Here is a 125,525-nt window from a genome sequence, read left to right as displayed (position 1 = left end):
GATTGGGAACTAAACCCATGGCCTCATAAATGCTAGGCAAGCGCTCTACCACTAAGCCTACTGAGCCTCACCCTAGTCCTATACAGAACTTTGAAATGACCAGTAATAAAATGTCTTACATTCAAATGCTGAGAACCATGATAAAATGCTGTCTCTTTTTTGTTTTGTTTTGGTTTTTTGGTATTGGAGATTGAATCCAGGGGTGCTCTACTACTGAACTGCACCCCCAGTCCTTTTTTATTTTTATTTTGAAACAGGGCCTCACTAAGTTGCCCAGGCTTGACCTTGAACTGGCAATCCTCCTGCCTCAGCCTCCTGAAGAGTTGGGATTATAGGTATGCACCACCACGTCTGGCATAAAATGTTATCTCTTTCCAAATTTGGTAGACTCTTTCATCACAGATGCTGGAAGATGTTGCAGTTCATCTAATTGTTCCCCAAGGCAACAATGTATCTCAGAATTCCTGGAGGCCCATTAAGCATCCAGATTCCTGGCCAGGCAAGGTGGCACACTCTTATAATCCCAGCTACTAGAGAGGCTGAGGCAGGAGGATCACAAGTTTAAGGCCAGCATGGGTAATTTAGTGAGACCCTGTGTCAAAGTTAAAAAAATAAAAAGTGCTGGGGGTTTAGCTCAGTGGTAGAATGCCACTGAGTTCAATCCCCAGTGCCACCAAAAAAAAAAAAAAAAAAAAAAAAAAAAGGAAAGATAAAGAAACTATAAAGGAAATAGATACTTTGTTTGGTTTATTTCTTTGTTATAATAAAAAGTCAACAATGAACAATCCTATGTTGAGGATCCTGTTTCTTTTTCCTTTTGTTTGTTTGTTTGTTTGTTTGTTTGCCCCAGGGATTGAACCCTGCGGCACTCAACCAAACCTTTTTTATATTTTATTTTACAGACAGGGTCTTGCTAAGTTGCTTAGGGCCTTGCTAAATTGCCAAGGCTGGCTTTGATCCTCTTGCCTCAGCCTCCCAAGCCACAGGGATTTGGGGAGTGTGCCACTGAGATTGGTGAGGATCCTCTTTTTAGAATTGTACTGGTCCATGAATACCCAGATCTGGGAACTACTGAGCAAGCTGGGCACTGAACAGAGTTGGGAAAAGATGCAGAATGAGCAAGTTCCGCAAACCTGTGTGAGTGACTCAAGTTCACCACTGGGTGGGGCTCAGAGAGAGCAAAACTAGGACGTGGCAGGGCTAACGCCTGAGAAATGGTTTGTTCACAGTCCCTTTTGTGTGATTCTTGCTTCCCACAGTACAGTACAAGCTCCTTGAGGGCACTGCCTGCTTGTCGCTCATCTCTGCGGACCCTGCAGTGCCTGGCAGGGCGCTTCTGCTAGGCCCTTTCTCCAGGTTGAATCTTCTAGAAAAGGGACTGGGTGAACTGCTCTTCATTCTCATAACGGTAGAGACTTGGAATGACCTGAGTTCCTGCTGTTGGTAACTGAGCTGGAGACAGAGGCGTGGACCCAGATGGAGGACACAGGGACAGAAGGATGCATGAAGGGTCTGACTCACATGTCTTCATACTTTGCTTCCATCTGAATGTACTTTTCCCTTAAGAGTGGAGAGATGAGCCTGGTGCAGTGGTCCACACCTGTAATCCCAGAGGTTCTGGAGGCTGACGCAGGAGAATGAGAGTTCAAAGCCAGACTCAGAAACTTAGTGAGGCCCTAAGCAAACTCAGCAAGACCCTGTCTTTTTTTTTTTTTTTGGTGGCGCTAGGGATTTGAAGACCCTGTCTTAAAAAAAAAAAAGGGGGGGGGGATGTGATGTGATTCAGTGTTTAAGCGCCCCTGGGTTCAATCCCCAGTACCAAAAAAGAAAAAAGAATGGGCATGTAGCTCAGTGGGAAAGCACTCCTGGGTTCAATCTCCAGTACCCAACAAAACAAAACAAACAAAAGTTGAGAGCTGAGGGCTTACATGTGGAGAAGGGATAGAAAAGGAGAAATGTAAAGCCTTGCATTGGTCTACTAGGGCTATTATAAATTGGGTGGTCAAGTTGTAGGAATTCATTGTCTCACTTTTCTGGAGGCCAGAAATCCAAAATCAAGGGGTCAGCAGAGTTGGTTTCTTCTGTGGGCTGTGAGGAAGGACCTGTTTTGGACTCTCTCCTTGGCTTATGTGTGACTAGCTTTTCTCTGTGTCTGTTCACGTTGTCTTCCCTCTGTGTGTGTCTATCCATGTACAGATTTTCCCTTTTTATAAGGACGCCAGTCATATTGGATTAGAGCCCTCACAAATGACTTCAGGTTTAACTTGATTAACATCTTTAAGAGCATGTCTTCAAATAAAGTGACATCCTGAGATACTGGGCTTTAAGGCTCCAACATATCTGTGTGTGTGTGTGTTTGTGTGTGTGTGTGTGTGTAATGAGGGATACTAATTAACCCATAATAAGCCTTGAGATTGCTTCTAGAAACTCTCTGGTGGAGGTGGTTCCCATCAGGGTCTTAGACACAGAAGTTGAGCTTACTCTATAGGATGGTGTCTCTTTCATAAGCACCCTGGAATTTAAAATTTACGCTGTTCAATGAGGGACAGACCCTCCAGGGAGCAGCTATATAACAACTTTGTCATTGCACAAGAGGTTTCATTGTGAATTGGAAAAGTCACAAGGCTTTCCAGTAGCAATCAGGGCTGTGTCCAAGACCTAGTAAACATTTGAGTCCCTCTCTGTTCATTGGTGAAGGTGTATGGCTTCTGACACAGGTGGCCAAGCTTGGACAAAGTCCCTAAGGAGCCCAGAGCTCCAAAGATGTTCTGGATCTCCTGAGAGGAACCTGCCTGGAGCCAGCTGAGTTTTTTTTTTTTTCCACTAAGATGTCTGGGTGGGGCTTCCCTCACACAATCTACCTTTGCGATCCCCTCATTTTTGCTCTTCTGAAACTGAAGATGGAAACGAATGGCTTGCAACTTCTAGACCCTCCCTGGCAGTGAGAGATAAAATCTCACTAAACGATTGCATTAAATAGAGGCAGTAAATGATGTGATTAAAAATCTTAGCACTGGGGCTGGGGGTGTGGCTCAGTGGTAAAGTGTGAGGCATTGGGTTCGATCCTCAGCACCACATAAAAATAAATAAATAAAATAAAGGTATTGTGTTCATCTACAACTAAAAACTCTTTTTGAAAAAAATCTTAGCACTATTGATAAATACTTACTGAGTACTCATTGTGTGCTAGGCATTGCAGGAATATTTATTGAGCCCTGTGTATATTAAAAAATCAGATCAATTCTCTATTCATTCCTGTACTCACAGTTTTGCAACGTGACTTTCCTCTCTTCCTATCAGGAGTTGGAGTCTGTTTTCTAACCTTGAACCTGAGTTGACCTTGTATCATTTAGTCGACACAACTGTGAAAGCAAAGAAATGTCCGTTTTGAGCCTAGAGCCTGAGAGGATGTGCACAAGCCCACTCTTGCTCCTGGGACCCTGCAGTTCCACAGGAGCAATCCTGGGCTGGCCTGCGGGGATGACAGAAGTGTGGCCCACTTGCCTCAGCTGACAGTTAACCAGCCCCCAGAAATAGAGACCTCTGGCTGCCTGGCAATGGATCGCAGATGCATATGGAAGTTCAACTGTGACTAGAACCACCCAGCCAATCCCGGCCTAAAATGCTGACCCAAGGGAAACATGAACTAAACCAGCATTTGTTGTTTCAAGCTCCTTCTAACTTCTGGATTGTTTTATTATGCAGCAAAAGCTAACTGATACAAGCACTCATCATATGCCAAACTCTGGGGTTTGAAATCAGAGTCTTGGTAGAAAAGGCTTGTGCAGAAGTAGTTCAGTCATGGGCAGAATGCAGTAAGTGCTCAAAAGTGGGCATGGTAGGCATTAGAAGAGGTGGTCTTGGATCTGGGAAGGAGTCCTGTCTATGTGCGGTTGGAGGGTCTAAGATGGACTTCCTGGGAGAGGGGACCGGGCCACATAAAGAATAAATGTGAGAAAACGGAGGTGAGACCACAAGTCAGCAGTATTTGATAAGCTCTTACTATAGCCACAAAAACCCTGCACTGGCTCTCTCCGGTCTCGATATGGCCTGGCAGACACAGAGAGGAGGACATCAGATGTGCAAGTTGGCCAGAAACGTAAGGCGGTTTTGTTTGTTTGATGTTTGTTTGTTTGTTTTTGTTTTTTTTCAGTGCTGGGAAGTGAACCCAGGGCCTCAGGCATGCTAAGCAAGTGCTCTACCACTGAGCTACAACTCAGCCCTCTAAGGCAGGTTGTAGATGAAACAGAAATATCAGCATTTGCTTTGTCCAGAGTAACAAGCATCTTGGCTTGGACCATGTGACTCTACCAATTTATTTATATCCGATGCTTGGTATGCATCTGGCAGGGGTGAGGGGAGTGAAGAGGAGACATAGTCTTCCTGGGGAAGTACAAGAGGTCAAAAAACTTAGCTGCTCAGGTTTCTGCTCAGTTGGTAACTCCTTGAGGGCAGGGTCTGTTTCTGTGTCTGATTCATCTCAGTGCACCTCAAAGCATAGGGACCTTGCATACTCTGGGGATTTCGTTTTGAAAGATTTATCCTAGGGGTAGTTCTTATTTTCTTTCTTTTTCTTATAAACCCATTATACAACTTGGGTATGGAAATACTTGGAACCAGAATTATTTTGGATTTTGGATTTTTTTAAAATATTTTTTTAGTTATAGATGGACATAATACCTTTATTTAATTTATTTATTTTTATTTGGTACTGAGGCTCAAACCCAGTGCCTCAGACATGCTAGGTGAACACTCTACCACTGAGCCACAACCCCAGCCCTGGATTTTTTAAGAAATATCTGCATATATTTAATGAGCTTGGGAATGGGATTCACGTCTAAACACAAAATTCATTTATATTTCCTATACACCTTACACAATATATTTAGTGCACCTGCATTTTCTGTTTTTTCCCCCCACTTTTTATTGGTGCATCACAGTTGAACAGAATGATGGGAATTGTTGTTACATGTTCATACATGGACACAATATAACAATATAATTTGGTCACTATCACTTCCCAGTACTTATCCCCTTCCTCCTTGCCTGTCCCCTTTTGGTCCCTTTCCTCTACTGACCCCTTTTGATTTTCATGAGATTCCCTCCCCCCACATACCTTTCTTTTTCTTTTTCCTCTCTAGCTTCTACATGAGAGAAAACATATAACCCTTGACCTTCTGAGTTTCACTTAACATGATGGTCTCTTGTCCATTGATTTTCCTGTAAATGACATAATTTCATTTTTCTTTATGGCTTAATAAAGGTCCATTGTGTATATATACCACATTTTCTTTATCCACTCATCTATTGATAAGACGCCTAGGCTGATTCCAAAGTTTGGCTATTGTGGATTATGCTGCATGGGTATGCATGTATCATTGTAGTACAATGACTTTAATTCTTTTTGTTTTTTTTATTTTTTGGTGGTGCCGGGGATTGAACCCAGGGTCTTGTGCATGCTAGGCAAGCACTCTACCAACTGAACCATATCCCCAGCCGTAGAACTGGTTAGTATGGTGGTTCTATGCCCAGTCTTTAGAGGAACTTGCATACAGATTTCTCTAATGGTTGTACAATTTTACAATTCCACCAACAGTGTAAAAGTGTTCCTTTTTCTCTACCTCCTTTCCAGCATTTATTATCACTTGTATTTTTTTATATTTTTTTATGTATATTTTTTAGTTGTAGGTGTAGTTGTAGGTGTAGTTTTATGTGGTGCTGAGGATCGAACTCAGGGCCTCACGCATGCTAGGCAAGTGACCAAATTATATTGTTATATTGTGTCCATGTATGAGCACAACCCCAGCCACAACCCCAGCCCCTAACACTTGTATTCTTGGTGACTGCCATTCTGACAGGTATGAGGTGAAATCTCAGTGTATTTTTGAATTGCTAATGATGTTTAACATTTTTTATATTGATCATTTGTATTTCTTCTTTTGAGAAGTAGCTAATTTGCCCATTTACTAATTGGATTATTTGAGTTTTTTGAAAGTTTTTTGAGTCCTTTATATATTCTAGATATTAATCCTCTATCTGAAGAGTGGCTAACAAAGATTTTTTCCCCCATTCCCGTTGTTTCCTTTGCTGTGCAGAAGCTTTTTCATTTGATGCCATCCCATTTCTTAACTCTGGATGTCCCGACCCGCGGGACATCAACGCGGACGGCAAACCTAAGAGAGAAGGAATGAAGGGACAAGAGACGCAGGGAGAGACAGCAAGACAGGAATTCTGATCAAGCTGCAAATTTTTATTGTTCTCACGGGTATTTATGCTGAGGGAATGAGGGGTATGACGAGGTGCAGCCTGGTTGGTTGTGTTCTTCTGCTGGGTTCCTGATAGGGTGCAAATTCGCGCTGGCGGGAAGGTGAAGTTCGCGCCGGCAGGAAAGTGTAGTCCCGGAAGAGAAGCCGTGGGCGCCATAGGCGCCATACTGTCAGAATTATCAGCCAGGAGGGGGGGAGGGGCGCTGCTGCTTATTGTAAAGGTCAGAATGTTCTCAGAATGAGAACTTCTTGGTCCCTGACACTGGGTATTATTTCCTGAGCTTTAGGGGTCCTATTGACAAAGTTGTTGCTGTACCTATATGTTGGAGTGTTGACCCTACCTTTTCTTCTAGGAGTTGCATAGTTTCTGTTCTAATTCTTAGGCCTTTGATCCATTTTGAGTGGATTTTTGTGCACCTGTATTTTCACTATGACCCAAGACATGAAGTCAGACATGGAATTTTCCACTTGTGGCGTCATGTTGGTGTTCAAAAAGTTTCAGATTTTGTAGCATTTCAGATTTGGGATTTTTGGATTTTTGTGTTTTTGGGGTTACTATAACAAACTGCCACAAACTGGGTAGTTTAAAAGAACAGAAATGTATTCTCCCACATTTCTAGAAGTCTGAAATCAAATTGTTGACAGGTTTGTTTCCTTTTTGGAGGATGTAAGGGAGAACTGTTCCTTGTCTGTTACTAGTTTCTGGTCCTTGTGAAGGATCCGTAGCATTCTTTGGCCTGATACGTCACTCCAGTCTCTGCTTCCATCATTATACAGTGCTATCCCTGTATGTCTGTGTCTCTTCTCTTCTTCTTCTTCTTCTTCTTCTTCTTTCTTCTTCCCCTTCCCCTTCCTCCTCCTCCTCTTCCTTCTCCTCCTCTTCTTCTTCTCCTTTGAGCTGGCCAAACCACCATAGAAATGACTCTCTGCAAAACGCAAATCAAAACTACCCTAAGATTCCATCTCACCCTAATTAGAATGGCGATTATCAAGAATACAAGCAACAACAGGTGTTGGAGAGGATGTGGGGAAAAAGGTACACTCATACATTGCTGGTGGGGCTGCAAATTAGTGCAGCCCTCTGGAAAGCAGTGTGGAGATTCCTCAGAAAACTTGGAATGGACCCACCCCTTGACCCAGCTATCCCACTCCTTGACTTATACCCAAAGGACTTAAAATCAGCATATTACAGAGATACAGTCACATCAATGTTCATAGCTGCTCAATTCACCATAGCCAGACTGTGGAACCAACCTAGATGTCCTTCAATTGATGAATGGATAAAGAAACTGTGGTATATATATATATATACAATGGAATATTACTCAGTTATAAAGAATGATAAAATTATGTCATTTGCAGGCAAATGGATGAAATTGGAGAATATCATGCTAAGTGAGATAAGCCAATCTCAAAAATCCAAAAGATGAATGATCTCACTGATAAGCGGATGATGACACATAATGGCGGTGGGAGGGGGGCAAGAATGGAGGAAGGAGGGACTGTATAGAGGGAAAAGAGGGGTGGGAGGGGTAGGGGGGGAAGGAAAAAATAACAGAATGAATCAAACCTCATTACCCTATGTGAATGTATGATTACGCAAATGGTATGCTGTTACTCCATGCACAAACAGAAACAACATGTATCCCATTTGTTTACAATAAAAATAAATTAAAAAAAAAAAGAAAGAAATGACTCTTGGTGTAATTGTGGTGCCTTTGAAGGGTAGTCCCTGGACCTCCTCAAATACACACACTGCCCCTGGGAGCGACTGAGCTGTCCCTTTGCCAGCTAATATGTGGATGCTCACCATTGTGGCTTGACATGGGCGGTCCACACCCTGCACCAAACCTCGGCTGTTACAGCCAAGTCCATAGTTGTCATCAAAATATTGAGTTATCATTGTCTTCGGTGAATTGGCACCATAGGCAGACAGTCAGACACTCCCAGACACTGGCTTCGTAGGTCACTTGCTCACCCTTAAACCCAACATCAAAAATCCTCCTGGCACTAAACACCCCATGGCCAAGTTCCCTTGTACGTACTGAGAATCCTGAGGTGAGAAATGAAGAGGGGGAAAAGGGCCCAGGGTGACTCAGGACCTCAGGGATGAAGGCCCATTTGTTGTGGGTAGAGGCACTCTAATCACTTGTAGCTGGCCAGCTTTAAACTCCCATTCCATTTGGCTCAAGTCTGCATAGTAGTGCACAAGGTAGACCTGATGGACAGTCCAGCAGGCAGGGTCCAGCACATCGTGATCCAGCAGTAACTCCAGCCCCATAGGGTGAAGTAAAATATCACCTCCCCTGAGCGCAAACCACTCAGGGACACATGCAGAGGTGCCAAAGTGGAGCCACTGAAGTTCAGGACAGAAGCCTTGGGTAGCTCCACCCCTTTCAAATGCTTCCACATCTGCACAAATTCAGCTCTCAGCATGGGACGTCAGTGAAAGGGCATTTGACCACCATGATGCTCCACAGTTTCATCTGTAGATAGGAGGGGCATGGCAATGGTCCCACCATCAGTTCACTCACTGGGCTGGGGTTGTCCACCAAAGACGATGGCCAGCGCCTCCTGGGAAGGTGGACCAGGGCTGCAGCCTTGCGAGGGCAGCTGCAGCTCAACTGAGAAGAGTGTCTCTTCTCTTCTCAGAACAACCGTTGGTTTTGGATTAGTTCTCTGCTCTACTCCAGTATGCTCTCTTCTTAACTAATTACATCTGCAATCACCCTATTTCCAAAGAAGGTCGTATTTTGAGATCAGGCTCTGAACATGTCCTTTCTGGGGGACACGATTCATTAATTCATTAACATTCATTAATCCCCAAGGGAACGTGTCAGACTGCGGAAGCTTCTGGAGACCAAATTATTGCTTCTTCAGGACTCAGCATACTCAGTACATGCTTTTGTTTATTGGAGCATTTGCCAGGTCTATCATTTTCAAATTTCACTGTCGAGGCAGGGCATCCTCTCTTTTGTCTTCCCACATCGCTTTTAACAGATATGGTGAATTCGCTCTAAATGATGGTCAGTGAGGCAGCGACATTTGAGTGGGGGTCATGGCTTGGACAATGTATTAAGCATTCGATATAGCAGTCCCCAGGTAACCCCGTGAAGTAGGTATTTATATATTTGATTTCTATTTTATAGACGAATACACTGTGCTTTCAAAAGGCTAAATAACGGCCAGAATCATTTATTTCTAAAAACCTCAATGGGCTGCAGAAAACACCCGATGAAAAGTTCCGCATTCTTCATCCTCACGTTTTCAAATTACCGTGGATCTGGTTAATTCGGTTCGATCTCTCGAGAAAACCAAATATGGAACCTCAATTCTACTGACCTAGGATGCGTTGCACATTCGGGTCTACACGCGGGTGCCTGCAGGCGCTCCCTTCTCCAGAAGCAGCACACAAAGCCGTTCCTTTCTGCGTTCGGGAGCGCGCGGCGTGAGGAGGGCACGCTGATTGGGTGCGCGCGGCCCGGCCCTCGGCCAGCTCCCACCCCGGCGCCTGTCCTGGCGCGGTGATTGGCTGAGCGGAGGTACCGCGGAGCCTGCAGTCCCGCGCGCCCCGCCCTGCGGGCTAGGAACTTGCATGGGGCGCCGCCGGTGGCCGAGGGAGCGTGACTGCGCTGCGCAGGGCGCTAGGAGGCATTGTAGCCGTAAGTGGAGCAGAAAGCGGCCCGGAATCGGGCCACACGTTTCGTGCCCCGCAAAGGAAACGTAGTATGAGGCCAAGCGTTGAAGGGGCTGGGGGAGCGAGGGAGAGAAGTATCCCGGTTTACGCCTCGTCCCCTCCCCTCCCCTCCCCCAGGTCACCCGGTGGAATAGAGCAGCGGCGCACCAGCTGCGGCTCTTGCGGTACCAACCCGCCAGGAGGCACCGGCTTTCTTGTGCACCCTGCGGCTGCACCGCAGTGGCTCGTGGGGAGTGGGTGCAACGTTAAGCAGGGAATAGGGAACCTGGGGAAGCGCTCCCGGGCGGGCTTCCGTTCCCCTAGGGAGGCGCCTGAGCTGGGAGAGGTTACTGTGTATTTCGTCCCCGAAGCGACACTTTCAGGGTTTGCTTCCGCCCTGGGGAGCTGCAGATGCCTGCTCTGGAGCCTGCCTCTTGGCCTCTGGGCAGCTGTGGGAATACCTCAGTCCTTTGCGGTCACCCACGTACTCTCCTCTGCCTACTTTATTTTCTCCAGTCCCCGCCTGCCAGGCAAGCGGTGGGCCAGCGACCAGGAGTCACAGATAGAGGGCATCCAGCCGAGGCGGGGCTGCCGCCCGGCTACCAATACAGTCCTGAAAGGTGCAGTTAGAGGATGTCAAGAAGCCCATAAGGGAGCTCGCGCGGGTCTCCCGAAACCCATGGCACAAAAACAAGGTGTCCAGCTCTCAGCCCAGCAGGCTTTTCCCCTGGGTGTGAAAGTGGGTCAACTCTATATTGACCTGAGTGGGCCTTTAGAGCTACTGGGGTCCAAGCAAGCCCTCTGCCCCTCAGCTCCCCACAGATTCCCTAGCTTGGCTCCATGGAGGGAACTGGCTAGAGCCAGCGGTGGGAGCAGCTCGAAACACATGACTGGGGAGGCTCGGGTTGTCAGTCGGAGTGGCTGCCAGGCTATAAAATTCCCAATTGACCACACCAGTAACTAAATATAGGAGCAGCTGGTGCCGACGGTGGTGTCGCAATGACTCCTTTGCAGAGTTCTTGGGACTGCAGATAAGATAGAGTTCTTAGTGGTAAGGGCTGAATCACAGGGCCCCGGTCAGGGTTTAAGTACACCCCACCGAACCCTGAGCTTTGAGTCCAGGTGAAACCAGATTCTGACGTAGGCTAATAGCGGGTATTGCCAGTTTCCACAAAGCCAGTTTTTTTTTCCTGGCATTCAATTTGTTATATTCAAACTTGCTGTCTGCACCTGTTCGATCACCTTCATTGATAATGCCTTAATGTGGGAAGCACTTCGTGGTTTGTAAAGTCCTTTCTCAAAAGTGCTGTTTCAGGTATTTTTCATAACCAGTTAAGGAAGGTGGTATTTCCATTTTACAAATGCGACTGCTTCGCCACACTGGAAACCCTACATGAATTAGTTGCTCTCCTTAGAGGACAGTCCTGTAGGATGGCCTCCTGTATTCTGGCAGCAGACTGGTGGCCTGGCTCCCTTTCTCCTGCATCTCTTTGTGTAGCTGCTGCTCAGATCCTGCCGCACGCCTTCATGGTCCCTTGGCCCTGGTATCATGGTCATACTGGCATCGGGCTCATTCTGCCTCCTGGTGGGAAGCTTGTTCTGGCCCATTCCCTGTCCCCTTCTGCAGTGTGTGCCTTACAGAAGGTCCCCATGAGATGTTCCTTGGATTTAAACATATCCTGGGACCATGTACACACTTCTAGGAAAGAGGAGTTGGGCTGTGTGGAGAGGACCATATGTGGACAGCAGCAGTGTGAGTGTGGGCTAAGTTCGAATGTCCAGGGGTCTCAGGTTTGGAGTGCTTTCATTGACATTGTCCAAGGTCCCTTCCAGTGCCTGGGACTGGCTAGGATTGGTGGTACCATCTAGCAGGAACATCCCACGCCTAGACTAGATCCATGTGCTCTGATGATTCCTGTTTCTGTCCTTTGGGATGTTCTCTGACACTGCTATCACCACCCCCATCCGCTGCTATCACATGGGGTTGACCAGATGCCGCAGGGAGCTCTCTGCACTTGGTCCCACGGGATGTCCTGTGGTCCCGAAGTTGGGTTCTGGTTCCAGGAGGGCTGCCTTGTGTGCCAGTTGTTCAAATGGTGCTGACATGCGGATTGTAGGTTGTTGACTCAGATTATTTATCTAGACAGGGACCCCCCACAACCTAGTGGCAGCCTTGCCTAGGGGCTTTGCACTCAGCCCAGACTAGGTCCACAGCTATCACTTGCGTGACTTGGACAATTTTCTGTTTTTGAATGATCTTGTCCATGCCCTTTTGGAGTCCCAGAGGTCCACCCCAGCCTCCCATTGTCCCAAGTTTGTTCTTCCTTTAGTTGGGACCCCTCTTAGCCTGTATTGGGCCCTATATAACAGGTGATCCTGCCACCCTTCCATCTCACAGTCCTGCCCGTCTCTGTCATCTGCCCCCCGTGGACTTAATGAAGCAATTCCCCCTGTTGGAGGACAAGGTAGCTTTAGATGAAGGAAGGGTGATTCCTAGCTAAGTAGTGAGGGTAGTGATTTTAAGTACCTAGTACTTCAAGTAATGATTTTAGATCCCCCTTAGGGAATCTAGGGCACCTGTGTGCTATACCGAGAGCATCTGTTGGAATATTAGAAACGCTTCTTCCTAGTGAACTATTCTGACACTCGGACTTTACATTTTGTTCCTTTTCCTGCTCTTTTGTTCACTCTGACCCACACCGTGGGGCCTCAGAACTTGCCACTGGTGGGACTTCTGCTTCCAAGTAGCTGGGATTACAGGCATGTACCACAATGCCCAGTATATGTATGCCCAGTGTATATGTATGTATGTATGTGTGTGTGTGTGTGTGTGTGTATTTTTTTTTTTTTAAAGCTCAAAAGCAACCCAGATGTTTTGTGCTAAGTCATTAAGTACTGTGGAAACTCGGAGGAGAGAACGCTGAGAGCTCGGGCAATCAGGGAAGACTTTCTGGAGGTGGAGAGACGGGAATTCTCATTCCTTAGAGATGAATTGCTCAGTTTTGCATGGGCAGTGAGCTGGCATTCGATGCTGCTGTCAGCCTGCCTGCGTGCTGCTTGATCCTCTCAACTAGCACTTAGGGAGTATTTAGGTAGATCTGTAGATTTTGTTCAGTCATATTTAACTCAGCAAGGTGGGTATTACCAGATCTATTCAGATGAAGAAACTGGAGCTCAGAGTAGTTCAAAAACTCTCCCAAGCCTCCGTAACTACTGATTGAATTGGACATTCTGCTTATCTCTAGAAACAGTCTTTCCCCACTGCACCCATGTATCTCTGGCCTTCAGTGTCAGCCTCCCTAGTGAAACACACATGCCAAACACCATTGACTCTCCTGGGCAGGTAGATGGGCTTGGCCTTGCCTGCCCTGCTTGTCCAGCTGAGCCCATAGGCTCTTTTTCTTGGTCTGCCAGCAGCTCTGAGGACTGTCTCCTTGTTTTCTCTCTGCCTTTCCCATTTGCCTTTGGCCCTTGGAATCCCTTGAGCTATCTGTGAAGCTGGGTTTGGGGTCTAGGGATAAAGACCTTGACCTCCAGTTCCTTCCTCTCTCCGTGGGTTGCTGCCATTATTGAGGAGGGTAGCTTCTGTGAGCAAGTGAACATTGGGTATGGAGCAGGCCTGATTATTGCCACTCCCTCACTTTGACCTTGTTCAGGCCACTTAGCCACTTCCTATGCCTTAGTTTCCTTCTCATTAATAAACAGAGAGTTGAGCACATTTCTATGTCTTTATGTCTTCAGACCTTACAGTTTTATTTTAGCACCTTATAATTTTATCTTCCTTACCCTTCTTGAAGGCCTTCTCCCCTGGTGATCCATTTCTCTTCTCTCATTTCTAGCACCTCCCCCTTTTCTTGGAGATAAACCCAGCATCAGTCTGATAATCAGGTCTGCGGGCTGATGGCTGTAACCTTCCCTCCCTATTGGCACTCGGGGAGGGAACTCTTAGAGACCCATCCACCTGTCACACTGAGCTCCGATTTGCTTTGATGTCTCCACTTCCTGCCGTGCAGAAGGAGCCTGGCAGATGTGGGTGGGGTGAACAGGGGAGCCGGAGGAATTGTGTGGATAGAGCGCTGACTCAGAGGTTGCAGTATGGAGGGACAGGTGTCTTTCTGCTGCACTTGTCTGGGTCCTGCCTGCTCCTCAATGCCCCACCTGATGAGTCACAGGCCAGTACACATCTGAGTCCTTACACCCACCTGGCTACTGGTTCAGGCCCAGGCCCTGTGTCTGATGAGGTCACACATGTTGATGCTCCCAGAGAAGCAGGAGGGCCCAGCTGCCTTCACCCTCTGACAGGCACATCAGCCCCTGCAGAGGCTGAGCTGCGTGTGGCCTGGGTTCTGAGTTCCACGAGAGGAGGTAAGTGGCCTGAGGCCTTCCCTGTAGGTTTCCTGGCAGCCTGGGTTCCTGGGGAGGAGGATGCAGGGGCAAGCCCCAGCTGGCCGGAGAGTGCTTCATGGCCCTGCATTTTCTCTAGGCACAGTCCCCTTGGTGAGCAGCAGACCGGCCTGGGGGCTGGCAGCAGGACACCCAAGTCTGCATGCTGAAGAAGATGGGAGAGGCTGTGGCCAGAGTTGCAAGGAAGGTCAACGAAACAGTGGAGAGCGGCTCTGACACCCTGGGTGAGTGGGGGCAGGACTTTTCCAGCTGCCTGGGATGTGGTTTGTGAGGTCAGTTTAGAAATGATCTAGAAAGAACTGCAAGAGACAATGTCAGTGTGTGCCTTGTCACGAGGATGAGTGTTTCATGGAACTTCCATTGCATTTGTAGCACTGTGTATAGTCTGTGTATGCTGGTCCCCGTGGAGGACATATTTCTTACTATGGGTCATGGCCAAAGAGGTTTGAAAAGTGCTGGAAAATGGAGCTGAGATGGGGGTGCAATAGCATGCCTGTAATCCCAGCAACTCAGGAGGCTGAGGCAGGAGGATCACAAGATTGAGACCAGCCTCAGCAAATTAGTGAGGCCCTCAGCAAATTAGTGAGACCCTAAGCAACTTAGTCAGACCCTGTCTCAAAATAAAAAATAAAAAGAGCTGGGGATGTGGCTCAGTGGTAAAATGCCCCTGAGCTCAATCCCTAGTACAAAAAAAAAAAAAAAAAAGAGAGAGAGAGAGAGAGAAAGAAAGAAAATGGAGACTGTGTGCATGTCCTGGGACTGCGATGATTCTGAGTGCGTGTTCCCTTGGATCAGCTGAAGTTACGAAGCCAGCACCAGCTGAGTAGCCCTCGTGCATGGCCCCATGCTGGGTGCCTCCTGAGTGTTCTCTTGTTGAACCTCCTGTGATGAATCGTACCTGCCAGGTGTGGCTAGCCCCGATCTCCAGATGAGAAGATGGAGGAACACAGGCAAAGTGGGGTTTTTTGAGATCGCCCAGCTGGGAGGCCCCTTTACACTCCCCTCCCCTTTGCACTACTTGAATTGTGTCATATACATCTTTTTTCTTTTCTTTTTTCTTCCTTTCTTTTTTTAAAAAAACTCAGAGGCACTCTACCACTGAGTTACATCCCCAGCCCATTTTGGTTCTTGATTTTTTTGCAGTCCTCCCGCCTCAGCCTCCCAGATAGTTGGGATTACAGGTGTGCATCACCGTGCCCGGCCTCCATAAGTACCTTTGGTTGGAATTGGTCATAGCAGTGTAGCCCATCAGTCACCCCAGGATACACCATCCCATTTATTCAAATTCAGCAGATACTTATGACAAGGGTCAGCAGGGGATGCAGTGCATCTTCCTGTGTGTGTGTGTGTGTGTGTGTGTGTGAGATCCCTGGAGTGTAAGCACTGCAGAGCCACAGCTGTATTCTGCGAACCAGAGACCAGAGCACAGTCTTTTCTTGGGGGTGATCATGCAAATGGGTGGACCTCAATCAAGTTAAGCCTTTGGCATAAGGAAAGGAATTCCATAGTCAGATGTGTGTGTGTGTGTTTGTGTGTGTATGTGTGTGTCTGTGCATCTGGCAATAGAGCATTTCTGTGCTGGTTACTGCCTGAGCAAAGACCCACACCCTGGGATTTCTGTGAGCAGCTACCTATCAGGTGTGTCTGGAATGCAGCTCCTGAGGCAGGGGACGATGGCCCAGGAAGTGGAGGGACGCTTAGTCTTCAGGATGGGTTTGGTTAGTACCTCTTCCAGGAAGCCCTCAGCCTGACCCCGTTCACGCCTTGCTGGCTTCCTGCTCTCTAGCACTCATTCAGCATCTCCAGAGGTCAGGGACCCTGTAATCACTTGCTCCTGAGCCCAGCACAGGGTCAGGTAATGTATTAGCATAGGGAGGTGGTGGCTGAATTGAGCCGGGGAGAGAGAGGCATCTCCTCTTCCAGCAGACTGACTTGAAGCACGCTGCTGGCTCTGGAGGGAAGCTGCGGGTAGCGGTATGGTGGTGAGCCATCCACCGGGCTCTAATGTAGTTGCTTAGTCCAGGATTTAAGGTTGTCTGCCACTCATACTGTAGCTGACATCCAGGCTTTGGCTCATAGGGGTCTGGAGGTGAGTCCCCACTCTGTCACCTATTAGCTTAGTACCTTTGCAGATTGCTTAACCCGTTCGACCCTCAGTTTCTTCATCTGTAAAATGAGCGTAGTAATTGTGTCTACCTCATCAGGAGCAATTATAATGCCTGTAAGGTGCTTGGTATGTAGGCAGCTCAGTAAATGGCAGCTATTATTTTTAATTTTTTCTCATCCCCGAAAGCTGGAGGTGGGGCCTAAATCCTGTGTGACACAAACACTACCTCCACCTGACAGCCAGCCAGGTCTCTGCTGGGCCTACTTTGAATGGGGACTTCAGTACAAATTGACAGATCTCTGGGGTGAATCACCTACGCCCACCTTAAAATGTCACAGGGTAGAGGGACACATGCAACTCTATCTCATCCAGAGGTGGCTGCAGGGGAGGGGGAGCCAAATTCTGACCCAGGCAGTGGGGAAGGCTTCCTGGGGGAGGGGCAGCCGTGAGGACACAGGTATCCCAGGCAGTGGGAAGGAGGGAAAGACCCCTGCTGAGTAGTCGCTGCAGCATGGGGGAGGTGCTGAGGGGTGGTACCCAGTAGGTAGACAACTTGGGAATTTGGGCTTCAGCTTCTGTGGACCAGAGATTGTGAGCTTGGATGCCCCCATGGGACACTTTGGGGTTTCTGTGAACTGACAAGGGAGCACCTGCCTCAGGTGAGGTGTTGGGGGTAGTTAGGGGAGGGAATGATGCCACACCAGCTCCTCTGCACCGTCCAGGGTCCATGCCCACCACCGCCACCCTGCCAGGCCACCACGATGCCTGGGAACTGTCTGGCACCCGCGCTGGGCCTTCACTCTATCACAGACCTGGTGCGGCTGTGGGGGTTTGGTGAGTGTGTCAGAGCTCTGATCAGCCTGGGAGAGCCATGAGCCATGGTGGACCTGGTTGAAGGAGGAGACTTCCATGCGGTGGGGACCAGGCCTTTAAAGGTAGGAGTGGACAGTAGGGGGCCCTTTAACCTCTGTAGTGGTCAGAGAAGCAAAATATCAGCACAGGCCACTGTGGGTGCCTACAATCCTGGCCCTCGGAAAATGGAACTGACCAGACTCATGTAATGTAGGGGGTCTGGGCTCTAAGCAGTCAGTAGGTATTAAGCACCTACTGTGTGCAAGGTGCTTGGGAGCTCATAGGATGTGACAGTAGAACTCTGGACCTGAAACCAGCCCACCACCCATGAGGTAGAGAGCAGCAACACACAGGCCCCATGCTCGGCTGTCAGGTGGAACGCAGGTTATAATTCAGAGGAGGAAATGTGGCTGGTGTTCTAAAGACCAGGAAAGGGTTCTGGAGGAGGTGGGAATGGAACTGGGTCTTGAAAGACAGGTGACTTAGTATGGTTCCTATGTGAAACAGCAGAGTCTAAGCAACCTCAACATCCCGCTCCAGAGAGTGGCTTAGATCAGTTTGTCACAGCTATAGTGTCAATTATGTAGCCATTAACAATGGTGCATAACCTTCCGTTGTATGCTTCAATAAAGACTAGCACATTCTTATCCATAATGTGAATCGGAAAAAAATAACAAGGTTCCCAAACTGTGTAGATCGTAATGTACTAAATATGTTAAATGTGTATTTATGTAAAAGAGAAATTGAAAGGCAACAAAACAAGATGCAAATGAAAATCAGAAAATAATATTCTGCATTTATAAATGTTCTGTGATGAATGTATTCCTTTTATCTTTCAAATTAAGTTTTGAGACAGGATCTTGCTCTGTCGCCAGGCTAGGCTTGAATTCAAAATCCTCCTGCCTTAGCCTCCCGATCCTCTGGGATTATAGGCGTGTGCCACTGCGCCTGGCAGAGGTAGCTCACTCTTTAAGCTCATGCTTCTGGGGGCTCCCCATGCCTCTCCCCAGGGGTTCCCTCTTGCCCTCCGTGTGTGCAGTGGGGTGACTGTGTCACTGCAGAGTGGGTGTGCCCCTGCCATCCTGCTGAGAAGAGCCCAGTTACGCCTTGCTCTCGCCTTACTCAGGTAGGTGGCCCTGGTCACACAGCTTGCTCCTCCAGCCTCCTGGACACGACCCCCGAGCCAGAGCTGCAGCTGGATTCAGGCTCGCTGCTCCGGTACCTGTGACTCAAGCTGTGGACCCAGCCCTGGTCTCCCGACTCCAGGCCTCTTCATCCCCCAGGACGTGGGTTTCTTTCCATCTGCCCTCAGAAGGCCTAGTTTAAGCTGAAGCTGCTCTTCTTATGTCTCTCACCCCTCCCAGCACTGTCTTCTGGTTCTCCCAGCAAGCACCACGCCCAGCCTCACTTCTCTCTGCTGCTTCTGGGGTCTCTTTGTAAGGCCTCACACCCTGACCCTTGCACTCCTGAGTGGCCTGAGTCTGACCTCCCCCTTATCCCACTCAGTGGGCAGTGGGGCCAGCTGCTCTGTCCCCAGCTTCTCTCCAGCACAAATGCTCCAGGTCTGCTGTGTGTGACTTTATTATTATTTATTATTATTTTTTTTTATTTAGAGATAGGGTCTTACTAAGTTGCTTAGGCCCTTGCTAAGTCGCTGAGACTGGCTTTCAAATCACGATCCTCCTGCCTCAGCCTCCCGAGCCACTGGGATTACAGGTGAGCACCACCAGGCCTGTCTTGGGGTGACTTTACAGAGTGATCATTACTGCAGAAAAGCAGGACGTGGAAAGTTCTAGGAATGTGGGACAGGAAGCATGGCTGGCTTGCGTTGAGGCATCAGCAAGGTGGGCCGGGAAGAAAGGAACCAGCCTCACCTGGGCCTGTTGGCACCTTTGACACCTTTTAATCCTTTCAAGAAACTTGGGGGCTGGGGATATAGCTCAGTTGGTAGAGTGCTTGCCTCTCAAGCACAAGGCCCTGAGTTCAATCCCCAGCACCGAAAAAAAAAAAAAATATGAAAAGAAGCCTGTATTTTCTGTCTCTGAGGATTCCTGTCTGTTCATTTACAGAAAGTTCCTAGTCATTAGCTCCTGGTCTGTTGCGCCCACCCATCCCCTGAGTCTCTTTTGCCAGGAATTCCCTGCAGGCAGTCTTCTGTATCTTCTTGCTTTCTTGTGAAATGTGCCGCAGTGGAAGGATTTCTTCAGTTCTGCCCTCCATTTCACTCTTTGCTTCTTTATTTGTGTTTAACCTGTTGAGCCGTCCATTGCATTTAAAATTTTTAATTCTATATTTTCAAAAGTTCTATTTGGTTCTTTTTAATAATCTGATTGAATATACTCTGGATTCTCTTCAGATCCAGTGAATTTTATGACTTTTAGAAAAAAGGAATCCGATTTAAGGTAATAGTAGCATTTCTCTTAGGTGTTCAGCTCTTATTTCTCTAACTATGACTTCTTTGTTCTTATTTTTTGGACTTCACTGCTTCTATCAAAGGCTGTTCTTAGGGTGCGGGTCTGCTGTTCCACCACTCTGTCGCAGCAGGTTGCCCTGGGTGAACCTTGGTAGTTTTGGACCCTGTGCCCCTGCCTGTCTTGCAGGCCTCCTCTGTGTAATCCTGGGTTGAAGGGCTGTGTCCTCTGAGGAGCTGTGTTTGTGTCTGTGTGAGTGACAGCCTAGAAGCCTCTCTTTTAACTTCTCAGACCTTGGGGTTTCTAGACATTAAGGGTAGTAGTGACCACTCAAACCCCAAGCAAGAATAGGCCTATGATTTCAGAGTCCTTGGGGAGATGTTTGTTTTGTTAAATTCAGTGCCCAGGCCAGACAGAACAGCTTTCTAATGATCAAAAAATGGATTCCCCCCAGTTTATGCTTTGTCTAAAAAGGTAGTCCTTCAAAATCCCAGCTCTTTGCAGGGGTCTTGGCCTCAGCTTCTCACCTTAAGCCAGTCCCCAAACTGCATTTCTGGGATTTGAAACCTGGACCCCTGGGGACCCAGTCTGACCTACCAGCCCAGGGCCTTGAAGCTCCAGCTCCCTTCTGTCTCCCAGATTCCTCTCTACTTTTGATCTGTGGGTCCTGCTCTTATTAAATTCTAGGCATCATTGTAAACACCTTTCCAGTTTTGACTTGAAAAGAAGGGAAAAAAACCAGAGGCTAACATCTGCTGTTGTGACAGATGCCAACGTAGTTGATAGAATGACCCAGTTGGTGGTAAGGCAGCAGAGACCACCCCCTGGGTCGCTTCCACGGGGCAGATGTCCCTCATCCCTTGATCAGTTCCTCTTCTCCCTCAGGGTTTTCTAAAGGGTAGGTCCTGGCAGCTGGCATAAGGATCGAAGCAGTTCTGGTTAAAATGCCTATTCAGGAGCTCTGCTCCAGAGCTTTGAAAATGGAATCTCTCAGGGTGGGACTGGGTGGTCTTCCATTTAGCAAGCCTCCCGGATGACTCTCCTGGGCCTGGGATGCCCTCCTGTCCACAGGTTCTGTCTCCTTGGAGTCACCCAACTAAGGACAGAAAATGTTCGGAATAAAACTGGCCTGTACTGAACACGTACACACTTTGTTCCTGTCATTATTTCCTAAGCAAGTGTGATGCTCTCCGTAGCGTTTACAGCATATCAGGGACCATAAGCAATCTAGAGATTAAAGTCTATAGGAGGGCATGTGTAGATTATGTGCCGTTTTAATTAAGAGACGAGCATTCCTGGATTTTGGCATTTGTGGGAATCCTGGAACCAATTCCCTTTGCATACCAAGAGACAACTATTTATTTTATCATGGTATCGTTTATATAAACAAAATCTACCCTTTTAAGTGTGCAATTCTGTGACTTTTGACATATAAGCATGTACGCACCACCACAACATGGGTCAGAACCTTTCTAGCACCTCGGAAAATTCCCTTGTGCTCCTTTGCAAACAGATTTGCTCCTGTTCCCTGTACCTGAAAGTGACCAATCTTTTCCCCATCCCTCTGTTTTGCAAATGGAATCCTATAGTATGTAGCTCCTCACACCTGGCATATTGTACTTGGGCGTATTGTGTTTGGGTTGTATGAATCAATAGATTAGCCGCCTTCCTTCCCTCTCCTCCCTCCTCCCCGCCCCACCCCCGCCCCTTTCCAGTACTGGGGATTGAATCCAGTGTCACTTTACCACCAAGGTACCTCTCCAAACCCTTTTAGTTTATTTTGAGACAGGGTCTCACTAAGTTGCCCAGGCTTGGCCTCGCACTTGGGATGTCCCCACCTCAGCCTCCCTGGTGACTGGGACTGCAGGCCTGTGCCTGCACACCTGGCTTAGATTTAGATGGTTCCTTTTCGCTGAGTAGTAGTACGTTGTATGGATCACCATTATCTAGGTATTCATTCATCTGTTGGAGCCCATTTGGATCGTTTCCAGTTTTTTCACCTCATAAATAAAGCCTGTGAATGTTCACGTACAGGTTTTTGGGTGAAGCAAGTTCCGTTCCTCTTGGGCCAGCACGTGGGTAGGCTTGCTCAATGGCCTGTGAGAGTGTGCTGGGCTCGGGACCAGCCCCACTCACCTCCAGAGTTCCAGCGCCTTTGGGTCCGTCCTCTTCGGCACTCTGCTTTTTTCCCTTTTTTTTTTGTACTGAGGTTGGAACTCAGGAGTGCTTTACCACTGAGCCACATCCCCAGCCCTTTTTTATTTTTCTTTAGAGACAGGGGCTCACTGAGTTGTTTAGGGCCTCGCTAAGTTGCTGAGGCTGACCTTGAACCTGGCATTCTCTGACCTCCGCCTCCTGAGCTGCTGGGATTGCAGGGTGCCCCACCACCTCCCTTCAGCACTCCTTGTGGTTTTTAATTTCATTTAGGTGTATTGCAGCATCTCCTTGTGGCTTTAATTTACAGTTCTTTGATGAATAATGATGTTGAATATCTTTTCATGTGCCTCTTGGCCACGTGTCTGTCTTTGATAAAATGTCTATTCAAATCTTTTGGTCATTTTAAAGAATGGGTTTTCTTATTAAGTTGGAAGGTTCTTTATATATTCCGGAGGCAGGTTCTTTATCAGGTACGTGTTTTGATAGGAGGGTTTTCAGCCTCTGCCTTGCCTTTTGTTCTCTTAACAGTGTCTTTTGAAGAGCAGGTGTTTTTAATTTGGTGAAGTCCAATTTATCATTTTTTTCTTTTATAGAAGGTACTTTTGGTGTTGTATCTAGGGAATCTTCGCCTTACTCAAGGTTGCAGAGATTTCCTTCTAGCAGATCATCTGGGTTTTTGGGTATTGGGTAAACATATTTTTTTTAATTTTATTTTTAATTTTAATTTTTTAGTTGTAGATGGATACAATACCTTTATTTTATTTACTTTTACAAGGCGCTGAGGGTCGAACCCAGTGCCTCCACACGTGCTAGGCAAGCTCTGTACCGCGGAGCTGCAGCTCCAGCCCTTGGATAAACATTGAGATTCACAGGCCCCTCTCTAGAGCTCTGGAAGGTGGACTCTCGGGAGGGGGCGCCTGGAGATCTACGTTTGAACATGTACCTCCCGTGAGTCTTCCCTGCCCTGAGTTTTGAGATTTCCTGGCTTACTATTTACAGTTTGGAAATTTCTTGCCCTGGTAAATTCTGGGGGGCAGGGCTCTGGTTATGTGTGAGCGGATGTGAGAGAGAACATGTTCCTGAGGGTCAGCAGCTAGTCTGGGAGCCATGAAATACTGGCGTAGGGAGGCCAGGGCTAGTGAGCGGGAGTTGTGGTGTGTGGTCGTGTTCCCCACCCCTCCACCCACTCTGCTCTCTCCCAGGCTCACCTGGCACTTTAGCCAAGTGCTCTTGTCCTAGACTTGCCAGCAGGTGGCACCCTTTCACCATCCCAGCCGGCAACAGGAACCTGAGCCTTGACCAGGTGGGTGGTGGGTATGAGTGCCAGGTCCCCTCCCGCCAGCTCACTTCCTATATTTACACTTCAAGATGACCCCACAGGGACATGATCTTGCAGCCCGTTTTTTGGAACTAGGGTTCTCAGAAAGAGCAGCATTCAGGAAGCAGTGTAATACCTGATAACTGGATCATAACCGCCTTCTTAATTCAAAAACCCCCTTGTTGCTGGGCACCTGGGCAGGAGCCTGTAATCCCAGCAGCTCAGGAGGCTGAGGTGGGAGGGTCGTGAGTTCAAAGCCAGCCTCAGCAACTTAGCAAGGCACTAAGCACCTCAGCAAGACCTTGTCTCTAAATAAAATATTAAAAAGGGCTGGGGATGTGGCTCAGTGGTAAAGCGCCCCTGGGTTCAACCCCTGGTTCCAAAAATATAAATAAGCAAAAAGCCCCTTTTTAAAACACAGATTGAGCACCGCTGTGTTTGCTCAGCCCAGAGGACCTGCTTGCAGAGTGTCCAGTCTGGAGGGGGAAGCAGGCAGCTCAGTCTGTCTCTGTCTGTCTGTCTGTCTCTCACACACATACACTGAGGAAGGCAAGTAGCTGGGGGCTACAGCAGGAGCAGTTTTCCTGTCCTGTTGGGTGGTGGCCTGGGCTTGGTTGAGTCTCATTGGCCTGTAGTTCCAGAGCAAAGGAAGCTGTCACCTGTGAGGGTGGAGGGCGTGTGTTTGGCTGTAGCATCTCTGGACCTGGGCAGCCCTCAGGGTCAGTGGGTGCAGGAGGATGCTTAGCCACCTGCCTGTCTCCTACCCGTAGATGTTTTGTGGGTGCAGGGGAGCCATGGCCTCCCAGGGCACCCTCTGACACCAGGCCCCTCTCCTCCTCACTAGGGCTGAATTCTTGGCTCTGCCACCTTGCTCCCTGCCTCTCCTGGGGCAGCAGGCTGCGAGTTGGCCAGCAGGGAAGGAGGACAGAGGTACCCACTGCAGAGCCCCCGCTGCGTTCCCGAGGGGACAGCCTCTCCCCGCCCTGCTCCACGTGGTATGGTGTGAGGCGTGACTGGAAGCCTTCTGCCCAAATGCCCTCTTTAGACACAGTGTCTCTGGTTTGAGGGTCCTGGGAGGCCAAGAATGACCCTCCACATCCTGTGGCCTCAGAGAAGGCTTTTTTGTCTTGAGGGCTCAGCATGTATTTGAAAGACAGGCTTTGAATCCCTGGCTGTCGAGTGTTGGGCTGGACTGCTGTGTGCCTGTGGGCTGCTCAGCAGCCTCCCTGCCTTCCGCCCGCAGCTGCTGGTTGTCTGTCCATTGAGGCTGCGGCAGCACAGCACCATGGATCGGGTAGCTTCTGCACAGCAGAAATGTAATTCTCATGGTTCTGGAGGCTGGGAAGTCCAAGGCCAAGGTGCCAGCAGATTTGGTGTTTTGGTGAGGTCCCACGTCCAGCTGTGTCCTTGTGGTGTCCTCCCATGGTGGAACAGGGGAGGGACCTCTCTGAGGTCTGTTTTCTAAGGCTGCTAGAGCTGTGTTGAGGGTCCCTTAATGACCTACGCACCTCCCAAAGGCCACACCTCCAAAGGCCATCCTTTTACGAGTTAGGTTTCAACACGGGAATCTGGGGGAGCTCCATTCGGCCCATAGCTCCACTAGTACCCTCCTCCCCTAGTTGTGACGACCAGATTCGTCTCCAGACATTGCCAGTGGTCCCCTGGGGGCAAAGTTGCCCCAGCCGAGGGCCACAGCTCTGGGGGTCACACCTGCAAGGTGGTAGCACAGGCCTGGTGCCGGCGGCTCTGCAGGGCAGTGTTCGAGCCCAGTGGAGTTTGGTGAGCTGAAAGGAACGCACCTCTGTTTGTAGGAAGGGCTTTGACGCAGACGTCAGGAGCTGGGGTTCCAGACCTCAGGCTAACTCCCCACTGATGGGCCAGGTTCCCGTCTGTAAAATAAGGGACTCTAGCCCTGGCCTTCTGCAGTTGTCTCTGTGTTAGCCCTCATGGGCTTCCCCTTGCACAGAGTAAAGCCCAAGTTTGTACCACAAAGCCTCAGGCCTGCTGGCAGGGTGGCACATGCCTGTAATCTCAGGAACTCTGGAGGCTGAGTCAGGAGGATTGCAGGTTCGAAGCCAGCCTCAGCAACTTAGTGAGACTGTAAACAACCAGTGAGACCCTATCTCCAAATGAAAACTAAAAAGGACTGGGGATGTGGCTCAGTGTAAGCACCCCTGGGTTCAGTCCCCCGTACCGAAAAATAAATAAGTAAATAAATAAATAAATAAATGCCTCAGACCTTTGCCTGTGCTGTTCACTTTGCTGAGGATTCCTCCCTGTTCTTCCTGTGGCTGGGCCCTACTCAAATTCTAAGGCCTAGCCTAAAGGTTTATTTTTAAGCCAGCTCTCCCAGTCCTTCCATTCTAAGTGGGCTCCATCTAGTCATTTTCTTAAAAAAAAAAAAAAAAAAAAACTGTAAAACTTTGCATACATATAGGGAAGTCCATAAAGTAAAATAACAGTTCAGATATTCCTAAATTAAGCACTCACACTACTTACCATCCAGGCATAGACAAAGACCATTACCAGAAGCTCCTCCCACACCCCAGAGGTCACCAGGGTCCAGTGATGATGGACTTTCCCATCTTTGTTTTATTTAGCTTTACCATGTGTGTATGCACTTCTATATAGTTGTTTGCTTTGTTTTGACACGTCATGCACATGGTTTCAAAATGCATATAGCTACGATTTTGAGAAGCCTCCATGTGGTACTTGTAGCTGTAGTCTGCTCTTTTTCATGATCGTATAATATTCCACAGTGTACATGTACCCAGAAGTCAACTCGTGCCCCTGTACATGGACACGCAGTGCTGCAGTGACCCTCCTGGAACACGTGTGCATCCGAGCTCTGGGTGGGGGTGAGTGCCTCTAGGGCAAGCATCATTCAGGCTGGCCTGGGCTCTGGCTCCGATGTGTGGCATGGGGTGAGGGAGAGCTGGTGAGGTGGATGGCCAGTGGGTCTGCAGAGAGGAGGCCGGTACTGGCAGTGGCTGCAGAGCCAGTTAGTAAACACTTTTGGGGTGGGGGGGCTGTGAGCCTAACAGGTGAGCCAGTGCAGAGAAAGGAACGTAGGTGACACCTGGTGTGTGTGGAGGTATTATTCAGAGGCAAATAACCAGCTTGGAAGGGAAAATCAGGAGCTTTCAGGGAGCCAGCCGGCCTCACTGACAGCAGATCGCCCAGAGCCGCGGCCCGGCCCGTGAGGCAGAGGGGCGGGGCCTGGGAGGGGCCTGGGCGGGGCCTGGGCGGGGCCTGGCGCGATTAGCGGCTGCCTCCGCTGGGCACCTGTGGGGCTCTCACTGCTTCTGGAGTGGACACCAGAGCAGCCGATGTCAGCAAAAGTGTAGCCAAGTGCCACTCAGGGTGTTGGGGTACGCAGCCCACTGTTCAGCAGCGAGGAGAGGACTGGGCGGGGCTCTGGCAAACCGCCCCCCAGGCTGTGGTCTAGTCTTGCCTCTGTTCCCTGGTCAGTGTTAGGACTCAGCGGAAGCCGGTCTGGGTCCCATAGCCTCAGGTACAGGAGGAGCCATGGCGGGAAAGGGACAAGCTCATTGCTGGGCAGTACTCCTGGGAGGGAGGAAGAGCAGAACTCCTGGAGAGAGAGAATGCCGCTCAGTGGCAGAGCAGCTGCGTGGTGTGCACGAGGCCCGGCTTCAGTCAATCCCCAGCTGCCACAGTAACAAACAACAGAGGCGGGGAGCAGTGGGGGAGCCCAAGCCCGCTGTCCTGTGCCTCGGGTCTCCTGTGTCCTGCCATGCTGCTGGAGCAGAGGACCTGGGGTGCCTCTGTTGACTCAATGGACAAATTCCCTAGTCCCATGGGGACAAGCCCCTCAGTTCTCCCGCTTCGCATTCTTCCGTCCATGGAAATCGCTGCAGGTGTGAGAACTGGCCTGACCCCTGGTCGTCTCCAAGGGAGCCCTGTGGATGGTGGTGGTCCCTTCCCAGGGAGGAGCTTGAGACCTGGAGGGTACAGGGACGCGTGGAGCCCTGGAGAGATGGCCCGGTGGTTGGACAATCGTATTGGTCATGCGATACTTGCAGGGTAGAATGCAGACCAGGTCAGGGTGCTTCCTGCTTTTACCATCTTGAATCGTTTGCATAGAAGAGGTGACATTGCAATCGCACCTGAAAGGATGAATTTGGGGTAGGCTGGCAGCAGGGGATGGGTGTGGGAGGCAGTCTAGGTGAAGGGTCTGTGTGGCAGAGATGGCGGCCTGGGAAGGGAAGGCTCCTGTGGGGAGGAGCAGGGCAGTGACCCAGGAGGGTAGAACTGGGCCCACAGTGCCACCACAACTAGTTGGTGCAATGCAGTTCAACCTTGCACAAGGGTTGGGATCTAAAGAGGGTCTGGCTGGGCGCAGTGACGCACGCCTGTAATCCCAGTGCCTCGGGAGGCCGAGGCAGGAGGATCCCGAGTTCAAAGCCAGCCTCAGCAACTTAGTGAGGCCTTAAGCAACTCATCGAGACCCTGTCTCTAAACAAAATATAAGAGACCTGGGGGGGTGCTGGAGTTGTAGCTCAGTGGTAGAGCGCCTACCTAGCACATGCGAGGCACTGGGTTTGATTCCCAGCATCACATAGAAATAAATAAAGGTCTATCGACAACTGAAAAATATTTAAAATAAAATGCCAACACAGTCACTTAAAAAAAAAATCGAAGAGGCCTAGGGATGTGGCTCAGTGCTTAAGTGGCTCTGGGTTCAATCCCTGGTACCAAAAATAAGTAAAATAAAATAAAGAGGGCCTGAATAGTGGAAACTCACATAGAGTCAAAATGACCTCTGAGTAACACTAAGGGCTCACGTTTATTTCACACCCACCAAGGGCCAGGCTGTCCCAACTGCTCGCCATGCATCTCATTCCATCCTCACTGCAACCCTGAGATTTAATCATCAGTAAGCCTTTTGAAATAGCTGCTGTTGTTCCCATTTTACAGATGAGGAAACTGAGGCCCAGAAGGGCTAAGTGACTGCCCCAAGGCCATGTCTGCTAAGCAGGGGTGGCAAGGGGGTTGAAGCCAGGCACTCAAGGCAGCCAGATGAGGTGGCTGGTCTGTGGCTAGCAAACCCATGTCATAGAGAAATATGTGTCTTCCAGCCTGAAGTCACGCACGCCATCTGAATTCAGTAAATTAAATGAGTGCGTGAGCCGCTTCTGCTATCCCTGATCTGGGTGGTGATAGGAGTCCCTGGGGGTTTCTGAGGACAGTGACAGAATCCAGTGGGTGTAGTAAGGTCACTGCAGGACATAGGACAGACATGAAGCAGCTTTAGGGAACCCAGGGAACAAATGATTTGGTGCCTTTGTGAGGTGGGGCCGTGGAGGAGACCCAGGACGGCCGGCGGTGGGTGACTGGGCACCTGGGTGGCAGCATGCAGCATGCGGTTTGAAACCTGCCCTAGCTGCCCAGAAACAGAGTTGTCTGGGCCATGTGGGGTGGATAGGTGGAGTCCGGTGAGTTGGGGCCCCCAAGGGACACCTGTGAAGGCACATCGCAGGGGGCTGGACAGATGGCACGGTATTCTGGAATTGGAGACTTCTGCAGAAGAACCCCTGCCCAGTGGCTTGCCCCAGGTGTCACCAGCACTTGGAGCAACATTTTTGAAGGAAAAAAAACCCCAAACAAACCAATATTCTCTGATATTGCACGGATAGTTATGCAGCTTCATGAAGCGTGCTGGTAGAATGAAGATGCACTACTGCAGAGGGATAAGCAAAGAGACAACGCTGTTGCGTTAAAAGCTTGCATAGCTCAAGTGTGGAGTTCTTGCCTTGGGGAGGTGGTTTAACAAGGCCAAGGAGTTGATTAAAACCAAAATACTTACAGAAATGTAAACCTGGCTTTGGCTGATGAGGTGGCCGGGGACAGAAGTACAGTGCTGGAGGGGACTAGCAAAGCCAGCCATTCTGGCATCGAGCCTCCAGCAGCCCCCGAGCCGCGGATGTGGTCGCACATACACAATGAGTGATCTGTCAGGTGCTTTGGAGGTCAGGGAACCGCGGTTGCTTCTCAGGGGCAGGTGCTGCTGAAGATCATTCGCCTCACCATGAGAGTGAACTGAAGATCCTTTTAATTGACATCTGCTTGGGCTTGGTTGACTGCGTTTTGCTAAGATGCATATTTTTGTCATGTTCCAATTTATCCCCAAGATTCCTCATGTTGTCAAGCTTTCTCTGGCAATCATTCATTCGCCCTGTGCCGTCCTGTCTGTCTGCGTGCCGCCCTGCCAGGCCGGGGTGGCAGAGCGGGCGGGAGGGAGGGAGCTAATTACTGAGCGCGGGCAGGTGTCCCCTTAGGCTCTTAGACTTGCTGTTATTTCTGCCTGAATCCTCCTTCCCTCAGGTCTGGCCCTGCCCCGCGCTTCTACTCTTGTCTCAGCTAAATGTCGCTTCCCTCTCCAGAAGCCCTCCCTGACTGCCCTGGTCGGGTTTGTCCCCCCCTCGTTACCTGCTGACACCGTTTTGTGGCCCCTGGGCTGTCACCACACAGCGTTCTCCCGGGTACTCGGCTCTGTTGGCTGCAGTTCTTCCCGGCCAGAGCTCCTGGCAGGCCAGGCTGGGTCTGTCCTCAGACAGGGCAGGCAGGTGCCGGTGCCCAGGAAGTATTCGTCAGGTGAGTGGTACTGTCTGACTTTCCCAGCAGCCCTGGAGAGCTGGGAGTTCTGCATCTCTCAGAGCAGAGGACATTGAGGCTCCGCGACCCGCAGGGGTTTGCCTGGATGCTCGCAGCCAGCAGATCTTTTGCGGGAATCGGGACTTGGGTTTCACGCTCTCAAACCTGCAGCCCATCACAGTGGGACCTAATCTCTGCCCTCAAGGAACTCTCTGTCCTGCCAGGAAGAGCAGGACAGATGCATGAATAGCTGTCATGTTCATTTTGGTTGGGAAATAAAACATAACAAAAACCCTCCCATAAGCTACAGCAGGACCAGGGCCCTTAGACAGCTGGCAACAGTGCAGCTGGAGGCTTGGTTCCCTTCACTCGGGTTTCACAGGTAGGGGTTTGAGGCCCCAAGAGTGACCTGCCCAGCGACCTGATGAGTGAAGGGTAGCCGCAGCTCAGAATCTGGGTTCCTCCTCTCCAAGACAATATCCTCAAGAGGAAATCAAGCTCCACCTTCTCTTTATTTGCTGTGTGACTTTGAGCAAACTCTTAACCTCCCTGAGCCTTAATTTTCTTATCTGCAAAAGGGGATTGATAATAACTTCCTCCTTCAGAAGTGGTTGCCAGAGTACATAAGGTGACACTCAGTGTTGCCTGCTTTTATCCTGGAAGAAGATCCCAAGGTCTGGGTTGACCACATGGCCTCTGGTTGGACGAGCAGGGGTCCCTTCAGAGCAGTTGGTGGCCACACTGTTCCAGATCCCACGCTGACACCCGTGGTCGTCTCCCGGTCCTGGGATCTCAGGAGTGAGTGTGATGCCAGCTGTCCCCATGCTCCAGGGACGGCGGGTCTGAAGCCGAGTCTGTCTTGAGTTCTGAAGTAGAAGCAGCGGCTGCGCATCCCCTAGCAGCCTTTCTTGTTTGCCAAGCGGAGCGCAGACGTCTGCGGGCACCTTGCCAAGCCCCATGCAGGCGTTTCATCTCACGCTCAGAATGACCTTGTCAGCTGGATCGTCTTGTCCTCGGGGTTTTTTTTTTTTAAGTTGTACTCACATAACATAAAAATTCACATTTTAAAGTACAGAACTCAGCAGTTTTTAGAATACTCAAGGATTGTGTAGCATCACCATGGTCTAACTCTGACCGTTTCCATCACCCCCCAAAGAAACCCTTTGCTCGTTGGCATCATTCCCCATGCCCCCGCCCGCCCCGCCTGGTCGCCGCTTCCTGTCTCTGGATTCCCCTCTTCTGGACGGTTCATGTAAGTGGAATCAGACGGTGTCGGTCCTTTTATGACCTGCTTCTGTCACTTGACCCCGGATTCTCAAGGCTCAGCCGTTTTGTAGCCCGCGTAACGATGATGGGGAGATGGTATTCCATTGGATGGCGTTATGGCTTGGATACGAGGTGTCGCCCGGCACCCCAAGTTCCTGCGTCAGGTAATACAGGAATGTGCAGAGGTGAGGCGAGCAGAGTATGAGAGTTGTCACCTCCTGGCTGAATTGAGCCATCGGCTGGATTAAGAGTTTGAATGGACTAACGGGTGGTAACGGTAGGCAGGTGGGGTGTGGAGAAGTAGGTCACAGGGCGTGGCCTGGCCCGTGTCTGTCCCACTCCCTTCTCTCCCTGCTTCCCGGCTGCCGTGAGCTGAGCAGCGCGAGCCCTTCACCATGTCGTTGGGCCTCGTCCAGAGCAGTGGAGCTGGTTGACGTGGACTGAACCTCTGAAATCATGAGCCCCAAATAACCCTCTTTTCCTCTAAGTTGGTCTTCTCAGGCATTTTGGTCATAGCTATAAAAAGTCAGTGAACACAGGTGGGTACAGTCCGCGTTTTGTTAACTTATTCTTCCACGTTGGCATTTGGGTTGTTTCCAGCTTCAGGCTGTCGTGAGGAGCGGTCTGTGGACATTCACGCAGGTGTTGTGTGAACCCTCACCCTTTACTGAAGAGAACCCTAGCTGGCTTAGTAACTTGCCCAAGGTCCCATTGCAAGAGGGCTGGCCCAAGAAAACCCTCGGCGTGGCTCCTGAGGAGACCTTCCTTCTTGGGTCTCTGTGTCTCCCTGTGTTGTTAAAGCACCTGACTCGGTGTGGTGGCCCCTGGCCAGGAGCCCAAAACCCAGCTTGGTCTTGAGGCAGACACTCTGGAGTCACCTTTCCCAGAGAGGCTGGGGTTCTGCAGGAGCTGGGTGAGGGGCTGGGTGGGTGCATGCAGGGTGTCACCAGGGTCCTCCGAGCTCTGCCCTGGCGGGATCCCAGCTCTGTCACCCACGCCCCATCCACAGCAGTCTCCTTGGGCTCAGCCTCCCTTGGCATCGGGGGCGTGTGTTCTCTACTGACAGCTGGCTGCTGGGGACACGACCCCTTTCGACCGAGAGCTTCTGTAGGCAGGCGTAGTGCTCGTAGTAAGTCTCACATCACAGAAGTCCTGCAGGTGGGACGTGAAAGAGCAGAGCCTCCCACCCAGCGGCACAGTGTGGGCACAGGGTCTCCGCACATCCCAGGAGACGCCCCTTTTAGAAGTCCCCTTCTGCCCTCCTCTCCCTGACTACCCTTCAGGCACAAGATAGCTGCTGTGGTGGTGGAATTTTCTGGATTTCTACAGTCCTTAGTGAGCCTGTCCTCCCGGGTCCTTTTCTCTACAGGAAGACTGGTGGGAGCAGGTGGAATCACAGCATGGCAGAGCGTCCAGGCTGGTTGAGACCCCCAGGCATGCTGTGCAAAGCCTTGCTGTACAGGCGGCAGGACAGGCCCATGGAGTTGTTTCCCTGCGCCCCAGGGCTGATAGTGGAGGAGTCAGGATAAAAACTTAGGTCTCCTGAGTCCCAGCTCAAGGATGTGTCCACACTGAGACCCATGTGCACCTCTTTGAGAGGCAAGAGAAAAAGATCGAGGTCTCAACCAGGCCTGGTGGTGTCCACCTGTAGTCCCAGTGACTTGGGAAGCTGAGGCAGGAGGATCGCAAGTTTGAGGCCAGCCTCAGCAACTTAGTGAGGCCCTGCCTGAAAGTCGGTGGGGAAGCTCAAGGCTCCATGAGTAGGCCCAGAGTCCTCACACCAGGCAGAGAAGCCAGCTCTCGGCAGATGTGAGTTAATGTCATTGTCACCATTGGTCAGGGTGAAGTTGCCACAGAGAGAAGTGTTCCCTTTGTGCCAGTGTTTCTCACGCTGGGCATCTGAATCCCCTACAGGACAGGCTAAAACACAGATGCCTGGGTCCAACCCAGAGTCTCTGATTCTGTAGGTCTGAGGTGGGGCCAAGAATTTCCGGTTCTAGTAAGTTCTTGGGTGACCTGGATCCTGTGGATCCAGGATGTCCACTCTGAGGACCACTGCACTGAACCCTCCCTGGCTCCTTGGCGTAGTCCTTGAACCTGCTTGGTAGAAATACAGACTCCTTCTGGGCATGGTGTCGCACCCCCATAATCCCAGTGGCTTGGGCGGCTGAGGAGGAGGATCCTGAGTTCAAAGCCAGCCCTAGCAACTTAGTGAGGCCCTAAGCAACTCAGTGAGACCCTGTCTCTAAATAAAATACAAAAAAGGGCTGCGGGTGTGGCTCCGTGGTTAAGCATGCCTGGGTTCAATTCCTCCTACCAAAAAAGACCTAGGCATCTGAATGTGCACATTAGCAGGAAACCCATGTTAGTTCGAGAGGTGGTGACGTTGGGTAGCGGCCACCCCGGCTGCCCGTTAGGATCACCTTGGGAAGCTCTAAAACCTGCGATTCCCGAGATCCAGACCCTGCTAACTGAGTCCGCATCTCCGGGAGGGACGCGTTGACAGCAGGGTTCGCTGGTCCCAGGGCTTCCAGGGCTGGCCAGGTCTGAGCGGCGTGTCAGAATGGCAGCCACCAGGATCTTGGGAAGATGGGCTGCAACCTGACCTTTGATGGAGACGTGAACCGAGGGCGGTCAGTGGCACCCTGGCAGGTCTCCCACGAGCTCTTCCAGTTCTAAGCCCTCCCTTCCACGTGGCTCCGTGGTAGCTGCCACGCCTCGTGGTTCCTGGGATTCCATTCTCAAGAGGAAGACCGATCCCCGCTTGTTGCAAGCAGCACACCATCCCAGGCGAGGGTCCCGTGTCCTAGGAAGCCGTGTAGCACCGCGGTTAGGGGCACGCGCTGAGGCCCAGCTCGGCCTCACACCAGCCAAGGCCAGCAGCCTGTGTCTCGCGTCACTGTAAGACAGGAGCAGCGACGCCTGTACCTGTCTCCTGGGGTCACCAGGAGTCCGTGAGTTGGTGCGCTATGGTGCTGAGAGCAGGGGCTTGCGGATGGCCAGCCCTTTGTAATGTCTGGTATTATTTCATGAAGTGGGTGACCTTGAATAAGTCATGTGACTTTGAGTAAATTGGGTGACTTCTCTCTAACTCAGCTTCCTGTCTGTTAAGTGGGGATGCGCATAGTAGTGACCTCATGAGTGTTTTCCCGGAGTCAAGGAAGTAAAAGGTCCGATGCTCAGCGCGGTTTCTGGCATCAGTGGGCAGGGGCTGCAGGTGGGCACAGGAGGACCCTCTTCTGGCTGAGCCGGAGTCTGAGCAGGTCCTACCTCTCGGCTGGAACTTCTGGAATGATATGATTGAAGGTTCTGGGATCTTTTCTTTCTTGATTTTTGGTGCAGGGTTTTGAACCCAGAGGCACTTAACCCCTGAGCCACATCCCCAGCCCTCTTTTGTATTTTATTTAGAGACGGGTCTCACTGAGTTGCTTAGGGCCTCCCTAAGTAGCTGAGGCTGGCCTTGAACTTTTTTTTTTTAGTTGTCAGTGGACCTTCATTTTATTTATATGAAGTGCTGAGAATCAAACCCAGTGCCTCACACATGCTAGGCCAGCACTCTACCACTGAGCCACAACCCCAGCCCTGGCCTTGAACTTAAGATCCTCCTGCCTTAGCCTCCGGAGCCGCCGAGATGACAGGCGTGTGCCTGGCTCTGGGATGTTTTTGCCTAACGAAAAGTCCAGGTGTTCCGTGGGTGCCGGCAGCTGGGGCTGGGGAAAGGGGGAGTTGTTTAGACGTATAGAGGTCCATTTTTCCAGGTGCAGAAGTTTTGCCGGTTGGCTGTACAGCTTGGCTATACTTTACAATACTGAGCAGTATGCTTACAAATGGTTAAGAAGGTAATTTTTTAAAAAATAGAATTAATTTTTTTAGAGCAGTTTTAGGTTCCCAGCAAAACCGAAAGTATGGAGTTCCCCTAGCCCTACCCCCGACATCGCAGCTATCTCTGTGTTCAACACTGACCAGTAATGAACCACTGGGCACATCCTTACCACCCAGGAGCCATGGTGTACATTGAGGGTCACTCTAGTGTTGTGCATTCTATAGTTTTGGGCAAATATGTAATGACATGTGTCTACCATGTCAGTATCATGGAGTATTTTCACTGCCTCCAAAACTCTCCTCTGCCTATTCACCCCTCTTTCCCCGCAACCCCTAGCAAGCTTGATAGGATTCTAAATCTTTGTCATATATCTTATCACAGTTAAAAAGAAAGTTTGGCTGGTGTGGTGATCGGTGACTGGGGAGGCTGAGGGAGGAGGATTGCACATTTGAGGCCAGCCTCAGCAACTTAGTGAGACCCTGTCTTAAAAAAAAAAAAAAAAGGGCTGGGGATGTAGCTCAGCAGGTAAGTGCCCCTGGGTTCAATCCCTGGTACAAAAAGAAAAAAAAGAAGACTAAAGTAAAAGAAAGAGAAAGAGAGGGGGTGGGGGGGGAGAGAGAGAGAGAGAAAGAGAAAGAAAGAAAGAAAGAAAGAAAAAGAGAGAAAGAAAGAAAGAAAGAAAGAAAGAAAGAAAGAAAGAAAGAAAGAAAGAAGAAAGAAAGAAAGAAAGAAAGAAAGAAAGAAAGAAGAAAGACAGTGATAATACCCTCCACCCTGGTGGGGGAGGCGAGGGCAGGCACACCCCACGGGATCGGGGAGGGCACCAGGGCTGGCGACGGTGGCAGGTGGCTGCTGTGGCTTGAATATGGTTTAAGTGTCTCCCCCAAAGGTTCATTGCTGAAGGCTTGACCCCAGGGTGGTGGGAACTTTAAGAGCTGGGTCTAGTGGAAGGTCCCTGGGTCATTGGTGGCGAGTCCCTGGGAAGGGATTAAGGGTGCTCGTGAGTTAGTTCTAGCAGAAGGGTTGTTACACTCACAGCAAGTCCGGCCTCTCCCTGGCCGCTCTGGCTTCCTGTCAGGAGAGCCTGTATTTCCTATCAGCCCCACAGGCTCTCCTGCTACCGTCTTGCCATCCACTGTGAGGCCCTCCCAGGGCCAGTGCCATTGGTCTCCAAGACTGCAAGCTGAGTGAACCTCTGTCCTTTATAAAGTACCCAGCTTTAGACAATTCATTATAGTAACAGAAACTAGACTAATACCATGACAGTTATCAATATAGTTTATGAAAGAAGTCCCTAACAGTTAAAACCATTCTGTTGAAGCAACTGTGAACTACCCATCTTCAGTGTTCAAGTGGAGGCAGGGACTATCCGGTCTCAGATTGCAGGCTTCATTACTCAGTATTTCTCAGGTTTGCATGTTGATAAGAATCTCCTGTGGATACATATTAATGCCACAGATTCCTTGTCACGTCCCCGGATCACCCACTGACTCTCTGGGTGAGAAGCCAAGAACCAGCCTCTCCAGAGGGATTTCTTTCTATTTTTTTTTTTCTTTTCTTTTCTTTTCTTTCTTTCTTTCTCTTTCTTTCTTTCTTTCTTTCTTTCTCTCTCTCTCTCTCTCTCTCTCTCTCTCTCTCTCTCTCTCTCTCTCTTTCTTTCTTTCTTTCCTTCTTTCTTTCTTTCTTTCTCTCTTTCTCTCTTTCCTTTCTTTCTGTATTAGAGATTGAACCCAGGGGCACTCAACCTCTGAGCCGCATCCCCATCCCTTTTTCATATGTTAATTAGAGGCAGGGTCTTGCTGAGTTGCCTAGGGCCTCACTAAGTTGCTGAGGCTGGGCTTGAACTTGTGATCCTCCTGCGGCAGCCTCCTGAGCTGCTGGGATGACAGCGTGTACCACCATGCCCAGCCCTGGAGGATTTTTACTGGAAGTTTGGGAAACGAGATAACTGATCTCCTCCTAATCCTAAGATTCCATGCAAAAAAAATCTGTGATGGATGTGGTCACACTGGCCACAGATTTCTTGCTGTAACCCTGAAAACCTTTTTTTCTTGAATGCGTCACAAGCCCATGCACCCATCGGCCCCTCAGCTCCCAGCCCTGTGTCTTGTTGGCAGGGGCTCCGTGACCCTCTGCTTTCTGAGTTGGGCCCTGCCACCAGGCCCACCTCCCAGCAGGGACTGGCAGGGGTCGGAGTTTGTCAAGTCTGACTTCCAGCTGGATGTTCTGCTCACTGCCTGAACCGCGCTTGCTCTGGCTGGGTTCTCCCCACTGTTCCTTGTCACCAGACACGCATTAGAATTAATGAGATAGCCATTCATAAAAGACCCCTGCATTGTGAATAAAAGGCTTCTTGAGTAACACAAAGTACTGTTCTGATGAGAGGCCTGGGGCGTGCAGTTGGGCCTTCTTGCAATGGTGTGATCATGAGGATAACGATGCTCCCTGTTCACAGGGCGCCTTCTCCAGGGATCTCTCCCTTCTGCACTGCAGCCGAGCACCAGCAGCAGGAGGTGTGGGGACAGGCGCTGGAGTCCAGCTGCCAGCCAGTGCTGGTGGAGGAGCCCCGCGTTCCCCTAGATTCCTGCCTGCTCTCCGGCCCCCACGGGGGTCTGTGACATGCACCTCCAAGGTAGCCCAGAGGTTCTGGTGCCAGGAGCCTCCCTCTGGAGTCCTCCAGGGTAAGGCTGAGGCTCTGGGAAGGTAGCAGGCAGAGGCGGAAGGTGGAGGTTCCCAGGAGAAAGTCCTCTGGGCCCTGCCTGTGCCGTGGTCCTCCCGGCTGGCTTCACTCTCTCGTCCCTCAGTCTGAACTTAGGGTAACCCTCAATGTCCCTGTTTGCCCAGGCCTGAGGAAGGGTTCCTCAGGAGATGGGATTCTCAGCGCTCAAATTAGGGGAGCCCTGAGCAAGCTACCCTGCTGGTCACCTGACTAGAACCTTTGGTCTGGAATCTTTGCATTTGGATTCTTTGGTCTCCTCCTAGCAGAATGGCCTTGGATGATCCACCTGTCCGCAGGGACTTACTGCACTTGCCTTCTGTGAGGTTAGCTGGCAGGCTGGGGACTGAAAGGAATCACTACATGAGAAGTGCCCGGACGCCATAAGTCATGCTGTGCTTGAGTTGGATGGGACCTTTGAGGTCATGGTGGCTTTGAGTCCTTACCTGGCTTTACCTTTGGTTGTGAGCATGTCCTCTCCTCACTTTGGAGGCTGGGGGCCCCCTTTACAGCTCTTCAGCGGTGTCCAGGGCTAGAGCGTGCCCTTTCCTAGTGTCTGCCCCGGCCAAGGCGGGGTCCCCGTCTTTCAGGGGCCTGCCTTTCTGTTTTTCCTGTTGACGAGGAACAAGCTTGCCCTCCATTTTGCCTTGAATCTGCCAGGTTGCTTTTTCCAGTGCGAGTTCCTTTTCTGATGGATATATTGTTCTATTTTAAAAGAACCTCTCTCTAAGCGTACTTGATAAGTGGCTTACATAAATATGTAGGGGTATCCTATTTAAATAAAATAAACAGCAGGACTACAAATAGTAACAAATTGCTCAAGTCCTCTGAATTAACGCTGCTGATGTGGAGGTCGCTTTCATTTGTCTCTTTCCCAGGCAGGCATGCTTGTTTACCTAGTTGGAACTGTAGTGTGCGTATAATTTTTATACTTTGCTTTTAAAAAAATTCTTGAACTTGGAGCTGGGGTGTGGCTCAGTGGTAGAGCGCTTGCCTGGCACATGGATGGCACTGGCTTCGATCCTCAGCACCACATAAAAATAAATAAATAAAAAAGGTATTGTGTCCATCTACACCTAAAAAAATATTTTTTAAAAAAGGAAGAAAAATAGACACACCAGCAAGATTGTCCACTGGAAGAGTAAAAATGGTAATTAACTATGAAATATAATCAGTCTCATTACTGAAATCATTGCTAATTAAAGCAAGGGATGTCATTTCCCTGATCATTTTAGCAGAGGTTTTTTTTTTAATGATCCTATTACTCGTTGAACAGGTCATATGTAAATTGGCATAAATATTCTAAGAAGCTGTTTGGCAGTACATATCAGAAGTTATATATTTATTTACTAATTATGTTTTTTCCTTATGAGTATCTTATGTCCTTTCGATATCTTGATCAGTTTTCTTCAATTATATCAAGCATTTCAACAATAAAGGTAACTCATATATCCTATCTACAGATGCTTTTTCATCATCTCTAGCTCACTTGTGTTTTTTTGAAGTGAGTTCTTGCTCTGTTGTCCTGGCTGGCCTCAAACTCTTGGCTTCCAGAGATCCTCCTGCCTCAGCCTCCAGAGCAGCTGGGCCTTCAAGTGTGCACCGCTGCACCTGTCTTATTTTACTTTTTTAAGTGTCCAAGGTAGGTCCCCCTCCCCCAGTTTGTTTCTTACTGTCTTCCTTGGCAGTTCTTTTATGGTTCCTAGGTTTGAAAAGTCATTGTCACTTAAGAGGTTGTATAAATGTTTGAGTCTATGTACTTCTGATTATTTTTGATTGAATTTTTAAAAATACTTATAATTCTAGGATTTCTTTTGATTCTTAGATTGAGTTTCTCTCTTTTTTGTTTTCCAAAAACTGTTAAGTGGTTATTCTGACATCAGTTAATGAATCCTTACCTTCCCCAAGTTATTTGTGAGGCCCCCTGTAACATTTTTTTCCTTTACATTTTGAGACAGGGCTCACTAAGATACTGAGTCTGGCCTGTGACCTTGTAATATTGGTCTTGCTTATTTTCCTAGTTGAGTTTTTAAATCATTTAGTCATTTTTTTAAAATTGAGGTATTCAGGTAGGAATTATATGAAATAAACTATAAACCGCTTTTCACTTTTTTTTGGTACTGGAGGATGAACCCATGGGTGCTTTACCACTGAGCACATCCCCAACACTTTTTATTTTTTATTTTGAAACAGGGTCTTGCTAAGTTGCTGAGGCTGACTTTGAACTTGCAATCCTCCTTCTTTGGCTCCTAAGCCACTGGAATTATAGAGGTGCATCACCTTGCCTGGTTAAACTGATTTCTTAAAGGCAACATCATTTCAATATTGTGGCTTGTCATCAATGAATGTATTTTATACCTTCACATACAAATGTATTTTAAAAGTATTTTTGTGAATTTTTCTCTTTTTCTTCATATTGGTCAGTCATGTTTCCTATTTCGATCATCTCTTTGCGCTTTATGCTGTTGTTATCTGAAATAGGATATTTTAAGAACTTTATGACAACACAGGGATATTACTGTCTTGCCTCTTTATTTTGATTGACATCTTTACTGGGCTCGCTTTAATCAGGTAGTTTGTCAAGTGACTGCTTTGCACTTCTGATACAGTCATGCGGTCATTTCATAGGCACATAATCATTGTTGTGTCTGTTTCCAGTGTCTGTGCTTTCCATTCACCAGCCAGAACGTTCGAGAACATATTCAGGGATACTGGTGATTGATGACATCCTTATTTTTATAGGGAAGCTTCTGCTTCTGCTTTGCTTCTGGCACGTGTGATGAGAGCCATCTGCTCCTACTCAGAAGCACTTGTATAATTCACAACAGCCACAGTAAAAACTCCCTTCTGGCCCTTTGCGCATCAGACACAAAAGCACAAGAGGGTTTATTGTTGGAAAGTATTGCTCTTTCTAGAATCCCCAGCTTGCCCCAAACTCTGCGCCTGCAGTGCTGGTCCACTTCCAGCCCAGCCCTTGATCTCTCTTCTGAAGTCTGACTTTTAGAGATTCGTTCTTCCCTGGAAGGACTTGGTGCTCTTTCCTGCCAACCCCACTTCCTGACATAAGAGCTGGTGCCTGACATTGCACAGCTGCAGGGCTGAGGTTACCTACTGCCGCCCTGGACCAGAAGGGGTGCTGCCCACACTTCTCAGCAGTTGCCCAGAAGGGGAGGCCGGAGGATCCTCAGCGGTTTGAACTGTTGCCCTTCCCCCAGCTCTCCTCTTTCTGTTGTCTAACTACCTCAGCGAGGTCACCAGCACCCCGCTCGGCTCCAGCCTGCTGGACTTCTGGCATTGTGCGCTGGGGTCTTCCCAGACCAGTGGGAGAACATGCAAAATTAAGTTTAGTGCGTGCAAGTCGAGGAGGTCTCGTTTGCATTCTCTGAAACCCCCGGGCTGGAGCACCACAGCGCTGAGGGCAGGCAGAGAAGGCTTCCCGGAGGGGCTGACCTTTGAACTGGGACTTGGAGCAAACGTAGAAATTCTGTGGAGCAGGAGGGAGAGGGCTTCAACTGTGATTCCCATATACTTTTTTTTATTATTGCTGCTAGAAATAGGATCTTTAAAACTATATTTTATTGCTAAAATATGGGAATATTACTGAATTTTGCATATTTGCTTTGGGACAATCTGCAAAGGCCCAGAGGCCTGGGAGAGTCTGGCCTCTTTGGGGGAAAAGATAAGAATTGCTTGGGGCTGGGGGTGGGGCTCAGTGGTAGAGCACTTGCCTGGCTCCTGGGAGGCACTGGGTTCCATCCTCAGCACCACATAAAATGAATGAATAAAATAGAGGTATTGTGTCCATCTACAACTAAAATATTTTTTTAAAAAAATTGTTGAGTGAGAGGGGCAGTGCTGCCAGTCAGTGAGGGGCCCTGAGGTCCAGGAGTGGGGAGCCAACATGCGTGGTCCAGGAGGGCTTCTAGAAGTGCTGGCCTTGAAGCGCAGAGAGGATTTGGATAGAGTGGGAGGGAGGGGAGGCGAGGGGTGACCTAGGCGGCACTGTGGCAGTGTCCCTGCCGGGCACTTCATTATTTGACTGCATTTACTCTCCCCAATAGCCCTGCCAGGCAGATGACGATACCCCCATTTTACAGATGAGGAAACCAAGGCTTAGGGAACTGAAGTGACTTGTATGAGCTGGACAGCCTGATGTCTGAGCCTCCATGCCTTGGGGTCTCCCTACTGCTATATGCATGTATATAAATATGCATGTGTGTATATATTTATTGGCTTCATTGAGATGTAATTCACATACAATTTCTGCCTTTAAAGGGTACCAATTTTCTAAAACTATTTTTAGTTGTAGATGGACACAATAACTTTTTTATTTCTGTATGGTGCTGAGGATCAAACCCAGTGCCTCACACGTATTAGGCACGCGCTCTACCATGGAGCCACAGTCCCAGCCCCATGACAATGTTTGTATATTCAGTATTCACAGAGCAGGATATTCACAGCAAGTATTACTACAATCTAATTTGAGAACATTCCATTACCTCCTCAAAGAACCCCACCACCACTTAGTCACCACCTCCAGAGCCCCCTCCCCTGCAGCCCCAGGCAATACTAACTTACTTTTTTTAAAAAAAGTTTTTAGTTGTAGATGGACACGATACTTTTGTTTTATTTATTCATTTTTATGTGGTGCTGAGTATCGAACCCAGTGCCTCCCACGTGCTGGGCGAGTGGTCTACCACTGAGCCCCAGCCCCAGCCCCCTAATCTGCTTTCTGTTCGTGGATTTGCCTGCTCTGGACATCATGTATAAAAGGGAAGCATGTAACCCATGGGCTTTACCATGGATTTCCGGGGCTTGGCATGTTTCCCATGGTCTGTTCACGTTCAAGCGTGCCTTGGCACTTACGTCTTTTCATTGCTGAATAATATTCCTTAACATGGATCCATCCCATTTTGTGGGTCCATCCTGCAGTTGATGGTCCTTGGGTTGTTTTCACTTCAGGCTCCTGTGAGTGGTGCTGGTGTGAACACCTGCCTGTTGTGTGTTTTGGTGTGGACATGTGTCTTCATTTCGCTTCACACGTAGGAGTGTGTTTGACCCTCAGGGTGGCTTCCCTCTGGCTACTTATCCAGGGCCTGCATTCAACCTGACAGGACTGGAAGAAGAGCAGACCGCAGAGTCTGTGCATTTTTAAAGCAGGCTGGGGTGAAGTGGTCCTAGGATAGCTGCTGAGTCTTTGATGGTGCCTAAGGATCTTGGTCCTTCAGGGCCTGAAGGACGTGGCTGTGAATGCTGGTTGTCACTGTGCCAGCAGGTTCTGCCTTCAGTGTGTTCCAGCTTGTAGTCTGTGGTAGTAGAGACGGTGCTAGGCTTAATCCCGAGGTCGCTTGTGAAGGAGGGACAGGTGTGAGTCGAGGCTGCTGAGGGCTCCTGGGGAGGAGGGCGGGATCTGAAGCCTGGTTCGGGGGAGACAGGCGGGAGCGTGGAGGCTGGGAGGAGAGTGGGTTTGGGGTCCGTGTAGGTCTGGGGCAGCCGCGGTGCGTAACTCTGGTTTGTCTTTCTCCGTTGGCTGCAGACCTGGCCGAATGCAAGCTGGTTTCCTTCCCCATTGGCATCTACAAGGTCCTGCGGAATGTCTCTGAGCAGATCCAGCTCATCACCCTGGCTAACAACGAGCTCAAGTCCCTCACCAGCAAGTTCATGACCACGTTCAGTCAGCTCCGAGGTAGGTCCCAGACAGCTCGGGCAGGAGGATGTGGCTGACGCTCTTCCTTTAGACTCTGACCCTGTCTGGGCAATGTCACTAGAGCTGACCCCCGTCACCAGGCACCCATGGAGTCATTCCCAGGGGAAGGCGTTCAGGCTGGGCCCGTGTCCTCCCTGAAGCTGGAAATCTCCAGGTCAGCTTCTGTGCCTAGCAGGCCAAGGGCCTGGGTCCTGGATGGATCCCTTGTTCTGAACAGACCGACATGGCGTTTGAGTTCGCGGCCAGGAGAGTCCATCTCAGGAGGCTGGGCTGAGCCGCGTCTCCCCTGCAGTCAGCATCGTTCTCCCGTGCTGCTGTCTCGGTCCGGGAGTGGTGCATGCCAGGTGCGTTGGCGGTATTTCCCTGAGCACATGCAGGACGGTTGGATGTAGGCACCTCGGTGGGAGAGAAGCAGGATGGGCATCGTGGATTTTTTTGAAACGACTCCTCTGGTTGGATGAGCATTGTGCGCCAGCTACCGTGGTGCCCACTCCGTCTCTAGACAAGTCCCTCCATCCTTTTGTTACCTGTGTGCATAGCTGCAGCCTGTGTGTTGCAAACCGGCAGTGCAGAGGTGCAGAGGGACGGGACACAGCAGAGGCGGTCCTGGGACTCCCTGCCTGATACGGGCACCCAAAGGATCTAAGACCCCATTCAGAGAAATAAATAACACAAAATGCTGGTCGTGCCTGAACCACTTGAGCAAGCAGGTCTCAGCAACTGATCTGGGGCAGCCTCTAGAGGAGGAGTGGGCCCTGGGCAGAGCCCAGGAGGGAGAGGGAGGCACGGAGAGCAGATGTGTTGATCAAGGGGAAGGGGCTTATGCAAGACTCGGGCGGGAGCCAGGCAGGACCTGGAGAGGCGGCCACTGAGGTGCACACAGAGGGCAAGGGGGAGGGGTTCGTCTGGGGGTCACTCTGAGTGATGCTCACAGAGCTCATCATGGCATTCGTGCCTGAAAAGCTAAAGCACCTGAGGCTGGGGAGGGGTGGGCCCCTGGGCAAGGCCTGCTCCCCAGAGATGCCCGCGGTGCTGCCGCTGCCCTGCCTTCTTTCTTTTCCCGTGGCCGATGCTTTACACAGGCGAGATGGGGGTCATAGCCAGGCAGCTCCTTGAACTGGTAGTTCCCATCTCAGGCAGAAATGAGACTCACACGAGGAGCTTTTCTATAAACACTGTTGTCTTTTATTCTCTTTTTTGTGGTACTGGGGATTGAGCCCAGGGGTGCTTTATCACTGAGCCACATCCCCAGCCCTTTTTTTTTAGTTTTGAGACAAGGTCTTTCTTAGTTTCTTAGAGCCTTGCTAAGTTGATGAGGCTAGTCTCAAGCCACTGGGATTATAGGTATATGCCACCATGCCTGGCACACTTTTCTTGATCAGGTATATATGTGTGGGCCTGGGCCTAGGCATTCGTTAGTACCTGTGCCATAGTTCAGGGCTTTAAATACAAATACCTAAGAGATTAGCACCTAAGTACTGAGTGACACGGATTGGGCATATGGCAATAGGGAATGGTGGGGACTGTGGCTAACTAGCCCATGCTCTTGTCACCATCAGCCAGGTGCACCCTGAGAAGAAAGGAGTTGGCATTGTCTACACTTCTGCTTATTTAATGAAACCGGGAATGAGGATTTTATGTGAATTTTCCTAAGTTTGGCATAAAATGACAGCCAATAAAACGTATTTGCAAGTTAGATTTAGCTCACAGGCCACCAGTTGAAAGTATTTCCTGTACAATATTAGCATGGCCTCTACCATAGTACTTCATGGATGGAGAAGAAAGTCAGGGAGGGAAGGGCCTCAGAGTGGTACACCCAGGGCTGGGATCTGGTTGCTCACCTTGCAGATGGCCACCTGTGTCAGCTTGAAGGGTCTTCTAGTGCTGTATTTGGCAAAGTGGGGCGGGACGTTTGCTTTCCAGAGGAGAACAGAGAGATTGAAAATTAATGGCGGAGATTGTTTGGGCCCCAGGAAGAGCACAGGCAGGCGGGAGCTTCCTTTGTGTCTTCTTCATTGGACGTCCCTTGAGTGCCTGGCATCTCCCAGACCGGTGTCTACAGGCAGGGAAACAAAGACCAGTAAGCCAGGTGTCGCCCGAAGGAGCCCAGGTTGGCAGGACAGACCCTGAGGACTGGGATACGGCTGAGGACAGAGTGCCGGAGCCATTGCAGGGAGAGGATTCGGTACTTCTTAGGAGCGGCGTGGCTGGGGTGGGGGTGGGGCAAGAGCTTTCACAGGACTTGATGCTGGGGCAGTGGCTCCTGGGATGAGTGAGCGGGGCCTCGCCAGCAGCCTGGTCAGCAGTGCCACAGAAATGCCTCTCTGCGCCCAGCTGCGGAGGTTGTGTCATGGCACCCTTGACGTCAGATGTCTGTGGGGGGATTCCGTTTGGACTCCTTCCTCCTGACACCCCTGTATCACCCGGATTCTGAAGGGCGGACAGTGCATCTGCTAATTGGATTTCACACAATGAGGGACAGATGGAGGGACAGCGTGGCCAGGGGCTGGGGGTTGGAGGTGAGTCCTACGTGGCTCTCAGAGAGAAGGCTCTGGGCTCTGGCTTGAGTCTTTGTTGCGGTTTCTCTTTTAACATAAAAACCCTCTTAGGTGGAGGAGGCAATGAGAGGCCAGCTGAGTTCTCTTCCAGGTTCTTGACAGAGGTGGGCTGCCTCAGTGCCACACCAGCCCCACGGGAAGGAACGATCTGCCTGCTCCTGAGCTGCCCGCTGGCTCCCAGGGATTCAGTGCAGACTCTCTTCTGTGAGGTCATGTCCCCCCGCCAGGGTTGGTTCATCTTTAAATGATTCCATCCCCTTGATGTCCTTCCTCCATTGTAGGGAAGGAAAAAGCAAGACCAAGGAAGCCCAGGGTCCAAACGGGTGTGTTGGAATGGCAGGTGGCCCCCACGTGCAGCCGTGGCTCTTTCGTCTCCTCTTCTCCTGTCTCTCCACTTTCTTGCTAGTCACTCAGCTCTTTTGATTGAGTGTGTCCTGGGCCTGCCAGGCCATGGGGATATGAGATCACACCTGTGGGGGAAAACAAGACCACCGAGTAAGAAAAGCAGAGGCCTCTCATTCCGTGCAGGGCTCAGTCCCTGTCGATTGCGTTTGGCAGAGACGCACAGGCAGGCAGAGGAGAGGGAAGGCTTCGGTCTGATTGGTGGCTGCCGGTGTGGGGAAATTGCAGCTGCTAACAGGAAGTGGGCCATCCTGAGTGACTGGTTGCGGGTACCCATTTGCCTTCTCTGGTGGGCGCATTGTTGGAAGTGGAGACAGAGACCAGCAGTTATTAATAGAGCCAGGCCGATTCTCACAGGGGTGTCAGTGGGCTTGCTGCATTGAATCCCTCCAAGTCTGACTCCCATCAGGCTGCTGTCCTGGGCGGTCACTGTGGATCATAGGCTGCTTTCTGGGGCCAGGTGTGGCAGGTTTTGTTGACACTGGGCGGGCTCGTTGTCTCTATATTCAGTCTCTTACACCCCGGCCTCTGTCCTGGCCTGGCGGGGGCTCCGGGGTGCCTGGCCATGATAGCCTGGGAGCCCCGATTATCCGGGCTCTCGCCGCCCCACACTTGGTGTTTGATCCTCATAACACCCACATCCTTTGGAAATGATAAGAAAACTAGGAGCTAAGTGCAGTCCTGGTGAGGGAGGCAGGGGTGCAGTGTGATGTGAGGGGGAGCAGCAGGCAGCCCGCTGAGGTCAGGCTGTGGGCAGGCGGAAGTCGTTTCTCTTTGGAGTGAGTGGGGGACCAGAAAGCCTCCCGAGGAAATAGCTTAACACAGGGATTGACAGGTGAGTAGGTGTTTGCCAAATAAATAGGGGGAGTTTTAAAAGCATCTTTCAGGAGATAAAAGGTGCATTTGGGAAACGAGCAGAAAAAAATGGTACAAGACTGAATGTTATGGACCAACAGGATACAGGGTTGTCAGGACCTGGCCCTGGGAGCTGTCCGCCCAAGGGGAACATTCGGGAAGGGTCCTGAATGGACAGTTGGAGTAGCCCTGTGGAGAGGCAGAGAGGTTTCTGGACAGGAGAAGCCTTGTGCATCAAGGCATGAGGCCAGGAAGGCTCAGGAGATGGCCTCAAAGGCCCGGCCCCAAGCTTCATCCTCCTCTGGATCCCGAGGATCCTTCTGCCCTCCACACAGGGGGAGGAGCTGCTGCGGGCCCTGGTGGGGCTCTGGCTGGCCCAGGTGGGCAGCAAGTCTCTGCTGTTCTGGGCAGTGGGACTGGGTGCCCCTATGGAGACAAGCTGACCCTAAGGCCCTGGAGCTAGAGGAAACCAGGCCCAGCAGAGGCCCACTGGTCAGAGCTGAGCCCCAGAGGGTGGGGGCTGCAGTCACTCAGACCTCTGGGCGGGTGGAGTTGAGATGTTCTCTGGGCTTGTGGCGTGTTCTCTGTTTCTCATTCCTTTTCAATGTTTCCTTAAGCGTGTGTTCTTGGAGCGCTGGCAGGAGATGCCAACCAGCTGTCAACCCAGGGGGGACGTGCAGGATCCTCCTCCCAGTTTGGGCCTGTAGGTGGGCACCTTGCTGGGCCTGTCTGCAGAGGGCTCCTGCTGCTTACCAGGCAGCCTGCTGTCCTCGCCGCAGGGCTCTCCCAGCAGCGGCTCTTTTGAATGTTGCCAGAGAAAACTGCAATTTTCCTGGTCGCCTCAGCCAGCTGCACAGGTGGGAAGGCTCTCTCTTCCTCTGGCGAGCTGCCTGGATCAGCGTCATTTCTGTTCCGTGCTCCTCCGGGAGTGGCCTGCTCCTGCTCCCAACTCCATGGCGGGTGCCTGGGGTGGTGGGGGCAGAGGGCCTGGAGGAGCTAGTTTGAAGCAGCTGAGGTCACTTAGGCAAGGGTGAATGGGACAGGCGGGTCCCTCACTTCCTCGCGTTGTGGTGTCCAAGCTGCCACTGTCCACGCATGGGTCAGGAATCGCAGGAGGTATCAGGGGCTGAGAGGGACAGGAGACAATGGGTCCGTGTTTATCAGGGCCCAGAAGGGCCTATTTCCTGGGATTCTGGGAAGGGAGGATAAGGAGCTGAGTGCCCTACACAAGGGAAGTCTCCGGAGCTGGGGAGCGAGGGAGCCGTCCTGGGAAAGGCCACAGAGCGACGATGGCGAGGTCACAGTGCTTCAGTAGGCAGGTGTCCCTTAGCAGGTAAAGAAGAAAGAGAGGAGATCCGGAAATGCACTGGGGAAGCAGGGCGGTCACAGAAGCTGTGCAGCGGTGGATCACACGCGGGTGTCTTGGCCGTCATCTGGGATCAGTCACATCTACTGGTGGGTGCACAGGACTGGTGGAGTCCGGAGGGTCCCCTGCTGCCGAGCTACCCACAAGGGGCAGCCTCCACTTGCTGATGATTAAGAGTTCCTACCCCAGGTGGGTGAGGTCATATGGTTGTCACCTTCTTCATCAGTTTTTGCCATTGTTTCTCAAGGGGGTCTGGCTCCTGGGGGTTCTTAGACGACCTCAATGGAGCAAAGGCCAAACTGTGGCCCCTGTGTACATGCTGCCAGGCCGGGGTCAGCCCTCCCCAGCAGAGTTAAGAAACCCAACTCCATGGGCCTCCACATCCTTAGGATGGACTCCAGAGCTGGGCTCACTGAGGTCAGAGGGCACGAGCACCAGAAGGCTGTGCTGCGTAGAACAAGAACCTCCTGGCAGAGGCCAGCTGGCCACGGACCCGGAAGAAGGAAGTTCAGTGGAGGGGAGTTGGCGGCAGCCTGGAGGCGCTCCTGCCACACGCACCGTGGAGTACCCCTCAGTCCTGCACCCCAGGAAAGCAGCAGGCCCTGGCAGTCCCCTTCCCCACCCAGCAGGGGGTTCACGTGCCAGTGCACATGGGGAGGGCACAGACCTGGGACACTGGGACATTGTAACTGAATTAACTCTGATGCCTCCGTCCTCCAGGGCCCAAACTGACGCCTCTCGCAATCCCGTGTGACAAAGGATTTTGCAGTCCCCCCTTCCCGTTCCAAGCTCTAAGTTCAGGCTCCCCTGCGGCGGGCTGTGATCGGGACGCCCTTCCCACCCTCTCCCCATTTTCTCTGACTGTCCCACATGGCCCTGCCGTGCCCGCCCGGCTCCACAGCTCCATTTGCAGAGACGTATCCTACATACTGATGTAATTTTGAATAGGCGGTGGACGCGCACAGCGCACGAGGCTGAGAGCTGGAAAGGCGCTAGGGAGAAGTGGTCTCAGTCCTGTCCCCGATGCCCAGTTCCCTGCCCAGCAGCACCTCCATTACCAGGTCTAGAGTCGGCCTCTGCCTCGCGAATACCAGTGGCTTTACTGTCTGTGGCATTCATGGCATGCCACCATGGGCCGGTGTGCCGAGTCACGTTTCAAGTACAGTCATTTCCTTCTTCGTGCTCCGGTCAGGGGGTCCTCTTGTTACCTCTCTGTCGTGAGGAAACTGAAGCAGAGAGTGTCGGTAACTTGCCCAGGTCACACAGCCAGAGAGGATGGGGTGGGGACCGTGGCTGCAGACCAGGGCAGTTTGATGGACTGGGCATGGCAGCAGGGTACGGGCACTGTTCTTCAGGCCTTGCTTTTCTGACTCGGTGACCTGTTTTCGATGCTGGCTGACATTGGTCCGGTGAGCACCGCCGTAGCGATTTCTTGGAGATGGAATGTTCAGTTCTTCGTTTTCACCCTGTTAAATGTGTGGTCCAGTCGTTCCACTGTGGCGCAGGAGTGGCTTTCAGAAACTTCACTCCTGTCTCATTACCCGCTGACCCCGCGGGCAGCAGCGTCTCTGTGTGCAGCCCGCTTGCGCTGAGCGTGGGCTGTTTGAAGGACACTTAGCTTCCAGACGCAACGTCTGACTGCCCTTTGGGGGACCTGGCAGGTGGGAGCCGTGATTGCTCAGTGACACGGGGTCGGAGTGAGGGACTGATTGATCCTTGATGGCAGGTATTTTTGGAGCAGGCATTTTCCCTCCTGGACTGGCTGTATGGTCACTGCAGGCCAGCCTCACCAGTACCCTGATGGAACCAGCGGGTGTCCCTGCTCTGTCCAGGTCGACCTAAGGACTCAAGCCAGCCTGGCAGTGGTCCAAGATGAGGCCCCTGTGCAAAGAATAAGAGAAACCTGGGGAAGGAGAAGTCCATTAGCAGGGTCCCAAACCTCAGTCCTGTAGGAGGAGCAGATGAGGAAATACCAACTGGGGCTCCCCTCGGGCTGGGACAGCTTGGGAGTGGAATGGGGTGGGAAGGTTCTCCCAGACCCAGTCCATCCTGTGAACCCAGTTTGTTCAACTGTGAACCCTGGAAGAAGAGAGCAGGAAAAACCTTGGAAGCCCACGTGGCCCCAAGGCCGGGAGACCCTGGGCAGGAGGTATGAGTGCCGTGATCGCAGGGTGAGGAGCAACGCCAGGCCTCTCTGTGCCTGTGTCCAGTTGGAAACTTGGCCCAGGAGATGATCAAGTGACTGGAACTTTGACCACACTATTGTTCTTCCTCTGAAGTGGAAACAGCAGAGAAAGTGCCCCAGGGCAGGTTGCATAGGAAATACAAAGAAAGCAAAGTTATCAGCCTTATCAGGTCTCAGATTCCCTGAGAAATGGGGTATATTAGTCTGTTTTATGTTGGTATAACAAAATCCCTGAGGCTACCTAATTTATAAAGTAAAGAGGTTCATTTGGGTCACAATTCTGATACCTGGAGGATCCAACAGCATGGCGCTGCTGTCCTGATGGAGGCCTGTAGCCCCATTACAACATGACTGAAAAGCAAAAGGCAGTGGACCATGTGCAGAAGGTGGCATAGGGTGGTCTCAATCTATCATAACCCACTCGCTTGAAGACTAATGCATTTCATAAGACCCGCATTAATCCCTTCCAGGGGCAGTGCCCCTTGACCTATTCACCTTGTACTTGATCCCTCTCTTAAAAGTCCTACCACCTGAACATCACCACCCAGCCTTCTAGCACAGGAAACTTTGGGGGACACAGTCAAACCATATCTAAACCATAGGGTGGGGAAACCCCTATTCCATCCTGGTCCTTTGAGGTTGGAGATGATGTACTTAAGGTACCACGTGGAAGGTTCTTGTGAACGATGGTTCTAATGTTGCAACAGTGTGACACTCTGTGCTTGGAAGTCTGACCACATTGTCAGGAGGAGGTCCAGTCATGGAGACCTGCCTCTACACAGGAGTCAGTGATAACAGAACTGGAGAGGTCCTCAGGCCCAGGGCTGCAGAGACGAGGAACCTGACGCTCAGGAGGGAGAAGTGGCTTGTCTGACCTACCTCCAGGCGGATGCAAGGCAGGACCTCAGCTCAAACTCTGCCTGGCGGGGGCAGGTGATCTGGCCTCCAAAAGTTTGGCTAATGCCAAGGGGGTTTGGGGATGGCATAAGGAGAGGATGGACTACATCTGATCTTTGGTGGCAGTGGCAGGATTCGGCCATAAGCACTAAACCTCCCATATCTTAGTCATCTTGTCTGTAAAAGGGTGGGTGATGTTGGTATCGACCTTGTAGAGTGGTCACGGAGACCAGGGAGCCGTGTAGAGTTCTCAGGAGGAGCTTGGTAATGGCAGTAATTATTTTGGGGGGCTAGAGAGCAGGGCATGGCAGATCCTAGATTGGCCTGAGAAGGCGGGGCTGGGTGGGCAGGGCCTGGCAGGGGGTTATGAGTCTCATACACGAGGCCACCGGGATTAGTGTCCTAGGTAGGACACATGAAAGTACAGGACACCCACTGAAGTGGGAATTTCAGATGAACAGTGAATAATTTTCAATATGACTATGTCCCATGACGTACTTGGGCTCTACTTGTACTAAAAATGATCCGTTTGTCTGAAATTCATAATGAACCTGGGTATCCCACGTTTTCTCTGGCAACTCTAGATCTGCAGCACAAAGGCTGGGGGTGGGCAGCTTTCTTGGAGGCAAAGGCTCAGCCACCCTGCTTGGGACCCACCTGTGCTGGAGAAGGGACACCCGCCCTGTTGTGGGGTTAGCTGGGTGCCGGGCCCAGGAGCAGCGGGAGAACGGGGGCAGTTCTTGGTCAGAGACTGTCTGTCTGTCCCTCCATGGACTTGTTTGTCTGCCTGGCACATGTTTCCTGAGTACCCTCTCTCAGCAGGCCCCGTGCTAGATATGGAGGATCCAGGACGAACCCCCCTGGGCTCCTGCCCTGGCCCAGGGCCCTTGATCAATAACTTGGCTCCAGTCTTTCTTCCTGGAGCCAAAGCCTGACATCTTCCAATACCTTTCCAGAACCCACCCAGGGGCCTCCTGTGGCACCTTTATCCTCTTCACTGGACCGTGTCAACACTGCCTGCCAAGCCTCCCCACATGGCTGCTGTCCCTCACCCCCCATCTGCTGGTCCTTTATCCTCTGTCCTCTAGGGGAGCTGCTGTGCTCTCTCCAGGTGACACTTCCTAACCAGCAGTTCCTTGGTCCCCATGGTGGAAGGAGCAGTGGCCTGGCTGGGTGGGAAGGTGGGACTGATGGTCAGCGTGTGGCAGCTCTGGGGAACAAGTAGCCTCCGATGCTCCATTGTACCCAGCCCCTGAGGCCTCTCACGTGGGGCTCGGGGAGCCTTTGTGGACGTGTCCGGGCCAAGCAGACTGTCCTGGATGAGGGTGACATGGGTAGCAAGCAGGAACAGTTAGAGGCCCTTTGTCTTGGCTCCTGTCCAGGGGTTTTGGAGCCAGACAGAGGGCCACACCCCCACCCTCAGCACCTCCCTGAATCTGAGCATGAACAGCAAGTAACAGACCCATTTGAGCTGCAGGCAAGAAAGCCTCTCTGGTCATCCCGAGACCTCTCAAGAGTGTCATTGTCTGTAACGCAGTTCTGAGGAAGACCAAGCACGCTCCCCTGAGCAGGGAGGGACACCAAGGGCTTACAAGACTGGCTGTGACCCTGGTTTTCATCTCTAGGCACTAAACAGAGCCTCTTGGCTCTAACTCCTGATGAGATGGCCCTGCCTCTGTCATCCCTGTGCTGACCGGTGGCAGGAAGTTCCTGCCCCAAGCCGCAGACCCTGGGAGGGAAGAGAGGTTCCACACAGCCCCGGGTGCTGCCTCAGGTCCTTGTGGTTGGGCTAGGCTGCATTCAGAGACCCCTGAGACCTCCAGAGAGCACCCCTGGGGTTCTCCAGAGAGACTGGACCAATAGGTGGTAAATACATGGATAGAAACATAGATACTACATGCCTCCATAGGTACAGGTCAGGCACACAGGCAAGCTCCCATAATGCTCTGGGAATCTGCCTTCAGGAGTAGATGCTTATATTTCTGAGTCACTTAGGGGCTATAATTAGACTTAACCCTGAATTGGTTTGATAAAGACTATCCTTTATTTTTTTTTCCCCCTTCTATATCTCTTGGTGCTGGAGATTAAACCTGAAGGGCGCTTTACCACTGAGCTACATCCCCAGCCCTTTTATTTATTTTTTTAAATTTTGAAACAAGGTCTTACTAAATTGCTAAGTTGGCCTCAAACTTATGATCCTCCTGCCTCAGCCTCCTGAGTCGCTGGGATTACAGGTGTGCACCACCCTGGCCTTCTTTCTTTTTTTTTTTTCCTTATTTTTGGGTACTGGGGATTGAACTTGGGAGCACTCCATCACTAAGCCACATCCCCAGCCCTATTCTGTATTTTATTTAGACACAGGGTCTCACTGAGTTGCTTAGTGTCTCGCTGTTGCTGAGTCTGGCTTTGAACTCATGATCTTCCTGCCTCAGCCTCCTGAGCTGCTGGGATTACAGCATGTGCCACCGTGCCTGGTGCCTTTTTATTTTTTATTTTTTTTTAAATAACAATTCTGAACATGTCAGAAAAATGTGGGTAACAAAATCTACACCTCCCCACCATCCACCAGTTCCCCTGGCTGCCCTCCTAAACTGTGGGGCCTGGCCCCTTCTCTCGAGGGGACTGGGCCAGCAGGTTCTGAGACCCCTCAAGCTAACATGCTGTGGCCACTTTTATCTGCAGACACCTGCTTCCACATGGGCCCCTGCAGGAGCTTTCCCACACAGCAGAGGCTGGCCTTGTGTTTGCTAAAACTTCAAGCAAAGAGCATGTTCTTCTCCTCTGGGCCTAAGCTCAGGCAGTTAGTAATTCAAGTCTAGTAGGTAACTTAGTACTAACCAGATTACTGGATTTGTCCAGGTGCCCTGCATGGTGTGCCACATCTACCTGTCTGTTCTTCTGTCTTTCTGTGTCACATACTTACTACTTCAGGTGTACCAGCACTACTGGAAGCCTTTCTTGTGTATTATTTCATTTAAACATCGTAGCAACCCTAGAAAGAGTATCTGTTACTATCCTCCTTTTACAGCTAAAGAAACTGAGGCAAAGATAAATAAACAACTTGCCTGAACTGCACAGTCAGCAAGTGGCAGCCTGATTTGGAACCCCGGGACATCTGGCTCCAGAGCCTGCATGGAGCCTCCCTGCTGTTTAGCCTCTGGCCATGAGCAGCGGGAGGAAGGTGCAAAGGGGCCTCTCTCTCCCTGGCCTGGGGTTACTCCCTCACTTGTGGACATGGGCCTTGTGCCCTGGACATCTGTGAAGCTAGTCGATGAGATGGAGCAGAACACAGCAGGTTCCAGGGAGGGAGGAAAGAGGGCTAGGGTGTGGGGACATAAGCACGCTGATATTCCCAAATATGGAAATGAAAATAAGCCTGGGTCACTCGGGGACACTGGCTACCTCCTGGTCTGCAACACTGAGCACCTGCAAGCAGAGCTCTATCCTGTCCTCAAAAATGCTCTGTGATGCTGGGCGTCGTAGCGCACGCCTGTCATCCCAGCAGCTGGGGAAGCTGAGGCAGGAGAATTGTGAGTTCAAAGGCAGCCTCAGCAACTTAGTGAGGCCCTAAGCAACTCAGTGAGATGCTTTCTTTAAATAAAATATGAAAAGGACTGGGGATGTGGCTCAGTGGTTAAGCACTCCCGGGTTCAATCTCCCGTACCAAAAAAAAAGAAAGCCCCGTGATCACCCACTGATGCCTTGGTGGGCTCAGCCTGGCTCCCTAAGGGGACCGTTCCAGGATTTGCTGGCAGACGGGTTGTGGATTGGGGATTGGGGGTGTCGTGGGCAGCCAGCCCACAGTTTGTGGCCACATGTTCTTAGAACATGAGAACTTCAAGAAACACCACACACACTAAGCAAGAACAAAACAGCTAGGAAATTGGAATTTGTTCTCATGGAGAGCAAATCTCCATTTCAGGGAAGTGGCTTCTGAGAGCCTCCACAGGGCAGCTGCCCTGCCTGGAATGTGCATCCTCACCCCCCTCCACCTGGATAATCTGCTTGGGGCCCAGATTCTCCAGCAGCATTGTCCGCTGAGAACTGAACAGCATTATTTTTCTTTTTATATGAATACAAAAGAGCAAATCAGTTTAAGGCCGAATGATGGGATATGTGGGCTAGAAATTTCGATGCCGAGATTCACTCATGTCTTCATTTGTGTACTCGTCAAATATTTATTGAGAGCCTCTGTGTACTGGGCAGTGGTTGGGAGTGTTTTTCTACAACAGAGGCAAAGCTGTGTGTGCAGCTGAGTTGTCAGGAGGAGGCAGACCACATACAAACATGTCAACATGTGAGGGGGCAGTGGACACTATTGAGGTCAGTGCTACAGGTGAAGGGACAGCCATCAGTGGAGGGGATTCTGTCTTAGGGTGACATTTAGGTAAAGACAGAGATGACATGACCTGTCTTTACTGAGTAAAGACACAGCGGCGAGCCTTGTGTGTAAATGGTCCTGAGCATTTTAGAAGGAGGGAAGCTCAAGTTCAAGGCTCCGAGGCAGTAGTGTGCCTGGAGTGCTGGAGGAGATGCTGTTTGGCAAGAGCACATTTGGAAACACCAGACTAGTCATTGTCCAGTGTCACCTCAACCACCAGGACCTCCTAATGGTGGCCTGGAGGGGGAGTATTGTGATTAAGGTGGGTTCTCTAAGAACCTGACTGCTGAAGGCAACCTGGGTTTGCGCGAGCAGGCAGATCTGCAGATGGAGCTTGGAGCTCAGGACGTCCCCAAAGATGAGACAGCAGGAGGCTGTCCAGGCCTCCCCTGCTTTATGTTTGCTTCCCGAGGGGAGAAGAGTATTACTCATCAAATATTTGCAGAGTGACCACAAGGTACCCTGCAGGAAGCTGGATATAGGGACGAGATGAATCAGATGCGGTTCCTGCCTACCCAGAGCCCCGGTGTGCCGCAGCCGGGGACCTGCGGCGGGGCTGGTCCTTGGTGTGTGAGCACACGTGCGTGCACATGTGCGTGTGTGTGCATGTGGAGGCCCTGGGAAGGAGGCAGCGGTCCTGCTCACGGTGGGGAACGCTGAGGAGCTGTGGGGACCTCAGAGTGACTCATCAAGCCAGGCTTTTGTCATGGAGCTGTGCAGGAGCTCAGAGCACAGCCAGGGACAGGACCGGCTGCGTCGGTGGGGCCCAGCCAAGATGAAGTGAGGGATTCTTGTTCAGGGAAGAGTGCCTGAAAAGTACATAGAAAGCTTTTCCCTTTCTTCCGCTGTCTCTCCTTAGAAAGTTGTGGTATTTTTCATTTGCTATTTAATGTCATTCAAAGTGAGGAAAAGTAAAAACTTAGCCTGAGTTTCTGCCATTCACCTTTGTGTTTTACGATGCAATGATCAGAGCACTAACTGACCTGCAGAATCAAGAAGTTATGCAGCTTGTGTCCTGTGGCTCCTTCCTAGGGGTGCCTCGAGCGGGCCAGAAGGAGCAACTCAAGCCAAGAGGGGGATCCGGAGTCCCTGCTGCCTGGCTGCAGACCCCAACTGTGCCACCTCAGCCGTTCACGCAGAATGTTGCCCAACCCAGTTAGGCCTCAGTGTCCTCATCTGAACAAGGGAGCTGGTGCTAACCTCAGGAAGGTGGAAGGAGGAGGAGAGTCGGCACAGACTCACAAGTGCCCAGGCCCGCTCTCCCGGGCTGCAGAGTGCATGCATGCAGCTGCTTAGGTCTGATAGGGGCTAGGTGTTTGCTCCTACCAGATGTTAGACTGCCGTGCTTTTCCCTGGCCAGTGATCTGGGGAAGTTGAGCCAGATGTCTCCCCTTCCTAAGATCCCCCACCCTAAGCCATAGCAGACAGGTCACTCCAAGGATCCTTAAACCTGGGAATCAGGACTTGCTAGCACCTGGTCAAGGGTGGGTGAGAGGCTCCCTCCATCCATGACTTAGTCTCCAGTGGGTCACCCACCAAGCATACCAGGGTGCTGTTCTCCCTGGTTCCTGAACAGGGCAGGTACCTGTTGTCACCATGCTCCGCCCACATCCAGCACAAGACATACAAGCCTGACTTGGACCCTCCCTGCTGTGGGCGGTGAGCTGCCAGATCACAGAGCAGGGAGTGGGAGCGGGAGGGGGAAGCCAGGCACACCCTAGAGCCCCAGGGAACAGGAGAGCGGCTGCCAGTGGCCTGTTGCAGGGAGGCAGGCCAGGTCTGAGCTCAACCTCTGTGACCCTAGCACTACTTACAAAATTACAAGGGCAAATGACAAAGTCTTTCAAGATGGCACATAGGACGTCCCACCCCAAAGACGGGCCCCTTGGGAGCGTGGGACCTTGTGTGAATGCACCGTTCACATGCTCCCAGAGCTGGCCCTCCGGAGAAGAGCAGAGGGACTTTATTGAGGTCACATGGCATTTCCAGACAGGACGGGAAGGTTCTCGTAACAGAGGAGGGCTCACTGTGAGGTCACACGTGGATGGGGCTGACAGTCTCCGCCCTGGCTCTCTCCTGCTGCTCTGCCTGCGTAACAGATGTGCTCCTCGGCAGCCCTCCCAGGCAGAGATCAGCATCGGCTCCCTTGTTCAGGTGAGGAAACGGAGGCCAGAGCGGGTTGAGTAACAGTCTGTATGACTAGCTGTCGGTGCACAGTTGGGGCCTGCACCCAGGCAGCGGGGACTCCCGATACCCCTCTCGTAGCCCTGTGTCACCGACCCTGTTCTGCCCCTCGCCCTCCTCACTGCACAGGGTCTTCGTGGCCTCCCCAGCCTCTATGTCCAGCATTTCAGCTCAAGTTCCTCCTGGGTCCACCTTGGCACTGCCTGGGCCAGGTTCCCAGAGGACTCCTGCTGGCCCAGCCCTCTCGGGCAGGGCCTCGTGTAGGTTGCTGGCCAGTCTCCAAACAGCCTCTCTGGGCAGGAATACCCCCAAGTGCCTGTGACTGGGCCGGGAGCAAGGACATGTGACATGGAAACATTGTCTGCCCTTGGTGGCCTCTGAGCAGAGAGGGTCTTGAAGAGTGGTGTCCCTTAGGTGGGCTGCCCACCCTGACCCATCCCATCAAGGCCTCTCGGATAGGAACCAGTGCATCCTGGCTCTTCGTCTAGGTCCAGGCTCCTGCCTCATTGTAAAGCGAAAGCAGGTGACTTCTGCTGAATGGGAACATCATTCCCATTCTTCGGCTGCTGGGCGGGAACATCACCCTTCCTCCAGGGTCAGCAAACACGGAACCGGCCAGTTGGTGGACTTCCTCTGGGGCCTGGCGCTTCCTTGCTGCCATCCTGGGCCGGCCGCCAGGCAGCAGGCGCTGCCCGCTCACCCGCTTCTCTTCTCTCCCACCTGGCAGAGCTCCACCTGGAAGGGAACTTCCTGCATCGCCTCCCCAGTGAGGTCAGCAGCCTGCAGCACCTCAAGGTCATCGACCTGTCCCGGAACCGGTTTCAAGACTTCCCCGAGCAGCTCACCACCCTGCCGGCACTGGAGACCATCAATCTGGAGGAGAATGAGATTGTGGGTGAGCGGCCCCCCGGCCCCTGTCTGACCTGGAGTGGCCGCGGTCAGCCCTGCAGGAAACAGGGCTCTGGAGCGGGGCTTTCACAGGCATGAGGGGAAGAGCGGGTTTCCTGGTCCGAGACCTCTGAGCAGAGTAGTGGGCCTGGGAAGGTAACTGGTGCGTGGCCCTGCCATCCTCCAGGTGCTGGCTTGGGTGTTTGCTTTCACTGGCAGGTCGAGAGCCTGGGTGTTCCTTCACTATGTCCCTGAACCATCTGGGCCCCTGTGGACCTCCCTCTCTGAGTCTCCATCTGCCAGCCAAGGAGGTCTCCAAGACCCTTCAGCTGGCGCCTCCGCACGCTTACTCCCACTGAGTTCCCCGCCTTCACAGTGAGCTCCTCCCAGTTGTTAAACAGGGACCACTAGACAGGTACCTCCAGAGCAGCCTCTGTGGCTCCCAGGGTGCACTGCTCCTCCCTGGAGCCCAGCCTCCCAGGCCTCACCTTCAGGTACCCAGGGTGTTTGCCTTCAGCAAACAGCAGCCGTGGGGGGCTGGGTTCTGCTGAGGTGGGGAGCAGGCCTTCCCTCCTCTGTCAGCAATTACACCCTTTCTGCCTCCTCAGGACCTTGCAGAACTGAGTGTCCTCTCGGCTAGCAGTCGAATCTCCCCAGAGAGAAGCGGCGTTCACTGGGTCTCTGCGTGTCCTCTGATCCTCAGCTCCCTCCTTCAGCTGCCTCGGTCCTCTTTCACCCTCTGCTTAACTTCTAATTTTAATGCTGTTCTAATGTCACCGGTGTTAATTCTAATCCCCTTCAGTTTTGCTGGTGTTTTCCTAAGTCTTTTTACAGTCATTATGCCATTTGATTAAAAGCAAAAGCTTTCAAGTGGTTCGGGCTCTCTGGTGGGGAGCAGCCTGCTGCCTCATGCTGGGATGAGTGCCCATCTGTCAGGGATGCGGTGGACACAGCTGGAGCCCTCGCTGACCTTTGAGGTTCTGGGTCGGTCATTTAATAGATGAGTAAACTGAGGCACAGAGAGAGCATCAGGCTGTACAGGAAGGCTGCAGAATTCCCAGGAAGAAAATACATGATTGTAAACCTTGGCCCTGCGTCTGGGATGGTGTTTCCTTGCCTGGCCTCTGGGCAGCCTCTGGGCTGCCCACTAATCACTTGGGCCTCTGCACAGCAGAAGGAGCATGCCCAGAAGTGCTCCCTCCTGAGCTGCCCTGACCACCTGGGCCCTGGCTGCCAAGCCCTTTGGCCCCTGCACTCTGGCCAGGCCCTTCTTGCTGGGTCCTCCCTCCCCTGCCTCTCAGTCACAGAAGCCCCTCCTATGTCTGCCTCCTGCACTGCTTGTCCAAATGGGACAGTAACCGAGGAAGGGCCTTTGTAGCCATGCCAAGACCAGAGCTGAGCTCGTGACTGCTCGGCAGGAGGATCAGGACAGGAGCAGGCCTGGGGCATTCCCTCTTCCTGACGGTGGCCTTGGAGGACTCACATCAACTCTCTGAGCCTTGGTTTCTTCTCATCTTTCCTCTTGAAAAATAAGACCACCCCCAGAAAGTGGTCAGAGATGAGAAGGGGACTGTCCCCCAGGCAGGGGAGCAGGTGGAGTGGGCATCTGTGCTGGCTGCAGTTCATGAAGTGACTTTTACCAAAGTGAGAAGTTGGGGATGGGGGCAGACCCCCACTGCTTCCCTTCCCACAGGACTGAATGTCCCTCAAAGCAACAGCCCCTCAGCAGAGAGAGGCTGCTCTGGCTCACTCCCTTCTGCAGTGACAGGAATGGCTCTACTCACAGAAGTGCCTTGTAGCTCATCCACCACACTCACCCCTACTCCGGCAGCTACAGGGCCATCACCCCATTTGACAGGTGTAGAAACTGAGGCCGTAAGACGTTCACCCAGCCTCCACGGCCAAATGCCTGAACACACCTGGTCAGGTGAAAGAGGCATCAGTGACGGAGCCTCCTGCAGCTGTCTGGGCCAACTCTGGGGTATATGGAGGTGCCAGGCAGTGGCAGAGTTTGGGGGAGCTGCCCCCATCCAGCACATGCTCCCTTGCAGGAGGCCTTGGTTGTTGTCTCTCGACCCCCAGAGGGACAGGGAGGCAGTCACTGTTCCCTGGTTGGAGGCTCCCCATTGCTACCTCTCCCTGGTCCGTTCTGGTTACTTGGGCAGCTTCTCCATCCCAGGCCCGTGAGAGGGCCAGCAGCAGAGGGCAGCTGAGCGGAGGGGGCTGTGCAAACTTCGTTCTGAAAAGTACTTTGGATTCTTCCAGGTTGTAGCTGATCTCCTGCAGGATCTCGTTAGGATAATTACCAGGAGCTTGGGGTGTCTTCAAAGCCGCTTATCCTTTCCTTTCTGAGCCCTCAAGGCATTGGAAAAATAAAACCAAAATCATATGAGAAATAAATTTGAGATGCGGGAGTTGTGTTAAAGCTTTAGTTCAGTGAGTAGAGAAACAGCTCTGAAGCAAGGCCCAGGTGCATCAGAAGGACACCACCCTGAGGCACCTCCCGGAGGAGCCTCCTGCCTGCCCCAGGAAGACCTAGAGACTCCCACATCTGGAGCCACCTTCTGTTCCTGAATAGTGCTGGCTCCTCATCTTCCTCCACCCTTCGGGCCATTTTAGGGGAAGAGGAGGATCAAGGGCTCCATTCCCTAGAAGAGAGAAGGGCTGGGACCCCCACAGTGTGTCCACTTTCCGAGGCCCCAGGAGGTAGCAGTGTCCATCCTTGGAGTTCACTGGTGGCCGAATGCCCTCAGGACTCCTATCTTTGTGACATGTGGCGGCCTCTGCTGCTGCCACCTGTGTAGTCAGCTCCCTTGTCTACACGTGGGGTCCTTCTCTCTGTGAGGGTGGTCGTGCCCTCGCCTCTCTGGAGCTACTGCTCCCCATTCCCGTGGCATTCAGCATCTGGCATACAGCAGGTGCTCGGCTGGTTGGTGTGTGGCAGGAATTCGAAAGCCTTGAAGCTCCTGTAAAATAGTGGGGACACAAGAGGGCGAATTATTTCAGGTTGCAGGTTGTGATCCACGAGTGAATAGTAATGTCAAATTAATGGGTTGAGACCATCAATTTCTAAATGGAACAGAATAGAAAATGCCAGGGTACGTCGCATGTAGCATAGTAATTACTATTTTGTGCCTTTTAATTTCAGTTTTACTATGTGCATTCACGGGTATGTATTCTGGGTCATGGCAGAAAAATATCAAACGATACTCCTACACATTGTCCCAAGGAGATGTGGGAGTCTGTTCTGCTCCAGCCAAGCCACCTGTCCTCCCCCGCACATGCTCCCAACCACAATGTGCAGTGCCCCTTCACCCCATGGCCTGTGCTCTCTGTCTGGAAGTCCTTCCTCATGTCTTACCATTCCCTCTGCCTTTGATCAAACCCTCTGAGTCTGAAGGTCTGGGGCTGTTCACTTGAACAGGAAGTGGAACAGGTCAGGGGGCATCTTACGTCCCGCAGGCTGACCCCCTGACACACATACCCAGCAGCAGATGCCTCCCATGGGGACCTTGGGGACTGGCCTGTCAGGACAGTTTGCTCTGGACCTTCCTAAGAGGGAGAAAAGGGTTTGTAGCTTAGCGGGTTTGTAGTTCAAACAATAGCCACTTACCAGTTTCTGAGATGTGAATGGTCCCTCTGTTTCCCAAACCAGAAGGACGCAGTCATCCCTCAGTATCCACAGGCTTGGTTCCAGGATGCCCAAGTTTACCAAAATTTGCAGACACTCAAATCCCCTATAAAATGGAAGTATTTGCATATAACCTATGCACACCCTCCCCGGTGCTCCAAGTGGTCTCTTGAATACATGCAACCTACGTACTGTTGTCCTACTGCACTGTTCAGGGAATAATGACAAGGAACAAATCTGTACCTGTCAGTACTGATGCAATTTTTTTCTGAATATTTTCCATCTCTGATTGGCTGAATCTTCAGATGCAGAACACAGGATACTGACAGCTAAGCGTATATAGAAGCTTCTAAGTAGTTATGAACAAGACTGGTTGGTGAAAGGCAATCTCCAGCCAAGTAGGGCTACGAGGACCAATGAGCATAGGTCCTGACCTCTGGGTGCTTACAGGGTTAGCGTGGGCGATACTCGGCCACTAGAGAGGCAGGGTCATAACTGCAGGGAGGGAGATGCTCCATGGCCTGCCAGAGAAGACGCCCTAGCCAAGGGTGACTGTCCATGTGACCCCATGGGAGGGGCTCCCAAGAGCATACAGGAGGGTCTCAGGGGAGGGGTGGCATTTAGTTTGACTGTGATGACCTGGGACCGTGGTGGGTCACCCATCTTGTGAAGATGGGGAAGTCAGCTTTTTCCCCACGGTAGCCACTTAAAGGTGGGCGCAGGAGAGTCATTCAGTTCTCCCCGCTTGCTCATAAGTACTTGCTGCTACATAGCAATTCAGTTCTGGAACAAGTGGGTGTGAAGAGAAAAATCACATATTAGGGAGACTGCATTTTGCTAAGCAGGAGACTATTTCAGCTAAATGAGAATTTAACTTTCCACAGCGCTTGATACTCTGTTTTTCTTTCCTCTGTGCATGCTCCCTGTTCCAGAGAGAGCAAAATAGCGTATGAAAACAAGTTCTAGTTAAGAATTGAATTAACAGAGCTGGGTGTGGTCCTGGCACATTTCTCTAATCCCAGTGGCTCTGGAGGCTGAGGCAGGAGGATTGAAAGTTCAAAGTTAGCCTCAGCTGACTTAGTGAGGCCCTGAGCAACTTAGTGAGACCCTGTTTCTAAATAAAAAATGAAATGGATTGGGATGTGGCTCAGTAGTTAAAAGCCCCTAGGTTCAATTTCTGGCACCAAAAACAATTTAATTATTAGAGCAACACTACTTAAAACAGGAGCATGTGTGTTGGGTAGCGATGCTTTGGGCTGCATTTGCTTCATTCAGCTCTTCTACTGTTTCACTTCTTATTGTCCCTGCCTGAATTTCTCAAAGTGGGGTCCCAGGACCAGCAAAACAGCAGTAGCAGCTGAGAACAGGTTAGAAATGCACATTCTTAGGCCCCAAACAAGACATACTTAATCCAAAACTGAGCGGGGGTGGGGGGGGCAGCAGTCTGTTAATAAGCCTGTCTCCCTTCTGGTAATTTGGATGCATGCTAAAGTTTGAGAACCTCTGCTTGGACTGTTACTTTTCCAAGTATTATCCATAGGTCAGCAGCCTAGTATCCTTTGGGAGCTTGATAGAATTCAGAACCTCAAGCTCTGCCTCCTGAATCAGAGTCTGCACTAATAAGCTCCACAGGCGATTTGTGCACATGGTACTCAGAAGGGCTGGTTCAGGGCATTTTCCTAAAACAGCAGCATCTGGAGGCAGCACACTGTTCATGGCCTCACCATCCTCCCGAACATAACCGCTCCTCCCAAGTGCAGAATTGAGGCTGCATGCCCCTCAGAACCCACCACCCGATGCCCCCAAGTGCCTATTAAAATGCATATCCCTCAGTTCTTTCTCACACTTTCTGAATCACAATTTCTGTGGCCACAGAGGAAGAGATGAGAGATGCCACATGCCTGCTAGGCACCCCACAACTGTTTGCCCCATAAAATTGGCAGGTGCGTGGGGATGGACTTTCTCTGGAGATAGCCGGTCCTGGAGGTGGAGAGGAAGCTGCCCTCCCTGGGAGGGGTGGCACCTCAAGGCCTTGGTAGCTGGTGTTTTACCCAGGGTTGGCTGGCAAATGCAAGAATGCTTCTTCCTGGAGCTTCCTGCCAGCCATGTAAGTCTGTCAGCTCTTAAGAAGGCAGAGCAGAGAAGCGGGTCTCTCCTGCTCCTCCGCCTCCCCCTGTGTGGATTAGCTAAGGGAGCTCTCTGTGGCCTCCAGCACCTGCAGTTCCTCTGTCGGCAGCCTCGGCTCAGATCTGTAAAACTGCATGTGAAATTTGGCTCATCGCATCTTTTGAGCTGCACCATTTTCTACCTTGTACTGCTTGGGGGCTAGCCAAGTCCTGGTGCTGCTAGGTCAAAGATGTGGGAGAGAACCCCTCCCAGAAATCGTGTTAAAGGTAAAACCATGGCCTCAGTTCCTCTGAGAGGTCCAGGTGGCTGCCCACCTTGTAGACCCAACAGCCCTTAGTAGCATGGGGACAGCAGGATGTAGGGGATCTTGGCCAAAGCAAATCCTTCCAGACAGTGGCAGAGCGGAGCCCTCCAATCTGCCACGGTCGATGTGCAGGCTTTGATCTGTCGGCACCAGCTGTCCTCAGAACGTCCCCTAGGCCCATGAGGTAGCTTAAGCCAGGGGTGGAAAAGGCTTAGCAGTGTGTCCCCATGGCCTGCCTGCCTGTCTTCTCTCTGGGTGGCACAGAAAGGAAGCCATCCCCCATGGTGATACAAAAGCAGACTCCTGGGCATCCTCCTCTTTGCTTCTGCTCCTCTCCTGACAGTCTGTGGCCCCTACTGGGTGAAAAGCCTCTGTGCCCATCTCCACTCATCCCTGACCACTTTCCACAGCCACCTCTTGCCTGGCCCATTCCCTGCCTTGACTTCTCAGAGTTTGGTAGCAGAAAAGGCCCAGGTCTGAAGCCCCACGCAATCAGCACAAACGAGCCACCTCATCTCTGTGAGCATCCCTGGCCTTGTTGTGGGCAGGGAAAACAGCTCCTCCCCTGGACTCAGGGCTGTGGTCAGGGTTCCCTGGGATCCCCTCCTGCCATCTGCCTGTCCTCCCTCCACAGCCTGCTCCAGTCCTGGCGACAGGCTGCCTCCCTCACTCCTTGTTCCCCAACCTGCTGGGCCTCTTCTTGCTTTTGCCCAGGGGTCAGGAGAGAGAAGATACTACTCAGGGGTTGGATGGAGGCTGACCAATGGGCCACAGGGTGCAGGACAGGAGTGAGCAGGCCCCAGAGAGCTGGCCACCTTTGTCCTTCCGGAGGATTCTGAATGGCCAGCCCCAGTGGAACTATGCACCAGCAGCCCCCTCCCATACACACAACTTGAAGCATGCTGCTCTGTCACTCCTGGCCCTGCTCTTGGGTCCCATTTGGCTCCCAGAGGGGGGCCAGACCATTTCTGCAGAGGAGGTAATTGATAGTTGAAGGACTGCCCACTTAGGACTTTTTTGGTGGGAAGGATGCAGCATGGACCTGAGATCTATATTTGGGTCCCAGCTTTACCACATAGGATCAGTGTGTGGTCATGTCAAGTGAAAACACTCCTCAGCTGAGAAGCAGGAAGAACAGTCCTGATCCATATCCTCACTGTCCTCTCCAGAGGATCAGATGGTGGCAGTGCACACAGCACTTTCATGAAGCATCAGGCCTCCTGTGAACTTCTAGGAGATTGTCACCCCTCCCCACCCCACGAGAATGTGTTTTAAAGGAACCCCTTCACGTCGTGGCTGCGTAGATAACTATGAGTAATCCCCTGACCGACGCGAGGCCTTCTGGTTACAAAGCACCTTCCCCATGGTGCTTCACCTAATCCCCCAGGTGCCTGCTCAGAAAGTCCAGGAAACAGAAACCACATGGGCATTTTAAGTGAAAAGGGACACAGGGGTGCTCACAAGAGCATCAAATGCTATAGCAGCCGTTGCTAGCTGGACCACCAGTTACTCCACCAGCCACCGATGGAACGCTTCAGAGGAGCACATCACTCCCATAATCAGGAAGATGGAGAACGGGAGGCCACAGGGCGACTGTTGAGGCTGAGACGTCGGGCAGGGCTGCTGTGCAGGGTCTGGGGGCTGCTGCAGCTGGGCAGGACCCTGGGACACTGAGGCAGAAACCCCCACCTGCCACCATCCCAGCTTTGAATGACTGATCCTAACTGCAAAGGTACAATTGGAAGTGTGGGCTTATCTTTCCAGCCCGTTGTGCAGTCTCGGAGTCTCCATTCCTCCTCTGGAAAACAGGGAGGATAACGGACCACAGGAGTTCGCAGATGTGGAACTTAGAACCGAGCTCACACGCAGGCAGCGCTCTGTTCAGTCCTGTGGCCGCTTCTCGGGAGACACAAAGGGCAGGTCAGACGAGGGCTCATGGAATCTCATCATGGACTGTTAGACTTGTGCAAGACTCGGTGAGTTGCCTAAGGTCCCCCAGGGACCTTGATGTTGAGTGAAATATCAGAGCCAGCAACTGGGCAGTCCAGAACTGCAGGCCGGGTGCAGCTCAGTGGTAGAGCGCTTGCCTGGCATGAGTGAGGCACTGGGTTTGATCCCCAGTACTGCAAAATGCAACAGCAGCACAGAAACAGAACGGCAATCTGCTGTCAGGAACTGCTGGTTAGTGCAAAAGGAAAGAGAAAGAAAAAGAAACAGAGCCAGACCACAACGGGTCAGCCGCGCTTTATTAAGCACTGGAAGGGCACATTTGCAAGAGAGAAAATGGCACCTGGTTACAATAGGGGTCTGGGTTTGTAGGTTTGGGTGAGACTGACTCACAGCAGAATGTCAGTTGGGCAATTGGGGGACAGTTGTAGATGCAGGAAGTTGTGAAAGTCCAGACACGTTGTTTTCCCTCTCTCCCTGGGACCCGTTGTCCTCCTTTGGGTTGTTTCTCCATATCCTTCAGCGGGGGTCCTTCTTCCTTCCCCCCCTTCTTCCTGTCATCACCTGTAAAGGGACTTGAGATGGTCACCTGGAATCTGAGAAGAGGGAGTGACCATGATGCACAGCCTCCAGGCTTGGCAAGGACGTGACTAGGCAGGGACCCGCTGGGCTGGCACATCTGGGAAGACAAAACCAAATCCTGTCCCTGGATCTGGGTCTCCAAGCCTGTCCTGGGGGAAAAGGAGTCCTCCCTGGGCATGGGGTTGGACTCTCCCTCTGAGCACAGCCCACTTCCCAGGGAAGGACCACTTGCCCTCCCAGGGCAAGCCATGCACAGCCGACGCGACCCCCTGCACTGCGCTCCCTGGCCTGGCACCTGCGGAGCTCCGAGTTGTGCCGGCAAGTGTCGCCCAGTTGGTGTGTGCGTCCTTCAGGTAGAGGCACTCATTAGTGCCGGGAGCACCTGCTGGTTGTGCAGCCACGCTGAGGGGGCGCCTGGGAATAAGCAAACAGGCTTCAACTGCAATGAGTGCAAATACGATGTGGCCCCGCTTCGACTTGAGGTCAAGAGCAGCTCCTGCGTGCAGCCCCTGCGTGCAGCCCCTGCCCCTCATGTGTCCACCCACAGGGAACTAGCAACCCCAGTCTGGGCAAAAGATATTTCTCATACTTAGACTCTGCCCAAACGGCATTCTCTGAGCCAACCATTGTGGGGTGGTGAAGCCTTGATGAACCAGAACTTCCAAAGGCTCAGGGTACTGTTGGCAGTCTGCTGGCAGCATAGCGGCAAATAACCAGATATTCTTTGATACTTGTTTAAAACACAACAAAACACTTCCAAGCTCTGTTCACCTGCCAGTCTCCAACACCCCCGCCCCTGGCTCTGTCTAGACTGCTGGAGAGCAGCTGCGTGCTCTGGGTCTTTGAGCCCAACCACGCAGGATGCTTTAATCAGGGGTGAGAGGCTGGCAGAGAACAGATGTGGATTTAAGCCAAGGGTCCTTCTAGGTGTCAGGCACTGAGTTGAGATGCAAAGATGAACAAGGTACATGCCCTGCTCTTGCAGGGCTTCTGGCACTGGGGCCACACTAGCTGGTGCTTGGTGATTGTCCTGTTTGTGCCCAGCTCTTCTCTAAGTGCTTTTCGAGGATGCTCTTGTGTAACGTTCACTTCCACCTTGAGGCACAGGGAGGTTAAAGAACTCGGCCAAGGTCATGCCGTGTGGGCAGAGCCAGGATTCCAACCAAAGCAATTGCGCTCCAGAGCCCCAGCTATTCAGCACAGCACTTTGAGCAGGGAGAGTTTTACACATTAACTGCAGGAGGATTGGAAGCCACAGGAAGGTTATGGCAGACGCATGTAACTGGTTGGAAGGAGGCTCCTTGGGGTGGAGAGAATGGTGTAGGGTAGTGAGTCAGGTTTCCTGAGGCCCCGTGGGGATCAGCCTCGTCCTGACTGCTTCTGCCAGCTCAGTCCTGCACAGGGAAGCAGTAAGGCAGCAGCAGCCCAGGCTAAAAATGCTCTGCGAGGATTTTCACCAGATTCTCTCATTAATCTTCATGGAGAAGATCAGTGGAGCTCAAATTGCTGACATTCAAATTATCCAGCAAGCTTTTAAACACCGCGTCCCAGACCATATCCCATGCCAATTAAATCAGAATCTTCAATGGTAGGATTCAAGATTCGTGCCTCTTTACTCTCCAAATGATTCCAATGTGCAGGGAAGACAGCCACTGAGCTAGCCTAGAATCTTCCATCAACAAACACCTTCTGTCCTCTTTTCTACTTGGAGGCACACCTACCCAGCCTGGGGGAGGGTGTGCCATAGACACAAACTGCCCGAACCTCATTCCAGCCCTGTATCTTCTGGGGTGTGCACGTAGCTACCTCTGGAGAAGAGTGGCAAGCCCAGCCCTGGGAGCTGACTTGACTGAAGTGTGGCAGAGCTGAGCTCTGTGCACTTGCTCTTTCCTTCACCTGTTTGTCCTCCGGATCCCAAGCATGGTGCTCTGCTGCCCCAGGCCCACAGAACCCCCTTCCCTAGTTCTCCTGTGGCATAGCCTGCTCACTTAGAATTTTTAGAAGAAACATTATTAATAAACATCAGACAGCTAAGAACATACAGATAGCAAAACAGTAGGCTACTCTCCAAGTATAAGTTTATGCCAAAGAATCCCAGGCCCACCTGGGCTTGCTTGAAATCAGCTTCACTTTACGCTGAAGATTGAAAATGGACCAGTGCTATAAATCAGGGTTGCTTTGTTTTCCCCCTGGGGAGTGGATTATTAAATATCAGCCAGCACTCCAGTGGCTAAACCCTCTTCACTTCCTGCCTCTTCTCTGTTTCTTGGCATCGTTGGTCACCTGACCCCTCCCCTCAGTCTGCACCCCCATCCCTGTCCCGTCTCTTCTCTTGTTTGCTGGGTGCTGCGTGCTGGGTGGTGCCCTCACTCATCCCATCTGCTGGTTAACCCTGGCTCTTTTTTTCTTTTCCCAGTTGTAAGGGAGGTCTTATTTCTCTGAGAGTGAGCAGAAAGATGGGTACAATTGTATCAGCAACCTTAATTTCCAAGCAGGGAGGATTTAGGAAGGAGCCAGCCAGGTCTCGGGAGAACCCTTAGGAGAGGCTCCTGCCTCTCCACCCGCATCCCTAGTCCCCCACAGACCCAGGCACTTGGCATCTGCCAGCAGATTAGGCAGTTCTCATCCTGCAGGGTGGGAGATGAGCGCACTCATGCACGCACGCGTGCGCGTGCACACACACACACACACATTCACATTCACATTCACACCACGATCACCACCACCCCCAGCTACGAAAGCGGGGATGGCAGACACTCGAGAGGCGACAGGGAAATTGCCATTCTTTCCGAGGTCCTCCCCAGAGCATCAGCCAGAGCCTGGGAGGGTGCAGGCCCCCCAGGCTCGTGGCAGCGGGAGAGAAGGGCGGCACCAGGAGGAGGGTGAGCGCAGGGGAGGGGAAGATAACAGCCAGGCGTGGGCCTGGCAATTTGAGTTACTCATTTGGCTGTCTCCAGAGACGCGGAGAAGACCCTGTTGTTTCTGAAGGGAATTGTTGTGATTGGGCTTTGATTGCATGTCAGATCTGGGAACGAGGAGTCTCTGCAAGGAAGGCCGCGGCTGACAGTCCGGCTCCATGCCTGGCAGCCCGCCTTTGCGTCCGGAAGAAACACCAGCCAGGGCTTTTCTCCTTCATTTTTCTTCCTCGCCTCTTGTCTTTCAGGGGACAAGAGTGTTTCTGGGTTCGTCAGTGGATCCTGGAAACATTCTGGTTTCCTGCCCTTTCAGCAGGGTTGCCCACCACGCTCTGGGCATCTCGGCAACCCATCCTCCTTAGAGAGCACCTTAGGGTCCTCTTCATGCCCCAGAGCCCATGAGGCAGAAGGGCCATCTTAAAGATGAGAGAGACAAGATTCAGAGAGGTTCAGGACCTTGCCTGAGTTTGCAAGGCTTTAAATGACAGAGCCAAACCACAGCCTGGGTCTCTGGCTCTGGTCTCTCCAGCAGTCACTTAGATCTCCCACCCAGCCTTCCCTGGAGGCTGGAACTCTGCTTGCGGGATCATCAAGGGCCCACCACATCCTTCCTGTTCCCTGAGGGCAGGGGCTGTTCTATTTCTGTTGACTTCCTGCCCCGCCACCACTGGGATGCTCTGTTCGGGGACCTGTGAAGGTGGGGGAGGCTTATTCACTGCCCTACCTGGCTCCCATTGCCAGGAATTCATGGTATGAGTGTGGCCCAGAAGTGTCCCTGGTGTGGGCACAATTCCCTGTCCCTGCAGGTTACCCTAGTCTGCCTGCCTGTCTCCCGTGGCGTTCTGTGTGGGTGTGATACTCAGCTCTGCATCTTAGTTTTTTGGACCTCCAGGACCAAGGGCTGCACTGAGGCTGAGGTGCGGGCTCAGCCCAGCTCCTGGCCAGTCTGGATTCTCAGGACGCTCAAACCATGTTGGAATCAGAGGCTGCTTGACTTCTGCCGGGTCATCTCTGTGCTGGGAGCTCACCACCTCTTGCCACTCTCCTGGGCCCAGACTCCTCTCAGTGCCCTTTTGGACCTTGAGGATCTCACAGATGAAGAACGGCACTCCTGAGCATTTTTTGTCTTGCCTCTAGGCTGCTCCCACTGGCATGAAACAAGTTTCCCAGTCAATAGTGCTAATGATCAGTGAGGTGGAGTCAGGCTCTCCTCAGGGAAGGAATGTTCTGTAAATACTGCCTGCTCGGATTCTGTGCTTATTGATTAAGCCTCCCACAGATAGAGGAGTTCGGGGTAGCTGCCGCCCTGGGAGGAGGGTCAAATGAGGTGTGGCACCTAGCCTGGTTACGGTCCTTCCCTGCCATGTGATGCTGAGTCTTCTGCCTTAGTCCCCACTCAGGACGTGAGGCTGATAACCCACCCTCTCCATATACTTGGGGACTACGGGAAAGTTAGAGAATCCTACTCTGGCTTCATAAAAAGATTCTAGACTCTCCCATCCTACCTTCTGCAGTCATAGGCTGAAAGAGATGGAGCTAACTTAGAAGCCTTGTAGACTCCTAGCCTCTTATAATCCGGAAGAGGGAAAAGTTGGGAACAAGCTGAATGCCCCAAAGTGAAAGCAGGTGACACAGTTCATAGCACGACTATGATGGGACCATGAAAATGTCACCAAGTTATAAGCTGAATAGATAATTATGACATGTTATGAAGACAAGCGTGTTGCGACATGGTATCCAAGAGGCCACTTTGGACGCGTGTGCACACGCACCCACACACTTACATTCATAAACATGTTCAGAAGTTGGGCAGGCCACACGCCAACACAGTAACAGTGGTGATTCCAGGAAACGGAACTTGGTGGTTTTATTTTTGTCCATCAATATTTTCTCACTCTCTGAATTGGATCACTAGTGCCAGAGGGCCCGTGTCCTGTCGCCTCTTTGGCCCCTTGAGACCTGGCCCTGTCTGGCGGGTCAGACTAGGGATGGGTTCCAACTCTCGAATGCAGCTGTGGTCACAGAGCCTTAAGCAGCAGCGAGGGCGGCTCCTCTGTGCACCTAGCCCAGGGTGGTCCCCAGCATGAAGGAACTTTTAGGGTCTAGTTTGGCAGGTGAGGTATTCATTCGTTCATTCACCTGATAAGCACTGAGCTCCGCAGGGTGCTGTCCTAAGTATCACCTTCATAGGAGCGAACAAACTTATTCTTGGGTTGCTGTGCACCACGTGCTAGAGTGCAGTATAAAGGGCTGTGAAGTTTGGAGGTGGACCAAGGGGCATGACAGGAGTGGCCTTTGATCTGGGGTTTGAGCAGCAGCAAGACACAGTGGTTGGGGCTGAGTGTGACCCATCTACTGAGGGGAAAGTGGAGACCCCTCTCCAGGGGTACTGAGGACCTGCTTCTGTGACCGTGGAGTGGCTGGTGTGCTCCGTGGCCTGGGAGGCTATTTAACCTATTTAACCCCTCCAAACTTTGCTTTTTGCCCATCTACAAATTTCAGATCATCTCATTCTTCCCTCCCCACCCTCTAGCCACCACCCCCTCTTGTCGGGATGCTGTGAAGATAAATGATCTTTAAGCCTCATCTGGAAACTCCTTCTTGGCCTCTTGGGTTTATCACTTGCTGTTTCATTCTGCCAGCTTTGACATGTCTGATTTAAATTGCTTGAGTGACTTTAGCAGTTCATACAGGGGAAAGAGATACAGCTACTGCCTGCTCTGCACCTGTGAGAGCTATCACTGTCCTCTAGCAGGGTGGGTCAGAGAATACCACAGACCCTGGAGAGGCTAGTTCCATGTAGATGTGGAAAGAGAGGCCGAGATCCAGGTGGTGCTTTCCAGATTTGGACTTTCAGGCACTTGCTCCAAGGCTGGGCTGTAGCTGGTCTTTGTGCCTTGCCCTGTGGCAGTAGCATTCCAAGGAAACCTTCCTGCCCTCAGGAGCCCACTGTGCAGGCCACTGGCCTCCTTGGCTGAGGGACAGAGGTATCTTGGAGTCCAGCAGAGGAGGAATCCTTTGCAACTCCCCAATTCAACCCCCCTCTGGAGAAACTGAGGCAGGACTTTGTAGTCCCCAGTAGCAGAAGAGGAGATCAGGAGATCGGGTGGCTAAGCAGATCTGAGCCCCCATCTCTGAGGTGGGGGTGTCTTGAAAGTCAAGATGAGGAGGCCCTCAGCCCAGGCTCCAGCCCAGATTGAGTTGCTCAGTGAGACCTGCCTGTCATGATTACCTCCTGGGGAATGAAGGTCAGTGAAAGGAGACAGTGTTCTTGCCTTGGCTTCGACCCTCTGGGTGTAGGCTGAAGCACATGGGCTTTATGATCAGGAACTGTCCCATCCCCGTTCCCTGATGGCTTGTGGCCTTGGTCACCAAGAATCTGAGGCTGTTTCCTTATCTGCAAGGTTGATCACTGTGAGGAACCACCTAGAGAAAAAAAAAAAAGAGGTTCCTCTTTTGCTGGGCCCATTTAGACAAGGAGCTGAGCCCTGATTCCCTGTCCCATGGAGGCTGGTACCTGTGAAATGGCTTTACCTCTCAAAAGGCAAACAGGGGATTTTCTGATTCTGAGTGGCCAGGGAAAGGGGAATGTTTTCCATCCTCCACCTCCGGTTTTTGACTGTGCTGTTTGGGAAGGTGAAGGGTTCAAAGAATTAGCCCTTAACCCCACCATGATTGGGAGGAAAGATGGGCACCTGGCTTGAAAGAGCCAGGCAACAACTACCAAGGAGCCCCTTCCTCAAACCTCCACACCCAGTGAGGCACAGGAAGGAGGCCGGCCAGGCTGCTGGCAGGAGTCTAATGTGATCTTCGCATCCAAATGAGCTCCAGAGAAGCTGAAGGGAGTGGATGCGTCCTAATTAAGATCAGTCCTTGCTTTTCTGGCGAAAGGGCTCTAACCCTGTGTTCTGGAGACAGCCTTGCCTCTGCTTCTTTCCCTTCTGAGCCTCCCAGGTTTGCCTTGGACTCTGATCCCTCCCTGTCCCCTCCTGCAGGGCTCACTCCTGTCCTCTCACCTGTCAATAGTTCCTCCTTACCTGACAGGTAGAGATAATGCCACCATCTGCCCTGTAGCCTTTCTTCTTGCTGGGACCCAGCTCCAGGCTTTAGAGTTCCTGTGTCCTACTGTGCATGGCTGGCCTGACACACAGAGCCCTCCCTCAGGGAGCTGAGCAGCTGGGCACCCCGAGGTCTAAGGTCTGGCGAGTTCCCTCTGCAAGAGGATTTGGCTGCCTGTTCCCTGGGCCTAGGAACTCTGATTAAGCCTGAGTGGCAGGGTGACCAAGGCAAAGTTGCTTCCTCCCACCAAGCCTCAGTGTCCTCAACTCTGCAACCCTAGGCAACTGCCCACGAACATGAGGTATGAGGGCTTTGAGGAACTTTCTGGTTGGGTCCCTCAGATCCCATGAGGCCAGTCGGGGGCTCTGACTTCCTGTGGGGGTGGTGAGTAGTACTTCCAGGAGAAAACCAAGGCTCAACCTCCTCCTCCTCACGTCAGCAGCCAGCTCAGGCTAATTGCTGACCCGGCTGTGTGGACTTGTCCCTGAGGACTTGGGTGGTATTCACTGTGCAGGCCCCAGACTAGTGACAGGGAGCAGGGAACGACCCTTGCTGAACGCCTATTGGGGAGCGCTGGGCTGGCCCACTGCACACAGGCATCTTGTTGATTTGCCCCCCTGCAAAGTGGGCAGTATGACTTCATTTCACAGGTGAGAAAACTCAGAAATCCTGCCTAAGGCAGTTCAGCCACTAGAAAAGCCATATAAAAGTTAGTCTTATCTGTAGGACTCCAAAGATAAGCTTGTGCGTCTTAACCACCACCCAGCCCCCACCCCTGCCTAAAGAAGATAGTGGTATTTGCTGGGCTGCAGGTTGCAAAGTGTCCAGGACAAAAAGGCACAGATTTGTTCTATCCTGGCATCCAGAGCAGAACAAGGTGGCACAGAAGATTCTGGAACCAATTTCAGTACGTTTCCAGGAAAGTCATTCTCTCAGAGTAGGTCAGAAGGCAATGCCTGTAATGGGAACCTTACAGGGTCCTGAGACCCCATAATGCTGTCCTATGCTGTCTGGCTTCTCCTGGAGAAAGTGGCCCTGGGTTGTGGAGGGGGTCGTTACTAGTTAGGTGTCCCAAGGAGCCAAGAGCGTCACCTTCAGTGGAAGCCAGGCACTTTTTTGTTTGTTTGTTTTTTGGTACTGGGATTAAATCCAGGGGCACTTTACCACTGAGCTCCATCCCCAGTTCTTTTTATTTTTTATTTTGAGACAGGGTCTTGCTAAGTTGCTAAGGCTAGCCTTGAACTTGTGATCCTCCTATCTCAGCCTCCTGAGTCACTGGGATTACAGGTATGAACCACTGTGCCTGGTGAAGCCACACACTCTTATTGGGCCCAGGAAACCCTGTAGACAGACAGACTGACTGTCTTTCTCTCTTTCTTTCCTGTTTTTGGTTTCGGGTTTTTTCTTAGATTTTTATATTTATTTTTGGGTATACCATGTGGAGTGTGACCCGTAGATTGTTTTCTGTCTCCCTTAACTTAAGGGACCCTTATGGAGTGCTCTCAGACTGGAGGCAGTAGCACATGCCAGGCTGGAAGTCCACGTGGGCTGGATCTGGATCAGCTTGCCTGGCAGTGTTTCCTTGGGCAAGTTACTTAACCTCTGTCCTTCATCGCACCTATGAGGTGGAGACAGTAACAGTGCTCACCTCCTTCTGCTGTTGGGAGGAGTCGGTACCCTAACTGACACCAAGAGCACACTGCAGGCATTCACACGTTACTTAAAAACCACCATCAACCACAAACTTGACCCAGCACCGAGGTCTGGGGCCCAAATCCCTGCAAACTGGGGCTGGGCCACCTGAATTGTCAGGGTTAGAGCCTGCGGGTCGCTTTCTCCCCTCCCATGCTCACCCCACCCTGCCCATCATGGACATGGTGGAGCATCCTCTGAGCTAGGTGGCAGCCCACCCCAGCCCAGCTCTGCTTCTTAACAGCTGTGTGTCCTTGAGACAGATACTTTCTAGCCTCAGACTCCTGCTCTGTAAAGTGGGTGGAATACCTGTGCGGCTCTCGCCCATGGTTGCGGAGGATCAAGCATGGCAGTGCTTTGTAAACTGAGCGTGGGTGCACATATGAAAAACGGTCCTGAGCTAGTGGCTTTCCATGCCCTCACCCCTGGGAGAACTAGCGAGTCACTTCATCCAGTTACCAAGCCCAAAATGGAGGACAGTGCCTGTCTTCAAGTGGGCTCTATCCAGAGGGTGGAAGGCAGAGTCCACCCTGTTCCTGGGTGGTGGAGCCCCAGGACCTGCCCACAGCACACAAGGCACGGGAAGAGGAGGAGATGGCAGAAACTTTGCTGAGGCTCGGGGTCTCCGTGTGCATCGGCCTGGGGTGGGGTGGGCAGATCCAAGCAGCCGATGCTGAAAGTCCCTGGAGAGGCAGGATGACTGGGGCTCCCTGGAGACCTGGTGGCATTCTAGAGAGCAGTTAGGCATAGTGCACACACATCCTTTGATGGTGCAATCAATTCTGCTCCTGGACATACATCTCACACACAGATGGGGCCACCCAAGTCCTGTGCGGGTAAAGCAGAGAGGAATCGTGCGGGGGGCACACAGCATGGTATGTCAAACAGTGGCCAAAGGCGACGGAGTCTGTATGCATGGGGCCTCGGGGCTGGGTTGTACAACACGCAGCACCGTTAGTATCAGGCGTGAATACCCGTCCCTCCGGGAAGGGACCAGGACTTCTTGGAGAAATGGCTAACTCTGGGGCTATGACAGGAAAGGCTCAAGACTTGCTAGAAAATAAGGAAGTAGGCGCACACCTGTAATCTTAGTGGCTCTGGGGACTGAGGCAGAAGGATCACGAGTTCAAGGCCAACCTCAGCAATTTACCGAGGCCCTAAGCAACTTAGTGAGATCCTGTCTCGAAATTAAACATAATATATGTTGGGGATGTAGCTCAGTGACAAATTGTCCCTGGGTTAAATCCCCAGCATACCCCCCAAAAAAGAAAATATGTCCCCAAATGCTGGAAGCATGTCAAAAGACACAGGAAGGGCTGGGATGTAGCTCAGTGATAGACCATATGCGTGGCATGTGCAGGGCCCTGGGTTCAATGCCTAGCACAGAAGGGGAAAAAAAATTACATAAGACCAGGTTGAAGGGGTTCCCAATGGACAAATCTGGGACAATTTGAGCACCAAATAAATACGAATTAAATTATAAATCACTAGATACATAGGATTCCATATTGATACTAAATAGAGGAGGGAAGACTGGCTTACAAGAGAAAGTCAAGGCACTGCTAGTGATGGAAAAATTGTAATTTCGCAAACACCATAAAGATCAGATAGGCAAGAATCAGCAGTGGATGCTAAATCCAGGGCAACGGAGGCTAAATGTTGGGAGCAGCAAGATATTTACATGTGGGAAATGTATTCCCACAGACTTCTTGTTAACTGAGAGGAGAAGGGGAGGAGAAAACAACAGTAATTATACAATGGAGAAATCACACACCACGCTGACTGAGGGATCAAAATTCAAATTAAAGACGGACTTTGTGTGTCCCCCAGCGTGACGTTCCAAGGAGGACACCCGCAGTGCAGACCTTCAGGCTGAGGGTGCCTACCCCATCTCACCATGACAAACACCAAATAAAAGACTCTTCGTCTTTTAGATTAGAAAACTAAGGTACAGGGAAGGAGTAAGGGTTGGGGCTTCAGTTTGGTTATTAATTTCCAAGTCTGTCCTATGCTGCACTGCCTCTTCATCTAGAAATCAGTCTGTTGGACCTGGAATTAATTAGATCATTATATTTGTTACCAAGAGGCATTTTGGATGAGTGTTGAGAAATGTCCTAGTATCTTTACATAAATTGAGTGGCTGACAATTTGAAGCTTGATTTCCACTAGAGCAGGAAGAGGAGATCAGTTTGATTCCAGAGGACATTTCACCTCTGGATGATAATCCACATTAACAGCCGGGAACTTCTCAGGAAGCTTTTACAGGACGGTGAAATAGGAGGGGACGGTGTCCAGTGTCAAGAGTCCCAATGAAGTCAGGTTTTAACCGACCTCCCTTAGGTTAAGCCAAGGTGGACCTGGCTCCTTCTTGGGACTCCTCCGGGGCATAATGGACCAGATCATGTGATAGAGAATGGTGTTCCCATGGTTAATAAGAATTTCCACATGCATAGAGCAAATTACATTCTATGCTTTTGTAATCATGTCAAAATAATCCTAATGTTATGCATAACTAAAAGAACTAGAATTGTTTTTCACTTGCAGCCTCCTTTTTCTTGTAAAAGTTTTCTTAACTTCATACATATAATATTCTTGGAGATGTTGAGATATAATTTGCTTTTCTTTTTAGATGTTGATAGACATTTATTTTATTCACTCATTTATATGCAGTGCTGAGGATTGAACCCGGTGCCTCATGCATGCCAGGCAAGCACTGTACCACTGAGCCACAACCCCAGCCTGTCCCTGCTTTTTTTGGTACTGGGGTGCTTTACCACTGAGCTACATCCTCAGCCCTTTTTATTTTTTATTTTAAGACAGGGTCTTGCTAGGTGCTGATGATCTTGCTAAGATGCTGAGACTGGTCTTGAACTTGAGGTTCTCCTGCCTCAGTCTCCCAGTGACTGGGATTGCTGACATGTGCCTGGCAAGATAGAATTCACATGCCATACATTTCACACATTTAAAGTGTACAGTTGGGCTTGGCATAGCACAGTGTTAATTTATAAAATTAGGACACTAAAAAAAAAAGCACAGAATTTGCCATTTTAACCATTTTTAAGCCTGCCGCTCAGTGGCATTAATTTCATTCACAATGCCATGCAGTTACTACCACTGTCCCCATTACCTCAACAGAAACTAACTACTCCCCATCGCTCCTTCTCCTGCCCACTGGTCACCTTGACTCTACTTTCTGAGTTGATGAATTGGACAACTGTAGATTCCTTCTCAGTGGGGTCATAGAGTATGCGTCCTTCTGTGCCTGTCTTCTTTCATTAGCATGACGTTTTCAAATTTCATCCATGTTGAAACCTGTATCAGAATTTCATTCCTTTTTATGGCTGAGTAATATTCCATGGCAAGCACGTGCACCACATTTTGTTTCTCCATTTGGCTGTTGTGAGTAGAGCTGCTGTGAACATTCATGAAACAGCTCTCGAAGCCCTTGTCTTTAACTCTTTCAGTTCCACCTAAAAGTCAGATGGCTGGTTTACGTAGCACTCCGGGGTTTCACCTTTTTGAGAAACCCAGTCCTTATTTGGAAGGAGGCTTCTCTCCATGGCTCCGCCCACAGGGCTGGCACTAGGTGCTGAGCCCCATGGGCAGTGGGGACCACCACGTGCTCCAGGTCTTGGTTCTGCACCGTCCTCTCCCCTGCCTGCTTGCTCCTACGCCCTCTGACCTGTCCCTCTCTCCCCAGCAGATGTGCCTGTGGAGAAGCTGGCCGCCATGCAGGCCCTGCGCAGCATCAACCTCCGCTTCAACCCTCTGAATGCCGAGGTGCGCGTCATCGCCCCGCCGCTCATCAAGTTTGACATGCTCATGTCTCCAGAGGGTGCACGGGCCCCTCCACCTTAGGGCACCCTCCTCGTTACCACCCAGCAAGGGACAGAGGCCACTGGCCTGGCACCCTGAGAGGAGAGAAGCCCATGGGCCCGAGGGAGGCTAAGCTGGGGGGCTGGGGTGGGTGGGCAAACAAGAGTGTGGCGGGAGGGGGTGCAGCCAGTTCAGGATGGCTAGTTTAGAGCAGTAGAGGGCCCCAGAACCATGAGGAGGAGGAGGCAGGGTGGGGGCTGGGGCCAGGAGAGTGGGCACACAGGGGCTGTGCAAACTTGGGCAGATCCCCCACCCTCTCTGAGCCTCGGTGCTTGGGAGGAGGGATGGTGGCAAAGGACTTTGGCCTCCTTTAGACTCCTTGGAGGTTTTAGCTTCAAATCACCAGGCACCCTCTGAGCCTGCAGATGAGCGTAGCTGAGCATTTTCTGGGCCTCCCTGGGCTTGAGGCCTTGTTTCTTGTGCTGAGAGGAGTAGAAGACAACCGTCCATCTGCTGCTTCCTGAGGACTGAATTGGATGAAGCTTTCACCATGCCCCGTCCTCTACCACCTGGCTCCCTGGACTGGCAGGAGCCCGAACAGGAATCTGAGAACGCCGTGGCCCTGGGGCAGGGCAAAAGTGGTCATGAAGACGCCCATGGACCCTAAGGCTGGGACCTTGGGGAGCAAGTCAGGACAGCTCTGTCCGCCTTGGGATGAAGAAGTGAGTGGGTAGGAAGTTCCGAGCATCCATTCCTTCCCGGGAATGCCTGTCCAGGTGTACCTGGTCTTCATCCCCTGAGCTGCAGGAGAGGTGGCCCAGGGACAGCGATGCCATCTGTGTCTGTGGCTCTGGTCCGAGGTAATTAGGTGACCACCCTCATCACGGCCTCCGTTTGGCAGCAGCCTGGCTACCTTGTAATGTCCCCCTGGGAGCAGAAGACACTGTGGTCATTGGATCCAAAGCCACCACCCTGAAGACCTAGCCATGCTGAGGTCTTCAACCTGCAGCCTAGGGTTTGCCAGGCAATTTGGTGACCAGCCATCCTGGCTTGTCTGGGACTGCGGGGTTTCCTAGGAGGTGGGGCTTTCAGTGCTAAAACTGGGATGGTCCCAGGAACGTGGAAATGGCCGGTCCCCCACCAGGAACAGGCTGGGGCTCTTGCCTTCTGGTAAAGCCTGTGCTTTGATCCCCCACGAGGCTACATCTCACTTTCTCACGGGAGGGGCAAGCCGACCCAGGGCTTCCCCCGAGCCCACCTGCTCTGCACCTTGATCTGGGTCTGTGGAGGCCCTGAGGCCCCAGGCCGTGGGCAGAGCTGGGCCACTTTACCATGCCCACCGTCAGGCTGCCCAGAGCCCCGGCTGCCGCTCAGAGCAGTAGCCTGCCTCAGAAGGCCCCCAGTTGCCTCCCTGCTCCCAGGTCTCCTGTCTCTTGGCAAGGAGCTGAACATGTGGCCTGTCACTGAATGTTTAGTGTCCCAAGAGAGACCTTCCATTCTGCTCCTATCTCATGGCCTTCCTGTCCACTCTGGAAGAGGGTTTCCAGGATGAGGAGGGCAAGGCAGGATGTCCAGGCAGGGCTGCTGAGTTCAGCTGTGGACCCTGGGCAGGTGGGGGCAACGTGCAGTCTGGGCTGGGCCGGCCCCGCCCACCCGTGCTCTGGGTCTCTCCTGGTGAAAGAGGAGGCCTCTTCTCTGGTGTGCCCAGCCATCTCGTGGCCAGAGCCTTGCACCTTGAGGCGTGATCTGAGGCCAGCCACAGCAGCATCACCTGGGAGCCTGTTAGCAACCCAGAGTCTCGCGCACCCAGGCTTCCTGCATCAGAATCTGCATTTTAACGGGATCCCCAGCTGATTCCTAGAACTATGTTATAGTTTGAGAAACAAGGCCCTAAGGGCATGTCCTTGAATTGGAAGGCAAAGGCTTTCTTGGTTCTCCCCCTGCCTCCTCCAGGGATCTGAGTCTGTGCTCTGCCTCCTCCCTCACCCTGGGGAGACCCAGAGCCTCTTGATCTTTCCAGAGTGTATGACACCCCCTTCGAAGGGAGTGACCCCATGCACCAGGAGGTGAGGGTAGGGTGTGCTTGGCCATCTGGATCCGCCTCTCTGGTTCATCCCTGCATGCCAAGCTGCCTGCTCCAGGTCCTCACCTCTGGCCCTTTGAGAGGGCTGCTTCTGGAAGTTGCCTTCTACTCCGCTGGGACAGCATGCCCTTGCCTCCTGGGAGAGCTTGGGCAGTCCAACAAGCTCCCAATCCAGGCTCGCAGCGTGAGTGAGCCCTTAGCTTCAGTCTGCAATAAAGGATGTGTCGGTTTCATCTGCCTCCGGTTGGTGTTTGATTCATTCTCCTCACAGAGACCCCCAGGAAGCCAGGTGTCACCAGCCCACCTGCAAAGAGGGAAAGGAAGCTAGATGGGGGATCCTCTGAATAGCCCGGGGGGGGGGGGGGGGGGGAGGGCCACAGGCACAGTCAGCCAAGCAGAGTCAGCCAAGCAGATAGATGCCTGGCCTGAGGAAGGTTAGAGACCCGCCACCGTCCCCAGTTATTGGTGCCAAACATTTCGCCCTTAGTAATTCATTCCTCTGGATCCATGGTTCTCAAAGAAGGGTCTCTGGGCAGGCAGCAGAAACCCACCAGGAGCTGTTTGAAAATAGAAATCCTCAAACCAGGCTTGGTGGTGCATGCCTGTAATCCCAGCAACTAGGGAGGCTGAGGCAGGAGGATCGCAAGTGAGAGACAATGGAGGAGACCATCTCATAAAAAAGGCAGGTGGGAGGATTGGAGATGTAGCTCAGCACCCCTGGGTTCAATCCCCAGTACAAAAACTAATTTTAAAAGATGAAAGAAATACAAATCCTCAGCCCCACACCAGTCCTATGGTCAGAAACGCAGGGGTGGGTGTTGGTGGCTTAGCGCCCCACTGGAACAGCCCTCAGGTCTTCTGGTGCACACTCTGGTTACAGAAACAGTGTTCTGGGCCCAAGGCTGTCAGGCTGTTTTGGTTTTTTGTCTTTTTGTTGGTGGTAGTTTGGTTTGGTTTTTGGTACTGGGGGTTGAACCCGGGGGTACTTTACCACTGAGCCACATCCCCGGCCCTTTTCATTTTTTTTATTTTGAGACAGTGTCTCGCTAAGTGACAAGGGTCTTGCTAAGTTGCTGAGGCTGGCCTTGAACTTGCGATCCTCCTGCCTCAGCCTCTGGGCTGCTAGGATTATAGGCGCGACACTGTGCCCAACCATGTTTTGTGTTTTAAATCTGAGACCAACTTGAGTTTGCCTTGAATTTTAGGCTAGACAGGTACCAGACAGCGTCTCGTGTGTTGCAGATAGTAATTCATTTAGTTCCTGTAACCGTCCCAGCTAGCTTTGTGCTTTGGACAAATCCCTTTGCCTCAGGCCTTGTTTCCCATCTGTAAAATGAAGTGGCTGCACTAGGACATCCCAAAGGGCCTCTCTACTACTCATTGGTCACTGTCTCTCAGGTTCTGAGGGCCCTGCTTTCATTTCCAACTGTCCCCTGTGGATTAGCCCTTCCCTACCCCAAAGATCAAAGAAAGGACTCCTACGTGCTGTTTCCTGTCCCATCCTGGTTCACAAAGATCACCAGGTCAAGCTGTCCGTCCGACAGGGCTAGTCCTGCTGTCCCGCTCTCCCTGCCATCAGGGCAAGTTCCAGTGGCATGGTTTTTTCCCAGGGTGTCCGAGTTGGGCATGGGGTCTGGTTTTAGGTAGGTCATTCCAGGCAGGGAGGAAGCCTGGGTTGGTATTGGCTAAACCTCATGACGTGGCTTAGGATCAGTGGACACAGCAAGAGGGGATTTTGAGGGAAAGAGCTACAAGAGTCTTGAGGTATGAACATTCTCTTGGTGTATTGAGAGTTAAACAACTTGATGTTCCTTTAAATGACTCTTCAGAAAGCTCCAGGAACGAACAATAAAGTTATCTACCACTTTTATTTCCCTGGCAAGTTTCCTGGAAAAATGCACCGAGGTCGAGAAAAGTGGCAGAATGCTGACGTTTGTGTGGACAGTGAGCCGCGGGGCCAAAGGTGTTGATTGTGTTTCCCCAAATACCATGTGGGACGCTGGAACCCGGATTTGAAACTACTCTACCTGAAATGTGCCTGTCCCTTCTCAGAAAGCCAGCCAGGGGAGTGGGGTGCAGTTCTTGGCAGGGCGGGTTGGCAGCCGCCCCAGACAGCCCCCGCGGAGCTCTGGAGAGTTGCCAACACCGGGAAGGCCAGCCTGGGAGAAGAACCGGGCTTGAGCTGCTGGGCAGAAAACCCTCTGGCCCACGAGTAGCCAGACTGTGCTCTGACTGGGGTCTTAGGGCCTGGCAGCCTGCACCCATCCCTGAGAAAGGGGGGCCCTGGCGGGGTGCCTAGTGTCTACTGGCCTAGGCAGACATTGTATTTTTCTCATGTACTATTAGCAGTGCCCTTCTCGATGCCTACAGTATAGATGAGGAGCCAGGCTGAGAGGATTAGCAAGGGACCAGGAAGGAGCAGAGCTTGGTTAGACTCGATGGCTTTGCTGCTGCAAGTCCAGCCTCCGAGAGGCTGACAGGAATAGGATAAGTGACCGATCATTTTCTCCAGCTGCACCTTCTTCTGTGATGGTTCTGTGAACAGGGCTCTCCGAGCCCTTCCTAAACTCCTTTATAAATGGGCGCTAACACCGCCTATGCCTAATGCCAGCACCTCCTGCCAGTTAACCAGCACATATGGTAGGTAAGTGCATCAGTTGTGTGCCCACTTCACACACCTGACAGCCTCCTCTCAGGGCCACCCACACCCGCCCTTGGTGGACATAGACTGCAGCATCCAGCCAAGAACCTCGCCCCTCTCGTGCCCATGCAGAGCCATGTGCTACATAGCCCAGGAGGCTGATGGGAGGTTTAGACCCACAGGGACACTTATCCCATCTTCATAGTTATGCAGTCTACGAACCCTCTGCCTTCAGCCTCCCAGGACAACTAATGAGGGCAGGTGCATGTGTGTGTCCAAATTCATAGCAGCAGAGGCAGCTGCATACCTAATTACTTCCTGTAGATGGAAAGCACCTTAATTTAGTAGCTTCCCAGGGTGGGCTCGTAAGTCTACCTCCTTGTTCAACTGCGGGGGGCAGGGGATGGTCATTCACAATGCCATCTCCAAAACGGGCACCATTTATGAGAACAGAACCCCCCTGAAGTTGTGCAAGGGGTAGTACTGCCTCTGTGGACCATTTATAGGAGGATCAATCATCTGGGGGCAGATTCCCAGGCTACCTGAGCCCTCAGAAGACAGATTCTGGGAGTAGGGCCCACATCTCTGCACCTGAAAGAGTCCCTGTGCACCTTCACAAAGCTTGCAGAGCATTGTTCTAGATCATTGGCTACAAGTCCCGAATGACTCTCCATCACCTTTGGTGCTGAAGCATCACAATGGTTTTCCAGGATTGCTGTCATCTGCCCCTTATTACTTACTTCTCTGGTCTCTTTCCCTGCATGGAAGATACACCAGCTCGGAGTCATTCCCAACACCCAGGTTCACTACGCCTTGGGGGCTTTGCAGTTGATTTCCCTTCCCCACAGCCCCATGGCCAACTCCCTTATTTTCTTCAAGTTTTGCTCAAATCAAGACCCATGGCCACCCCACTACAGCCCCTCCACTCCATCCAGCACCCCTGTCTCCATTAACCGCTCACCTTTGTCTTCACCTGTAGTGCTTACTACCTAAAGGACTTCATGCTTATTTTGTCCGTCGCTTAGTGTCGGTTTAATCTTTGCCTGTCTTGGTCTCTGCTGTGTCTCCAACGCTTGAGCAAGGCTGATACATGGTAGCCACACAATGTCTATTTACTGGTTGACTGAGTGAGTGAATGGGGATGCACACTGATGTCTAAAGACCTCTGCTTCAGAGAGAATTGCCATCTGAGAGGGTAACCATCAGCCCAAGTTCCCATCCCACACTAAATACCTCGACTTTCCACCAAAGGACCAAAAAACAGTGAAAAAAATCTTTACTTTGGTCTTCCCAGACCCTTGCAAGTCTTGGTATTGTAACTGGGGCTTTTCCTAAGTGGAGTGGCCAGGAGCCAGTTGATATGGCCTGAGAGAGGACAGGCAATCTCCAATCCTGCCCTCTGAACTCCCACCATTATGAGATTGCTGTCTTTGGTCAGGCATTGCCCTCCCCTGTGATCTCATCTCAGCCTCTGTCAGGATTGACACAAGGATTTTAGAGCCAAGGTTGGGCCAGAACCTTGCTACTCAGGGATCCTCAAACCATCAGCATCAGTAGCATCTGGGGGTATGTTTGAAATGGACAGTCTCGGCTTGGGGTGTGGCTCAGTGGTAGAGTGAACACTTAGCATGCTGGAGGCCCTGGAGGACCTGGGTTCAATCCTGAGTACCTTAAAAAAAAAAAAAAAAAATCTAGGAATCTGCCCTTTGATAAGCTCTACGTATTGTCAATGGACATGAATATCCTACCAGGTACAGTCAACTTTGGTGTGTTCTTTTCTACTGGACACAAATCCACAGGTTCATATGAAACTTCACAAAGTCTGTGCCCTTAATTAATCAAAACAAAGGAAATTGCAATGGTACATTGTCATGGGTAGGCCTGTTCAACTGTGCTTCCTACATGCAGGCATCATCTGGGACTCTTTTTCTGGGTTTTGGGCCACAGATTTCCCCAGGAGGGTGGCTTTTGAGTGTTAACATTCCTAGGACCAAGTTTATCAGCTGCTCAGTGTTTCTGTTAGAGAAAGGACTGGAGGCACCCAAAGGTTGATGGGAAGGGAAAGAACCAGAGGCACTGCACGGAGCAGAGGAGGCGGAAAGCAGGCAACATAAAAATATACGCCACAGCTCACTGTGTGTGCCTGTGCTCGGGCTAAGTGCTCTCCACTGACAAGCTCATTTCGTCCCTACAGGGAAGGGAGGTTGCTGCCATTTTGTTTCCATTGCATAGATGAAGAGATAGCCTTGGAGAAGGTGGAGGGACTGACCAAAGTCAGATATTAGCAGGTGGGTTGGGTTGGAAGGTAATGTGTTCAAGCCCGGGCCTTTTGACCAGAGTCCTGGTCCCTTAGAATCAGTGTGCAAGGCTCAGGCAGTGGCTCCCAGAAGACCTACCTAAGTTGGAGGAGGCCTTTGGGCTGAAACCAGTCATCCCAGAGAACTGCCTACCTTGTCTCTAGATGATTCTCCACCATCCCTAAAGGTAGGTATTTCCTGACACAGTGACCTGGGTCCTTCTAGTGCCCACCTTAGAAGCTCTGCAACCAACCAGAATGTAAACCCCAGCCAGAGAGGTGGGCTTCCTCAGGGTGTCCCTCAGTCCTTCAGGGTCTTTCCTCTTCCCTCCGCAGGAGGGCTCCTTACAGCTGAGTTCTTCAGAGGAGAAGGGAGACTGAGAGTGAGAGCACTCTTTCCACTTTATAGGTGGGAACATGGAGTTCCTGAGTGTTCCAGAGGGCGAGTGGAGTGACTTGCCTAAGCATGCTGGGAGTTGGTGGCCAGACACTGGTCCAGGTTTCCCCGCTCCCTGCACCAGGCCTTTCTGCGGCCCTCCCTGAGTCCTGGTGTTTAGGAGCTCCCTACTTGGCAGTTTTGGCCTGTCCTCCATGGTTAATGCCACCTGGCTGTGCTGTGGGAGTGAGTCAGCCATTAATGCCCTGGCTTGTCATTTAAAACTGCAGATAATGACTTTAACCTGCTTCCTTGGGGACAGCTCGCTAATAAGCATTTTAAGACATTTGGAAGAAAAGCTTCTCAGAAGCTGCTTCAGAAGAGCCTCCTAGCTCCCAGGAAAGAGACCCTACTCCTGCCTGGGTTGTAATCTTCAAATGGATGCCCTCCCACCCCAGCATCAAAGAGATGCTGCAGGCAGTGTGCTGTGAATCTGATTCCCAGGGACCACCACCCCAAGACCCCTTTCCCCTTCCCTAGGGATTCTAAGCCATTTCAAAATGGCAGCTACCCCAATGGACTTCTCTACCCTAAAGGCCTGTGTGCACTTCCAGCCAAAGTGGAGACTGAGTTTCCCATGGGAGATGCCTGGCATCCCCACCACAGGGGAGCTATCCCATAGGGCACTCTTTGGCTTCATGCCAACCTTTCTTCTGGCCACCTACCAACTCTCTCAGGCGTTTCAGAACAAGCCTTTGGCTCTGCTCAGAGAGGGAGCGTGAGGCCCTATAGGCCTTATGCGTTCCATCAACACCCACTGAGGGCGTGTGATCAGGAGGAACACGGATGGGGCACACTGCAGTGAGCAGGGCCTCTGCTCTTGGAGGTGCTAGGAACTAAATGTTTATGTCCCTCCAAAGTTGATAAGTTGAAGCCCTAACACCCTCCAGGTGACTGTACTTGGCAAAAGGGCCTGAAGGAAGTAATTAAGGATAAATGAGGTTTTAAGGTAGGGGATCCTGATTCCCTGGGATTAGAATCCTTATAAAAGACACCAGAGAGTGTCTCCCTCACGCACACACAGCGAGGACAGGCCACGGGAGGACACAACAAGAGGCAGTGTCTGCAAGTCAGGATAAGAGCCCTCACCAGAAAACAAATGAACTGGAACCTTTATCTTGGACTTACCATCTTCCAGAACGGTGTGAAATACATTCAATTGTTCAGCCACTCAGCCTGTGACATTTTGTTACAGCAGCCACAAGAGATGAATACAAAGGGAGAAGACCGTGGACCAGCTGGGGAGACTGGCACAGGAAGAGAAGTAACTACTGGAATATAGCAGACACCAGTTCTCACACCCTGTCACACTTTGGGAGTGTGGAGATCTTCACACACTTTCTGAACTGGTCCCCACTCCAGAATTTTGGATTGAATTAACTTGGGCTATGACTCTATCATGGGGAATGTGAGTGTTAAAATCTCCTGGTGATTATAAAGTGCAGCAAAGTCTGGGAACCACCAGCCTAAGAGATGTTCTAGAAACATGGGAGCAGAGAGCAGAAGATGGGAAAGGGGATGAAATGATGGGCAGGTGAGGGGGTGGACAGGAGTACCCATGCAGAGAGCACAAGAAAAGACACAGGACAGTGAGATGATGCTCATGAAGGAGTCTGGTGCCTGGTGATGGATGGAGAAGCAGTAGGATTTGAAGGTGCACAGGACCAGGTCATGAGCATATGGAAGAATTCTGCATTAAAGCAGGAAGCACCTGGAAACCACAGAGGACTGTGAGCAGGGGAGGGACACAACGACATGGCAAGATCACTGGGGATGGTATGGTGCATAGGCCACAGGAAAGGTGAGCCTTCGTCCACTCACTCTTTCTTCATGTCTCCCACAATTGACCATGAGGGGAAAAAGCCAAGAAGGGTTGTGGCAGTGATTCTCTCCCTTGCCCACACGTTGGAATCACCTGGGGAGTTTTGAAAGCACACCAATGCACAGGCCCTATTAACCAGTGACGGATTCAATTCAATTGATCTGAACTGGTTGAATCAAGTGAGATTCAATTTGTCTGCTCAAGAGTCTCAGCACTGGTAATTTTTATTTTTTTAAACTTCCCCCATTGGATTCTAATGTATGAGCCAGGATTGGGAACCACTGGTCTGTACAGATTTAAGAAGTTTCAAAAGGGAACAGAACCCTGACCCCCCTCCCCCCAGCTAGAGAAAGGAGTGGACCATTCACTTTATTTCATCTGCCTAGAATCTGGGATCTCCATTCACATGACAAAAATCTATGGTGGCACCTGTTGGGTGCCTGACAAGGGCTGGAGATGGTGGGAGAGAGGTGATGGGCAATTAGGGACCTTTCCTTGAGCATCTACTGTATGCTGGGCAGAAATTTTTACATCCTCATATTTACTCTCCTCAAAATCATCTTAAAAATGCAGAAACTGAGACTCAGGTGCAGGTAAGACACTTGCCCAGGGGTCTTACAGCTTGGGCTGCTTAATTCCAAAGCTATGGGTCCTCTCCGGACATCTTGTCCCCTTTGTCCTGGGAGAACTCAGAGTTGATGGGGCTCTGCCACCTCCTCTCTGAGGTCCTCTTGTGTATCCACAGCAACCTCTCGTCCATCACCTTCTCAGGAGGACCTAGGATCCTGGACAAAAGAGTAGGTGGCTGGGGCCAGGCTGGAAAGGGGCAAGGACGAAGAGTGGAGCGAGGCGGGGACGTGTGGGACTGGGAGAGGGAGTTACTGGGCGCGGCTGTCAGGGCTGCAGCAGGCAGTGTCCCGTACTTTGGAGCGGTGCTTGTCCCTGCGGTGAGCGTTCCATGGGGGAAGCGGGCCGGGGCGCCCTCGCTCGGCCGGCACAGGTGTGCCGGGTGCCATGGCGACGGCGCCGCTCGAACCCCCGCCCCGCCACCCCAGCCCCACTTGCGTCTGGCCCCGGAGGCGTGGGGCGGCAGGCGGCAGAGTCCGGCGGGCAGCAGCGCTAAGCGGGAGCCTCAGCCCCGGCCCCAGGGAGCGAGACCCGGAGCCTGCGAGCGCCCCCTTGCCCGCCTCTACCCGCCTTGGACCAGACCCGACCCGCGCGGCGCAGAGGCAGCGCACAGGGCTGGACAACCGAGTTCCTGCAGAGACCCTCTGCCCCTGCCGGCTGCCTCGCTCCATCAGAGACTGTCCCGGAGCAGGCAGGAGTGGGCAGCATGGAGAGTGAGTGACCCCGGGGCTGGGGGCGAAGGTGGGGTGGGGTACTGACTCAGGAGTGGGGGGCAAGGGAGTGGGGGAGCTCATCACCCATGGCTGTTCAGAACCAGACACTGTGACACTGTGTGTGACAGAGATAGGGAAAGAGAAAGATCTGGGGGTGCCTCTGTGTCCATGATGTGTGTGCATGTGAGAGAGAGAGAGAGAGAGAGATTGGGGTGTCTCTGTGTTTATGGTGTGTGTGTGTGTGTGTGTGTGTGTGTGTGTATGCACACACAAGCGTGCATGCACATGCACACACGCCATCGCCCATGCCTGAGCAAAGGTTCATTTGAGACCAGGTGAGGACAGCTTGGCTATTAGCTTTAGGGAATTGTCACCAACTTTGCCTGCTTGCAGGGGTGGGGATAGTGGGAGAGATGGCATTCTAGAAGAGATCGCCTCCATGCAGAGAGAATTTCTCTCCCTGGGGGAAGGACCTAATCTCCAGGACTTTAAGGGATAGTGACCCAAGACAGCAGGCAGCTGACTCCAACTTACCAGGTGGGAGTCCAGACCTCTCCCTCAGCCCATATGGACATGGGGAACTGCATTTAGGCTAAGAAACTGGAGGACTGAGCACTGGTTCACTGGCTCGCAGGGAGTCTCTGAGATGATGCATAAACCTTTCTGTGCCACTGGTTAGCCATCTGTTGCATGGAGGAACTTACATTCAGCTGGCTTCACAGGGGAGCTGTGAGGGTAAAATAAGACAAGATGTGTTGTACAATTTCATGCCAGTAAGAGAAGCTCTGCAAGAGGAATAAAATTGTGACATTCCAATAAGTAATTGGAAATGCTGCTGTCAAGAGTGAGAAGAGGGTTTTATAAAAGATCCTGTGAGGCTATACTTGTAGGTTTCCAATGAGCTAGGAATTGAAAAGTGCACCCCATAGATGCAATGAAGACACGTGGCTCAAGATGGATTGGGAAGACTGGCAGTCTGTAAGAATAATGTCAGCAAAGTGCTGAAGCCCCCAGTGAATAGAATCTGGGGAAAATTGGCAAGGACAGAGCAAAGAGCTTTGGAAGTCTAAGCAAGGACAAGAAGGAATCTGCTCAGGGCTAGGGGCTAAAGGGCAGGCAGAGCAGAGCTTGGGCCATTTTTTTCTTCACATTGGGAAATGAAGAGCATAAGGAAAAAATTGGAACCTAAGATCCATGGCTGATGGGAAGAAGGCCCTGAGCCACCTACAATGAGTTCACCCCTCAAAACCCAGACACATGACATCCCTGAGAGCCAGAGATGTGTGCCGATGTAATCTTTGCCTTAGAGGAAATTACAGAGAATGAAAGAAGTGCCAGAAAACTGAGGATGGGCAGATGTCCTGATTTCCAAAACAAAGGGAAAGATAATATTTTTTAAAAAACCTCTAAACCGCTACCATTAATATTGACCTCTATTAAATTTCCAGAGAAAAGGATCGGACACAGAGTGAACACTTAGGAGACAATAAAGCAATTGTGCATCTCAGAATTTTTTCAAAGGGAGCCACCCTGCACACTTGCAAGTACGTGTGCCTGAGCATGTTCCCCATAGTGCAAAATAGGAAGCCAACTAAATGTCTGTAAATTCAATAAAAGAGGAGGCACATCCACAGTGGCTTACATTAAAGACTGTGCTTTGGATTTTATTTATTGGCATGGAAATATGTTCACTGTCTACTGGGATCAGATTATGTCATGTGAGTTCATGTGATGTACATATAATAAGAGTCATAAAGAAGTAGGTTTTAGAACACATGTACAATCCCCTTTATGCAAGATTACATAGGTTTATTATTGGAGAGAATAATTTATATTGGAGAGAAGATTTTATAGAGCTAGTCACTAACATCTGCATGTGGACTCTCCTGCTTCTAAAAACACCCTTGGGCTGAGGCTAGAGCTCAGTGGCAGACAGCTTGCCTAACACGAGTGAGGCACTGGGTTCCACATTAAAAAAAATAAAATTGGGGGGCTGGGGTTGTAGCTTAGTGGTGCAGTACTTGCCTAGCCCATGTGAGACACTGGGTTCGATCCTCAGCACCACATAAAAAATAAATAAATAAAGGTATTGTGTCCACCTACAACTAAAAATAATTAAAATAACAATATATAAAATAAAGTTATTTTTAAAATACCCTAAGAAAAGAACTTGGATATAGGGGGTTCATTTGGAAGCTGATGTGGGGAAGCAGAAGTGAGGGAGTGGGGAGAGTGAGAAAGCAAAGGAAAAAAGCAGGAGATCGGTGATTAGGGCCGGGACACGGCTCAGAAGATGAGCACTTGAAGTGCACGTGAAGCCCTGGGTTCAATTCCAAGTACAGAAAAAATAAATAAAATAAAGGAAGGAAAGAAAGAAATGGGTGCATTCGTAACCTAATTTTAGCTGTGGCAGCTGGGGGCTCCATCTTGCTCAGGGACTTTCTGAGAAAAGTACAGAATGCACTGGCAATTTACCCTACATGAAATGGGATGTTTCCTGCTGTTAGTCCCTCTCAGTTAGTTGAGGATCACCCAGCTCCTAGAGTGCTGGGTCATTGTTATTTGTGGCTTTAGAAAAATAAAGCAGAGACCCCTGGGTGCAGGCTTGATGGGGCAATGGCAGAGCAAGGAAGTGTCCACCCCAGCTGAAATCTTGGGGCCAAGAGGATGTGGCACCAACTATTAGGAACGCAGCAGCCACACAGCTTACCTCTGGATGTGAGGCTTCAGGAATGTTTACTCTCTCTTTTATTGTGCTCAGTACTATTTTATAACAAGCACATCATTTTAAATAAAAAAGGAAACAAAACCCAATATTTTCAGAGCTGGGAATGTAACTCAGTGGTAGAGCACTTGCCTAGCATGCCTGAGACCTGGGTTCAATGCCCAGCACTAAAGAAAAAGAAAACAACTTCTTTTCAAAAGGAAAGAAAATAATATAGTGCTCATTAGTAGCCTATGTAAGTGCTCTCTAAGAACAAATTAGAATAAACCTGCCAAGTTTTCTCTTTCAGACTGTGTTCTGAGAGGTAAAGAGATGAACTGCAGCAATCCAACAGGACACTGCAGAGATCCGTCATGAAAACCCATGAACTGATAGAACCGTGACAGGGACCCTGGAGGACTGACAATAGGGGTTTCATTAAAGGGTTGGTAGCAGTCTCTGGGTCCCTTAGAGGAAAAATAAGATGCATGTTTTATCAAATCTGCAGCTGGGAGATGCAGCTCCCATAGGACAACGGATTCTAGATGTAAGGTGGTCACAGTATATTGGAATGCTGAATTGAGAGCAAGAAAATGAACTGTAAATGTACAAAATGTACATGAAAACGTTGAGTCCTGCACGTAGATCCCAAAAGCCAAAGGCATACATTTACCATGAGGGATATCTGGCTTGTGCACTTGAGAAAAATTACTAAGGAAAGGGATCAAAATGGGTTGATGATGGGCTCCGGAGGCTGAGGCAGGAGGATCACAAGCTCAAAGCCAGCCTCAGCAACTTAGTGAGGCCCTAAGCAACCCAGTGAGACCCTGTCTCTAAATAAAATATAAAAAAGGGCTGGGGATGTGGCTCAGAGGTTAAGCACCCCTGGGTTCAATCCTCAATACCAAACGCCCCCCCCACCCCCCCAAAAAAAATAGGATGGATAACAAGATGGACCTGGAGACCCTGGGATTCTGGGGTGGGAAGGTAGGCTGTGGGGAATGGTGCTGGGGACAGGGGCTCTCTGCTGTTCTGTGTAGCTCCAGGGAGCTGAAACAGGAAGGGAGGTGCAGTAAGACAATTCGGCTCAACACCAGGAAGAACTTTCCATCACTTGGAGCTGGCCTAGAATCTGTCTTCTCATCAATTCTCATTATCCAGGGTGAAAGAGGTCTGATTACTGACTGGGGGGCAGAGGAGAAATTCCTCAGTGGCTGTACCAGAGCGTGGCCTGGATGGATGTCTGAAGGCGCAGAGCCTTCTCCCAAACCTTGGAGACAGACCCTGCAGTCTGCTGAGGCCCCTACAGAGTAGCTGGGGCCAGGTAGGGAGCCACCGCCTCCACCTTCTCTGCTGGTCCCTGACTATGGGGTATGCTGTGGGGTAAGTCAGCAGGACAGCAAATCGGATCCACTCCCCAGTCCCATCCCATCCTGACCCCAAGGTAGTGGCTTCCTGGGGGCACCTGGTAGCCCCCACAGCTGCCTACTCAACCTGGGAGCTCTGTGACTGAGAGAGGCCCAGAGGCTGGGAGGATGTACACCCATACTGGCCCCAGGCAACCATACCTATAGGGAGGCAGACCACGCACGGGAAGGGGGCCCTGGAGGAGAAGCCAGCTGGTCTCCCTCCAGCAGGCACACAGTAGCAGCTTGGCGTCCAGGTGAGATCTGCTTTTCCACGACTCTTGGAAATGCTGCCTCTAGAGTCACTGTTTCCTCCCCTTTTCCACAAAGCACCTTATCACGCTGGATAGTGCTGACTATCCAGCCTGGGAGGCAAGCAAGGAAATAGCATTGTCCCTATTTAGAAGATGATAAAATGGAGGCCCAGCAGGTACAGCTTGCCCTGGCTTGATCTGTAGTTGCTCTGCTGACTCTTTCTGCTCAAATGCCCAGATTCTGGGGACACTGCAGGACTGCTGCCTCCAAAGAGTCCAGCCTTGCAGCTCTGTCCTGAAGACCTGCACCTTCCCGTCTGGCTGGGAGGGGGGAATGGGAGGGGCATCATCTGCTGCTGGGAAAGCAGAGGCCAGGTATGTGTAGTTTGGATTCTCACCGGGGCCACGGGCTATGGGATGACAATGTCCTGCTTTAAGCAGTGAGTTGAGGAGATACAGAGTATTTCAGCTCAATCATTGAATCATTGTGTGGCTCATTCTACCACAAAGATTCCAGGCACTTACAACCAGGCCTGCGTAAACAGCTCCTCAACCCTGATTTTATACATGAGGAAACTGAAGCGCAATTAATGGAATTTAAATGTGGCTCATTTCCACCAGTTCTGCTTAAGATACAAATGTAAGAGAAAGAAATTCAGTCTCCTTCTCAAAAGCCTTTTGCTGCTTCTTTCATTAATAACTGAAATTGCACCAAGAACTTTGCATTTTCTGATTTAAGTTTTGACTCCTTTTGAAATGCAAATGGCCATAAGATACACAGCCCTGTGAGCTGTTGTGAGTCATTTCCCCATGCATGTGAATAAATTTATCAAAGTCTTTCCTAAACAAGATCCCACTAAGGATGGGGGGAGAGAGAACATAACTTGGGACAGAGATGCTGGATTTGGGGCAGTGATGCTGTTGGGAAGTACTTGGTGGAGGAAGAATGGATCTTAAAGGGATTAGGTGTCCTCCTTGATTATTCTTCAAAGAAGCCCAGAGTGGCTTCGGTTCTGCCTCTGGCCACTGTATTCCTTCTTCTGCGGGCAAAATTTTAAATGATACTTACAGTATTCATGGCATTACCTTTGTAGCAGGATGCTCAGGGAGACAAGGTCCTCTCCAAATCAAGGTTCCCTTGTTGCTGCTAGTGGGCACTGGAGGTCTTTATAGGTGACTAATGGCACTAAGAGAGGATGTGAAAATGGTAGAAGATGGCAAATACAGAGCTTATTTGATGACCTTGAAACCTGGAGTCAAGTAAAACCAAGGGCTGCGCACCCTGCATTCTGACGAGTATTTTTTTCTTTGAGATTTGATTTTCCTGTGAAATGAAAATATTTCTCCTGTGAAATGAAAATATTTCTCCTGTCCTTATCAGAGATAGCTTGATGCCATATAAAATGTATTTCAATAGTAATGAAAACAATATATGTAGCAGAGCCTATGTGATACAGCTAAAGCAGTTCTTGGAGGAAACTTCGTAGCCTTTGGAGCCTGTGGTGATCATCAACATTCATTGATCATCTCTGTGTTCCAGGCCATCTGTCAGACAGTGGGTAGAACTGTGTGCTGAATGAAGCATGACTTCTGCCCTTAAGGCCTGTCTAACTTAGTGGAAAGAAAAAACCCTCTCTGCCTAGCTGAAGTAAAAAGTGAAATGTCAAGGTTGGGGATCTGGCTCAGTGGCAGCACTCTTGCCTGGTATGCACAAGGCCCCAAGTTCAGATCTCAGACCTGAAGAAAAAAAGAAGTAAAATGATGTGACCAGCACTACAGAAAGAGAGCTCTGGGGGTATGTTTGGCTTTACTAAGAGCGTGAGAGAGGATAATTCTTTGTCCTTCATCTCCTTTTCTTTCCCTTCCCCTCCTCCCTTAAGTCTCTCCTTCTCCTCCCCCTTCCCCTCCTCCCCCTCCCCCTCCTCTTCCCTCTCCCCCTCCTCCTTCCTCCTCCTCCCCTCCGCCCTCTCCTCCTCCCCTCCCCCTCCGTCTCCTTTTCTTTTACTGGGGATTGAACCCAGAGGTGCTTTACCACTGAGCTATATCCCCATCCCCTTTTATTTTTTATTCTGAGACAGGATCTCACTGAGGTGATGAGGGTGGCCTCAAACTTGTGATCCTCCTGCCTCAGCCTCCTGAGTGACTGGGATTATAGGCGTGTAGGGCTGGCCCCTTAAGTCTCTTCTATCCCCCACTTCCTATAGTTCAGAATTCCTTTAAATGGACCGAGAGTAGAAGCTTAATATATGGTAACAACAATTCACTTTTCACTGAGAGGTAAATGACTTGAACCAGAACCTTTTCTGAATATAGGTTTTAATGGGCAACACAGAGAAAACCACAGAACTCTTGGAGGCAACGAGGAAAACTAAAAAGGCCTCAAAGAGAACAGGGAAAGTGCATGTGGGTGTGCACCACACACACACACACACACACACACACACACACAGAGGCTTGTTTGGGGCTTCTATAAGCTACCCCAGCAACTTGACCCTCAATAATCTTTGACCTTTGCTGACCCAGATGATTCTTGGAAGCCCCACTTGCTCTGACTCACCAAGATGGGAGCAGGCTTGCAACATCCACGCTGCTGAGGGTGAGCATCTAGGCTCTGTAGGGCATGGGGAGGGTGCGGGCCTCAAGAGGCATCCTTCCTTATACATCTGCCTGCGCATGCGCCTTTCACTCTCCTGGGCAGCCCCAGCACAGGCCCAGCCCAGACCCAGCCCAGACTTGCTACCTTGGGAACAAACCCAGATGAACTGCCATATCACCAAGGCCTCTCAGTCCGCCCATGGCTGCCTGGCAGATAGTTAATACAGTCAAGAAACAGCCCCAGGGTCTGTGAGGCCCTTTATAGTTCACTCTGATGTCCCTCTGAGCCTAGCGATAAGCCCACGTGAGGGGAAGAGACGGGAAGTGCAGGCCGTCTACACTTGAGAGCTAAAGAGGACACAGGGATGAAATGGATCTACCCAGTTCACATAGGAGCACAGGGGTTAGAGGCCCCATCATCAACCCCAGAGCCCCGGACTAAAACCTCTTTGTCAAAACTGTACAAAAGCAGCTTTAAGACAGATTCCCAAGCTCTTCCTTCAAACAGAATTCCTAGCCTCCCAGGCCCTCTTACAACCAGTGAGTGCCATCATTAGGCCAGCTCTCAAGGCCATGCTTTCTGATTCTCAGGTCAGCGTCCTTTCCTTCTGCAGCAGCCGTCTCCATGGAAGACCACGTGACCTATTAAGAGTTGGGGAGCAGAAGCCTTAGGAGTCTATGACATGATTTCTGCCTCATCCTACCTCTTCCGCCATCTTTTTTTGGTACTGGGGATTGAACCCACAGGTGCTTAACCACTAAGCCACATCCCCCGTCCTTTCCTATATTTTATTTAGAGACAGGGTCTCACTAAGTTGCTGAGGCTGACTTTGAACTTGCAATCCTCCTGCCTCAGCCTCCCGAGCTGCTGGGATTACAGGTATGTGGCACCGTGCCGGGCTCTTCCACCATCTTTTGGATTCTGAACCGGAACTCTGCAGCTTCTCTGGAGGTCCAAAGATGATTGACTTGTATCACTTTGTATTAGCCAAGACACTGGGGTTACAAGCAACAGAAATTGGGGCTGGTTAATTTCAGCAACAATGGGAATCTATTGGAAGGGGTCAGGTAGGTCGTCCACTGAGAGGGAAAGTTGGGTTACTAGGACCCAGATTCAAATTCAAAGCAAAAGAGGGCCGGGCACAGTGGTACCCACCTGTAATCCCTGCCGTTCAGGAGACTAAGGCAGAGGGATTGCAAGTTCAATGCCAGCCTGGGCAACATAGTGAGGCCCCAAGTAACTTAGTGAGACCCTGTCTCTAAATAAAATTTTTAAAAGGGCTGGGGATGTGGCTCAGTGGTTAAGCGCCCCTGGGTTCAACCCCAGGTACCCACCTCCGAAAAAACTTCAAAGCAAAAGAGATCCAACTGGGCATCCCTTAGCCAAGATGAGGTACAAACTCCTGACTGACAAGAGCTGCATGCAAAGAGGACTGACTTCCCAAGGGAAAAGTCACAGTGCTAGGAAAAACAGCAATGGATACAGTGAGCCAAATCTCAATGCTCGCTGCTGCCTGAAAGTGCGCGTCAGACATTGAGTCCTCTTTTTGGGAGAGGATTCAATGCTGTCCTCTGGACAGGGACCATTTCACAGTGTATCAAGAGAGAAAGGCTCTGTGACATGAATTAAAAGGCATTGATATCAGAGAGTTTGGTGACTTCCAAAATGTTAAACCCTCCCAAACCCTTAGGCCTTGGTGAGGGGGAAAGACCATACAATTCAATGGTTTTCATATCTGACTGTACATGGATATCACCAGGGGAGAATTTTTTAAAAATACCAATGCCTAAACACCACTCCAAGAAATTCTGATTCATTCACGGTGGGTGTGGGACGGGGAAGGAATCTGCATTGTGAAATTCCAGGTGATTATGATAGGAATCAGGACTGAGAACCACTGACTTAATGTTTTCTCCCACATATCAGTTTCTTTCTGATTAGATAATTCAAATGCAAGTTAGGGAAAAGGAAACTAAAAATCACTTGAAACACCCCTCCGAACAAATGCTGTTAATTTAAAAAAATTCACCTGCAGTCCACACACACACTTTTACATGGAACAAGGACTTTCAGTGCAGGTAAACACTATTTTGTAACCATTGCAACCCACCATCAACATTTTCCCCGGTCTCTAGACCTCCATTGGATAAACCTCTTGACATGGAATGACCAGGTCTGGGAGCAGTTCCCTTGCTGAGGCCCTGGAGAGATGTGCCTCTGTGGTGGAGGCTCAGCTGGCTGGTGTCCCCCGCCTGCAGTGCACGGCCACGCTCCAGCCCTCCCTGAGCGATTTTCATCTTTGCCAATCTGATTGATGAAAAGGTTACCCTGATGTTCTTTTCTAAATGACATTCCCTACATTACCAAAGAACTTTTTGTTTCATGCGATTATTATCCAGGTGTCCTATTTTGTGCTTTGTGCCCTTGGCAGCCCCTAGTGTGGCGTTCTTCAGTGGATCCAGTGCCAGGGTTCAGCTGCAGGCTCTCAGAAGGTGGTGAATGGGTGAACTGAAGGCCGGTCTGTAGCTGAGCTTCCGTGAGTTACCAGTACTGACCAGCAGGTGGCAGCAATGACGATGTTCTGAGCTTGAGGACTGTGAGCTCAGGGACACACCCTGGCTGGTTCTGGACTAAGCTCCTTTATTTGGGAGTTGCTTTCTCTCACACACATCCTTCAGGTTTGTAAGGAAACCCAAACTAAGTATTATAAAAATACTACACTCACATCCAGTGTCATGGGACACTCTCAGGACTCTGCTGCTAGTCTGATCTACAGTGGGTGCCTGGTGGGTTCCATGCTCTGTTACCCCTTTGATCAGGGTTAACTTAACTTCATTTTAATCCTGAAGAATTCGGTTTCAAGAGAGGTGGTGCAACCTACCCTAGGTCAGAGCCAGAAAATGTTTGTATTTCTATTTTAAAGATGAGACAGTTCCCCCAGAGGTGAGGAGGCAGGAAGGAGGACTGCGATACCCCGCTGTGGGTAGGATTGACTGCCAGTGGTGTTGGTCCAAGTCCTTCGGTTCTGCGGTTCTCAAAGCTGATGCATGCATCTGAATCACCTGGAGGATGCTTTTTAAAAATTACTTTTTTTTTTGTAGTGAGGGAACCCAGGGCCTTGTGTATGGTAGGCAAACACTCTCCCACCCAGCACCTCCAGCCAAAGCGTTAAAATTTAAAACACAGATAACTGAGCCCCAGCCCTCTGGGTTTCTCTTTCCCTAGGTGAAGAATGAAACCAAAAATTTCTGTTTCTAACAAGTCCCAGGTGGTACTGATGCTGCTGGTTGGGGGACCGCACTTTGAGAACCCCTGTGACCTGACTCCCCAGACCCAGCCTTCAGTGGTCCAGAGCCTGATCTCTTAAGATCATCAGAGTGCCCTGGCGACAACCATCCTAACATCCTGAGGCCTCCAGGAAGCCCTGCCTGTAGGGGAAAGACTTAATTGGGTTCAGCGGATGAAAATTTCACAGGATGTAACCACAGGGCACCTGTCAGATCCCAGAAAGGATAAATCCAGGGTGTTAATGAGCTTCTGGCATGGAGCTCAAGTGAGGTGGAGGCAGCCAGGGTCTTGCCAGGAATAGGAAGACCTTCCTCCTTGAGAAAGGATCAACGCGCAGTGCTGGAAGCTGGGCTAAGTCTAGAGACAGGTGTCCAAGCTCAGCTAAGGCACTAGAGATGGCCAGGATTGCTCCCATACACTTCCCAGGGACAGCCTTTGGAAAATGAGCTCACTTGAGAACCGGGGGAAGCAGAGAGGCTGGAGTCTAGACTCAAAGGTTCTGGCAATTTCCTCTACCTGTCCACACCCACAGATTTTGCCTAGTCATGGGGACTCATTCAGGGTTGATTTTGAGGCCCAGTAGGGGGAGCTGTCTAGGAAGGGTCCCAAAAGACCTCTCCTGGGGTTCTTTCTGGAGGGGCCTGGAGAAGGCCTTCCAATGCAGCATTGCCTGCTTTAGGCAGGACTCTGTCACTTGATGTTAGCTCCACCCTTTCTTCCTTTGCTGCTTCCTATAAATATTTATTCATTCCGTTATTGCCGGTTGTTTATTGAACTCTTGACTATGGTGGGGCACCCACAAAAATACCAGGAAAACTGCCACCAAAACAGGAAGGTCTCTGTCCTCCAGGAGCTGACATTTATATATGGGCAAAAAGACGATAATCCTGAAAACAAAACAAAACAAAAATATATTGAAGAACATAAAATACTGCAAGAGTTAATAGTGGGGCACCTGCTTTAAGTAAACTAATCAGGTGGGACTTCTCTGGGAATACAATATTTAAGCTGAAAACGAAAGAAGAAGAACAAAGGCCCTGGGGTTAGAAAAAGCAAGAGTGTGCTGGAGCCTAGAGGTCAAGGGGCAGAGCGAATGGGCAAAAGGGAGTGTGGCCACACCTGAGATGTCAATAGGGATTAGCCCACGCACGTGTTGGAGGCCATGGTGAAGAGTGCAGTCATATTTGAAATGCAATTAGAGATCTAGGTGATGCTTATTAGTGACTGCTGAAAATATTAAGTGAAATGCCGATGGGGAATTTGACAATGGAGGATTAAGGTGACAACACCTGAACCCACTGATCAAGCTTAGCATCACCAAATGGGAGACCAACAGACGTAATCCGTTCAAGTCTCTAACTCCTGATTACAGAAAATACAGGTGCAAAGAGCAGAGCATGCAAAATGTCATCAGGAGGGAACCATCAGCAAAAGCCAGTCTGCAAGAAACTCTACAGATCTAATCTTTATGACCAATAAATTGCAGAAGGGAAAAGAGAGGGGGAAAAGAGACTTAGAAGGATATCAACCAAGTACAACATGAGGACAGTGGCAGATTTTATAATGATGAACCTTAATGAATCACCCTTTCAGATCTAAACCCTTTCACGGTGTGTAAAGTTGCTTTATTCCTGTCAAGAGGGAGGAAATTGTTTCTCTACTGGCTTGAATTTGGGCTGCCCTTGAAATTTGCTTTGACAAATAGAATATGGCACAAGTGACGAAAATTCCAGCCTATAGCTTCTTTGTTTGCTTTCTTGGACTCCTGAGAGCGCCCTTCTCTGAAGAAGCCTAATCTAACCTCTTAGAGGATGAGAGGCCATGTGGAGGACTGAGACTCCCCAGCCCATAGCTAGCACTAACTGCCAACCCCGGGAGGGAGGTCATCCTGGACCCTCCAGCCCCAGTTAAGCTGTCCCATGGCTGCAGCTTGCAGGAGAGACCCCAAGAGAGACCTGCAGAAGAACCACCACCCCCCCGCCCCAAATGCCAAGCCAAGGAGCCATACCACTAAATGTGAGGGTGGTCTGCCACATAATAGTAGATAATAGAAACAGAAATCTTGTTTGAATCCTCACTCACACTATTTAAAAGATTATGAATCATTCAGGGAATTTTGAATGTTGGGCACTAGATATTTGATAATATCATAATGTGATTGTTAATTTTGTGAGTTTTGATAATGGTATGATCATGGTTTTCAAAGAATCTTTTTTTTAGGGGCCTTGTTTTTCAGAAATTGAAATGTTTGTGGATGAAAAGGAATGATGTCTGGTAGGTACTTCAAAATCATCCCCAAAGAGTGGCACTACAGATAAAACAAGGTTCTCTTTGATCATGGCTGAAAGTAGATGATGTGTACACGGGAGTTCTTTACACTATTCTCTCTTGTAATGGCTCATTGAACTTTATATTCTAGTGTATGTTCACTATAATAGTTTCTCTTGTACATGTTTGATATTTTCTATAATAAAGATGTTTCAGTGCTCTTGGAAATCTTAAAAGGCCTCACCAGGGCAGTGTTATCTCCTCTCACCATGCAATGGAACTTACTGACTTCTCTACCTCTACCCCCACAGAGGGTCTCCTGTAACCCCCTCTGGTCCCCGTAGCCTTGATGGTGCCAGCTCTTTGTCCCTGCTCTCCCAGGTATCTCTAGCTCTCAAGTCCCAAACCTCCAGTGGCCTCCCGGCCAGTGGCTGAGCCCTGGGTGTGACAGGAAAAGACTCCTCAGAGACTCTCCATCCCCTGGACTGGGCCACATTCAGTCCCAGAGGAAGGCGGGAGGAGAGTTTGTGAGACAACATCATGAGTCACCACAGCTAATGACTTCCCAGAAGATCTGGGGTTGGACACTGAGCTGCTCCCTTCAAAACATGCTCAAGCCTGGTCCACAGTCAGAAACACAGCAGGACACCTCTGCTGTGTATCACCGTGGGACTGGCAAACAAGATGCTCTTCCCACCTACACGCCTGTTGGTACAAGGAGAGGGAACAGTGCCACTGTAGCCTGGCAAGTGTGAAAGCCACAGAAGAGAATGTCTAATTCCATTTTCTATTGCTATAACAAAATACCCAAGATAAAGTAATGAATAAAGAATAGAGGTTTTTTAGCTCATGGATGGGGAGGCTGGGAAGTCCAAGAGCATAGGACCAGCATCTGGTAAGTCCTTCTTGCTGCATCATAACAGGGTGAGGGCATCGTATGGTAAGATAGAGCAAGTTTACTAGCTCAGGTCTCTCTTCCTCTTCTTGTATAGCCATGAATTCTATCGGGGGAGCCCCACCTGTGAACTCATCTAATCCTAATTACCTCCAAGGGCCACTAACATATGATGTGGGGGATTTAGATTCCAACACATGGACTTTGGGAAGAAACATGCAGACCACATCAAGGAGTCAGCCAACAGGACTGAGCTGTTCTCGTAGGGGAAACAACACAAACCAAAAACAGTTGCTGGCAGGATTGGGGCCGGCAGGAGGGAGTCAGGAGACTAATACCCGGACCTCCCTCTCCTCCTGCCCTTCCATCTCCTTCAGCACTTGCCACTGGCCGAATCCCTCCAGAAGCCAGAGGTCAAGGGAACCTGGTGATGCAATCCTTAGAAGTTAGAGTCCTTCCGAGTCACCGAGCAAGACCCAGAAGAGAGGAGCTTCCATAGGGGTGGGGAGGAGGTTGATGGGGAAGAACCGAGAGTGGAAAATAAGTCTTGGGCAAGACAGTTGAGATCAGGGTTTGAGCAACGGTGTGTTGGAAGCCGTGGATCGGTGCATCCAGCTGCCATCGGTGTTGAGCACGTGATCAGGGCCCTGGGGCATGTTGGGGCAGGGCGCACAGGCGACTGCTCATCCATAAAGTGGGGTTCCTCTCTCTAGCTGACTCATCTGCTCCTTTGGTCCTAGGGGAGCCCTCCCAACCTCCCAATGGCAGCTGGCCCCCAAGTCAGAATGGGAGTGAAGCTGAGGCCACCCCGGCTGCAAACCTGACCTTCTCCTCCTACTACCAGCACTCCTCGCCGGTGGCCGCCATGTTCATCGTGGCCTACGTGCTCATCTTCCTCCTCTGCATGGTGGGCAACGCCCTGGTCTGCCTCACTGTGCTCAGGAACAGGCACATGCGCACCGTCACCAATGTCTTCATCCTCAACCTGGCCGTGAGCGACCTGCTGGTGGGCATCTTCTGCATGCCCACCACCCTTGTGGACAACCTCATCACCGGTAAGTGAGGGCAAGGGGCAGCAGGAGTGTCCCGTCCCCCACTTCTGCCCTGCAGCTAAAGCCTGAAACAAAAACGTGGAAGACAGATCACTGCTGGCCTGGCCTCTTGTCTAAGATGCCATTGTCTCAGATTCTCAAGATGGTTTGTGGCTGAGGGATTAGCCGAGAAATAATTGATACGATGAATTAATCATTTTCTTTGTGCCAGGCATTATGTTACATATGCTTCCTGCATTATCTTAATTAATCCCCACAGCAATTCAACGAAGTGTGCTTTATGATTATCCACATTTTATGGATGGGGAAGCATGCGCCGAATAGTTAAGTGACTGGTTTGTCCTCACACAGTTAATAAGTGTCACGGCCCACCTCCTCACGCCCCCATGCAAAGTTCCACTTTCCCGGGGGTGGGGGGGTGGAAGTGGAACTAGTGGGAAGAAATGGTGGGGGAGCAGGTTTCCTCTAAGAAGGACCTAAAATTCTTCTTATCTAAGTGGTTCTCCCCAGAAGCCGGTCCTGTCCCACAGGTAATGAACTCCCTGTTGCTGGGAATGTCTAGGGACTGGCCAAGCACTTCGTCGCAGGGATTTGTAGATGGTATTGAAGCAGAACTTGACCATCTGACCTCTAAATTCTTGCCTGTGCAGTCTTGCAGATGTCTGAAAGGCCCCACCCACACGTGCTCGCTCTTGTGATTGGCTTGTCTTGTTTTAGAATCGGTTCCTGGGGACTCCAGGTGGGGAGGGATTGCTTTCTAGAGCTGTGGCGACCGGGGGCAGTTCTGAGCCTGCAGATGCTGGAGCTCGGTGCTCCCAGGAGCTCAGGTTTCAGATCACCCCCGTTTGGAGTGACAGCACAAAAGCAGCCGCAGCTTGAGTTTCTGTGGCTTCTAAGTCCCAGGAAGTGGAATCAGGGCAGAGTCCTGGTTCTGCCTGGTGGAACCTTTACTCACAGCTGAGCCCCAGATTCCTTCAGGGATGCTGAACATAACCTGCCTCCGACACCCACAAATTCACATGTGAGCTCATGCGCCCGTGTGCGCGCAACATGGGCGCCTTAAACACACACCCCGGTCAACAGCGACATAGGGAGGCTACCAGTTGGTCAAGCTGGTGTCTGCCAGTCCTTTTCACACACCTAAATTCAAAAAATTGCTAGAATAAGCCAAACATTCCCACAGTTCAATAGTCAGAAGCTACCAGCGAAATCTCTCCCTTCCACCCCCATTCTCTAGCCGCTCTAACCCCTCTCTTGGGAGGAAGTTGCCAGTTTCTTGTATCTCTTTCCAAAAATATTTTATGTAACTACGAGTATATAAAAGAAATGAAGCTGGGCATGTTAGCGCACGCCTGTACTCCGGAGGCTGAGGTAGGAGGATCACAAGTTCAACACCAGCCTGGGCAACTTAGTGACACCCTGTCTCAAAAACCAAGAAGGGATGGGAGTGTAGCTCAGAGTACCCCGGGGCTCAATCCCCAGTACTGAAGAAAGAAAAAAAGAAGGGCAAGTTTCCACTCGGTTTTATGCCTTTTTCCCCACCTCTGCTTCAAACTGTATCATGTATGTTGTAAATAAGAACCATTAAACCAATTTACATGTGAATATTTCATATAATAAATAAAAGAGTTTCTCATTGTTTTTTACAACTGCTAAGACTTGTATGGTATGGCTGCAGTACAATTTATTTTTGATGGTATTTAGGTTGTTTCTAATAGAATCTTCTGCAATTAAATAAAACTTCAGTTTTTCCTTCCCTCTCCCTTCCTTCCTCCCTCCCTTCCTTCCTTCCTTCCTCCCTTCCTTCCTTCCTCCCTTCCTCCCTTCCTCCCTCCCTTCCTTCCTTCCTTCCTCTCTTCCTCCCTCCCTTCTTTCTTTCCTTCCTTCCTTCCTTCCTTCCTTCATTCCTTCCTTCCTTCCTTCCTTCCTTCCTTCCTTTCCCCCTTTCGTCCTTCCTGTGCAGAGGACTGACATTGGTGCCATAGTTCACCAGTGTTGTGAAGTCCCTTGTTTATATTTATTTGTTCCCTTCATTATTCCTGTGCCACTACACTGCCCTTCTCTGATCCCTGGGATAGCATTCTATTATATTTAACTCGTCTTTATTTTTATACATTCTTAGAAAATGTATTTACATTTAAATTATTTTTAAGATATAATTTAACATACAACAAAATCTACCCCTTGGGGGAGAGTTCCACAAGTTTTGATGAAAACAGTCACGTCGTTACCATCACAATCAAGATACAGAAAAATTTCATCAGCCCAAGAAGCTCCCAGTATTCCTTTGTATACTCCCCCATCCCCTGGAGCCAACAATCAGTTTTCCGTAGGGACAGTAAATACAGTTTGGCCTTTGCAAGGATGTCATATAAATAGAATCATACAGTACATAAGCTTTTGATTTTAGTGGGCTTTTGTTTTGTTTTTCTTTAATTTTAATTTTGTTTATTTATTTATTTATTTGTGTATTTATTTTTGGTACCAGGGATTGATCCCAGAGGGGCTTAACCACTAAGCCACATCCCCAGTCCTATTTTGTATTTTATTTAGAGACAGGATCTCACTGAGTTGCTTAGCACCTTGCTTTTGCTGAGGCTGGCTTTGAACTTGTGATCCTGCTGCCTCAGCCTCCTGAGCTCCTGGGATTGTTATGGGGCACAACTTAAGAACAACCGATCACCACTGAGAAGTCCAAATTTGAGAATCTTTATTAAGCCAGCCAGCTGACTGTCTCACACAATGCCGCAAAAAATGGCTATTGGGAGAACAACCCCGACTACAGGGTTGTAGGGGTTCTTATACCAAAAATCACATCAATCATAAGTGTCTGTTACTATAATTTGAAATTACAAACTAACATTATGAGATCAACAGAGGGGGAAGTGGGTCAGAATGACCCTTATATAGGTACAAACTAAAGAATGGTTACTAACATTCACACAATTACCGTTTACATGGTACATTGGTTAAGAGCAATAGAGATCAAAAGAGAGCAATTCTTTACTACATAGGAGTTGCAATTGTATATTATTAAACATGTCTCCTAAGTAACTGAGGATGGGTACAGAGGCAGGGTGTTCCCAATGGAGAAGCTTATTTCCTACATAACATGGAGTCTCAGAGCAAAATGGAGTCTGTTTAGTCATTTCCCTTAGAGTCTGGCCTATAACATTCTCATGGAACCAGATCTGTCAGCCCATCACAGGATTACAGGCATGCGCCACTGTGCCCGTCTGTTTTTCTTTTATTTTGAGATAACTTTAGTCTTAAAAAGAAAATTTGCAAAATTAGCACGGAGAGTTCCCATGTGTCCTTCACCCACCTTTTATTTAGGATATATAATACTTAGGATATATAATATCCTAAATAACCATAATAAAATGATCAAAACTAGGAAGTAAGCACTGATATATTATTAACTAATCTGTACACTTTACTTGAATTTCACTAGTTTCCCCACAAATGTCCTTTTCTAGGGGTTTGAGCCATAATCCTGAACCCATAATCCTCAATGTTGGAATCCCCCAAAATCAAAATTACTAAAGTCCGAAATTCACCAAGATCAAAATCTGGAAAATCTAATTCTGGGAAAATGAATTTAAAATTTTCTTTAATAGACATTTTATCAACATTTTTAAAGGCAAATTTATTGGAGATACACATAAAAACATGATGGACCACTTCAAAAGCCACTTTACATAATAAAATGGCAATAATAATAATCACAGAAAACTAAGGTATACTAATGGCAGTCACAAGGGTGGATAGTTTTGAGCAGATGAATCATATTCATAAAGAAATCAATCAAAAGGAGAACTGTATAAACATATCACTAAGATTGGTAATTATGTGCACCCAGCTTTATAAATGCAATCATTTGAAATACCATGACGGTTGACCTAAGTATTTTGACCAGATTGATCCAAAACCATGATGGGTCACCAGCACACGTGCAGCTACCCAAAAAATTGAGAAATTTTATCTTTCACAAATGCAGATATACAGACAGGACAGCTCATCCTCTATTGAGGATATTGCAAAATTTGTATGTACACAGGTGATGCTTAGACACAAAGCTAATGTACTATACTTTTTTGGAGTCAAATTTGCAAAAAATGTTCAAGACAAAGCAGAACTCTCTAAGTCTTTATACTATGTATACCTCCAGAATTGCAAATGATTCACAGCACAGTGAATTGTAAAGAATAAGGCTGACAATGTTAAATAGTAGGAGAAATTTTAAGAAAAAAAAAAAAGAAAAAGAAATTCAATATAGCTGGGTCCATGGTGGTGCGTGCTTGTCAATCCCAGAGACTCAGGTGGCTGAGGCAGGAGAATCTCAAGTTGGAGGCCAGCCCAGGCAACTTATCGAGACCCGACCTTAAAATAAAAAATAAAAAAGGGGGCTGGGGTTGTGGCTCGGTAGTAGAGTGCTTGCCTTCCATGTGTGAGGCACTGGGTTTGATTCTCAGCACCACATATAAATTAATGAATAAAGATCCATCAACTTCTAAAAAATTTTTTAAAAAATAATAATAAAATAAAAAGGTCTGGAGATGTAGAGTGCTAGAGCGCCCCTGGGTTTAGTCTCCATTACTGCAAATCATCATCATCATCATCAACATGAAAAAGTGTAATGCAGAGATAGATTATGGGCAATTATAGATTATGGGATGGAGATAGTTCCTAAACGCTGACTGACCGTCATGATTATTAATTATATTACTGTATTTTGAAGTCTTGCATCACAATGAATAGCTGCTTAGTTTTTTTGTTTTTGTTTTTGTTTTGTTGTTTGTTTGTTTGTTTGTTTTGAGGACAAGGCTCTCCTTGGAGAATACATTTGCATTCATTTCCTACATGGTAGATCTTCCCCATCTGGTCCTCCTGGACTCACACCCATCTCCTCTGGAAACACACAGACATACGGAAAACAATGCTTGACCTAGTGTCTGGGTACCCATGTGCCCGACATGACACAAGTATCCTGCAGACAGCTGACAATACTCTCACCCCTTCCCCAGAATTCCGTTTTCCACCTCTCTTCTAGAGCCTTTTGGCTTGCAATTGTGGTTTTTCAATTTTTGGTTTTCAGGATTTCAACATGGATTTTGATTTTTCATAAGTCTGATTTTCGGGATTTTGGTCTTTATGATGTTGTGCTACTCAGGATGATAATCAGCACCATGTTTCTAGCCCAGGATCCACCCTGGTATTGCACATTGCATTTGTGTTTCTAGTTTCCTCCAATTTGTTGAAGGTCCTTGGCCTTTGTTGGCATAACCTTGACCCATTGGAAGAGTACTGATAAGGCTCTGTGTGTGTGTGTGTGTGTGTGTGTGTGTGTGTGTGTGGTCCTGGGGATTGAATTCAGGGGCACTCCACCACTGAGCTCCTTCCCTTCCCTTCCCTTCCCTTCCCTTCCCTTCCCTTCCCTTCCCTTTCTTTTGAGACAGGGTCTAACCAAGTTGATTAGGGGCCTCACTAAATTGCTGAGATTGTCCTTGAACTTGCAACCTTCCTGCCTCAGCCTCCCGGTTGCCTAGATTATGTGCATGCACCACTGTGTCTGGCCTGATCAGTTATTTTGCAGAATGTTGTGCAATTTGGGTTGGCCTGATGTTCTCCCATAATTAGATTCAGTTTATGCACTTTTGGCAAGAACGTCTCAGAAAACATGCTGAGAAGGCACATGTTTATTAGTGTTGGTGTTTTCTTTGATTACTTGGTCAATGTGGCGTCTCTTGGGTTTTTCAACTGTAAAGTAATTAGTTTTTCCCTGAATAATTAGTCTTATAGAGAGATACTTTGAGACTATGCAAAGGACTATTTCTCATGATACATTTATCCACTGATTTTAGCATGCCTTGATGGTGCCTGCTGGCAACAATTATTGCTGTCATGTTTCCTTGGCAATGATTTTCTACTTAGAACACTCCTTCTACATTTACTAATTGGAAATTCCATTTAGGGTTTTAATTCAACACTACCATTATGTATTTTGTTGCTTACATTGTGCCATTTTTAGCTATTGGAAGTCATTCCCAGTTGACTTCTGTGTTCTTCAACCTGCTGCCATGATTTTTTTGCATATTTCCTTACTTTATGCCACCACAGAATGTTCCAGGGTCTTCTGGTATTTCCCTTGCATCAGCCCTGGAATTAAACCTTTCCCCAAGGAGCCCTTTTTCCTTTGATTGGAAAGTAGTATTTAGAGACCAAGACGTGGGATGCAGGAGTGCTTATTGCTTCTGGGGTGTCACTGCTTCTAGGCCCTCTCAAGGGACAGAGCTAGGAAATACATGTATACTAACGGAGTGCGTGTACACACACACACACACACACACACACACACACACAATTTTGGGTAGACCCAGGGGCATTTTACCACTAAGCTGCATTGACAGTCCTTTTTATTTTTTATTTTGAGATAGGGTCTAACAAAGTTGCTGAGGCTGACCTTGAATTTGTGATCCTCCTGCCTCAGCCTCCAGGATCACTGGGATTACAAGCGTGTGCCACTGCACCCAGCTCTTTATTTCTATATCCAGTTATCATCTATATTTTTAAAAAAATCCTTAAGTTCATAGTGATATTTCTGATTCCAATCTAATATTATAAGATTCATTTTAAAACTTTCCCCTTTCCTTATCATGGCAAAAATCATGGCAGCAGGTTGAAGAACACAGAAGTCAACTTTCTTCTCAGTGACAAATCTAGCCCCATTTACCCAAACTAATTGTGCGCGCGCGCGCGTGCGTGTGTGTGTGTGTGTGTGTGTGTGTGTGTGTGTTAGTTTCAGTGACTTAGGTTTCCGCTTTTTCCTATAATTAGATCCAACTTACCTTTTTTTGGTCAGGAATATCATGAATTTATTAATGAGTATGGAAATTTGTATTCAGTTCATTTCATCTTTAGTCTTATATTCAACGGTCAAAATACTGATTTGCAAAGTCCCTTAGGTTCACGTCTTTCTTCCTTACCCTCTTCAGTGTGGTTAATAATTAGTCATTTGTAAGGCAATTATGTTTATTTGTTATTGCTTGTATTCTACTTTGGGTCCCCCCCACCCCCGGCTCCACAATATCCTGATGGGTTTTAATTATTTATTTTTCGAATATGTGAAATATCTGCCAGAAAAGTCAGAACCACACGAAGAGAGAAAGTCAGAGAAGCATCACTCCCAGTCATCTCAACTACCCCAGTCCCAACCCAGGCCTGATTCTTGCCACTAATCCATAGTGACTTAGGGCCAGAGAGACTGTAAGAAATCTCTTGCTCAATTTTTCTGTCTGTAAATAGGGGGTGACAATGGGGTTGTTATGAGGGAGGAATGGCCTAGAACCTGGGGCAAGACTACGGGAGCAGAAAGCCAGACAGGGCTCGTGGAGAGAAATCACTGGCCCTCACAAAGGCCATCTCTCTAACCGTTGGCACTCTGCATGGTGCTATGGGCTGCCTGGTTCCTCAGTCCCGGAAGTGGGCAAGCGGAGGCCAGATGACCTCCAGCAGGACAAGGAGGAAAGATCCAAGTGTCAGTGGGTCCTGGCTGAGATGGCCAGAGTCTCAGACCCCGGGTGTGTGGGCCTCTTTCACCCCATGGGGGCCTCTGTCATTACAGGATGGCCCTTCGACAATGCCACATGCAAGATGAGCGGCTTGGTGCAGGGTATGTCTGTGTCAGCTTCCGTTTTCACGCTGGTGGCCATCGCCGTGGAAAGGTGAGAATCGACCCTGGCGACAGGGGTTGGCGAGGAGAGGTGCCTCTGCCCGCCGTGCTGGCCGACGGGGAGGCGGTGGCCGCTTGCTGTAGGGGGCCTGGATCCTGGGCTCTGAAGAGGAGGGTTGGAGGGCCGCTTGCCCTCCAGGCCTGGCTACCTGCGGAGGATGCCACCAGCCCCTTCTGGAAGGCTCGGAGAGAGCTCCTGAGGAGGCTCCTCCTGAGGAGTTCTGGGTCTGTGAGGCGCGCTGGGAACCCTGCCTGCCCGTGGTCTGAAGCAGGGGAGCCGGAGCTGAGGGAGCCAGCTCCTGGGGTGGGCTCAGTGTGGTTGGGGCTCTCCCCGCCCCCTCACTCCAACCACCACCTACTTGCCGGTCCCTGGCAATCCAGTCTTGCTCCATCCCCAGCCCCAACCCATCTTCACCACTTCTGGTCTTTCAGCCTCAGATTCCATCAGATTCTCTGAATAGCATGGCTCTGTGAATGTGGCCAGAGGCGTGGCATGGAGCCCAGGGTCAGGGAGGCTTTGAAACGGCTCCAAGCCCGTAAGTCTTCCCTATTCCACTGCAGGCGTCCTCCCGCTCAGCATCTGCAGGGCCGCAAGGGCTCCTGTGGGTGCTTTCCCCAGGGAATAGCAGGCAGGTGGATGAGCAGGAGGTGGTTTTTCACTCATCAGTGCCTTGCTGTGAGATGTAGGGTAAGTCACTCAGCTAATCTGAGCCTCTGTGGTCTCATCTATAAAATGGTAACCGCCTTTATCAGACAACTTCTGCCTGAAAAGCTTAGGCCCAGTTCCTGGTTCAAAGTCCAAAGGTCAGCTGTGAACATTATTTCTTCGGCACACCCTCACACTCCTCTTTTGTCCTCTCTTCAATACTAATACTCAGTCCTGCCCTTTCTAGAATCTAGTGATCTCATCTTCTCTCCATCTCTGCCCCCCGTCAAACCTACTTTTTATAACCCAGTGAATAGGCTGCTGGGCTGGGCAAGGTGGTGCACACCTGTAATCCCAGCGGCTCAGGAGGCTGAGGCAGGAGGATTACAAGGTTGAGGCCAGTCTTAGCAACTTAGTAAGGCCCTAAGCAACTTAGTGAGACCCCGTATAAAAATAAAAAGTAAAAAGAACTGGGGATGTGGCTCAGTGGTCAGGCACCCCTGGATTCAATCCAAAGTTTAAAAAAGAAGTAGGTAGGTGGGGTGATGGAGCTGGTTCCTCTTTCCACAAAGCCACTAACTAGCTGGGTGAGTGTGGGAAGTCCCTCTCCTCCACCAGCCTTTATGTTCTTATCGTTGTTGGGTGAAATGAGCATGTGCAATGTCTCCCAGTGGTGTTTGCAGTATTCTTCAAGTGCTACCTCCTCCAGGAAGCCTTCTGGACTACCCCAGGATTCTCTTCCACCTCTTAAGTATGTGCTTGAAGAATCCTTGGTTCTCTGGAGAGTTCTTGAGTGTGATGCTGAGAAGCCAGGCAGGGGGTGGGGAGGGGGTCAAGGTCATGCAGGTTGAGTCAGGCCGAGGGAGAGGGGAAAGGTGTTGTGAGGCCGGGACAGGGGATAGGCAGGAGGAGAGGACACAGGTAGTGAAATGGAAAGTGCACTTGACTGGAAACAGCTTCATACCTGTGTTCAAGCTCAGGCTCTGTCCCTAAGGAGCCAGTGACCTTCTGGGAAAGTCTCTTCCCCTGTCTGGGTGTCTGGATCAGGTTCCCCCTCCGTGAAACAAGCAAGCTGGACATTCCTCAGGTGTCAGTTTTCTGACATCAGCAAATGAGGGAAGACTTCCTGGAAAGCAGGTGCCCCTCCTTTGTCTCACTCGTAAGCATTCAGAATGCCTCCAGAGGGTGGTGATCTCACTTGTCTTCATAGCAGCCCTCCAGAGTAGGTCATACCATTGGCCCCATTTTGCAGATAAAGAAACTGAGGTCTGGAAAGATTTTTTTCAGTAATTGGCCCCACAGGTAATTCCATGCATTTATCTAAACACACTCTAGAAGTACTGAGATAAAAGGTAAGGCACCTGTCCTCAGTATAGTGGGACAATGGCCTTTGAACCACACTACAGGTGCCAGCAGCAGTTCCCAAACTTGGCTATAAGCTGAAATCACCCAGCAGTCTAAAAGCAAAATAAAAACAAGTAAGCAAGCAAGCTAGCTAGCTAGCTAAAACCCTTCCCAGCTTCCCAGACTGATTACCTGGGGATCTTTGACTAGAGAAATAGGCAGAGTTTTGTGTGGGTGGGTGGGTGCATACCTTTCAAATGCTTCAGGAAATTCTAACTCACAACGAGGGCCTACAGCTACTGGTTATGTGGCCTGGTGAAGCAGGACAAATTTGGGTTCAAAGGGGGTCCCTGCTACTTGCTGGCTGTGTAACCCTAAGCCAAGTTGCTTGACCCCTCTGAGTTCAGTTTCCTGATCTGTAAATTAAGGCTTTAATAACAATTGCTGTTGAAAGATTCTAATGAGGAAGTAAATGGTACAGACCTGTCCTCGTGTGGTGGAGGCAGTGATGAAGGGACACTGGCTGAGATGATAGAGGGACAGTCTGCCACATAGGCTCCACATCTGACCCCCCAGGGTTTTCTGGGAAACCCATAACTGCTAAAAATTGTATTTGTTGGTACACGCAATCAGCCTTCTCCAGGGCAGGACGCGCGCCGCGGACTGCCAGCTAATCAGTTTACCCCAGAATGCAGGGCAGGATTCATTGTTCCCAGGCCGAGGTCCCCTCCTCCCCTCTCTTAGTAAATCTTGTCTTGGAAAGCCTCCTTCCCAGGTGAGAAGCCAATTTGCTTGCAAACTCACCTAATTAATGTCTGAGCTGTCCTCTGAGCTGCCTTGGATGCCATGGGGGAATTTAAGTGCCCACGTCCCACCAGCCATTAAGGAGGTTCGCCCTCCTCCCTGGGCCGGCGGACCCTCCCGGATCCCAGCCTCTCTTCCCCCACTCCCGCCGCAGGTTCCGCTGCATCGTGCATCCTTTCCGCGAGAAGCTGACCCTGCGGAAGGCGCTGGTGACCATCGCGGTCATCTGGGCCCTGGCGTTGCTCATCATGTGTCCCTCGGCCGTTACGCTGACCGTCACGCGCGAGGAGCACCACTTCATGGTGGACGCCCGCAACCGCTCCTACCCGCTCTACTCTTGCTGGGAGGCCTGGCCCGAGAAGGGCATGCGCAAGGTCTACACGGCAGTGCTCTTCGCGCACATCTACCTGGCGCCGCTGGCGCTCATCGTGGTCATGTACGCCCGCATCGCCCGCAAGCTCTGCAAGGCCTCGGGCCCGGCCAGCGACAACCGGGAAGGGGCGACCGAGGGAGGGCGCGCGGCGCGGCGCAAGGCCCGGGTGGTGCACATGCTGGTCATGGTGGCGCTGTTCTTCACGCTGTCCTGGCTGCCTCTCTGGGCGCTGCTGCTGCTGATCGACTACGGGCAGCTCAGCGAGCCGCAGCTGCACCTGCTGTCGGTCTACGCCTTCCCCTTCGCGCACTGGCTGGCCTTCTTCAACAGCAGCGCCAACCCCATCATCTACGGCTACTTCAACGAGAACTTCCGCCGCGGCTTCCAGGCCGCCTTCCGCACCCGCCTCTGCCCGCTGCAGTGGGGCAGCCACCCAGGGACCTACTCGGAGCGGCCCGGCTGGCTCCTGCGCAGGAGGGTCTTGGTGGAGGTGCAGCCCAGCGACTCGGGTCTGCCATCTGAGTCGGGTCCCAGCAGTGGGGCCCCCAGGTCTGGGCGCCTACCGCTGCGGAATGGGCGGGTGGCCCACCAGGGCTTACCCGGGGAAGGGCCTGGCTGCTCCCATCTGCCCCTCACGGTACCAGCATGGAACATCTGAGGTGGTCCAAAAAGGGCAGACGCCTGCTTGTGGCCCCAGCTGCACATGCAGTACCTGAACGCTTGGCAGCCTGAGGTGGAGTTAGAAGAGGGTGCCAAAAGGCCTCCTCAAAAACAAGACAACGGGCCACTGCTCCTGATGTCCTCTACCTTCGGATGGCAGGGAAGAGGAAGAAACCAGCGTTCTCCGAACTGTCCTTTGTGGTACACTTGACAACCATCATCTCCTTGAATTCTCATAACTGCTTTGGAAATGGGTGTTCTTACTCCTTTTCTTCTACAGATGCAGAAACTGAGGCCCAGAGAGAAGAGATGTCTAGCCCAAGGTCTCTCAGCTGGAAATCTCACTTGAACCTGCCTGACTCCAGTGCCCAACTGGTTTTTGCCACCTCTGGCTGTCTCCAAAAGGACCCACAAGGTGGAGCACAGGGAAACGTGTAAATCCTACCTAACTTGACAGGTGGGAAGAGACAGGAAGCCGAGACTGCCTGTGCTTTGCTGCTCTCAATCCTGTCCTTAAGTTCTCTCTGTTCTGTTGCTGAGGTCACTTCCTTTGGCCCTTTTCTGGGAGAACAAGGTGTGCCTTACCTGCCAGCTCCAATGTGTTGGTTTGTCTTGTTCCAAGAAGGATCCAGGGCCATTCTCTTTCAGGATGTCGTAACTGAGAGTCTCAGAAGGAGCCCTGGGAATCTGCTTGTCACAGGGTACTTTAGACCCGAGCCTAGAGGAGGGAGAAAGGGTCCATCTCCTACCTCCATCACCCAGACCCCACAGACTACGTGCAGCAGCCGTGAGGCCACATGGAGGTGTGTTTATTTACTACTGGACTAAGGGGAAGGGAGAGCCCAGAGCCTGCTTTCCACCTTTGGAACCCCATGTGGAGGCTGCACGTGCAAAGCTCCAAGGCCTCTCCTCCCTCATACTGGGAGGGAGAAGCTGGCCCAGTGGCTCTGCAGCCAGGTTGCCCTGTGGGCACTCCTGAAGGACAAACACTAAACCCCTCCCCAGCACGGATGACTCACATACCCTCAAAGAATCGAAACCAGGAGATCCCATGTTCTATTTTGCTCCCGGTGCACCTGCGCCACCTCAAGAGTGAGGCTTCTCTCCAGCAGGTGGAAGGAACTGGTTTACCTCCGGTGGTTCTTGTGCAGTCCCCAAAACCTGCAGTTGTTCAGACAGTTCCCCCTCAACTCCATTACTGCTGTTGCTAGAAACTGAGTGAATGAAAAGGAAACATTTCCAGGGGTCAGGGCTCTGAGGTTCTGATTGTTTCCTTAATCAACACACAATGACTTAACCTTGTTTGTTCCATTCTAAGCACTAGGAACAGGGGCAGAAAAAAATGCCCAGCAGTTGTACTTATCCAAACATGTTTCCAACGCTGACTATGTTATTTCATTCATACAAGTGAGGTTGGAGATATTGACATTTTAAAAGTGAGGCTCTAAAGGGCCAAGGTCACAGGGCCACGGAGGGGCAGGGTTTGTATGAGGATATGTCTTCTGACTGTTCTTCCTATACTACATCCTGCCTTTCAGGGAAGATGGGCATGGCAGGAAGCAGAGCTGGAAATTCCCCAAAGACTTTCTGCCTACCAGTGAAACAGCAGGTCCCTGGAGTAGGGTCCTGTTGCTCAAGATGTTGGGCTGGGAAATGAATCTATTGTGTTTGCTCTTGCAATTTCTGGCCTGAGTTGCTGTGCATATACTATCTATAAACCATGTGTTGAGCAGGCTGCCAAGATCCCTCATGACCCTGTCCTGTTCCAAAAGTATGGGAATGATGGAGGAGGGTCTTGGGATGTGCCATCTTGCTTCTCCGTGGCCTTAGCTGGTGCCTTGCATGATCTTCATTTCTGGTGCCATATCTGTGTCACATAACACGTAGTCCTGGGAGTTGCTGGCTGTCGATGTGAAGAATTCTGACTCTGGGCTCTAAAAATAGACCAAACAAAGGGCCATCTCAAACCCCAAACGGCTGGCCTGTGGCTGGCTGGGAGCAACTGGGACGCTGCTGCTCTAGGGTATTTCTCCTTTAGTATGGCCTCCTCCAGCACAAAATATCTCTTTCATGTGTGTGTATGAGAGAGAAAGGGAGAGCGAGGGAGAGAACAGGAGGGAGGAGGGGAGGGAAGGAAAAAGAGAGAGAGAGAGAGAGAGACAGACGCCAAGGCACTCACAAAAGCCAACGTTTCCACCACGGCCCTTTGCTTTATTTCCTCTAAGGATGCCTTGCTTTGAGAGGTAGTGACTGCCAACAAAACAAACAAAATTCCTGCCGCGGGGTATATATTTTGCTGTTATTTTTTATTTATTTTAAAAAATCAGAGACTGCCCATGTAGAGACTTGATCTGGACGATGATGCAGTCTATGCTTTGGTGAGGCTGGGAGGCCTTGGGAGCACAGAGAGCTTGTTTCTTTGTGAATGTGGTAAAACATACACAAGATACATTTTTCCATTTTAAAGCGTACAGTCCAGTGGCATTCATCACATTCACACCGTCGCCCAACCATGGCCACTGCCCAAGCCCAGAATTCATCATCCCTACTCGGTACCTGCGAATCAACTCCCCACGCCCCTTCCTCCAGCCCCTAAAAATGCTGTTCCACTTTCTGTCTCTGAATTTCATTATTCCAGGTACCTCATCCAACGGGACCCATCCAGTATTTATCCTTTTATGACTGACTTCTTTCACTCCACAAATTATTCTCAAGGTTCATCTGTGTGGTAGTCTGTGTCAGAATTTCCCTCCTTTTTAAAAAAATTTTTTTTCAGTTGTAGATGGACACAATACCTTTATTTTATTTGTTCATTATTATGTGGTTCTGAGGATCGAACCCAGTGCCTCACATGTGCTAGGCAAGTGCTCTACCACTGAGCCCCACCCCATCTTCCCTTCCTTTATAAAGGCTTCATACTCTTCTCCTGTAGTTATATTCTACATTTTGTGGATCCATTCATCCACCAATGGCCACTTGCTGTTCCACCTTTTGGTTGTGGTGAATGTATGGCGATTTTAGATAATGAAAGTACTTCCTGGGCTGGGATTGTAGCTCAGTGGTAGAGCGCTTGCCTTGCATGTGTGAGGGATTGGGTTGGATTCTCAGCACCACATATAAATAAATAAATAAATAAATAAATAAATAAATAAAATGAAAATCCATTAACAACTAAAAAATATTAAAAAATAAAAAGAAAGAAAGTACTTCCTAAAGGCAGTGTCGGTGTGAACCCTGAGGACAGAGACCCCAAGATCTTTCTCAACTTAGAATTCATGTGTGACAGAGCAGAAGCTTCCCAACAGCTCTGTGCTTCCACGGGGCTTTGCTTCTTGATTAGAGTGGCTAAAAATTTGTATGTTCTGCCCACAGGATGGTTTTATGAAGCTGTTTTTATAATTTTAGCTTTGTTATGCTCACTGAATTCCTGTGTCCTGACAGCTAGGGCCTGTCAGGAGACTTGTATAACCAAGACACTCAAGGGCAGGCGATGGGGGCCTCCCCTGATGTGCCATTCTCTACCTCCGGCTTGGTGGGGTCTCCTGAGGCGACTGCCCTTTCACAGCGGAAAGCTCAGGGATGGACTGAGTATGTGATGGAGGAAAAGGGCCAGAGGCCTGTTGACACTGAGTGCCCCCACCCCAGAGGGGTTCTTGGAGGGACTCCGTGTCTTGTGGTACCATGTGTAACAAGAATGGCCCTTCTCATGGCGGGTTTCCATGGATGAATGGCCCCTTGACTTCCCCAAGACCACGCGGCACCCAACTGACCAGAGTGAGCTGCAGGCGGGGCCCGCCCCAGCCCCACAAACCACAGTCTGCCCAGCCCTGGGCTGCGGACCTTCTCTGGGGGCCTGGAGGACACACGAGTTGATTTGGGTTGGAATGGAGGGTGGAGTTGGCAAAGGAGGACCGGAGCCCCCTATCATTAACCTACTGTGTATTCATCCCAAAATCCAGGTGAGAGCCAGCACGAGGGCTGCACGGACAAGGCATGGCTATTAAGCTCTGTACCCTCTGCATCCGTTTCCTCAGCTCACCCCTCAGAAATGCCACTGAGGAAAGATAGATGAGAAAGAGGTGACCCAAATGGGCTTCCTTACAAGCAAACAATGTTGAATCAAAATAGATTCCTTGTTGAATAACTCCATTATTGTTGGTGTGGTTTTTTTTTTTTTTTTTTTTTTTTACAAAGCATTACATAATCGTTGTGGAAATTTTACAAAATTTAGATTAGTACAGAAAAGAAAATTAAAAGTATTTAAATCCCACAAGATAGGCATACTCATGTTCTATGCATATATGCCTATATACTTTAAATTTCTACAATAGCTTCATTGAGGCATAATTTGCACATGACGAGATTCTCCCATCTTAAATAAATGTTCAGGGAGTTTTAGCAATTATTTACATTTGTGTAGCCACCACTATGCACAAGATACATCCATCATCTCCAAGAGTTTCCTGGTGTCAATTTATAGTCAATCTTCTCCCTACCACTCCTGATCCCAGAAGCCACCCATCTGCCTTCGGAATGTCACATACTTGGAACACACAATGTCTATAGATAGCCTTTGGGGTCTGGCTTCTTCCGCTAAGCAGGATGTTTCTGAGATTCATTCACGTTGTGCTATTTCTTAATCATTCATTGCTTCTTATTGCTAAGCAGTACTTCATTCTTTGTATGTGTGTGAAGACTTTTATCCATTGGTCAACTGATGGTCATTACCAGTTTTTGATTATTATGAATGATGCTGCAATGAATATTCATATACGAGGCCTTATATGTATGCAAGCTTTCAGTTCTCTTAGTTTGATACCTGGGAGTAAGGTTGCTGGAGCTCATGGCAGGTGTACGTCTGTGGAACAAACTGCCAAAGCGTCTTGCAAGTGTTCTACCATTCTACATTCTCATTGGCCATTCCAGTTGTTCTGCACCCTTGCCAACATTTAGTAGCATCCGTCTTTTTTTTGTAATTTTTTTTAGTTGTAGATGGACATAAGACCTTTATTTTATTTATGTATTTTTTATGTGGTGCTGAGGACCGAACCCAGTGCCTCACACGTGCCAGGCAAGCGTTTTACCACTGAGCCACGACCCCAGCCCAGCATCCATCTTTTTAATGTTTCTCTGATGACTAGTGATGCTGGGCATCTTTACATGTGTTTTCTGGCCATTCTCATATCTCATATCTTTTATTATAAAGCATTTTCAAATCTATCTTTTAAAACATGATTATACTGCAGACTTGAGCACAAACATTCTCCCTAAATCTAAGAGGCACCTCTCTCTAATAGATGATAATTAAATTTCTGGTGAACTCAAAACACTTGTTCAGGGGCTGGGGTTGGGCCTCAGTAGTAGAATGCTTGCCTTGCATGTGCAAGGCACTGGCTTGGGTCCTCAGCAATACACACACACACACACACATACACACACACACACACACAAACACTAACACAAAATTATGCAGTGCCTAAGAGCCAGACATGGTACTACATGGCTTTGTGTATCATTTATTCCTTATGATGGAACATAGCTCCATGTGGACAGCAGCTATTCTATTTCACTCACCTATGTGGACTGAAGGATGTTGCCTGGTGCGTAAGCGGCACTCAACAAACGTCAACTAGATGAGCAAAGCAATGAAATAAGTAGGTGTTTATTATTCCCATGTTACAGATGGGAAAACCAAGGTCAAGTTATATAAAGGTCATGTCACTAGGAGGTGATGAGTCTGAGACTCATGTGACCATAAAGCTCAGGTTTTGGCTACTCCCTGAAGCTGCTGCGGCTTCTCCTTCCTGCTTTGGGAAACTGAGGTTCAGAAAAAAAACAGGAGGCTTGGTGGAGGTCTCCTAGAATCCTAAAAATAAAACCAGCCAGCCGCAGGCTCCAGACTGCTGTGTTGGCCACGAGGCCGTATTTCCATCACATTCAAAGGCTTCCAAAGATTTGAGATGGGAGGAATACCAGCCATTTGAGTAAAAGATACAGACTTCGTTTGATCCAGCACCACATCGAGCCCTCATCAGCCACAGGCTCCCCTGTGCCTGTGTCACTGAAGGAGCAGAAGCTGCGTAGCGTCCTGCTGTCTGTGTTCTCTCGCTTGCTGCAATGCCCAGGTCTTTGAATCCAGTCACCAACAAATGCTGCTGTTGTCGTGTGAAAACAACCAAATAAATGTGGGTGGAAAAACCCAAGCTTAGTGATTTGGAGAAATGAGTTTGTCACCCAGCCAGGGGTGGTATTAAATCACTCTTTGTTTGAGGAGTGATCACTCTCCCCCCCAGCACCCTCCAGTCTCCTTTCTGTGTGGAGGTTGAACAGCCAAGTCCGGCTACTTTAGAGACCAAGCAGCCCATGTTTCTGTTTTGAGTGCCCCCAGGGGTAGTGATTTTTGGTCGGTAGTGTGGTCTAGTGGCCCTTGGACTCCGCCTCTAATGACCATCTCCTTTCTCCTCCTCTCCACAATGATCCTGTTACCTGTGATGCAAATTATGGAAAATAAACTCATTGTGAAAGAATTTGCTGTTTCTTTTGTACTTTTCATTAGCATTTTCCCCTTGTGTCTCCACCAAGATTTCTTTTTCTTCATTTTTGGTTTTGTTTGTTTTGTTTTGTTTTTAGGCAAAATAGTCATCCCTTAAAAAAAAAAAAAAAGGTAGACAGTAGGCTACCTTACCTCTAACCAACTGCCGCGCCATTTCAACGTAAACTGAGTAGCATGGAGGCCGAGGCACTTCCCTCAGTCTCACAGCTCATAAGCACTGACATCAAAACAAAACCTCAGGTTCTGTGGGTTACAGTCCAGTGGGTTTTTTTTTTTTTTTTTTTTTTTTTTTGTTGTTGTTTTTGTTTTTTTGTACCATGCCATGGATTGAACTCAGGGGCACTCAACCACTGAGCCACATCCCCAGCCCTATTTTGTATTTTATTTAGAGACAGGGTCTCACTGAGTTGCTTAGTGCCTCACCATTGCTGAGGCTGGCTTTGAATTTGAGATCCTCCTGCCTCAGCCTCCCGAGCTGCTGGGATCACAAGCCACCCCGCCTGGCTCCAATGTTCTTAACACTATATCAAATTACCTGTTTGGAGACTCCCCATTTATAATTATACAGGGAAGTTTCAACACTATTCTGAATTACCTGCTTGGAGACTCCCCATTTATAATTATAGGGCCAGTTTAGATGAAACTGAATTTTGTGTTCACTCAACAAATTTACAGTTTTTTGAGTCTGAGAATATGGACCGCCCCACCATCCAGTGAAAAGAAACAGAAGAGAAAAATCATAATGTGCTATGGTACTTTTTAGAGTGGAGTCCCACAAGGTTAGGGGACAGCTTGAGGGGTGTAAGAAAAGGGTTGCCAGAAGCAGCTTGATAGAAGCAGTAAGGACTGAGCTAGAGACAACCACATGGAAAGGAGGGTCTGTAACAGAGCGGAACACTCAGCTCTCCATCTTTTTGTTTGTTTGTTGTTTTGGCGTCAGGGATTGAACCCACTGAGCCACATCCCCAGTCCTTTTTTTTTTTTAATATCTTTAGTTGTAGATGGACAGAATTACTTTATTTTTTTAACGTGGTGCTGAGGATTGAACCTAGTGCCTCACACAAGCTAGGCAAGTGCTCTACCACTGAGCCACACTCCCAGACCCTCAGTTCTTTTTTTTTGAGACAGGGTCTTGATAAGTTGCTCTAGCTGGCCTTGAACTTGAGATCCTCCTGCCTGAGGCTCCTGAACAGCTGGGATTACAGGTGTGTGCCACTAGGCCCAGCAGCTCATCTTTGAAAGTTCACACTGGCAGCACATAGAGAGCAAATTGGAGGGAGATGGACCTGGAGACCAGGAAGGTAAGGAGGTATCTGCAGGAATCGGGGCAAGAAATCATGGGGTTGGCTGAAGTAGTAGGGATGGAGAAGAGGAACAAGTTCAACAGCTGCTGGAGAGATCAACTCAGCATTCCCTGAACTCGCCAGCTAGGGAGGACAGGTTCTCACCCCAGCTGCTTTCATTGTCATAACAGAAACCTGGTACAAGGCGACCAAGTTAAAAGGGATTAAATGGCTCATACAAAGGCAAGTGCAGGGAACTAGGGGAGCCACGGGCTCACAATGTCATCAAAGACCAGACCGTGTCCATTCCTCTACAGTACGTGGCCATTGGCAGAACTACATGCTTTCTTGCAGACACACACACACACACACACACAGAAAGAGAGAGAGAGGGAGAGACAGAGAGCGAGAGACAGAGAAGAATCTCTCTTGTCATGACCTTTCCTAAGAACAGGAGGCAGTTAGTGGCTTAAATTGGGTCAGGTACCTGTTCCTGAGTCGATTCCTGTGGCCAGGGGAATGTCACAATCTGAATCTTATGTTCTGGGATGGGGTTCCCATCAGTGTTAACAAGGATGGGACAACAATGACTGACTTAGATAAATCAAAGCCCATCCTGAAATCCTGGGTCAATGTCTAAGCTAGTTTGGGGCAGTAAGAAGCTGTATCATTAAGATGGTTCTTAGGGACAAGAAATAGAATACTTGGGTCAAACTGGTTTGAACACAATAATAGCAACAAAGCCAATTTATTATGTCAGAAAAAAGAAAACCAGAGGCAGGGCAGCTCCATGGGTCAGTTTATCCAGCAGTTCAACAGCGTCAAGAGTTGTCCAGCTGTCGTAGCCCACACCTGTAGTCCCAGAGACTTGGGAGGCTGAGGCAGGGGGATCACAAGTTCAAGACTAGACTCAACAATGTAGGGGGATCCTGTCTCAATATA

General features: G+C 50.3%; 2 protein-coding genes across 3 annotated transcripts; both read left to right on the top strand.

Annotated features, from left to right (window-relative positions):
• Window positions 1-9,831: 9,831 nt before the first annotated feature.
• Window positions 9,832-82,427, top strand: Lrrc20 (leucine rich repeat containing 20). 2 transcript variants are annotated; one of them, XM_047553039.1, is made up of 5 exons: window positions 9,832-9,928; window positions 14,426-14,570; window positions 43,148-43,297; window positions 58,874-59,041; window positions 79,995-82,427. In XM_047553039.1, the coding sequence occupies exons 2-5, from the start codon at window positions 14,489-14,491 to the stop codon at window positions 80,147-80,149; spliced, it is 555 nt and encodes a 184-aa protein (XP_047408995.1). In that variant the 5' UTR covers window positions 9,832-9,928; window positions 14,426-14,488; the 3' UTR covers window positions 80,150-82,427. The 2 variants fall into 2 exon arrangements, with proteins under 2 accessions (XP_047408995.1, XP_047408994.1); XM_047553038.1 differs by having other exon boundaries at window positions 79,992-82,427.
• A 7,972-nt stretch (window positions 82,428-90,399) lies between these two features.
• On the top strand, window positions 90,400-116,745 carry Npffr1 (neuropeptide FF receptor 1). Its single transcript, XM_047554360.1, has 4 exons — window positions 90,400-90,709; window positions 104,850-105,191; window positions 112,813-112,912; window positions 115,869-116,745. Exons 1-4 carry the CDS (start codon window positions 90,400-90,402, stop codon window positions 116,743-116,745), a joined length of 1,629 nt encoding a protein of 542 aa, XP_047410316.1.
• Window positions 116,746-125,525: the final 8,780 nt, after the last annotated feature.

Source organism: Sciurus carolinensis, chromosome 5 (genome assembly GCF_902686445.1).
Source record: "Sciurus carolinensis chromosome 5, mSciCar1.2, whole genome shotgun sequence".
Taxonomy (NCBI): Eukaryota; Metazoa; Chordata; class Mammalia; order Rodentia; family Sciuridae; genus Sciurus; species Sciurus carolinensis.
The sequence above is the reverse complement of the archived record's forward strand: the minus strand, read 5'-3'. Positions and strand labels throughout refer to the sequence as shown.

What these genes read in the sequence shown, in the direction of transcription:
- Lrrc20 (XM_047553038.1), top strand. Translation starts at nt 14,489, where the DNA reads ATGCTGAAGAAGATGGGAGAGGCTGTGGCCAGAGTTGCAAGGAAGGTC. An exon ending in GAGCGGCTCTGACACCCTGG is followed by an intron (nt 14,571 to 43,147) that starts GTGAGTGGGGGC and finishes CGTTGGCTGCAG; the next exon opens with ACCTGGCCGAATGCAAGCTG. An exon ending in GGAGGAGAATGAGATTGTGG is followed by an intron (nt 59,042 to 79,991) that starts GTGAGCGGCCCC and finishes CTCTCTCCCCAG; the next exon opens with CAGATGTGCCTGTGGAGAAG.
- Npffr1 (XM_047554360.1), top strand. Translation starts at nt 90,400, where the DNA reads ATGGCGACGGCGCCGCTCGAACCCCCGCCCCGCCACCCCAGCCCCACT. An exon ending in CTGTCCCGGAGCAGGCAGGA is followed by an intron (nt 90,710 to 104,849) that starts GTGGGCAGCATG and finishes TCCTCTCTCTAG; the next exon opens with CTGACTCATCTGCTCCTTTG. An exon ending in GTGGCCATCGCCGTGGAAAG is followed by an intron (nt 112,913 to 115,868) that starts GTGAGAATCGAC and finishes CTCCCGCCGCAG; the next exon opens with GTTCCGCTGCATCGTGCATC.